The 134,103-nt window shown below is 36.1% G+C and overlaps 4 protein-coding genes and 1 pseudogene across 12 annotated transcripts; 3 read left to right on the forward strand and 2 right to left on the reverse strand.

Annotated features, from left to right (window-relative positions):
- The first annotated feature begins 1,574 nt into the window (after positions 1-1,574).
- On the forward strand, positions 1,575-34,873 carry RSPH4A (radial spoke head component 4A). 3 transcript variants are annotated; one of them, XM_047859300.1, is made up of 7 exons: positions 1,575-2,403; positions 5,931-6,165; positions 10,842-11,582; positions 12,955-13,105; positions 13,957-14,074; positions 16,142-16,393; positions 34,799-34,873. In XM_047859300.1, the coding sequence occupies exons 1-6, from the start codon at positions 1,727-1,729 to the stop codon at positions 16,380-16,382; spliced, it is 2,163 nt and encodes a 720-aa protein (XP_047715256.1). In that variant the 5' UTR covers positions 1,575-1,726; the 3' UTR covers positions 16,383-16,393; positions 34,799-34,873. The 3 variants fall into 3 exon arrangements, with proteins under 3 accessions (XP_047715256.1, XP_047715257.1, XP_047715258.1); XM_047859301.1 differs by lacking the exon at positions 34,799-34,873 and adding an exon at positions 16,760-16,807; XM_047859302.1 differs by lacking the exons at positions 12,955-13,105; positions 34,799-34,873 and having other exon boundaries at positions 16,142-16,255.
- ZUP1 (zinc finger containing ubiquitin peptidase 1) lies at positions 19,223-45,666 on the reverse strand. Of its 4 annotated transcripts, XM_047859304.1 has the most exons (11): positions 45,396-45,665; positions 43,283-43,858; positions 38,088-38,165; positions 34,542-34,652; positions 32,808-32,929; positions 30,712-30,880; positions 29,024-29,212; positions 28,219-28,384; positions 24,218-24,369; positions 22,921-23,141; positions 19,223-19,459 (listed from the first exon to the last, which is right to left on the reverse strand). In XM_047859304.1, exons 2-11 carry the CDS (start codon positions 43,842-43,844, stop codon positions 19,412-19,414), a joined length of 1,818 nt encoding a protein of 605 aa, XP_047715260.1. In that variant the 5' UTR covers positions 43,845-43,858; positions 45,396-45,665; the 3' UTR covers positions 19,223-19,411. The 4 variants fall into 4 exon arrangements, with proteins under 4 accessions (XP_047715260.1, XP_047715262.1, XP_047715261.1 ...); XM_047859306.1 differs by lacking the exon at positions 22,921-23,141 and having other exon boundaries at positions 45,396-45,666; XM_047859305.1 differs by lacking the exon at positions 38,088-38,165 and having other exon boundaries at positions 45,396-45,664.
- Positions 35,202-36,127, forward strand: LOC125165564 (eukaryotic peptide chain release factor subunit 1-like; annotated as a pseudogene).
- A 2,416-nt stretch (positions 45,667-48,082) lies between the features above and the next one.
- KPNA5 (karyopherin subunit alpha 5) lies at positions 48,083-103,605 on the forward strand. Of its 3 annotated transcripts, XR_007152485.1 has the most exons (16): positions 48,083-48,441; positions 54,163-54,296; positions 55,955-56,056; positions 56,176-56,275; positions 57,794-57,888; positions 58,863-58,994; positions 61,146-61,234; positions 71,041-71,140; positions 77,266-77,429; positions 79,500-79,578; positions 81,197-81,322; positions 81,911-82,038; positions 85,036-85,214; positions 97,242-97,334; positions 97,897-98,029; positions 102,810-103,605. XR_007152485.1 is itself a non-coding variant. In XM_047860604.1 (14 exons), the coding sequence occupies exons 1-14, from the start codon at positions 48,438-48,440 to the stop codon at positions 88,505-88,507; spliced, it is 1,620 nt and encodes a 539-aa protein (XP_047716560.1). In that variant the 5' UTR covers positions 48,087-48,437; the 3' UTR covers positions 88,508-91,403. The 3 variants fall into 3 exon arrangements, 2 of the variants coding, with proteins under 2 accessions (XP_047716560.1, XP_047716561.1); XM_047860604.1 differs by lacking the exons at positions 97,242-97,334; positions 97,897-98,029; positions 102,810-103,605 and adding an exon at positions 88,320-91,403 and having other exon boundaries at positions 48,087-48,441; XM_047860605.1 differs by lacking the exons at positions 48,083-48,441; positions 97,242-97,334; positions 97,897-98,029; positions 102,810-103,605 and adding exons at positions 49,077-49,147; positions 88,320-91,403.
- Positions 103,606-107,100: 3,495 nt separating this feature from the next.
- On the reverse strand, positions 107,101-114,698 carry FAM162B (family with sequence similarity 162 member B). 2 transcript variants are annotated; one of them, XM_047859852.1, is made up of 4 exons: positions 114,519-114,698; positions 114,241-114,349; positions 110,780-110,888; positions 107,101-107,273 (listed from the first exon to the last, which is right to left on the reverse strand). In XM_047859852.1, the coding sequence occupies exons 1-4, from the start codon at positions 114,682-114,684 to the stop codon at positions 107,175-107,177; spliced, it is 483 nt and encodes a 160-aa protein (XP_047715808.1). In that variant the 5' UTR covers positions 114,685-114,698; the 3' UTR covers positions 107,101-107,174. The 2 variants fall into 2 exon arrangements, with proteins under 2 accessions (XP_047715808.1, XP_047715807.1); XM_047859851.1 differs by having other exon boundaries at positions 114,241-114,352.
- Positions 114,699-134,103: the final 19,405 nt, after the last annotated feature.

The raw sequence follows: 134,103 nt of genomic DNA on the forward strand, positions 1-134,103 counted from the left end.
AGTGGCTCCAGATGAAACTGGAAAGGTAAGGAGGCCAAGAGCTTTGATAGTGATTCTAAGAACAATGAGAAGCAACTTTGGGATTACTGGAGTCAAAGACTGGCAATGAAGCAGGAAAAATAATGGACATTTTCTGAAGGTTGTTCCTTTCAGTTGCCCTTTTCCCCTAATTTATCACTTTAGTTTTTCTTTCACTTTGAGTCTATGCCAAGGGTTCTAATCTAGGGAGTTAGACTTCAAGGAGTCCCTGAACCAGCAGAAATTATATGCAACATTTTGTGTGCACAGACACGTGTATTTTGTGAAGGGTACAGGTTCACAGTTTTATTGAAGAATTCTGCAGTTCTCCCACCAAAATTGAGAGTGGGCGATATTATGTTCTTCCATGAAGTTAAAATTAATAGCCAACATCTTGCTAAATGGAAGTTGTATCAATGTAAAGTGTCAAAACCAAGTATTAGTTCATTTAAAAAGAGAGGGATACAGGACAAATAAACGTTAAAGGCTAATTAATATACAGTTTAGGGGCGTCTGGGTGGGTCAGTCGGTTAAGTGTCTGACTTCGGCTCAGGTCACCATCTCATGGTTCACGGGTTTGAGCCCTGTGACAGGCTCTGTGCTGACAGCTCTGAGCCTGGAGCCTGCTTTGGATTCTGTGTCTCCCTCTCTCTCTCTGCCCCTCCCCTGCTTGCTCAGTCTCTCTCAAAAATAAGCATTTAAAAAAATTTTTAAATATATATACAGTTTATAGTCAAGGCCAGATATTGTCCCATCCTTTATACCTTCTTCAAGTTGGAGGTAATATAAATTAATAGTACTAGTCATGACCTTAAATATTGCAAAATTATTAATTCATACTTACATTATCAAAAAAGGATTAATTATGCCAATATAGTCTTAGGGTTAATTTGAATTTCAATTATTAGAGAACAAGTAACCCATGAACTGTATTATTTATATAGGATAACCTTCTGCGTTGCCTTCGCCTTCAAGGTGATATTCTCTCTACTCATCTGCCACACTCCATAAGAGGGGGAAGAGCAAAAACCTGGACTTTCTTGTTTATCCTCCAGTCTCCTGAGTTTGGTTGGCGCAGATGAGACACATTTGCCTTCTAAGCGCGAGTCTTGAACTCTCCTAGTCCGCCCATCTCATTCATACCTGCACCTCAGGATTCCCAAGGTCTGTCTGTGCCTGGGTCTGGGTCTCTCTGCCAAACACACACACACACACACACACACGCGCGCGCGCGCGCGCGCGCGCGCATTCTGTAAATGCATTCTTTCTCCAGGAATGCACGACTCACCCCTTTCCGAGCAACATTCAGATCCTGAAAGTTCTCCAGCGCTGGATCAGGACTCGAGGCTCCTCCTTCTTTGCTCCTGCTGCGCCAGACCGGTTCTCAGGTTTCCAACCAAGACTGGTCAACTGCAGGTCGGATTGGCTGCGGTAGGAAGAGGAGCAGATGCTCCACCAAATCACAAATCTAGGATTTTAATTTTACTTGGTCTCCTCCCTAGAATCCTGGCAACTGGTGTGCATTGTTTCTCTTAGAGGAGAAACCCTTCCTTGCCTGGGTTGCTAAGGAGATGGGACGCTGTAACTTGCTGAGCAGTTGGGACCCTGAAATCCTTTAACTGACCTCAGCAAAGCGACTGCCCTGCGTTGCCTCTTTCCATATCTGCACTCCTCCTTCATCCAGAATTTTTTTTTCTTGACTCTTTCCATGGAAGACTCGACGTCCCCGAAGCGAGAAAAAGCAAACCAAGATCCGAGGGAAGCAGGGCAGCCATGGGAAGAAGTAACAGCAGCTTCTTCCCAAGGTCTTGAGTCTGGGTTATCTGAGCCCTTGGAATTGGAGCAGGGGCTGGAAACTGGACCCCAACCCAGAAGCCCTCCTCAGAGCCCACAGTCCAGAGCCAGCATCCCTCTGGATGACCTCACAGGACCAGGTGCATCATATCCACCTTCCCCTCCACAGGAGGCCTCTTACACTCCTTCTCCCCCGGCTCTGCCCAGACAGGACCTTGCAGCGCCATGGCAGTCAGACAAAACCACTAGTGTGAATCCCGAAGCTGGGACACCTCACTTCCACCATTTGGAACAATCGTCTGATAAAGGAGAATCGACTGCTTCTCACACATTCCAATCAGAGGGAAGCACCTTCCGACAGTCTCAGCAAACCAAACATGACCTGCATGGACCAGAAGATGTGAACTATAACAACTCTAAACAAAAAGAGCTGAGATTTAACATCTTTCAGGACGAAGACTCAAACAGTAACTATGATCTGGATTACGCTGAACCTGGGGTCTCTGAACTGGCCCCCAGCATGCTTGAGATCACCATTCAGAGTGCTAAGGCTTACTTACAGAAGACTAGTAGCAAGTCTGGCTTAAATTTGTAAGTCCTAAAGGGTTAAAGGGGTGTGTATGTGTGTGTGGATTTGGCAAAGAAAAGGGGGTGTGAGTATCTGTGTATGAGACTTTGTTTCTGTGGGTGAATGGAAATAAATTTGAAAAGTTTGCATTGGTAGGAAAGAGTTGGTGGCTTAATAACTCTTTGCATCACAGGACTCAAAATAGGTCTTTGGTGGCAATTCTTTTCATTTCTTTACAAACCCTTGGCACACAGAAATAAAACCTAGGAGTTATGTATGGAATCTTGGGTTTACAGAGATGAAGATAGTGAAGTCCAAGAATCTCTCCAAGATGCTTACAAAAAGTAATTGTCTACCAGTGATAGGGAGTGCATGGCTCTGCTCTGAGCATCATGGTAGTTATATGGCTTGGTTTTGAGTTCCCCTGCAGGCCGGGGCGGGGCGGGGGGGGGGGGGGGGGGCGGGGCGCGGAGCCGGGGGAGGGGGGAGAGGGGGGAGGGGGGAGGGGGGCGGAGGCGGGGGGGGGGGGTGGCGGAGGCGGGGCGGGGGATCACCAATTATCTCACTTATTTCAGAACTGTCTTGATTTGAGCACTGAATATTCTGTATCCCGAGAAAACCCTCGGTCCTGGATAAACTAGAAGAATCGATCACAATAATTTTAAGTCTGAAGAATTCTTTATTTAATGTGAGAAATCTTGCCCCAAACCTGAGATTGACACTTTAAAATATTTCTTCTAAAGTACAGTTTTTAAACTATAATTTACTAAGCTTCAAGGATGTGATTTATCCTTAGTGGTTATTCTACTTGAATTTCTCATTTGAACTTATTGTCATAATTGTCTGGGTTAAATAACAAGCATAAATTTACAAACTTTGTTAAAATTCCAGAAAAAAATCATACATACTTGAGAGTTAGTTAACTAAAATTTAAAACTGAACACAAACATAAAAATGGAAAATTTTCCTTTATGGAATTATTTTATAACCGATATTAATTAAATATCAAATTTTATTTTATTTCCAAATGCTAAATCTCTGAGGTAATAAATATCTTCTATAATATTCACTATTGTCTTCTAAGTACTTTAGAGCCTGCAGTTAAAAACCATTTGGTAAAAATGACTTTAACTCTATCTCTTATATGCAATTCTTATTTGACAGCCATGAAAAATATTGTTTTTGTTGCAATTGAAACAGTCTTTTACTAAAATACAAGATCTGACATTGGTTTTGCTCTGTTGAATAAAATTAGCCTACAAAAAAGAATTCCTTCCTCCTTTTCTGCCATTCTATTAAAACAAATTATTAAACCTCCCAAATTGAAAAAGCTGTAACTATGAATTAAAATCCACATTTTATAATTTGACACAAAGGCATTTTCAGATGTGGACCTCTTAAAAAACCAATGCAATATCTTGCCTGAAGAACTATAAATAAAGCACAAGCAGACATTATATTAAAGCCTGAAAAATAAAATAAAATTTGGACTTAGAGTCCTCAATTCAATGGCATATATGGTCCCTACTGGAGCAAATCAAGAACTCCAGTTACAACCCAGCTGCCTAGTAAGCAATAATATTTTTATCCTGACTCATTCTCCAGGAGTTTCAATACTGAACAAATATTAAGGAAGCATGATGAAGTTTTAAACAAACTCCATTTCTGTTCACCTACAAGAATAGCAATATTTTGGGAAAGAAGGATTTATTCTTCACATGTATTTTTAAATGGCCCTTCACATGGGTTGCCCACATAATCTGCATATTTTTTCTTTGATATTCCTGAGACCCATTAGATAAATAAAGATATAAAGAAAAAATGAAAAATAATAGCTATGGGCAACTAGTAGAAAGTGGGCAGTTATTGAGTATCTATTTTGTTTCACTCTAATAAGGGAGAGGATGCATTAAAACAACAACATCAAAAACTTAGTTTTGGCCACGTAAGAACCTAATACAATTGCTGAGTGGGAAATATATCATCTACACAATTGCATAGCAGTGGATCGGTGATCTCAGAGAAGCCCATTGAATGATTTTCAGGAATGACTAGAGTGATAAGTCCTCAAGGACAAAATACGTTTTAAATGATTTCTTGAGAGAAATTATATATATGGCACATAGCAAGCAAAAGCTCTCAGGTTAGGACTTAACAACTATGTGAAACTGATTTTGAGTAGATTTACCTCACTGGGGCAGACATTCTAATTGAGCTAATTATTAGAAATGAAATTGGAGAGATGTAATCCTTATCTGCCAGAGGAGAAATTCAGGCAAGTTTGCAAATTGGACAAAGGAATTTCTATCTAACTGAAGAGCACTTTGACAGACATTTTTTGCTCTTAAATAGTAAATTCACACAGAAAATCTGGTATTTGAAAAAACACACCTGAGCGGTATAAAATGTAATGAATTAACCACTTTTAGGCAGTTTCACTAATTCAGTTATGAAATAAGTACCTAGGACGGTGTTATTGTTGTTGTTGTTGTTTTTTTTAAATGTTTATTTATTTATTTATTTATTTAATTTTTTTTTTCAACTTTTATTTATTTTTGGGACAGAGAGAGACAGAGCATGAACGGGGAAGGGGCAGAGAGAGAGGGAGACACAGAATCGGAAACAGGCTCCAGGCTCTGAGCCATCAGCCCAGAGCCTGACGCGGGGCTCGAACTCACGGACCGCGAGATCGTGACCTGGCTGAAGTCGGACGCTTAACCGACTGTGCCACCCAGGCGCCCCTAAATGTTTATTTATTTTTGAGAGAGAGAAACAGAGTGCAAGCTGGAGACAGGCAGAGAGAGAGGGAGACACAGAATCTGAAGCAGGCTTCAGGCTCTGATCTGTCAGCACAGAACCCGATGTGGGGCTCGAACTCACCAACCGTGAGAGCATGACCTGAGCCAAAGTTGGATTAACCGACAGAGCCACCCAGGTGCCCCCTTAGGGCTGTGTTTTTAATAGAATAGGACAAAAGTGTTAGAGTACATCACATTTTAATAAAGATGAATAATATTTGATGACATTTTTCAATTGTGTGTGGGGAAGGGTTGCAATATGTAATGTATTTCTTATAGGTCTAAAAACCACTGAAGTAGATAATTGGTCCAGGAAATGGAAAGGAAGGGAACATATTTAAGAGTCAACAGGATTTAGAAATCAAATTGGATTTGATGAGTGTAGGGGAAAGGGGATGAAAAAGAAGTTAAGGGAAAAAAATGTAAAATAAGGTTAATCTCTTAAATATATAACTAAGAGATTTCAAATCAAATAAAATGTGAAAATGCATCTGATGCAAAATATGTACCTTGCCATAATATGTGTTTTAATAAGTTAAATATTCATATCACATTGGAGGCATTTCTTAAGCAAAATTCTAGCATAGGTTCTTTCTGGCAGTGGTGAAATTAACGGTGTTTATCCATTTATGATATCTGGAGGCTTTGAGTTCTTGAAGTTTCCTAGAAACCAACTAACTGAGTCTGCATGTGATGCTTCTTCAAAGGCTTTTTGATAAGGATATTATCTGGAATTTTCTCTTTTCGGGTAGGTATGATCATCTTTCTGATATGCTCGCCAAGGTCTTAGATGAGCGTCCGGAAAATGCTGTGGATATCATTGAAAGTATCAGCCAAGATGTGAAGATGGGACATTTTAGGAAAAAATTAGATACACTCCAAAATGAGAATGAGATGCTTCCAACATATGAGATAGCAGAGAAGCAAAGGGCTCTTTTTCTCCAGGGAAATTTGGAAGGAGCTGACCAAGAACTAGAAGATGAAATAGTAAGTCACTGCTGTAAATTTGAATAGCTCAGTCTTAGAGTTTTATTTCAGATGACTGGGTGTGGGTTTAAATTCATATCAACTGTCTTTTATAGTTTCCTAAATAGTATGTGTAACCTCATTTCACACCATGCATTTCCCTGTTACACTTTTTGATTTTTTTACATTGTGTTTCACAGGGTTGGTTGGTTGGTATATGTTTGTGGGGTTGAGCTCCTTGATGTCAGAGAAAATGATCTCTTCATCTTTTATATCCTCCAAAGTACCTGGGACAGATCTGGGTCTATAGCTGTTTCTTATTAATTTATTAAATGAATTAATTAATGTCAGATAGTTTAAAACTGGACTTTAAAACAAGTTGCATATTTTCCCCTTTAATTTACTAGAATAATTAGAAGTACCTCTAATGTCATTTGCATTCTTTTCCAAGGCAACTTCCTCATATTATGTCTTGATATCATGCATGTTACATCAATGAGGCATGATACGAGGGGAGAGGGATAAGATAGTTATTTTAATCTCTATAGAAAAAGCGTTGAAAATATTCACAGAGAAAGCTGGTGACAGAGATAAAAAAATTATTATTAGAGAAGAAAATTAGTTGTACTACAGAAATTTTAGCTCCAAATATTTTTAAATAGTATCAAGCATGCTGTGTCTTGTATGTCCATATGCTTGTCATTTATACTACTGAGTAATTTACACTATACATCTACTGAGCTTCCATGTTTTGTTAACCACTAGACTACTTAAATCTGCCTGTATACTTGCAAATTTGATGTTTGGTGTAAGATAGTTTCAGAAAAGGATGGAAAGTTCAGTCAGGAAAAAGGAGGGAGGGATCTAGACAGTAGGTACACCATCTAGGGCTCTGCAACCTTTGTGTGGAGATCCAACCTGACACAGTGGGATACAGGGTACTCAGAAGGAACAGGTGATAGGTGCCAAGGAGTTGACATCGGCTGCACCTTTTCTGAAAATACCTTACGCCAAACATGGGGTTAAATAGCCACATACAGTGATGATAAATCTGGGGGCAATCAACATGTAGGGATTAAGCAGATAGGTAGACACTGTTATGGAGGAGCTTATCAAAGAGAAGTCAGACTCCACTATTAGAATGGGGCATTGGGCCATGTATAGGCACAGTATTACAAAGTAGGGGTCTGCATCCTAAAACTAGGGAAACTAGGGGTGAGAACACAAACAAGGTGTTTTGGTCCTGGAACTTGAGCTCTTTAACCAGATTTCATAAATTCTTCCTAAGGAAGAGTAGGATTGGTTTTAGGGCCAGGAATAGCTCAGCCATGAGATGAAGATTAAAAGTTCTATCTGAAAGAGTAGAAAGATGCAGGAATAGAAAGACACATAGATCTTGGAAGCACTGAAATGTGAGCTTTGTGACCAACTCATTAACTCATTAAGTTGGAATACCAATTTAATGTTTAGAGTGTTCATGTTTCTATTCCTGTCTTTGACCACATCAGAATTCTTGTTCCTAGTTTTAGCATTCATTTATTCATTTACCCATTAATTCACAAACATTGTGACTACCTACTGCATGCCGGATACACATGAAAAAGATACACACATGAAATGATATGCACAGAAATGTATTTAAATGTTTATTTATTTTTGAGAGGGAAAACACAAGCAGGGGAGGGGCAGACAGAGAGAGGGAGGGAGGCACAGAATCTCAAGCAGGTTCCAGGCTCTGAGCTGTGAGCATAGAGTCCGATGCAGGGCTCCAATTCACAAACCATGAGATCATAACCTGAGCCGAAGTCGGATGCCCAACCAACTGAGCCACCCAGGCAACCCATATACACAGAACTTCCTGACTTTAAGTTGCTCATGGTCTACTGAAACAAGCAAAAAGGACTGTAAAGGTATTTATTAGTGCAATAATAGAGATAGCCTCATATGGTGGGGCAAACAGAAGATTTCATCTGAATTAGGATCCTAGCTCGATTACTTACTTGCTGTGTGACTATGAGTAAATGATTAAACCTTTACAAGCCTCAGGAGTAATCAGATGGCAAGAACTCAAGGGGAGAGTACTATTTATGAAGGGTTTGGCACATACTGGGAGCTCAATGGATAGCAGCAATTGTTATTATGTTGTTTTGACAATCTATGAAACAGAATGGAATGACTAACTCCACTACTGGGAATTGTCCTGGAGGTGGTATTTCATTTGGGTCATGAAGGAGAAGTAGAAGTTCATGAGATAAAGACTGTAAGGAATAAATTCTGAGCAAAAAGAACAACAGAAAGTCAGGAAACATTATTTAATATTTGGGAAAGTGAAGCATGAGAGAACAATGAAAACCAAGCAAACAAGATGCATAAAGCCAGACTGCTCTTGTGCATTGTGCATTGATTCAGAAAGTTTTTTTCTTCTCCACAATGGGAAGTCAGTAGAAGCTTTTACTAGAAAATAGCATAGCCTGTCTTGTGGTTTAGAAAGGTAACCCTGGTGATAATGTGGAGGAGAATGGAAGGAGAAAGATTAGAACAGGGCATTCAGAGCCTTCTGTGACAGGACAAGTAGTCAGGATGGAGACTCATATGGTAGAAATAAACTAAAGAGGAGGTAAGAATGCCAACAGCTTTTTAGGTGGTAGAATCAATATGACTGTAACTAATTAAGTACAAAAGAAGAAACAAGGATAATGGAATTTTCTAATTTGGGAAACTGAGTGAATGGTGATGTTATTGGCAAAGATAGGACATATACAAAAAAAGAGAAGATTTTGAGAGATACATGACTTCAATCTTAATTTGAGGTATATGTAGACTATTCAACTGAAATTTCTAGAAACTGGCTAGAAACATGGGTGTAGAACATGGGAGAAAAGTCAGAGTAAGAGAGTTGGGTTTTAAACAACCCACATAACACTTGAAGTAATGTGGGAGGAATATGCCAATCACAAAGTACTGAACGATGGCTGAAATTTTGAAAACAGCAATGTTTAGGACCCAAATAAGGAAAAGGAACCAATTAGAGACTAAGAATAAATAGTTACAGAAGGCACAGTAGGATCATGAGTGAGAGCCAGTGTAAAAACAGCATGGAGATTCCTCAAAAAATTAAAAATAGAAATACCATATGATCCAATAAGTCCACTACTGAGTACTTACCAAAAGAAAGCAAAAATACTAATTCAAAAAGCTATATGCACCCCTATGTTTATTGCAGCACTATTTACAGTAGCCAAGGTATGAAAGCAACCTAAATGTCCACTGAAACACAAATGGATAAGGACACTGGAATATCACACAGCCATAAAAAATAATGAGACTGTCCCACTTATGACAGCATGGATGGACCTAGAGGTATTACACCAAGTGAAATAAGTCAGAATGAGAAATACAAATACCATATGATTTCACTCATATGTGGAATCTAAAAAAAATCAACAGATTTATAAACAAACAAAAAGTAGAATCAGTCCTATAAATGCAGAGAACAAATTGATGGTTTCCAGAGGGAAGTGGGGGTTGGGGCATAGGCAAAATGGGTAAAGGGGAGAGGGAGATACAGGCTTCCAGTTATGGAATGAATAAGTCACAGAAATAAAAGGCACAGTATAAGGCATATCATCAATGATATTGTAATAGTGATGTATAGTGATGGATGGTACTACACCTGTAGTGAGCATAGCATAATGTAGAAACTTGTCTAATCACTTTGTGTCTATGTGGAACTAATGTACCATTGTGTGTCAACTACACTCAAATTAAAAAAAAAAGAAAAACAAGTGAAGGGTGCAATAGATGTCAAACGTGAAAGAGATGAGGATTGAAAAAAGCCTTTATGCTTATTTTGACATCAAAATTACAGTAGAAGTGAGAACGGATCATTTGTAACCATAGCAAAGTGCTCTCAATTTCTCCATCTTCAAGGTCTAAAATTTGTCTAAAATTTGCAAGTGATCCCTCTCTTAGTTACGGTTATTTTCTACTTTCTCACAGATGTTTTCTTACAGTCTACTTGAGACTTTGCTTTTTCATGTCTCTGTATTTCTTTTATGAAAATGTTTTTTAAATGTTCTTCCTTATGTTAAATCCGAAAGTATTTATTGTAAGCAGGGGAAAACATCTGACTCAATTATGTTTTCAAAGGAAGTCATGTCTGAACGCTTATTTTATTATATTTTCCTTTTATTTATCTTGTATGTTACCCTATATAGAGGGCTATATTGATTTTTATTTACCCTATAGATTACCATATGTATATAATATTTATTATTTATAAAAATATGGTAACATATACAAACATATATAAACATTTTTTCCAAATATATATAGGAGGTAGACTATACTTTATTATTTCAGGATTGTAAAGAGCCCACTTAAATATTTTTTATAAAAAGAGGATGTTGAATTTTTATTATTCATAGTAGCTTAAATTACCTTTACTTAAGATACACACAGATAACAAGGCAACTGTTATATTGACAAGTATAAGACACAATAGAAGTCACATTTATAAGTAATAAGGGAAAAATTGACATACAGGAATTATCAGAGTTTGATCTAAATGTTGCAAGAAATGTCAAAGACATGGTGGCCAGAGAAAGTAAAGCTAACACCAAGATCTTTAAAAAGGAAACAGGAAGCAAGCAATTCTCTTATAGATAAAACATTAACCGCAGCATTTGTATCCCCAGGCAGAAAACGCTCTCCCAAATGTAATGGAGTCAGCTTTTTATTTTGAACAAGCTGGAGTTGGTTTGGGCACAGATGAGACTTATCGCATATTTCTTGCCCTCAAGCAGCTTACTGACACCCACCCCATCCAAAGATGTCGTTTCTGGGGCAAGATCTTGGGTCTGGAAATGAATTATATTGTAGCTGAAGTAGAATTCCGTGAGGGAGAGGATGAAGAGGATGTGGAAGAGGAAGATGTAACTGAAGAGAGGGACGATGCAGATAGCGAAGCTGATGAAGATGACGAAGACCAATTACCAAGGACCTTTTACAAGACCCCACAGGCTATACCAAAAGAAGAAAACAGGACGGGTGCCAACAAATATGTGTATTTTGTTTGCAACGAACCAGGAAGACCATGGGTGAAGTTACCCTCGGTTACGCCTGCACAAATTGTTACTGCAAGAAAAATAAAGAAATTTTTCACTGGGCGTTTAGATGCTCCCATCATAAGCTACCCACCTTTCCCGGGAAATGAGAGCAATTACTTACGAGCACAAATTGCCAGAATTTCAGCAGGGACCCACGTCAGTCCTCTGGGATTCTATCAGTTTGGTGAAGAGGAAGGAGAGGAGGAGGAAGAGGTAGAAGGCAGACGAGACAGCTTTGAAGAAAACCCTGATTTTGAAGGCATCCAAGTGATCGATCTCGTGGAATCCCTATCCAATTGGGTTCATCACGTGCAACACATTCTGTCCCAGGTAGGGGTTTTCCAATTCTCAATCTATCAGCCAATCGGCAAATATTTGTTAAATTCCCTCTACAGTGTACAAATGTATACAAAACAAAGTTCTTCAGACCCTAGACAAAGAAACCTTTGAAAAACCAAATGAAGACACAGGGTACTACATAATTGCCAAGTAGTATAGACCTGGGATCTTCAAACAAATTTTTATTTCCAAACCGAAATAAAGTAAGTATTTCTATGGAGAATTTGACAAGTTATGTAAGGATTTCGATTTATGTATGTTGTGAAATGATGTGCTTTTTAAAAAAAAAATTTTAACGTTTTATTTATTTTTGAGAGAGACAGAGACAGAGTGCGAGCGGGGGAGGGGCAGAGAGAGAGAGGGAGACACAGAATCGGAAGCAGGCTCCAGGGTCCAAGCTGTCAGCACAGAGCCTGATGCGGGGCTCGAACTCAGGAACCGTGAGATCATGACCTGAGCCAAAGTCGGTCGCTTAACCGATGGAACCACCCAGGCGCCCCATGAAATTATGTTTTATATGTTAAACATAGATAGGTACTTTAGTTTTGGGAACAGTTGTTTTATTCTATTTCTCTAATACATGGAGCTTTTATACCAAGAAAAATAATATATTATAACAAAAATGAAAACAAGCAGTGCTATATAGCACCTCTTCTGCCAGGTGCTCTTAACAGCACTTTCTGTATATTATCTCATGTAATCCCCTCAACTGTATAAGAGACATATTATCCTTATTTCACAGATGGGGAAATTGAGACAGAGAGTTTAGAAAATGTGACAAAGAGAATATAGCCAATAAGCAACAGGGTCAGATGTGAATGGGCAGAATGGATCCAGAGTCCATCCTCTTAATCACTGTGCTGTGCTGCCTCATCTGCAGGCAGAAAATCCTTACACTTTGATCTACGTAAGAGGTACTCCAATATGTCTATGGATAAGAGTTAACTAAATGAAAAATAGCCCCAAGCTTCCTTACCTGACTTTATTATCACATTTAAAAATTTGTTATTACTACTATTAATCGTACCTTACCACTTTCATATAAACTATTTATGAAAAATTAGTAAAATGCATTATTTTTTTCACAAGGGTTTGGCTAATTTTAAAATACATGTTACATGTTCTGTAACTTTAAGAAGTTGGCAAATTTCTGAAATAAATTGTACAATTTTTTTTTTTTTTTGCTAGACATAAACGATCAAAAACCTAGCACTTGGCATGTATGTTGAATGAATAAACGATTGACTGGTTAAATTCCCACACAGTAGGACATCTTGCAGATGTCCTTGCTTCAATCCAAATAAATATTCCAATATTTCAAGATCTTCATGAGATTACTAAATCTTGAGATACTCATTCCCAGGGCCGCTGTAATTGGTTTAACCCCATACAAAAAAGTGAGGAGGAAGAAGAAGAGGAAGATGAAGAAAAAGAAGAAGAGAAAGGAGAAGAGCCTGACTATACAGAACAGGAAGTGGGGCCACCTCTTTTGACACCAATCTCTGAAGATTTAGGTAATTTTACACAGATTACATAATATACCGTGTATATTATATATACTATGTAGATTATATATATGCATATATGATATAGTATGTGTAGCATCCATATATATACTAGGTACTATAGTACATTTTTATATATGTATATATTACATACTATGTATATGACAAATGGGAGTTGATAACCTATAAAAAGTGGATAATAACTAAAATTTCCTCCTCTTTTCCCTTCATGTGTTTTGGGATAATGGGGAATAGAGAATATAGCTGGCCTCACCACCAACTTTCTTGGACAGAGGGTGGAGGAGTGATACAGGGAGGAAACATAAATTGGCTGCAGGTCTTACTGGAAATGCTGACAGTTATCTTGCGTATCATTCTTGTCTTGCATTTTGCAGACCATAAAATATGGCCATAAACACATGACATAGTTACAGTAAAGTCATATGAGGTACTGTGGCTTTTTAAAATCTACTACTATCTTCATATTCTTGTTTTTTCCTCTTCGGTTCTGGGGCATTTTTGCTTGTAATCCTTGTTCTCTTCCATAATAAGAAAATTTTAATCTTTTATTTGGTCATTAAATAATATTCTCTCCACCACATAGGCCTCCTCTCCCTTAGTAAAACTTTTCTCTGTTGCACAGATGGACACACACACGCACACATACATGCATATAAATAATCAAATTTGTTGTTCCACAACATTCGTAAAATATCCGTCTGATTCTATGTTAAGCTGCTGATGTTTAATTTTTATGTCAAGTATGTGTGTTTTAAGATTTACAAAAAGAGCTTCTCTGTTACACAGTAGATCCTTGTCTATCTAACAGTTAAGCTTTTGAATTTCTCTTTGGTTTACAGAAATCCAGAATATACCACCTTGGACAACACGGCTATCCTCAAATCTCCTTCCTCAATATGCTGTTGCAGTCCTTAGATCCAACCTTTGGCCTGGGGCATATGCCTTTTCCAATGGCAAGTAAGTGTCTGACGAATTACAAAGCCATTATTGTGATTATTTAAGTGCTAAAAATTGTAATTTATCACTGGAATGTTATGTTCCAGTTTTTCTTTCTTTCTTTCTTTTTTTCTTTCTTTCTTTCTTTCTTTCTTTCTTTCTTTCTTTCTTTCTTTCTTTCTTTTTCTCCCCTCCCTCACCTGCTTCTCCAGGTGAAGTACCAACCTGGGCTCAGGAGTTAGAGCAACCCCAGAGTAAGAGACAAGGCTGCCCTGAGTGGTTGTTCAGGGCAGTCATTCGCAATAACCAGGGGAGAGACCCAAGGCCAGGATGGGAGGGGGAAAGGGCATGGGGCAGTCCACCCAGAGTAGGGAGTAGGGAGAAGTGAGTGATACCCAGGAAGGTCCAGGCCGTGAGCCAGATGTCATGTTCAGCACTTGCACCTACATCTTCCCCATGCGTTCTTATCACAACTGAGAAGAGAGGTCCGCATTTCACAGATTAGGAAACTGGGCGGGGATAAAGAGAGAACAAAAGGCTGGAGGCAGATGATGAAGTCCCCAGACTCCACAGAGGGTAAAATGTTGCCGTCCAGGATGAGCTTCCTCCTGTTGCCAAGATAACCATTTCCAGGGAGCCTACACCACTGCAGTCTGGTAAGCTATTTTCTCACGGGAGCTATTTTCTCACTGGTGTTCGTTTCTGGAGCTGTCTGGTGCCAGGAATGCTTGGTAAGGAGGAAGCGGGTTACTATGGCTTTAATTCATCTTGGCATGTCAAGTGTGTGTGCCGTAAGATTTATTCAGATAACATCTGTATTACACAGTGAAGCATCAAATTTAGAACATGAGAGTAACTCAGACTTCTGTCCTTTTAATTAACCAATTAGTGGAGCTAAAATACGGCTTTTATTCTATGATTAATAGACATACTCGTTTTCTAAGATTAATGGAGGTAATTCTATGCGGTGTTTAAATTAATCTCAACAGTTTTTGTTGGACATCTTGATAAAAAATAATTTAAAATATGTATTATTTAAACTATCACTTTCAAGAGAATCAGGATCAAAGAGGATACTCAATGTCCTTTTATTCCTCACCCACAACACACACTTCCATTTGTCTTATGCTTCCATTTCTCACCTAAGAGCCCTCTGTCAGAAGCTCAGCTAAGCTGGAGAGAGAGCTGAGCTGTCACATGTCAGAGATGCCGTTAAAGCAACAAGTCCAAAATGAAAGAGTTAAGCTTGTGAACATTTACTGTGATAAGCAAGAGAAAACTCTGACTGTCCCTGTCCCATTTTCCCTTGTGGAATGGCACACTGATGGAAGGTCAGTGGATCAGTGTATATATGGGGGTCATCTCACTGAGGAGTCCCCAGATACCAGGCTTCTGCAGTTTTTATGGCCTTGAAGGCCCAGGAAGCTGGTAGAGGGTGGGGGGAAGGGCTAGAAGGAAGAAGTACTCAGTACTGAGTCTGGGTGGGGAGAAGTGTCCTTGAGGTATATCTCCTTCCCTAACCCCATAAGGAGGCTGTGGCAGAAGCACCTGAAGACCTCTGCTTAAGGCTTCAGATAAGATCTAGAACGAAGGCACCTGTGCTAGGACTCAACCATGCAAAGAGCACGGCAGGCCAGATGGCCCAGAGTCCTTGACCACAGCTTCCCTTAGAGACGTCGATGCACTGGCTGGGCATCAAGTCTGGTGTGGGAATGGCAGTCTTCCCCTGTGAGGCCTGTCGGGCAAAACTTGTAATTGCATACGGTTGGGCCTGAAAAATCACACACAGGTTTGTAACCAATCACAAGAATCCTCTGCTATGCCAGCAACGTACTAGTTGTGGTCTAGGTGTAAAGTACAATTTGACAGGGTCTGGTGGCCTCTTAATCCGCTTAGGCAGTTTGGATCATAGTCATTTCCTGTGGGAGGAGAATCATTGAGGGGTATTTCATCTCTAGCACTTAAAATGTATTGTTTTAAAATTATGGGATTATGACCCTCTAAGAGTGATCGACTTTTAGAGAAGGAGCGATTTTCTTACCGAAAAATTATATAACAATCACCTACTTTCTTTTTTAAACTTTATAGAAAGTTTGAAAATTTCTACATAGGCTGGGGTCACAAATATAGTCCAGACAACTATACACCCCCAGCTCTACCACCAGTGTATCAAGAATACCCCAGTGGAGCAGAAATTACAGAAATGGATGATCCTACTGTGGAAGAAGAGCAGGCTTTCAGAGCTGCACAAGAAGCAGCTGTTCTTTCAGCTGAGGAAAATGAAGAAACTGAGGAAGACGAAGAGGAGGATGATTATGACCAAGAATAAAATTATCCCAGGTTTGTGTAAGACTGATCCACATATACCTTACAGGGAACCGATTTTATTTTATTTTATTTTATTTTATTTTATTTTATTTTATTTTATTTTATTTTATTTTATTATTTATTTTATTTTATTTTTATTTATTTTATTTTATATTTTATTTTATTTTATTTTATTATTTTATTTATTTTATTTTATATTTTATTGTATTGTATTGTATTTTATTTTATATTTTATTGTATTTTATTTTATTTTATATTTTATTGTATTTTATTTATTTTATTTTATATTTTATTTTATTTATTTTATTTTAATTTACTTTTATTTATTTAATTTAATTTTATTAATTTAATTTAATTTAATTTATTTATTTATTTTAGAGAGAGAGCGAACACAGAGAAGGGCAGAGAGAGACAATCTTAAGCAGGTTCCACACTCAGCACAGAGCGCAGGGCTCAATCCCACAACCCTGGGATTATGACCTGAGCCGAAATTAAGAGTCAGACTTTCAGCCAACGGACTCATCCAGGTGCCCCGGAACCTGTTTTACATACATAACTGTAGCATATAATTACATAAATATTGGCAACTATTCCTGTGCAAAATGTCATTCCTTGAAAATGTCAAGTTTGGAATTTCATATGTGCAGCTATTTATATGTACTTGTAGAAGGAAGCTCAATGGATTTTCCAGAGGCTAGATGACATGTTCTTACATCACTGTTCTGATGACTACGGCTAATAGAAGCATGTGTATTTAAAAAAAAAAAAAAAAAAGTTTTAATTTCTAATATGGCAAACCTGGGAAGATGTAATCCACAATATCTTCTTGGTGGTCTTTAATATATTTTGTGTCAATGGGAACTGTGACCAAAAATGTTGTTAATCACTGAATTAAAGCATGTACTTTTAACCAGTCTCTGATACTATATGCAAATATTGCATATATATGTATGTGTGTGGGGGGGTTGGTTTTGTTTTGCTGGGGAGAGGATTTATAATTCTATCACCTGCCCAAAGACTGGGAACGCTCAAAATGTTAATACTTTTTACTTGTTACTTCTTAAAAAAAATGCTCTCAGTCTGACTCCTTTATCCTAAAAAAAAATTGGTTTTATATGATCTGCACAGAGATGGCTAGCTGGGATATCCAAAGACTTAAGATTACTGTTTTTGTAGCACTGCATCTCTAAAACTATTATTTCCATTCCTAAAAATGTATTTTTAAGTCCTCTTTGTGCTGGACAGTCTGAGATTACTTTTAAAAACTAGACATTGCTCCTGAAATCTCAGAGCTTCCATTCATCAAGGAAGTATAAAAAGAGAAACAGAAAATTAGAATAGGTTGCAACTTAGCAGCTACTGTGAAATAAATATCACAGGATACCACAGAACAGTGCTTCTTAAATCCTGTGACGTACCAATTGAAAAATTAAAATTCTACTCCAATGTCATTATTTTGGAAAATAAAATATCACAATTCTAATTTCTATAATTATCTTGTCAGACTGTCAGTTCACAAAACACTGATTTATGCTTTAAAAAAAAAACCACTGCTATCAAACACTTAGAGGGTGCATTTAACCTGGATTTCAGCCATGAAGAAAGCACTCCCAAGAGGTGGACAACTAAGGGGAGAAGGGTCGTAGGTAGCATAAGCTATTTTGGCAAAGGACTCTAGGCTGGAAGGAGTGGAACTTTGAGAGTGGTGAGAGACGAGTCTGGAGGTAAGCAGGGTCCAGATTGTTGGAATCCAGGAGCAATGAAGAGGACTCAGGTAGGAAGTGATAAAATCGCATCTATACTTTAGAACATTTGGCTTATATGTGGAAGACTGACTAATAAAGGATCAAGACTGGGAGACTAGTTAGGGGGTTATCACATTATCTAGATAAGAGGAAATGGTGGCATGAAACAGGATAAAGTAGAAGCCTGGTTACCAGTCTGAAGGACAGAATATTAGGACGGATGATTTCCAGAATTTTCCAATTGGCAATATTATTCATTCTTAGGAATGCAGCTTTTACTATTTGATGGAGTAGATGATATTTATAAAACTTCAAGTATGTTCTTTTTATTCATGGTGTTGCCTTTGGTTGTTGTTGTATAATATCCATTTTCTTATCTACCGTCCCATGGCATAGTCTCCTGCCAATCAGTTGTGCCCTCTCTAGAATCTGAATTTTGTACATAGACATTCTACCTCGACTCCTAGACGGATTATTCTGCTGTAAATCTAGCCTCTAGAACTCCCTTTGTTCCAGCACCGTTTCTTAGTTACCTGTGTCTTCTCTGAGTTCTTGACAATCTTTCAGTGAATTCCCTTCTGCTCAAATTGGCTCTAGTAGGATGCCTGCTTGCAACCTTACTTGACACATCCAACATGAATCTGAAAGTTTCTTTCCTACAGGACACATTAAACACGAAATTCCAATTCACAGATGTATGGGTAAGGTATAAACATTTAACAAAAGCAAATCCCTCTGTTAAATATTAAGGTTATTTCTAAGTAATGAGCGGGGAACTTCATTATATATGTTTTACAAGAGAAGAGAGCAGAATGCTATAATGGAAAGAGCTTCAGCTTGGAAATGAGAAAGCCTGGGTTCACACCCTGGATTACAATCATTTTCTTGGGCAAATTACTAACCTTACAGACATTCAGCTTCCTCACAGGACTAACAGAATTTGTCTCACAGAACTATTTTGAAGATTAAACTAATTAATACATGGAACATACTAAGAATACCTAACACCACTAAGGACCCAATAAATATTACATATGACTATCATACAAAACCAGTTTCTAAAATACGGATAAGAGAGGAAACACAGAATTCATAATGCAAATGAAATAGTTTATTGAAATAATTACTGAACAATGAGGTACTCAAGGTATGATTTAGACATTTTATAAATTAAATTAAAAGTTGAGTATTTAGAGAATTCAGACTCATAAGTTGTATTAGGGAGTTTAGTATCTTAATTTGGAAAATAAAGTAAAATTCCATAGTCACTGACATGCTTAATTCTTCAAGGAATCTTCTCAGCTGTAAAGACTTGAGATGCTTGTCTCCTGGCCTTGAAAAGGAATTTTTAAAAACTGTTAATTTTAAGCAAGAAGTCCATTACTTAGAATACATATTATTTATCTAACATAAAAAATAAAATCTGGAAATTTTTTCAAGATAATGAAAATTCCTTAAGAAAACTTACAACTTCAAACTTAGGTGATTAGGAATAAACATTTTTAAAGGCAGGCAAAAAAGAAATTAAACAAAAATACCAGATGAAGACAAAACAGAAAGTAAAAAGAAAATGTCACTTTTTTAAGGAATAAGGAGTCAAAAGTAAAAATGCAGGGCCCCTGGGTGGCTCAGTCGGTTAAATGTTCAACTTCAGCTCAGGTCATGATCTCATGGTCTGTGAGTTTGAGCCCCGTGTTGGGCTCTGTGCTGACAGCTCAGAGCCTGGAGCCTGCTTCAGATTCTGTGCCTCCCTTTCTCTGCCCCTCCCTGACTCATGTTCTGCCTCTCTCTCTTTCTCTCTCTCTCAAAATAAATAAACATAAAAAAACCATATTTTTTAAGTAAAAATGCTGGCTCACAGAAAGAGACATGTATAAACAGATAAAGAAATTATCTCTAAACGTGTTCTATCTTCAGAACTTGAGTTACAAATCAAGGCTAATTTACCAAGCTAATTTAAAACAAAGTTAAGTCTAGAGTGCAAGGATTACACAATGGAAAACAAATAATGCAGTGATGTAATTTAACCACAATGTATCAAAATATGAAAAGAATTGAGGAACATGGCTATTAAATAGATTTGTATGCATTACTGAACTGAATTGCATTAGAAGTTATTTTCTAACATAAATGCTTTCACCTGAACAAGTACTCGAACATCTACAACAGTTTGGAATTATTAGATACTCAAAATATGGTAGGAATGTATTAAGGTAATTATAAGACGGCTGCCAGGATAAAACAAATTTTTGTGAAACTTGATTCCTCTCCTTGAGTAAGAGCTGCATGATTATTACAATATTATAATTAATTAAACTCCAAATATGAAGAACAAAACATAAAATTCAGTTACAAACATCTACATTTTGGAATATTTTAAAATACTAAATTTGTTCTGAAATTCCTACAATTAAAATCATAGTTCTCACTTAGGGAAAAGACGTTTTAAAATGAGCTATAAAAAAACAAAAACAAACATGAAATAAAAGTAAAGTCATTAATGTGCCCTTATTTAAAGGTGCAGGTTTCTACCTGGTGATATCCAGATCAATCAGTATATCAGTATTTGCTGACTTCCTAGAGTGTATAAAAGCACTGTTAAAAATGACAGAATAACTAACTGTAAGACACAGTGATTTAAAAAAAAAAGGAAAGAACAAAAACACAGGCTTGAAAGCAACATGCAAAAACAACGTTTACTGATTTTTTTTTTTATTTTTCAAAAATAGTATCCTATGTTTTCAACAATGAAAGTGAATTGTTCACACATAAGCTTAATTAGCAAACATGAAAATGATGAGACTTTGTATTCTCACAGAAGAAGCAATATAGGGCAGGACTCTGGATGTAAATGGACTGAATCGGAATCCTGCCTCCTGTTACTTAACAGCTGCATGACTTTAGAAGTATAACAACTTTTCTGAGCATAAACATCCTCATTTGTAAAATGGAAATAATAGTGCCTACTCTATAGAGCAGTCATACAGCTATTAGTTAATATATGTGTAAAGTGCTTATGATGGTGCCCAGCATAAAATAAGCATTAGAAAGTGTTGCTTTTATTAAAATTACAATTATATCATATTATCATTTCTTCTCTATCTGGCACTATTGCACATAGTCAGCCAAGTTCTAATTCTTTCGGTTAAAGACACAGCTACTCTCCATGACTCACAAAAAAAAAAAAAAGGAATAGAGGAGCAGTAGCAAATGTACATTTTTAGTATTCTAATATTACTACTGTCTCAGTTTTCAAAACAAGAAAGTTAACAGCTAACTAAAGTGTTCAGCCAGCCTCCATGATAATATTTAACATCACCTATGCTTTCAAAAAAGTTACCTGTGTCTTGATTATCAAGCATTTTTGTATTTTATAATGATTAAAATTAATCAAAATAAACTCTTAACTATAGAGAACAAACAGATGGTTACCAGAGGGGAAGTAGGTGGGATACATGATGGGGATTAAGAGTACACTCATCTTGATGGGCACTGAATAATGTATAGAATTGTTTTATCACTATATTGTACACCTGAAACTAATATAACACTGTTTACTGGAATTAAGACAAACCTAGTATGTTTACTGGATTTAAGAAGTCAAATATAAATAAGTAAATAAATAAAATTTGTTAATCTCTAACTTTATGCAGCCAAATTTATGACAGGGTGAACAAAATGAATGCAATTTTGGCATTTAAGTCACTGCAAAGAAACCTTTAAGATATCACAATTAAATGGAAGAACCTCTTAAAACAATCTTAGCCTTTATATCCCAAGTTGTGAGCCTGAAAAGATTGCTCTAGTTCTCTCATTTCAAGCAATTTCAGTCCTTCCTCCCATAATCCTGTTACTCTTCATAAATGCTCTTCTCTAGTCATCTCTTATCTCCTCAGAGGGAAACAAATCTATGTGGAGTACTCTAATAGGAACATTTTTTTTTTCTTTTAAGACTCTGGGAACTGTGCATTTTCTAGACTTGATACGCCACAACATAGCTTCAGTTTATACCAAGTGGAGGAGGGTTTTCAATCTTTAGAAATTCTTCTATAATGTACCAGTCAACACTTAACTTGTAAGGGATAAAGAGGCAACTGTACTGAAGTTGAATTCTAGAACTGTGCATTATCCAGTAAGTCCAAGTGCATAAAACAGAGCCTTAAGAATCACAAGAATCACATTTAATGAACAATAATTATATTAAGACCAATATCATTAGGTCTTCTTGGAATAAGTTAGGTTTCCTTAGACCATATATGTTGCCACTTTCATTACTTGTCTGACATTAACAATTACATATTATACAGTTAAGTATTTTTATGAAGCTCTGAGTAAAGTATTGGAAAGTCATTAGGTAGGGCGCCTGGGTGGCTCAGTTGGTTAAGCATCTGACTGTGGCTCAGGTCATGATCTCACAGTTCGTGAGTTTGAGTCCCACATCAGGTGAGCACAAGCCCTGCTTCGGGTGAGGCCCATTTCTCTCTCTCCCTCTCTGCCCCTCGTAGGATTCTCTCTGACTCTCTATCTCTGTCTCTCTTTGTCCCTTGCTCACTTGTGCCCTCTCCCTCTCAAAAAAAAAAAAAAAAAAAAAAAAAGTAAAAAAAGTCATTAGGTAGCATTTGAAATTTAAAGATGCCCACTCCAGAAATTAAATGATACAAAACCAATATATCTTTGCCAACTTAGTAATGCAGAATGAGATACAAAGGGATAACACTGATTTTAACTAAAAAATTTAAACTCCTGAAAGTTCAACTTGTTAAGCATCACATAATCAAATATTGAGATACTTACAACTTTCTCCTCTGAAGAAAGAACACCCTCTACTGCCACTATCTGGTATTGCTTATGTTTTAAATTTCCTACAAATTTCCGAAGTTGCTTGAGATTGCTAGCCTCCATGTCTTGCTTTAATAGTTTCTGCATTTCTCGAGAAGGACATCCAGGATCAAATATTAGTAAACATAATGTTCGGTTTTTTCTCTCTTCAATTCCAACAACTGTTCGACTATGACCTATCAAAAAATAAAATAACAGCTATATATATGTGTGTGTGTGTGTGTGTGTGTGTGTCATAACTATTTCTATATGTATAGACATAAATTACTACATACACACACTATATTATATACTCTCTGTATGTAGTGTGTGCACACGTGTGTTTTGAATATAAATACTGCCAGTCCCTCTGACTGTAGGTATTTGAGCTCTCTCACTCTGAAGACACAATAGTTTTAGTTCTATTTCCTAACCTTCAGTTTTGTCTTGTTCAACTTTTGTTTTCTAAAGGCTTCATTACAAAAAATTCTGTCTACTGTGCCATATATTTTAGTTTTTCTTTCCTAATCCCTTGATCCTTCTTATTCAAATGATCTCAGATGAAAGCATTTGAAAATTACCTACCATGGAACAAAACGTCTCATGATTCCAAAAGGTCAACAAAAATAAATTTATATACTAGAATTTCAATGGAGAAGGTTTGATCTTTATAGCTTATATTCCTAAATGATGAAATCCTCAACATTTACTTCTCCTATTCCTATTGATTCAAATCACCCATTCAACAAAATTTACCAACTATCCATGTGCTAGGCACTATTCCAGGAAGTTAGCTTTACAGAAGCAAACAGAACATTCCTGCCTTTTTGGAGTTTATATCCTAAAATGAGGAAATATCCTATAAACAAGTTAAATAAGTAAGCATATATTGTGTTAGATACAAAAAAATAAAGCAGGGAAGAAACACAAAAAATACCAATGGTGAGGGTTTGAGATAACAAGATAGAATTTTAAATACAAGGTGATCAGGGAAGGACTCACTGAAGCGACAGAGGTGACGACCTAAAAGAAGTAAGGGATAAATAAGAAAGGAAGAGTGAAACAGGTGGCCCAGAATATGCCAGGGATAGCACCCTTCGTTACCCAGGAAGGTACTGTAATGATAATGTAGCTCTGAAAATCAGACTAAGGTCACAATACTCTCCCCCTCCCCATTATCATAATCTTAACCTGTCCTAAAGCAAAAGCCAATTAGTTGTCCTATAAAGGTATTACCTTATAAGTTACACTTACTATCTAGTGTTATACCAACCTTGATGCTGAAGATAGATAGGTGGCTTAGATGTACACACTACTTTTGGACTCCCTTCTCTCTCTGAAGAATAATAGTTCAATATCCATTCAAATAAACGAGGATGTGTACCCAAAGGGCCAGTTGACTTATGAAAATCAACAATGTGGCACCTATAAAAAATTGACAAAATGGATTTGGAGAATAGTTTTTATTTTTTTAATTTTTATTATTTTTTCCAATATATGAAGTTTATTGTCAAATTGGTTTCCATACAACACCCAGTGCTCATCCCAAAAGGTGCCCTCCTCAGTACCCATCACCCACCCTCCCCTCCCTCCCTCCCCCCATCAACCCTGTTTGTTCTCAGTTTTTAAGAGTCTCTTATGCTTTGGCTCTCTTCCACTCTAACCTCTTTTTTTTTTTTCTTTCCCCTCCCCCATGGGTTTCTGTTAAGTTTCTCAGGATCCACATAAGAGTGAAACCATATGGTATCTGTCTTTCTCTGTATGGCTTATTTCACTTAGCATAACACTGGAGAATATTTTTTAAAACATTTTCATCAATGGAGTTATCAAATACAAAAAAAAGTTTTAATTTAGAACTAATTTGGTCTCATCAGTATTTTCCTAAGAAGAAAATGAATATAAATTTTATTGTCATTTTATGAATAACTATTTAAATAACTTCATAATAAGGTTGATGACTGACCTAAAAGTTACAAACCTTTTCTGACATAGAAATCTCCATGAATAGTAAATAAGGACCATATTTGGTTTTTAAAAGTCCTCTTCATAAAACCTGAGACACAATTTTCATTCTAAAGTCTCTAAACCTGATGATCAATTAGAAGCTGACTTCTAATTTTAATTCTGCAACAGCCATTTACATGTGTCAAAAAGATCCTGAACATTTTTCCTGTTGGCTCTCACAAATTCCAATAATAGACAAGAAAATAATACCTGGAAAGATCTCAGAAAAACCCTGCATGTGCTCCCATCTGTACCCCCACCCATCCCCTATTTGGCACTAGACCACAGTGGTATCCCTTCCACAAGAGAAAGTCAACCTTGAGTAAACAAAATTATTTTAACTAGAAGCACTGTTGATATTTCTCATCAATTATTTTCAAAAGGTCAGGTATAACCAAAAGCAATTACAAGGTTTACTGTCATTTTAAAGTATAGCACGGATACCCTGTCCTTGTCTTTCCTAACAATAAAATCTCCAAATACACCAAAACTATAATGGTTGCTATCTTTAGCCTTAGCAAGTTTTGTGTGGGTAACTTTCAACTGATTACTACTGAGTTTCAAATGCTGAAATGAATTTCTGGATAAACTGTTAAAAAGTAGGTACAGGGGTTTTGGGTTAGAAAATTGACCACATGTTTACATTTAGAATTTGAATAGTGCCCTATAGAATATAATTCATAAACAAGAAAAGGAAGACATTTAAACAAGTAGTAAACAAATGCAGAGAAGGGCATCGAAAAGATTTTACTCAAAGATTAAACTATTTCAGTCATCCCGAAAAAAGCTGGATATATCACGTATTTTAGACAGAAATTTTCCTTTCCTTAAACCCGATTTAAAACTCAGTACATGACATATACATAACCTGAAAGTGTGAAAAGCCTGGCAAGAAGAAAAAAAGAAAAATAAATAAATTTAGAGGGCATTAAAATCGTCCTTTTGATTTAAAAAATTCAAGAAAGTCATTATACGAAGTTTTCCTACTTAAAAGTTAAGAAATATTTTTTACTGCTGAATCTAATCAATTAATATGATAGAAATGATGTAAAGCAAACATAAAGGAAAACACAGAGCCATGAAGCTTAATGGCAAACGTTCCATTAAAGATGATCACAAGCATCTATCTCTGTTCCCTCTTGAAAGCCCAACAACATAATACTGAAAGAGTAAATGATCCAAACACCCAAAGACAAAGAAAATGGAGACAGACAAAACTGCCCTGCATTTTTGGAAAATGAAAAGCAGAAAAGAAAACATAAAAGTGAATGCAAAGAAATAGACAACTGTCTTAAAATTCCAGAGAGGCTAGAAGCTTAGAGGCACTAAGTATTAGGGAGAGTAGTAATACAGCTATAAATGTGAAATGAATTGAAAGTTTGCATAAAGAAGGCAAATCTCTCCTTAAACACCCCCTCCATCAATGCAGGAGCTCAAGGCAGAAGAGTGAGAACTCTTCTCTGAATGGCCTCTGAGAAAACGTCTCTTCCTATATTGAAATTTGAGAGTTCCCCAACCAAACAGCAAGCTTCTACCTAATAGTCTGCTCATCTGTTAGCTCCATGCAATCCTACAGGACCTTTTTAGTGCCTCATTCCTCGCCCTAGGAATGGACAACTAAGGATTTATAGAAGTTAGAAGAAAGCCCTCAAAATGCAAAAAACTAAAATAGTCATGAAAACAAATTAACACAGAAGAAAGTACAAAATGCAAGGAATAGAAAGAAACAAAATGTTGGAAAAAAATTTTTGCAACATAAAAGACTATGATGCTATGAAATTACCCTTAAAATTAAAAAACATGATTGCTAAGATACAAATTTGAATAAAATAGTTGGGAGATAAAGTTGAGTAAATCTAGATAGTAAAACAAAAACAAAGATGAAAAATGAAACTTAACCAATAAACTTAATATTGAGGTTCACTGGCCAACTAACAAAGTTCTAGAAAGAAGAATAAAAAAAATGGAGAGATCATAATTATCAAACAACAGTTAACCTCTGAGCTCTTAGTACATGCCAGTCACAGTTCTAAGGACTTTATGACCTCATTTAATATTACTACAACTCTATGAGGCACTTATTTTATGTTTTTTTCCAATGGTGGCACAAGACTACAGACAAAGTAAGTCATACAGCTAATAAGCAGGAAAACTAGAATCAATTGTAGGCTGTCAGACTCCAAAGTCCAAGCTCTAAACCACTACACTGAGATCTTACAACTCATAATTCCAGATTCAGAAGGAAAAACAAATGCCCAATACAAGGAATTGAAGCCTCACATTCACGGTGAAATTTCGTAACAGCAGGGCTAAGAGATGATGCAAAAAAGCTTTCAGAGAAAATAAGCAGGTTACACATAAAAGGAATGAAAATCAGATGACATCTTACCTTCTCAATAGTAATACTGACTGCTAGAAGTCACCAGGGTAAAAACTTAATTTGATCTGAAAATGACTTTGAATTTAGAAGAATATAGCCACCCAAACTATCATTTAAGTAATTAGGACTAGGCATCTTTCCTTAAGAACCTAATGAAAGATGTGTTTAAGCAGAAGAGTAATCCAAAAAAGATAAAGACATGGACTCCAGAAAAAAATCCAGACTCCACTTCAAGAAAACAATGAAGAAATGCTAGATGATTATAGCTTTCAAGGGGATCTAGGAGGCAAATAATCCAGACTAGAGCAAAGACAATAGAGGACTTCAAGGAGGAGGTGTTCAGGAATAGGAAAGCCTCAGATTACGTTAAGTGGAGTGTTTAGAAAAGCTTGAGACCATGATGCAGTCAATAGTAAAAGGGGAAAGAAAAGTCAATCCTTAATTCAAGTAAATTTTTTAAAAGCTTTTCAGGAAAGGAAATAAAATCAGCAATGAATAATATTAATACAGTCATGATGTAAACTCTGACTTTAACTTAATAAAAAAGTGAAATTTAACTAAATTACAAGGATTGAGGGTGAACATAGGTAGGACAGGTAGGTCAGGGAAATGCAGCAGACATCTAAAACTGATAAGCCAAAAAAAGAAAAAAAAAGGCCCTGAACGCATATTATTTACAAACAATGGGAGTAACAGCTGCCTCTGAGAAACCGGACTTGAGAACAGAGAGGAACATGAGATAGGGACTGAACTGTTGGTTTTCAGTATAAGTGTTTCAGTGCCACTTAAATTTTATTTTTTAGCGGTCTCTCTGATAAACGAAAAAAACAACAACAAAGGAAACTTCCCAGAGATGGCAATAACCTTAACTTGGATTTTTAGGTACATACTTTACCCTTAGGGAGGTCAGAAGTGTATACACTTCACATGCTCCGATCCAGGCCTTTGTTCCCTGTAACCTGTTATTAAGTTGAGAGGCACCCTGAGGATCAAAACCTTCCTTCCATGCATCTTCAATCATAGACTGGATTTTTGGAATGCAAGGAATTGACATACCTAAAATTATACAAGCAAACATGTTACATGACAGTTACTGAAGTACTGAATCATACCATTTAGCTGTATGCCATATACTCCACAGGACCTACAACACACTTTTTAAAGACCATCATTCTTGACATTTTTATTACAACATTTTCTCTTTCTCCAACATGAATTCAGGCTTTTAATGTAAATATCCACTAAAATGCTTCCTCACTAAAGCTATGAATTGTGAATACTATTTATTAACTCATTCCATATTATATGTATAGTTGATCCTTGAACAATGCAGGGGCTGGGGCACTGACCCCCTGCACAGTCAAAAATCCGCATGAAAGTTTTTGCTGGTCAAAAACTTCACTACGAATAACTTATTGTTGACTGGAAGCCTTATGAAGAAACATAAACCTAACAGTCAATTAACACATATTTTATATGTTATACATATTATATACAGTATTCTTACAATAAAGTAAACTAGAGAAAAGAAAATCGTAAGAAAAAAAAGAAAAGCATAAGGAAAATACATTTACAATACTGCACTGTAAACAATTCTGTATAAGTGCACCTATGCAGTTCAAACTCATGTTTTTCAAGGGTCAACTGTATGTTATCGTATCAGCTGACAGGTTCAGAGTCTTGTATTTCACATACCTTTCAAGCAATCATCATAAGCATCATTTCGCAGTAATGATGAAAGTAGCATTTGGAAATTTCTGTAACCACAACCCCAACCTTTGTCACCAAAAGATGAATGAAAGTGATCCACCTCTGTAGAAAGCCACACACGCCTCACCTCTGTGGCAGCATTCTGATAGTATCTATAAAGTGCTTCAATAATTCCTAAAATAGAAAAGAGATTTAGAAGAAATAGAAGCGTAAGCTAACATTTTCTATGGCTGTCTCATATATTTCTAGTTATCAGTCTCTCCCTCAGGGGTCCCTTCTAAATCCTGTCAATTCCTTTTTATGTTTTTACTGTTACAACCTTAGTTCATGTCTTTCTTATTACTATGATACAAGTTTCCTAGCACTAGCACACTACTAATTACATTGAATTGAAATTGTTCGCACCTTTTATTTCTGCACCTACCAGGCGAAGCACATAAAAGTGTACTATTGAATGAATATTATTATCTATTATTATACATACTGCTAGACATTACTCTCTCTGAAGCTCAGTCCTAATCAATTTGCTCCCAATTTAAAATCTTCAATAACTTGCTATTATCTATAGAATGGTTATAATCCATGGTATATGAAGCCCCACAGCAAGCTATCTTCTGACTTACCTTTTTTCAAACCATTCTTCTTGACATAATTTTGGCTGTGGCCTAACCGAACACATTAAACGTTTTGCCCATGGAATTTCCATTCAATTATAATATCTGATAAGCACTTTTTATATACCTAGCACTATGCTAAGTGCTAAAATTACAAAAGATATATATAATAATGTTCTTTGAAATCTCGTGGACCCAGACTGTTATAGTAAGTGCTACAATATGGATAAACAAGATGTTAGGACAGGGTATATCAGACTCTGTCCCTTCCCTCCATGCAATCCTGTAATACCAAAATACCCTACAGGGTATTTTGAAACCCTACAGACACTCCAAAGATCAAATGCTCATGTCTTTATAGACCCCTTTCCTGATTCCAAAACCCAAACACAAAGGTCTTCTTTCTCTGAACCCTCACCACATTTATTTGCTGTGCCTCCTACGCATTAGGTATATTCTGTCACGGCAGAACACTAGTTTTTTGTGTATACTGTATTTATTCTACAGATTCTGTGAAGTTTATGGGCAGGAAGGTCTTAATTGGGTAGCTGATACTTTCTCCTACAGTATGTGGCACGAAAAATGCAATCACTGGATTCTTTTCATTTGAATTGAGGGTATCCTATGGGAAAATGGGTTTTGTCCTTAACAAGATGAGAGTCAATAAATCAAAACAATTAAATGAACCAAGTGTTGTAGTTGTGCCTAGCATACGAAAGATAGAAATATATGTAAACCATTTCCAAGGAACTTTAACAGATAAGACTTAGAATCAAGAAAAAGAACAATTAAAATGCTATATAATTGATCATTAAATGTTACAGCATGGAATGGATACTTATATTGATAAGGAGATATTTTTAAGTGATTAATTCATCATAAAAATAGAAGTACAGAAATTTAAAAAATGGTTTATTTTAAAATAATTATTTGAACAGTCTCACCTAAAAGTAGATAAACTATGGCTTACAAAAATTAAGCAAAATTCAAATAATTCTTATTATTACTTCGTTGACATATGAAATATTAAAATAATGGTTTGGATGTTTAAGAACTCACCAGAAGTTTTTGTTTTTCCATCATCAATACCAATAGCTAGTGATTCCATCATATCAGCTTTTCTTCTATGAAATTCAGATGGATGCATTCTTCCCCTATTGACTTCTATCTCCATATTACGTAGTTGCTGTTGTTTGTATCCTCCAGAATTATCTAAACCATATTGTCTCTATCAAACATAAAAATGAATCACTTAATTGTTATGCCTCTTTACCTCAGTGAGGATGGAAACGTACTACAATTTTATTTGGAAATGCATTTTGAAACATTCTGGTTTATAGACTTTTATACAAATCAACTTAAAGATTTTTATTAAAGATAAATACACACACACACATACACACACACACACACACATCCCTGAGTTAATGACAGCCTTTCTCTATAAACCACCACCACAGCGAGAGATTTGCTTTCCTTGTAGTAGGGAAAGTAGTGAATCCTGTCTTCCTACTAAACATACTGAAAAAGGCAGATGAGTTCTGAATATAGCACTGATTTATTGAAGAAAATTTGTCAGTATTTGTTATTTGATTCTGAGGCTAGTTTATGAAGGCTTACTTAATCCATACTTCATTCAGGCAATAATTCTACATAGTAAATTAATTGGGTTTTTTTTTTGCATACTGGATAGAGAATCTCAAATGTATAACACAGCCTCTATGGAAAAAGTTTTGAAATCTAAACAACTTGCAAAGTTACATAACAAACTCCCTTAAATACTGGAAACCTTGTGTATCGATAATGTTGAAAATTATGTAAGGTAAAAAAAACTTAGGAAACGCCAACTTATTTTCCTCCTCTGAATCCTAGTGGGAAAATGTTTTGCAAATAAATGAATCACCAAGGATAAAAATAGCCTAAATCAGATATTCCAAAGCAAGAATTGCACAGTTCTACGTGAGGTATCTGAGAAGACAAACTCAGAAGTCAAGTAAATCTGAGAAAATTATGATTATGTACAATGCACATTAGAATATTAAAGGTTCTCAAAGTATACAAACCTGCTTAACTGAATACTTTCAAACCTGTTCAATCATAAATCCTTTTTATTTATACATAATCCTATCAGCACATGGAAAAAGAACATTTAGAAACTCTGAGCATTATTAGCACAGATAATACCATAGTCCACAGCAATCAGGATTGAAAAAAGTAGAAACATCTATTAAAAATGTAAACGAATTCGGGGCACCTGGCTGGCTCAGCAGAGCATAAAACTCTTGATCTCAGGTTGAGTTCAAGCCCCGCTCTGAGCATGAAGACTACTTAAAAATAAATAAATAAATAAAAAACACATATACATATATATATAGCTGCTGCCAGTTTAGTTCAGCAGATCACCATCAACCTAAGATAAAGCCTCAAATATCATCAAAAACGCATTTTCCATTAAAAATTGCTCTTTTTGAGTGCCTGAATTGCAATCGTTAAGAGTAACACTCAGATGGGAGAGTAAATTGATTAGCATTGAGCTTCAGAAAGAGTAATGTTTAAGAATCTGTACAAACAGTTAAATTCTGAGTCTCAGTTCCCTAATTTGCCCTATCAATTTACATGAGTTTGAATCCAGGCTTTAACCATTTAATACAGCCTGAACCTGAACAAGTTAAGCTATGTAAGCACTCTTTGTCTCCATTTCTTCATCTGTCACTTATGGAGTTGAAAAGATTTTGAGATACTATATATGAAGTGCTTATCTCAATACATGACCAGAGTAAGTACTTACAAATGGTGGCTGTTATGAATTATAAAATGTATATGTAAAAAAAAAAATACTTTGGGGGGCGCCTGGGTGGCTTAGTCAGTTAAGCATCCGACTCTTGATTTCAGCTCAGGTCATGATCTCACTCTTTGTGGGATCAAGCCCTATGTCTAGCTCTGTGCTGCCAGTGCAAAGCCTACTTGGGATTCTCACTCCCCTTCTCCCTGCCCCTCCCCTGCTTGTGCTCTCTTGCTCTCTCAAAATAAATAAATATTTACAAAAAATATTTTGTATATCAACACGGACAAAAATAATAGGCTGCAGTCTTGACAGACTGTTTGAAAAGAACTCCACCAAAGCAAAATATTACATTGTTATTTAATCTTTGTACCTGCAGCTTCTGAAATTCTCCCATTTCTTGTTGTGATTCTTCAGATCTCCTCTTTCTGTCTTCTTCTTGTTGAAGCTGATGAGCCAATTCTAGATCTCTAGAACACTGGACTCTATCTATGCCTATTAGATATTTTTAATGTTTAGAATAAAATAACTTCTGAATATAAATCTTACTTATTATATGCTAATTCATATTTTTAAATGGGAGTATATGCTATTATTTTGATATTTATTCATGACTGTGATGTCATGGAAACACTATTTCTGGCAGAACGTGAACAGCTTCCATAAATGTAGAACCTCCATTTAAATCCCTACTATTCACTGAGTAGTTAGGCTGTGACAAACATTTTTCATTAATTACCTCATTTGATCCTCGTAACAAACTTAGGAAGTTAGGTATTCTCTACTAAGGAAACCAGAACTTGGAGATATTAAGTAATACTCTTCATTGGTGTTCTTTACTAACACAAATAAGGCAGGTTGGCATTTAAAATAAACTGAGGGGAGAAAAGGAAATAATAAAGAGCATAAAAATATGTTTGCAAAGTGCCGCTTAATTACAGTCTGATCTCAAACAAATAGTACAACTTTGTAACATTTTGCCCTGTTTCCTCTCTAGCCAATATCCCACAGATCCATTAGTCAGTAGCTTCTGGCCAGCATCTTGTTTCCCTGACCTCCAATTTGATAGTTTAATATGTATTTGAATATTCTTTCTTTCCTTCCAAATCTCTCAGCCTCTATCACATCTTCCTATTTAGTTATTTGGTCCCCACTTTCACTGCTAGAGATAAGCAGTTTCCAACTGACTTTTAGAGTATTTTGATGCTATCTACAGTGATTCACTCAGGCCATACTTTTCATTATCCACTATAGGCTTACAGAATAATTTATGTGCCCATATAAAGTCTATCATAAACAAAATAAGAATTAGTGGACATTCAGCTTCAGAGAGTTATTTTCCCACTGTAGTTAGGAGAGAACTACCAGAATGGGAGGACTGTTCCATCTTTGTTCCAATAATTTTCATTTGGGGATTAGGCTGAGTGAGCAAGGAAATGTTGTCCATGAAACTCACTGACTGGTATTAGGAACAATAATAATGGACACTAAAGACCCCTGAATTAACAGGATATAACAATGTAACTTAAGAAACTAAAACCCAATAGAATACAATTGGTTGCTCTTAGGGTCTTATTTCAGTGGAACTCTGAAACTCATATAGAATCTTTCCACTTGTAATGTACCACAATGATTACTTAATCAATGCCACTATTTAAAAAGATAGGAGGCAGAGAAAAAATTGTAGAGTCACTAACAAAACTAATAAGCTATAATATTTGAAACTAGGCAAATTGGAAATGAACCTGAAAAACGTTTAAGTCATATAGTTCATATATACTTTTTAAATTTTATGTGCCATTTGACAGCTTCCTAGTTCATTAAGCCTTTCATGAAGCCTCAACTTCATCAAACAGATTTTTTTAAATTATACCATATTATCACTGTTTTCTCAATATTGGTGTTCTGGGGCAAAACTCTGGGTACACACCATGAGTTTAGTTGTTGGTTACAACAATTCATCCCATACAACTTTTCTGTGAAACAACTTCTAAAAAGTTGAAGCTACATTACTTTTTTTCTCTATATCACTACTCCAAAAATTAGATGTATCGTAGGAAGTAGAAATTAAACCATGAGACTCTTATTTTGAAATGTATCAACATACCTTGTCCAAAGCTGCTTTCTTCCAAATGTAAGTCAACATGTTCCTGGAGAATATGGTAATTTGTACAGATGAGCCCACACATAGGACAGTCATACAGTGGTTGATCATGGTCTGTTTTAGAGATATAGTTCAGTTGGTTTTATTTTTAAAACTTTTAGATTTTTCACCCTAAGTCAAAGAATGTCCACTGCCCACTAACCTTATTAAATAAATCAAAGATCTCTGTAGTTGGATTTAAAGCTATTTTCTACTTCTAGGGTCAAAATGGAAGACTGAACAAAAGCACAAATCTCTCTTACCACGATAATAAAAGAAAAAGTTAATAATACACATGCAGATCTATAGTCAAAGCAAGAAAAGAAAAGTATAAAGGAAAATCAAAATGGTAAGTAGGGGCCATTTTAGGAACTAAATTCTCAGTACCCTCCCCCCAAACTAAGTGGTGAGATGTGAAATTAAGCACAGAGCATTCAGCATAAAGCTTGGAATTGGGATCATAACCTGTTTGGGAGCAGAAGATCAAAGAGCTGCATTTATCAAGCAGTACTGCAAGCAGAGAGGTGCAGCTTGCCCAGGACAGAGGCAGTACCTCCCCAAGGCCAAGACCTTATGTCAGTCATGAAAGAGGAACCCATAGTGAAAGGACTGAGCTAAGCAACCATGCATGTAAGGCCTGGTCTGGAAGTGGAATAATAGTATTTAGAAAGTAGCTGAGGGGCTGGGTGGCGCAGTCGGTTAAGCGTCCGACTTCAGCTCAGGTCACGATCTCGCGGTCCAGGAGTTCGAGCCCCGCGTCAGGCTCTGGGCTGATGGCTCGGAGCCTGGAGCCTGTTTCCGATTCTGTGTCTCCCTCTCTCTCTGCCCCTCCCCCGTTCATGCTCTGTCTCTCTCTGTCCCAAAAATAAATAAATGTTGAAAAAAAAAAAAGAAAGTAGCTGAGACTTCTATGAAGCTGTTTATTTTCACAAAGTAGATGTGACTCGTCTCATTTTAGCTGGATCAGCTGACTTTAAAACTGAACTAAGTCAATCTGATATGTCTGGTCAGAGGCTGCAATCAAAAGATTTAAAATTAGTTGATATACCCCATGGTGGTGAAAATGAAAAACAAGCTATTGAGTTATCTACTGATGTTCTTTCCAATGAAATTCATTCAAAAAGAGAAATTAATTCAATACTTGGGTGAAATCAGCCAAGAACAGACAAGTACTATTTTGGAGCCGAAGATACATTAAAGGTTTTGGAAGTGGGAGCTGTAAAGATTCTAACAGTTTATGAAAATCTGGATATAATGAGAAATAGTCCTTATTGTCAAGGCACAGAAGAGGAGAAAATTCTCTAACTGCAGAATAAGATGATAAATCTCATTTCACTGACAGGACAGGTATATGAGCTGATTAAGAACATGTCCCTACTGGAATGGTTTGCTCACAACTATAAACAATTTGGAGCTACACTGGAAATTGTGATAAGAAAGATCCCAGTCTGTGAACGGATTTGGTGGAATTGGAAGAATCTTGCAATACTGAGCTGAGTTCCACAGAACACAAAGGAGGACACGATGAATTTTTTTACTTTGATAACTAATAGGTAGTTGACATGAGTCCCACAAAATGTGCCTCACCCTGCAGCATCCAACCCAAGCATACCCCTGCTGGAATCCAGGCAGATCCCTGCCTTAAAATTGGACCATTTTCAGAACTTAATCCAGGAGCATCAGATACTGAAAAGAAAACTAAAACAAACCCAGGTCCAACCTTACACTTGGTTTTGCCATGGTGCCAACATTGCAACCTACAACTAAGTTCCTAAATGCTACTTTGGACTAATTTAGAAAGAAACCCAGTTTTTACTTTACTTGTTGATGAATTGGTTGCTCTTGAATTTTCTGGGAAAAAAAAATTTTTAACCTTCATATACATAAGCAAACATGATTTAAGTGCTCTAAATCTTCAAAAGTTAATAGAAGTGACTTGAAAAAAAAGAAAGAAATGCTAAAGATCAAACACTTGGGCTCATTAGTAGGCTGAATACGGCTGAGGAAAGAATCTCTGTGTGTGAGGATATCACAAGAGATATTTCCCAAAATGAAATGAGAAACATAAAATTTCCCAAAACGTAAAGAGAAAAAGATAAAAAAAAAACCCTAAAAAACAAAAAAAAACCCCTCAATATCCCGCATATCCAAAAACTGTGGGAGAACTGCAAAAGGTGTAACATACACAAAATAGGAACACCAGGAGAGAAAGAAAGGAACAAAAGTATTATTTAAAGCAATGATGACTGAGAACATCCCCAAATTAATGTCAGACATCAAACTATAGATCTTGGAAGCTCAAAAAACACTAAGCATAGTAAATGCCAAAACAACTACATCTAGGCATATCATATTCAAACTTCAGAAAGTCAAAGATAAAAAGTCTCGGAAGAAGCCAGAGGAAAAAAAAAAACCCTACTTATAGAGAAACAAATATGAAAATTACATATGACTTCTCAGAAGGCATTTAACTAATAAAAGACAGGAGTGAAATATTTAAATTTTCCAGAAAAAAAAAAAAAACTCTACCAACCTAAAATTCTATATCCTTCAAAATAATCTGTCAAAAGTGAAGGAAAAATAAAGAATTTCTCAGACAAATAAAAATTGAGAGAAATTATTGCCAGTAGACCTGCCTTGCAAAAAATGTCAAAAGAACTTCTTCAGAGAGAAGGAAAATGATATTAGTCAGAAACATGGATCTCCATAAAGGAAGAGCATCAGAAAAGACATAGGTGAAGGTATAATAAAAAATTTGATTTTTCTCATTAATTGATGCAAGATGTAAGACTTAAGTTTATTAAAAATAAAAATAGCAACAATGCATTCAATTATTTGTGTGTGTGTGTATATATATATATATGCATGTATACATATGTGTGCTTACAATTATGTGAAATAAATGACAATGATGACACAAAGGACAAAGGAAGGAATTAGGAATATTTTATTAATATAAGGTCCTTGTACTCATACAGTGATACAGTGTTACTTAAAATTAGACTTAGATTAGTTCTTAATAAAACTGCAAACTCTAGGCCAAGCACTAAAAAAAGTAAAAACAAGGATAACTGATATGCTAAGAAAGGAGAGCATTAATTGAGCAAGTGACATCTCTTGCTTGTTACCAGGAGTAGAAGTCCAAACACTGCATCTTGAGACCAAAATCACCAAGGAAAACACGCAGTCAAGCACTGGAGAGAACATTTAACTCATAGTAAACATAGAGAAACACACAGAGAAGAGAAAGAATAAGATCACCTTCAGTATTAGACATTAGTCTGCAATGGCCCATGGGTCTCTTCCAGCAGCCATCACAGGGCAACTGGTCTCTACACACTGCTCTTATGTCATAGAATGAAGGACAGAGGACAGATCTAGTAGAATGAAGGAGACAGGATAGATCTAGCAGGTGCCATATGACACACATGCTTAAGCAAAACAAAGGAGTATACTTGTTGCCTGAAACAGGGAAAGATATTTCCAAACACAGGCTGTGAGGACTCTTACCTCTTGATAAGGAAGTATTCTGGGCCCAAGGTTCATTCTTATGTGGCCAAGTAGGGGTAGAAAGACTGCATGCGTGAACTGTCTTTCCCAACAGAGATAAAATGAAATCATATGAAATGCTCAATTAAACCACAAAAGACAGAAAAAAAGTAGAAAACAAAAGAAGCAAAGAACAAGGGCAAAAAATAGAATACAGTAAAAAATATGGTAGATATATTAGTTCCACTGTAGGAATAATCACTTTAAACATCACTGGTCTAAACATACCCATCAAAAGACAGACTGTCAGAGTGGAATAAAGTACAAAATCTACCTGTATTTTGCCTATACGAAATTCACTTTAAATATAAATACACTTACAGATTAAAAGTGAAAGAAAGAAGAAACATGCAGCATGCTAACACTAATCAAAAACAAATACAAAGTACCAGGAGTAGCTCTATTGATTTCAGAGAGGGCAGATTTCAGAACAAGGAATATTATCCAGGATAAGGGGGGGTACTACATAATGACAGAGGGTTCAATACTCCAAGCAGACATAATAATCCTTAATGTGTATGTGCCTAACAACAGAGTGTCAAAATACATGAGGCAAGGGGCACCTAGGTGTCTCAGGTGGTTAAGCGTCAGACTTCAGCTCAGGCCATGATCTCACGGTTTGTGAGTTCAAGCCCCACATCGGGCTCTGTGCTGACAGCTCAGACCTGGGGCCTGCGTTGGATTCTGTGTCTCCTTCTCTCTCTGCCCCTCCTCCACTGGCACTCCGTCTCTCTTTCGCTCTCAAAGATAAACATTAAAAAAACTACCTGAGGCAAAAATTAACAGAACTGCAAGAAGAAACAGATGGATTCGCTATTATACAGTTAGAAAATTTTTAACACTCCTCTTTTAGAAGTAGACAAATCCAGCGGGAGGAAATAAGTAAGGATATACAGTAATTGAACTCAACTGTACCATCAAGCAACTGGATATAATCGACACCTCTACACAAGTTCATCCAACAACAGCAGAATATACTTTCTGCTCAAGCTTGTATAAAACATTCACTAAGAAGGTGCCTGGGTGGCTCAGTCAGTTGGGCATCCAACTTCAGCTCAGGTCATGATCTCACAGTCTGTGAGTTTGAGCCCCGCGTCAGGCTCTGTGCTGACTGCTCAGAGCCTGGAGCCTGCTTCAGATTCTGTGTCTCCCTCTCTCTCTGCCCCTCCCCTGCTCATGCTCTGTCTCTCTCTGTCTCAAAAATAAATAAAAACATTAAAAAAAATTTTTTTAATAAATAAAACATTCACTAAGACCACATTCTAGGCCACAAAACATAATCTAGGCCATTACATCTTAAGAAATTTAAAGAATTAAAATGATACAATATCTTCTCTCAGACTACAATGGAAATAAACAAAAAGTAACTAACAGAAAGAGCTGAAAAATCCCCAAATACTTGGAAATTAAACACACACCTAAATAATGTATCAAAGAAATCGCAAGGGAAATTTTAAAATTTTGAACTAAATGAAATTTAAAGGGTGCATGGGTGGCTCAGTTGGTTAAGTGTCCAACTTCAGCTCAGATCATGATTTCATGGTTTGTGGGTTCAACCCCTGCATTGGGCTCTGCTGACCGTGCAAAGCCTGCTTGGGATTCTCTCTCTCCGTCTCTCTGCCCCTCCCTACTTGTTTGTTCTCTCTCTCTTTCTCCCTCGCTCCCTCCCTCCCTCTCTCAAAGTAAATAAATAAACCTAAAAAAAAAAATGTAGTCTTTAAAAAAAAATAAATGAAAGTGAAAGTACAACTTAAAATGTGTGCAATGCAGCAAAAGCAATGCGTAGGAGGAAACTTAGAACAATGAACACATGTATCAGAAAAGAAGATAAAGCATCTAAGTTTCCACCTCAGAAAACTATAAAGAGAACAAGTCAAACCCGAGATAAGCAGAAGAAATAATGAAGAAAAAAAATTAGAGCAGAAATCAATGAAAGAGAAAACAGAAAATCAACAGAGAAAACCAATGAAACCAAAAGGCCTCTAGTCAAGCTAAGAAAAAACAGAACACAAATTGTTAACTCTGAAATAAAAAGGGGGCATCACTACATGTCCCATGTACATTTAAAAGAGAATAAAGTTATAATATGAACTATGACATAAATTTGTAAACTAGATGAAACAGACCAAGACACGATCAGGCAAATTTAAAAAAAAAAAAAAAAGAAACCCTTAGGTAAAAACCTAACGAAATACACAGGGTATACATGAGAAAAAATACAAAATTCTGATGAAAGAAATCAAAGAACAACTAAGGTGAGAGATATTTCTTCTTCAAAATAGGAAGACTCAATATTGCCATAATGTCTATTTTTCCCAACTTGATCTATAGATTCTATGCAATTCCAATAAAAAATCCCAGCAAGTTATTTTATGGATATCAAAAAACTGATTCTAAAATGTATATGAAGAGGCAAAAGATTCAGAATAACCAATACAAACAATATTGAAAAAGAACAAAGTCAAAGGACTGGCACTACCTGACTTTAAGACTTACTATAAAGTTATAATATCAAGATACTGTGGTACTGAAAAAAGAACAAATAGATCAATGGAACAGAGCAGAGAGCCCGGAAATAGACTAATAGCCCAGTCAACTAATCTTTGACAAAGAAGCAAAGGCAAAACTATGGAGCGAAGAAAATCTTTTCAGCAAATGGTGCTGCAACATGGGGACATCAAAATGCAAAGAAAATGAATCTAAAGTCAGACCTTACATCCTTTGAAAAAATTAACTTGAAAATGGATCATAGACCTAAACATAAAATGCAAAACCATGACATCCCTAGAAGATAACAGGAGAAAACTTAAATGACTTAGGGTATGGCAATAACAACACCAAAGGCAAAATGAAGGTATAACATAATTGATAAGGTAGACTTCATTAAAAAAAAATTTCTACTCTGCAAAAAACAATGTCAAAGAGGATAGGAAGTGAAGCCACAGAATGGGAGAAAATATTTGCAAAAGATACATGTAATAAAGATCTGTTATCCAAAATATACAAAGAACTCTTAAAAATCAGCAATAAGAAAACAAAATACAAGATTAAAATGTGGGCCAAAGACCTTCACAGATACTTGACCAAAGAAGATACACAGATGGTAATTAAGCATTTGAAAAGATACCCATGTTATATCAATGAGCAGCACTTAAAATTAAATGAGATACCACAACACAAATATCAGAATGGCCACAATCTGGAATACTGACAATACCAAATGCTGATGAGGATGTGGAGCGATAGGAACTCTCATTCACAGCTGGTGGCAATGCAAACTGGTGTTGCCACTCTTTCAGAGTTTGGCAGTTTCTTGTCAAAATTAAACACACTATTATTATACAATCTAGTAATCACATTCCTTAGTATTTACCCAAAGGAATCGAAAATTTCTGTCCATACAAAAACCTGCACCTGGATGTTTATAGCAGCTTTATTTCTAACTGCCAAAACTTGAAAACAACCAAGATGTTCCTTGGTAGGTGAATGGATAAATATACTGTGGTACATTCAGACAATGCAATATTATTCATCCCTAAAAAAAAAAAAAAAAAAAAGAGCTGTCAAGCCATGAAAAGATGTAGAGAAAACTTAAATGCACATTACTAAGTAAAAGAAACCAACCTAAAAAAGCTATATACTGTATGATTCCAATGACATTCTGAAAAAGGCAAAAATATGGAGATACTAAAAAGATCAGTGATTGCCAGGAGTAGGTTGGGAGTAGGGGAGGAATGAGTAGGTGAAGCACAGAAGATTTTTAGGGAGTGAAACTACTCTGCATGATAACTAAAATGGTATTTGTTATTACACATTTGTCAAAACTTGTAGAATATATAACACCAAGAGTGAATTATATAGACCTTCCATTAAGGTCTGGAATGGAAACTGTCGACTTAATGGACACTGTCGACTTTGGGTGATAATGATGGGTCATTGTAAGTTCACTGATTATAACACATGTATCACCTGATACAGATATTGATAGTGAAACAGGATGTAAGTATATGGGGACAGTGAGTATATGGGTATTTTCTGTACTTTCTACCTAATTTTGTTGTGAACCTGAAATGGTTTTAAAAAATAACACTTATTAATTTAAAAAAAATGAATCTAAATACTCTCCTTACCCCTTTTAAAATATTAACTTAAATGCAACACAGACTTGAGTGTAAAATTCAAAACTATAAAACTTCTAGAAGATAGGAAAGGTGACTTTAGGTTTGGTGATGAGTTTTTAGAAACAACATCCAAAGCACAATCCATGAAAGAAGAAATCAAGGAAGTTGCACTTCATTAAAAGTGAAAATTTCTGCTCTGGGAAAGACATTGTTAAGAGAATGAGAAGACAAATTCCAGGCTGGGAAAAAATACCTGTGAAACACATATCTGATCAAGCACTTGTATCCAAAATAAATTATTCTTAAAACTCAACAGTAAGGAAAAAGAGAGGATTCTCAATGTACTGTATGCATCAGCAACAGAGCCTCCAAATACATGAAATAAAACCTGATAGAGCTGAAAGAAAAAATAGACAACTACACAATTATAATTGTGAACCACAACAGCCCACTTTCAAAAACTAGTAGAACTACTAGATAGGAAATCAGCAAGGATATGGAAGATCTGAATACAAACAAAATGATCTAAGTGACAAATTTGGAACATTCAACCCAACAAAAGCAGAATATACTTTTCTTTCCCAAGTGTCCATGGAACATGTACCAAGATAGATCATATACAGTATCTTGGGAGATAAAAGAAGCTTCAACACATTTAAAAGAGCTAAAATCACAGAGTGCATTCTCTGATCTAAAAGAGTCAAACTCAGAACCACAGGAAATCAGAGCCCAAGCCAGTTTAGATGCCACTGAGCTAGAAGTAAAAGAATGCCCCTTGGAAAACGACTGAGTGTATTTCTTCCTCAGAAAGTTTTTAAAACTACTCTCAATGTAGTTGAAACATTTATTATCTGAATCAAAATTCTTTTCCATAATTGTATTTTTTATATGGCAATAATAGCAAATGAATAATACTATAAATATAAACTGAATTTCAAAACACATTGGCAATTATTTGATTTACAAGCCAACTTTTAGGATACCACATATTAAACCAGGACCACTGTTACTTATTACATAATATTAACATCTTACCTTCTGATGGAGTGTCTAAAAGATTAGCATGTTTTGTTTTCACATGATTTTCCATATCTTGACTACAATCTTCTATTCTTCCACAGAAGGGACATTCTGGAGGACTATACGTTGTTTCATAAATTGATCCTTTTATTTTGGACAGGTCACACTCTTTTTCCTTACTTTTGAGGAACTTTCTAGCTTCAGGTAAGTTCTCTGAATGAAAGGCTTTCTGTTTTAAAGTACCATCATTAGGCAGGCTTTGAGCCGAAATTTTTGGATGATTAGATGCACAAGCTGAATGGACACTAGAATTAACTTCCATTCTACATTGTAAAGTGTTGTCCTTCCTGTTATCTGAAGTTCTATACTGTATTGTATTGATCCTTGCAAAGCTTCTTTCGAGTTCATTCTGCTCAAAATGAGCAGTTTCAATATGAAAACACATTTCATCATAATTCATGCCTGACAACTTGCAAAATGGACATATAACTTCATTTTCCATGTGAACAATTAGAAGGTGAGCCTTCATGTCTGGTTCTGAGGTTACTGTTTCACCACAAATATCACAAGAAAGCATAGTACATCAGGGAGCTAGAAAAAAAATGTAATACTATGTTAAGTTTGAAAATAAGACTGAAGAAAAAGAAATGCACTTTATAAAATGATTTGGAACACATTTTTAACAAGTATTTACTTAAAACTGGATTGTTTAGATGAAGATATCTTCAATGAACTTAATTGTTCCTCAAATATACAAACTTATTTACAAATCTGAACCAAAATTTCACTACTATATTTCAAGTTTATGGTTTCAATAAAACAAAGGCAGTAATAATTCAAATTAAAATACATAATATTTAAAGTATTTAATAATTTTTTTAACGTTTATTTATTATTGAGAGACAGAGAGACACAGAGCGTGAGTAGGGGAGGGGCAGAGAGAGGGGGAGACACAGAATCCCAAGCAGGCTCCAGGTTCTGAGCTGTCAGCACAGAGCCTGATGTGGGGCTCGAACTCACAAACCGTGAGATCATGACCTGAGCCAAAGTCAGACACTTAACAGACTGAGCCACCCAGGCACCCCAATATTTAAAGTATTTCAAAAAACATGTCTGGTCTGAGATAAAGGAAAAAAAAATGTTTATAAAATTGTCCAAGTAAGATAACTCAGTTAAGGGAAAACTAAAAACAAAAAACAAAAAACCTTATCAACTGAAGTATCTAAATACAGAAACTTAAAGTTGTTAACAATGGGGAGGGTAAATAAACACATCTTAACTCAGTAGTTAACAGTTAAAAAGCTTTAGGTATATCAAAGTAATTTAAGTACATTATCATCATTCTATCTGGAGGAAACCCTGGCTCAGATAGGTCACCACAGCCAGAAAATGGTTAGGCAAACCCTTTGAGAGGCTGTCCTCTCAATTCAAAGTTGACCATGGTAGAAAAGAGCACCAATTCCAGAGCCAAGAGACCTGGGTTACAATTTCAGGTTTCAAAATTTTAGGTAAAACATCTCATCTCTTTGAGGCTCAATCTATAAAATGAACTGTACTAAACTGGCAGTCTTTTTAAGGTTTTATGGACTAATAAAATACCGGATGCCGACAAAATGTGATTTTGTTAGAATTTTTAAAAAGCCATCACTGCCACAACCTTTGTCTAGCTAAGGATTACTTAAAAACAAGCAGGAAAAGAAAAATAAGGAAATTCCCATCATTTAAATAAATTTAGTTTCATAAGAACTCCCTACATGGTCCTTAATTTTCTTATTCCCCTTAAGACAAGTGAAAATAGTCTTCGATTTTAGAACGAAATTCTCCCAAACCACCAGCTGAACCAACGTCATGCCTAGACTTTCTTCTTTTCCCGGGGCTGGGGCACGGCTAGACTCAGAGGGATACGCCTGAACTCCCAGTGTGATCAGACAAGTGGGTGAGAGATGTAATGAGGCTGGTGACAGATGCCAGGGTAGGTAGGTGGTAAGAGAAGCCGTAAGGGCCGAATGCCGCAAGGCCAAGTGTGCCCAAAAGTCGGCGCCAACGTCCAGGAACCAAAACCAGCGCAGGCACTGAGTGGGTTAAAGTTTAGGCCGGGGGAATAAGGGTTGGGACCGTTAGTTCCTACCGGCCCGAAGATCCGGCCGCGGCCACACAGTCCTATGCTTGGCTTCCTCTTCGGGTCCGCAGCTGACTCCTTCTGGCTCTCGGGCAGAAAAGGGCACGCGCACCGTCGATTACCTTTACCGGCCTGAAAGACTGAGGCAGGCTCTCCCTATATCCAGAAGTTCACAGTTAACCAAGAAAAAAAAAACTGACGACTCCAAAATACTTTCGCTTCCACACATTCAAAAAAGCTCTTCCTCTGTCCCCGGGAAGGAAAAGGCTCCCAGCATGCACCGCTCCATGCCAGGCTGGGTTGTAGTGTTTTCTGGGAGTTGTAGTCTTTTTGCATCCTCTTTCCCTGGTTCGGACTCTTAATTTACTAAGAGGCACTCGAGGCTCTGAGAATTTTCAGAATGAATTCGTACGACGGGTCCTAGGACATTTCACGAATCCATTATAACCTAGGGCCTGACTACCGCTGTGTATCGATAAAGGGCTTATAATCCTACTACGTTCCAAAATCCAAACTATGCTCCACAGATGGAGGATAACTAAGATGAGTTCGTGACTCAAGGTTACAAGATCACACACACCTTATTTTTAGGGTTCAGTTTTCATTTCATTCAATAAATATATAGCGAGTGTCTATTCGAAAGGCATTTTGCTTGGAACTGGGGCTGCAGAAGTCTTCAAAATATACAAAATGAACACCCTTTGAAGCTTACATGCTAGTGAGGCAGAAAATAAACAAGGAAACGAACTGATCATGATAGGTGCTATGAAGAAATAAAACTGAGTTATTTATAGAGAGGACTAATGTAGTTAGAAAAGGTCTCTCTGAGAAGGTGAGTGTTGTGATAAACTTTGCACCAACAGGACGAAGAGCATTCCAGGCAAAGAAAATAATTAGAGCAAAGGCTCTAAGATTGGAGCAAAAAGAACATTTTGTGACTTGAGCAGAATGTTCTCGAAGGAAGAGTGGTTACTATATAAGGTCAGAGTTGTAGACAGGGGCCAAATCATGTAGGCTCTTGGAGAAAACTATTTTAATATTTACATAGGAGAGTGGCAAAACCTGATGATGTACAGTATATTTAGGGTTTTGTAGTTAAATATGGCAGATTGGACATGTACATTTATATTCCCTGCCTCTCGAAATCTACTAAAATGACAGAAGACTAAAAACAAAAATAAATGCTGATGAGATTTTAACAAAATTTGAAAGCTAGGAAAAGGATAGATGAGTAGAAACTAACTTGGATAAGAAGAGAAGTCAACAAAAACAAGTCACTTCATACACCAGAACTCAGGAAATGTTCAGAAATTAAAGACCTGACACATCTGAAAACCATATTAAAACTGGCCTGAAAAGAGAAACATTTTGCTGAAAAGTCTGAATAAAGAGCAGTTAGAACCATCTCCAGATTTCCTCCAACACTAGGTTGCCAAGTGACTGATCTTTCCGTCCAAGACAGAAGGCTACAGGTTTGGTTTTATGAAGAAAATGAACCAGCAAGGTTATAATGTCAGAAATGCACAGCTAAGTGGAGGGGGGCGGGGAGAAGTCAAGGTGTTGGACTGTAAGTGGGGAAGAGTGAAAGCTAAATACTGAATTACGAGGCTCCTAGCCATTTCCCCCAACACATTCTGATGTCTGATATGTGTCTTCCAGTCAGGAGATTAAAAAATTCTTCTCCTGGGAATATCATTGGTCCAAAAGATAAGACCTACAGATAAGGAAAGTCCTTCAATGAAACAGCCAATATCCCAGGTTATTACTCTGTAGGGAGGACAATTGGCAAGCAGACAATGGGCTGTTATACAAATTTACAATAGTTTTCTTTAGTGTCTCATTCTTAAATATCAATGGATACTCAAGGATCACTAGGCATTAGAGTACAGCCTGTAGCAGTAAAGTTGAAAACCAAATGATGAAAAAGGAAAAAACAAAACTCTGAAGAAACAGAGACAACAAATGAAGGAGGAAAAACATACTTAAAGGAAACTACAATTAATATCTTCAGAGAGACAAAAAAAAGATATTTAATCCCTGAATCAAAAAGGAAATAGCTCTTGGGATTAAAAACACAATAGCAGAATCTATGTATGTATGTATGTATGTATGTATGTATCTATCTATCTATCTATCTATCTATCTATCTATCTATCTCAATAGAGAGCCAAAAGGTAACCACGAAATTCTCAGAAAAGAAAACAAAAAGAACAAGAGATAGAAAACAGGATCTTCTTCAGGGCAGCTATCATGTGTTATCTACTATACTCTGTGCCCAGCATCACTTCTGGAAACAGATCTTTTCAATACTGTTTGTTGAACTCCAGAGTGGATTACAAAGCTTATGTGTGTTATAGTAATTTAGAGTTCTTTATTTGGAATTATTCATGTATCAATGACTATTTTTTGGTCAAAAATCCACAGATATTATAGAATCCAAATTTTAAATAAATGGCAAATTGAAAAGCTTGAAACAAACCAGCAGGACATAGGAAGAGGTTTAATGAAGCTTAAGGAGAGCCTCAGTAAATCTCCACGAGGTTGGAATTTTTCCAGAGTGCACACTATTTCAGCTCCAATATCTAAAACAGTGCCTAGCACAGATTAGGCTCTCCATCAATACGATCTTGTAGGATGAGTGACTGAACAAACAAACCAAAAGAACGAATGAGTGAATGAATGAGAGCTCCCATAGAAGACTTAGGGCAGTAGAACTCATTGCTGCCACAGCTACCGCGCCCGATTGAAATCCCGGAGTCAGCGCAGGTACCGGCTCCTCCTTCGGTGGGTGGAGCTCTGCGCTCGCTTCTCTCCGCCCCTCTGCCGGTCGGTGCAGCCGCCGCCACCACGGCCGCCGCGGTCGCCGCTTGCAAGGGCTTCTGGGAGCCGAGTCTCGGGGTCTCGGGGAAGGGGCGCAGGTAGCCGCCATTTTGAGCTGCGAACCTTGTCGCTACGCTCGACGCTAGGGGCGGAGTGGCGACCCCACTGTTACCTGCAGCGGACGCCGCAACCGGGGACTGGGAAGTTAGTGCAGCGGATCGTGCCACATTAATGGGTAAGTGGGAGTGTTACAGGCCAGTTTGGGTGAAGCTTGGGTTTGGTCCCTTTGGAGGTTGCTGGTTCCAGGGGTCACTGTATTTAGCCCTTTCCTTGCGAAGGTTTGAGGACCAGGCCATTCTGCCAGGGTTTTTTGCAGGGTTCCCTAAGGGACACATTGGTGGCGGGGGCGTGGCAGCCGGACCTTTTCCTTGCTGACGCGACGGTGCGGGGGGATTACAGATCCTCGCAGCCAGCCGGGCTGGCCCTCGGAAGGAGCCTTAAACGGCCGAGCTCATCCTGCCCGGTGCCGCTTCACCGTGCCTTGGTAGCTCCGTTCTCGGAGGTACACGGTCTGGTCAAATGTTGCCCTTCAGTCCTGGGACTTAGCGTCTGTGTGGGTCCGGCAGCTTATTAGAAGTTCCACAGTGTCCAGAATACCGCACGGGTGGCCCCGGGGGCCTACTTGTCGCACGCTCGCGGTCCGCCAGCTTCCCTCCTCCACCTGGATGTCGACGCGGGACTGGGTGGGATAGATGCTTCTAATAGCTCCGTTCCAAGATGAAAATTTAACAAGTGTTTCCTCGGTAATGCATGAGAGGCGAAGGATTCGAAAGGTGTGCAACGAGATAGTGATACTTCAAAAGAATATGACATCGGCATTTACTCTTAGGCTTTTAAAAGCATTTTACGTCTGACTTGATGTCTCTTAATTACAGCACTCAGTAAGCGATTTTCTTTTTTGGTAAACAAGAAACAGCCTTATCCTTTAGCTCTTTAAGTACTGCTTGTTTGGTTATAGGGGCTGTAGTCGGAACACTTACCCCTTTGTACCAGCCTTATATTTTTACTAATACGCATCCAGACCCGTAGAAATGGAGGCTTTAGGGGCACAAGAAATTCCGTTAATATATATTAGAAGAAGTTCAAAATGCAATTACTTGCCCAACCTCAAAACAGTTTTACAAAAAGCTGAGTGAAAAATAAGCTTATAACTGGGAGAAGAGAGAGAGAGAGAGAAAGAATCTCTGTTCTGCAGTCTCAAAGTATCTGAATGGCATTTCTTATATTTAAAATAACTTGTATGAGATGGTAACCTTTGAAGTAGTCTTTAGAGTTATTTTACATAAAAGGGAACAATCCTCTCTGGTGAGGTACCTTTAGAGATTGTTCTTGGACTATATGTCTCCTTTAAAGCAATTGCAATGAGGATGCAGGTGTTAAATAGTTAGTACCAGAAAAAGGAACAAATGATACATGAGTTGTTGGGGGTAGATTTTATTTGGTTAACATTTATATTAAAGATTTTAATGTGGGCACCTAGATTAATGATTAATTAGAAGTAGTGTCCAGTGTGTAGGCTGGAGAGGCACAAGGTAACTGAAGTAGATGTGGGGAGAAAATGCTAGAACTTGTTTCTTTACCTTTTAAAACTATTCTATAAAAATTTTTTCTATTTGTGAATTTTGTAATGGGAGAGATTATTAGGCTAGTAATACTTGTATATAAATAAAAAAACATTGAGGATGAATACACAAATTTATTTATTTATTTATTTATTTATTTATTTATTTATTTATTTAGAGGGAAGAGCACAAGTGGGAAAGGGGGAGAGGGAGAGAGAATCCCAAGCACGCTCTGCACTCTTAGCCTGATGTGTTGTGGGGCTTGATCTCATGAAGTGTGAGATCATGACCTGAGCCCAAATCAAGAGTTTGATGTGTAACTGACTGAGGCACTCATGCGCCCCTGCACAAACATATTTTGCATGCGTAAGGATATGTGATCAAAAAAAGATTAGAGGCCGATGGCCTCGAAAAGCCTAATGTGTAGGTGATAAACATTAAGAGGCTTATTACTATGAACATTTCATTTTGCTAAAATATTTTATATTTATTGAGCATAAGTCAACAACTGATGTTGAAGTCCAATTTGTTCTGTAGTGAACTCATCTTTTTCTCATCTCAGAGCCAAAGCTCTTATTAATGAGCCAGAATGTTTATATCTGAAATACTTAGGGAATACTGCTGCACACTGTTTTTATTAATTAAGTTAGATTGAGCTGTTTCTAATGATAAGTATTTGTAGGTCCACACAGTATTGTTGAAATCAATTCATTAATTATTTTAAAGAAGGATTTTGGTCGAGTATAAATATACCTTAATTGCTATGATGTACATGTGTTAAGTTCAGAGGCACAAAGTATCTTTCAAATCATTCTGAAGTGCTCAGCCTATTCCATTCTACTTTTAGCTCCACCACTAATGAAATTTCTCTCACTGTCTTTACCAGTGACCTAATTATCAAATCTGATGCCTTGTGTGGCACCTGGCTTATTGTAGGCACTTAGATTTGCTGGATGAATCAAAGAATGAATAAATCAAGTGGTCTGTTTTCAGTGCTACTATAAATTAAATACAACCTTGTCTTTTGAATTCTCTTCTTTTTCCTCTTTCTTCTGGTTCTCTTATTTCTCTGACCTATTTCTTTTTGGTCCTTTGTTCCTTTTCCCACTAAGAGATAAACATCCTCAAGATTTCAATCCTTGGTCACCTTTCTTTTATAGCTCTACATGATCTTGGATTATCAATTAGGATTCTTCCTGAGGTTTGGCCCATATTTTTAACCATCTATAGGTCTAAATCTCCTGTATGTGTCCTAAGTATTATAAATTGAACACATTTAAAATGAAAGTTACTATACATGTATTAGAATGGCTACAATTAACAACAACAAAATTCTGGCAGTACCAACTGTAGCAGAACAAAGAGCAACAGGAACTCTTACACATTGCTGATGAGAGTACAAAATGGTACAATACTTTGCTGTTTGGCAGTTTCTTATAAAATGGGAGGCATAAACTTACCATGTTATCCATCAGTCCTACTTCTAAATATTTACCTGAGAGAAATGAAAACATATTTACACAAAAACCTGTACATGAATATTTATAACATTTATTCATAATTGTACTAAATTAGAAACAACCTAAATGTCCTTCAACTAATGAATCGAGCAACTGTGATAGAAGCATGCAATTGAATACTACTCAACAATAAGGAATGAATTATTGATATATGCCAACAATATGGATCTCATAGCTACACTATGCTAAATGAAAGAAGCCAATTCAAGACTATACACTGTTTTTATTCCACTTACTGTGAAATTCAGGAAAAGTCAGAACTGTGGAGATAGAGAACAAGTCAGTGATTGCCAGGTATTAAGGGTGGAGGAGGGGCTAATTGGAGCAGCATGAGGAAGTTTTTTATTTTTTATTTAAAAAAAAAATGTTTTTTAATGTCTGTTTACTTCGGGGGGGGGGAGGGGCAGAGAGAGAAGGAGACACAGAATCTGAAGCAGGCTCCAGGGTCTGAGCTGTCAGCACAGAGCCTGACCTGGGGCTCAAACCCACGAACCGAACTGTGAGATCATGACCAGAGCCAAAGTCGGATGCTCAACTGACTGAGCCACCCAGACACCCCAGCATGACAAAGTTTTTTAGGGGTCATGGAGCTGTTTGTATCTTGATTGTGATGGTTTTATGCTGTGCATTTGTCAAATTCATAGAACTTTATACCAAAGGAGTGCTTGTTTTACTGTATGTAACTTTAAAAAGAAAACAGTTCATTGTTTTCATCTCAAAAACAAGCTAGCAATCAGACAAAACCATCCCTCTGATACACCATCTGTATTCCCTGTCTTGGCTTATTTTGTCATTGTACTGAAATAGCTCAAGCTGAAAACCATTGGGTTTCCTAAACTCCTTTTTCTTATTCACCTCATATTTCTTATATTTATTTGGTCTCTTATTCTTTTTGAATCAATTTCTGCAATGTTTCTGGAATCAACAGTCTTCTACATTTCCAGTGTAACTATTAATTTAGTTCTGGTCTTCATCATCAAAGTTCAAAACAATCTTCTCTTTAATTTCTTTAATTCTGTTCCTTAGGATCAAATCCAAATTTCTCAACCTCATTGCAGGAACCATAGGTGTTCTTAGTTACATTTCTAGCTTTATCTCCTGCCTTTTCTCCCATGAATCTTGTTTAGGCACACTTAATTTCTTACTGTTTTGTGATTATGCCAGTTTTCTGCAAGAACTGTGCCTTTGCATGTATTCCCTCTGCTTGAAATGCTTGTTCCTTCCCTTTCTCTTTTCATCCTCTTTCCTGGCAAATTCTTGCTCTTCCTTTAAGATAACTGTGAAGATTTTCAGAGCTCCCTGAGGCACAGTTAGCTGCTTGGTCTTCTGGGCTTTCACGGGATTCAATGCACATGTTTCAGCTACTCTACTAATTACAGTATAATTTGCTACTTCATTAGTCTGCCTTTGACATCAGAGATAGCAGATAAATGCCAACCTTCTTTTTCTTCTGTTCACTTCATAGTGTTAATTGATCACAATATTCTCTTTGGTTTCTGAAAGTAAAATTATTATATTATTTTAAATGTAACATGTTACATAAAATACTGTAAGTGCATTTGTAAGAAAATGTTTATATAAATGTTAATGTTTTTAAATACATTTATAATAAAACTACTTAAAAATATATAAGTATTTCAGCATTTAAAAAGAACTAATTATACCATAGTACTGCAAACTAGTATTGTAGTCATGACTGAAGTCATGACCCATGCAGCCTTAGTTTGTTTTTTTTTTTTAATTTTTTTTAACATTTTATTTTATTTTCGGGGGGAGACAGAGCATGAACAGGGGAGAGGCAGAGCCACCAACTGAGCCACCAGGCGCCCCCAGTCTTAGTTCTGAAGGCAGCACTTTAAGTAAATAAAAGAAGCCAGACCCCCCAAAATATTTGACCTGTGCTTACTGAAGCCTAATACCATGTTCCCTTGAAAATAAGGTATTTCATTCTGGCCATTTCTTGATCTTGTTGGTAGCATAACTTAGGAGGTTTTTTTTTTCAATTCTTTTTTTTTTTTTAAATGTCGTTGGAGCCGCCTGGGTGGTTCAGTTGGTTAAGGATCCAACTGTGGCTCAAGGTATGATCTTACGGTTCATGGGTTCGAGCCCCACGTCTAGCTCTCCGCTGACAGCTGAGAGCCTGGAACCTGCTTTGGATTCTGTGTTTCCCTCTCTCTCTGCTCCTCCCCTGCTTGTGCATGCACACACTCTCACTCTCAAAATAAATAAACATTAAAAAATAAACAGTTTTTTTAAAACAATTATTATTATTTACTTATTTTGAGAGAGAGAGAGAAAGAGAGAGAGAGAATTCCAACCAGGCTTTGCCCTTCAGCGCAGAGCCTGATGTGGGGCTCCATCTCACAAACCATGACATCATGAGCTGAGCCAAAATCAAGAGTCAACTGCTTAACCGACTGAGCCACTCAGGCACCCCTAGAAGTTTTTTACCCAACTATTTCATGATTGATAATTTCCTGGCTGACAGTGAATGTAAGACGTTTCCTACTTCAGAAAGGTTAAAACAGCAGGCTTTGTGGAGTGCGTCTTAAAACCAGTGAAGTTAGGGTAATGACTTTATCTGTGTTTAGACCAAAATCTATTATTTGTTTGATAGTTTAGTCCTTAAAATATTTGGTCCTTTTGGTCCAATTTTGTTATGGGAATGAGGGAATGTATTCTTTGTACATGATCTTTAGAATGGATTTTGTAATTCTATTTAAGCAGTAAGCATGAACTTAGTTTCCCTAGAGTAAACATTTCATGTTGTTTTGAGAGTTACAAGTATCTGTTTTCTTCTCTCCTAACCTTAAGATGCCATGGCTAGTCCAGGGAAAGATAACTATAGAATGAAAAGTTATAAGAACAAAGCCCTAAACCCCCAAGAGATGCGCAGACGAAGAGAAGAAGAAGGAATACAGCTTCGAAAACAAAAAAGGGAAGAACAGGTAGGTGTTTCAAAATATTTAATTCTGTTTATCACAAAACTGTATAGATTTTAGAAGTTGCGTTATTATTGCTTATTTTTAGATAATTTTAAATGAAAAAGTGTTTTAAGAAATTGAATATAAGCCTATCCTTTAATTTGTTAGACTCCAGGAGTAATTCATGAATCAGAAACCTGTACTATTTTTAATCATTGAGAGGAACAGCTTTTCTGTTCTATTGATAAAACTTTTCTGTTAATTATATTTTATCCCAGTGCTAAGGATTTTTTACCCTTAAGCCTGTTTAGATCACTTCTGTTTGTCATTGTAAAATTCTTCCCCCCAAAAAATTGTATTCATTTGTTGCTTTGTGGTTTTCACAGTTCTTGCTTTTAAGTTAATTGTAGTCATCTTCCTATGCTGATCATACTGTTCCTTCTGTAGTCTCATTAGCCAGCTAGATCTCTAAGACTTCTCTGTTCTGAACTTTGTATATGTGACATAAGGAATAGAAACATCATTAGAAAGAGTGCCTCTCAATGCTTTTCATTCCAAGTTATACTTAAGTTTAGAAATATTTATAAGTAATTAAGAGGGTATAGTCTTCACATGCGTAAATTAAAACTAATGTGCAGAAAGGGCTAGCAATGAAGAAAGTAGAGAAAGACCCTGTTTTATAAATATGATTTGTCATCTCCCTATCTGTATTATCTAGCACAGTCCTAACTATATTATAGTAGGAACTCAAAAAAAAATTTAAAAAAATCTGTTGAGTGAATGATTAGAAAGAACTATACTGGCTGAAGAAGAGTGGTAATTATTTAGCTATCAAAAAGAATATGATACCAGAAATTTTCCTCTCTATTTTGATATAGGAAATGTATCTATACATCCTACTCAGTGACTTCTCTATGCTTTATTTCTCTTATCTTTTTTTTCTTTATTTTTTTTTTTCACTTCTGAAATAATGAGGATAGGGCCATCTTTCCTGAGAGTTGTTCTCTATTCCTTATTAATCTGATATACTAAGTGTGTTAATATGCCACATTATTTTTCTCAGGTAACTAATTTGCTTTTTTATTAAGATTTCTTGGATGGGGCGCCTGGGTGGCGCAGTCGGTTAAGCGTCCGACTTCAGCCAGGTCACGATCTCGCGGTCCGCGAGTTTGAGCCCCGCGTCGGGCTCTGGGCTGATGGTTCAGAGCCTGGAGCCTGTTTCAGATTCTGTGTCTCCCTCTCTCTCTGCCCCTCCCCCGTTCATGCTCTGTCTCTCTCTGTCCCAAAAATAAATAAACGTTGAAAAAAAAATTTTTTTAAAAAGATTTCTTGGAAAAATTTTTGAAAAATTTTTAGACATCTCATACACTAGTGTGAGCATATGTGCTTTTACAAGTACTATAAAACATAAATGTGTACTGCACTGAAGGGACCCGCCATTGGTAAAAGATCTGAAATTAAGAATGACTTAGAGCAATCTGCAGGATAGAGGCTAACCTAGCTTGGAAAGTTTAACTTCTCAAAGATTATTAAGGTCTTCATGGCATAGTGATTGAGAAACACCTAAAATATTTGGAATTTTAAATGATAAGATTATTAGTTTGTTTTGTACACTTAAATGAAAAATATAATTGTATGGGAATTCAGTGTTTTATGTATAAAGTGTTTGTTCTTTATTACAGCTGTTCAAACGCAGAAATGTCTCTTTGCCCAGAAATGATGAATCTATGCTAGAAAGTCCAATCCAGGATCCAGATATCAGTTCCACTGTACCTATTCCAGAGGTAGATATTACAAAAATATATTTCAGATTATACTTCAATAATATTTTGGAGGTAGTGGATACAACAAATATTATTCATATAAAATATGTAAATGATAAATTATATTTTCTGTGTTTTAGGAAGAAGTTATCACCACAGATATGGTTCAGATGATTTTTTCTAATAACGCTGATCAACAGCTTACAGCAACACAGAAATTTAGAAAGCTGCTTTCTAAAGGCAAGAATTATTATTTTACGAATTGATTTTTAATAAGCAATTTAATTTAGCACATTTATCTTATAAAACCAGAAAATTTAATCATTGAATAAAAGAAGGCTATGGGTCATTACTTTTCCTAGATCAACATGATAAAATAAGCTTTAAAATTTGCTAATGCTAATGGATAATGAACTGAACTTGTAATGACACGATTTAAAATTGATGTCACTTTTTTTTCCCTCCAAATTTTTATTTAAATTCTAGTTAGTTAACATATAGTGTATATTGGTTGCAGAAGTAGAATTTAGTAATTCATTGCTTACATATAACCTCCAGTGCTCATCATAACAAGTGCTCTCCTTAACCCATCACCCATTTCAGTATGCTTATTTGATATTACAAGATTCTGCACTAGAGTTTTATTTATTGGATTTTTTTTTAAGGCACTCTTCTTTGTACATCTTAATTTTTCTTTAAAATGTACTTTTATATAAGATATATTTTTGGAGGGGGTCCCTGGATGGCTCAGTCGAGTAAGTGTCCAACTCTTGATTTTGGCTCATGTCATGATCTCACAGTTAGTGAGTTTAAGCCCTATGTCAGGCTACACAGTGATAGCGCAGAGCCTGCTTGGGATTCTCTCTCTCTCCTTCTCTGTCTTCCCCTCCCCTGCTTGTGCACACACACGCTCTCTCTTTTCTCTCTCAAAATAAAAAACTTTTTAAAAAATATCTATTTTTTATAATAAAGTTAATTAATTAATTTTTTTTTTAAGTAGGCACCACACCCAGCATGGCGCTTGAACTCACTCAAAACCTGGAGCTCAAGAGTCTTATGCTATACTGACTGATAAATAAGGAACACTAACCGAGAAGTTGCTGGGGAACCATAAGAATATACTTTTTGTTGAAACCAAGGGAGAAGAAAGACTTTTTGGTACTTAGATTGCCAATCGCTAAAATATCTTGGTTTTATTTTTGCGTATCTTTGTTTGAAAATTTCCTAGAGATTTTGTGGTTCTCAAAAGTCCTCTGCATTTCATGAAAATTTATGAAGAATACTAATAGTTCAGTAGCATTTCTGTAAATAATGGATTATACTCTGACAAAATGGAATATAACTTGACTGGAAAGCATTAGACAATGGTTGACAGGGAAGGGGACATCCCTGGAAAGTGGAGTATGCTTATAAAGAATTAGAGGGAACATTATCTTTCAGTTGGTGTTTCGAATGTTAGACTGAAATACTCCATGTTGTGAAGGTGACCTTTGAAATAGCCTTCAACTTACAAAATTAAATATTTGTATAGGAAATATTTTAGGATTTGTCTTACTGTGGTCAATGTAAAAGAATTTGCTTTGCAGTAAACATTGCAATTAGGAGAACATTTATTTACTTCAATTACATATACCTGAGGCTTTTAAACTTGGTCAGTGAAACCTAGGAAAGTTATTTTGTGCGTCCTGTTAATTGACACTGGGACCAGATTATTGTCTTTTTGTGTCATGTAATAACTTAATTCTTTTTAATTTTTAGAACCTAATCCACCAATTGATCAGGTTATACAGAAACCAGGAGTTGTACAGAGATTTGTGAAATTTCTTGAAAGAAATGAAAATTGTACTTTACAAGTGAGTTCTAAAGTTTTCTTTCTTAATTCTTTCCAGAAATAACATGTGATTAAAGTTTCTAGTGAAAGTAAGTTCTACAGTACTGAATATATTTAAGCATTCAGGAATAAAGGGAGAGGTGGTGCCACCTGTCTGGCCCTGGTCATGTTTGCAATGCTGGTTTCTCCTAGGAACGTTTGTACTGTTAAACAATTTTGGAAAAAGTATATAAAATCATTGTTAATTTAATAAAAATTTTGTAGCTGTCAACCTTTAATAAATTTTTTGTTTTAGAAAACCTCAAATTAAAATATTAATGGGTAAATTTTTTTGACCCTTAGCTAATTAGGGTTGTAACATTATAGTATAAGCTCTTTTACCTCTTAAAATATTTTTATGTGATTAAGTTTTTTTTTTTGAAAAAAAAAAAAAAAAAGAACTAATCAATATAATTTACTAATTATAAAAAGTTAGGTTTGTCCAAAAGAGCATTGCTTCTGTTAGAATACCTGACTCTTTAATACTCAACATTAGTTTTGTGAATTATAATTTCAGATGTGTTCATTTATTGTTCATGATTTTATACATTTTCATTATATTTTTTTCAGTTCTTATTTTTCCAGATTGAGTCTTTTTTTTTTTAATGTTTTTATTATTTAGTTTTGAGAGAGAGAGCAGGGGAGGGGCAGAAAGGATGACAGAGGATCTGAAATAGGCTCTGAGCTGTCAGCACAGAGCCTGCTGTGGGGCACAGACTCACAAACCTTGAGATCATGACCTGAGCCTAAGTTGAACGCTCAACCGACTGAGCTACCCAGGCGCCCCAGATTGAGTCCTTTTTTAAAATTAAGAATTTTTATTTATGAAATCTGATTAATTTTACTAGTTGTAAATCAGTCTTCCAGGTTGTTCAGCTAAGTCTTTACTCTCCCTCTTTCCTTTCTTTTTGACATTTCTTTGGTGCTCTCACTTATTCTACTTCTATTTTTCCTTAGTTTGAAGCTGCATGGGCATTAACTAATATAGCATCAGGAACTTTTCTGCATACCAAGGTAGTGATTGAAACTGGAGCTGTTCCAATTTTTATCAAACTTCTTAATTCAGAACATGAAGATGTGCAAGAACAGGTATATGTTTCTAATATGAATGGTTATGTTTACTAGATTTTCATGTTTTCTTGAGAGTTGCATGTGCGTTTCATTTCTTAAAACACAGTAATTTCTATTTGGTGTCAAATTAGAATGAAAGTAGAATGCACTGTCTCAGGCATAATCCTGGGTTCTCTGTAAGTATGATCTCAACTATCAAAAATTACTGTTCCCATGTATAACAGAGCATACTGAGACCCAGAAAGTTAGTAATTTACCCAAAGTCACAGTGAATGGCTGAACCAAGTTTTAAACCTGGGCTGGTCTGACTCCTTATTCTTTGCTTGTCCATAGGTTATTTTGTTGTTGTTGTTGTTGTTTTTTAAATATCGCATTATTTTTAATAGAACTGTTTTAAAATAAACATAAATAAATTCTCATAGTTGTTGTAAGAGGGAAATTTTAATCACATATGATTTGTACCAACAAAAGAAAATAAAATGTGGTATTTTTGTTTTGAACTGTTTTTATGGCAAATTTATCTGTTGTCCATTCATCTGTTTAGTTTTATATATACAGTATATGGGGTTTTCCCCCCACATAGCATTGATATTAGGAGCCTTTTCTAATGACATTAATTATTCTTCTAAGAAGATTTATTGATTACTCATTATCTAGTCAGATATATACCATAATTTGTTATCTATCCCTCAGTTATATTATACATCGTGTTATTTCTAGCTTATTAATGTTACTGATATGTGAGGAACATTATATATCAATCTTTATCCGTCTCTTGATTATTTCATTAGGAAAAATGACTTAATTATGGTAAAAGAAAAAATTTTAAGTTCTTATTACATATTTCAAAGTTGACCTCCAAAAAAGTTATATGTATTGATTTCCCCACCAATAGGATATCGATTCCACAGGGTGAAAAATATCATTAATTTAAAAGAGTTTTCTTAAGGTAGCTATATATGGCTTACTTGGTTAAAGCACCTATCTCATAAAAGATCTTTCTTTTTTTTTTTTTAAGTTTATTTTATTTATTTTCAGAGTGAGACAGATGGGGAGGGTTAGAGGGAGAGGGAGAGAGAGAGAATCCCAAGCAGGCTCTGCAATGCCAACACAGAGCCCCAACGCAGGGGTTGAACTCATGAGCCATGAGATCATGACCTGAGCCAAGATCAAGAGTTGGACACTTAACCGATTGAGCCACCCAGTGCCCCTTATAGAAGGTTTTTCTTAAAAAAATAGAAAATAGGGGTGCCCGGGTGGCTCAGTCGGTTAAGCATCCGACTTCGGCTCAGGTCATGATCTCGCGGTCCATGAGTTCGAGCCCCGCGTCGGGCTCTGTGCTGACCGCTCAGAGCCTGGAGCCTGTTTCAGATTCTGTGTCTCCCTCCCTCTCTGACCCTCCCCCATTCATGCTGTCTCTGTCTCAAAAATAAATAAACGTTAAAAAAAAAATAAAAAATAGAAAATAAACTTAGGTCTACAGTTGATGTTAAAAATATTAACTCATGTTTTAAATGTTAAAACTTTGTCAATTGAAAAACGTAACTTATGTCTACTTGTGTACTTACTTGAAAAATTTGAATAAGAATATAATGAAATGATGATTTGTATTTGTAGAATTTATCATTTAATTGAAGTTTAATAAGTGAATCTTTATTTCCAATTATTTAAAAAAATTATGATGAACCTGGACTAATTCTAAACTTATTTTCAAAGATCAATCCCAAGCCAATTCTTATATTAGCTTTACCTTACTTTTCTGTGTTTTGTGTCTCCTTCCCTTTTTTTATAAATCAGTCCCTTCTCAGTGAGTGGATTCCTTGGCATAAGAGCAAACCTCTAGTATAAGTAATTAAATAATTCACTAAATTAATATATCTTATCTGAACCCATGTAGATTTGGAGTAGACAGTCTCTTTGTTGAACAGAATAAACATTTCACTAGTATGTAATGAAAAAATTGTTTAATGCCCAATCCTTGAGTTTGACTAAAAATATTAGTAAATGGCACTTTTAAACTTTTCTTACTGTCCATCTAGAATGTTTTGTTTTTTTAAACATCTTGGAAGCTATTACTTTGTTCATTCTGTACTAAAATCTTATTTGTAAGAGAAAGCATCTTATTTAAGATATTGTTGTAACAGGATATCTCTTTCTCATTTTTCTAAGGCTGTTTGGGCACTTGGCAATATTGCTGGTGACAATGCTGAATGCAGAGATTTTGTTTTGAATTGTGAAATACTTCCACCTCTTTTAGAGTAAGTACTTTATCACAAATGAATACTAGTTTTGGGAAAAAAATTATATTCTGCAGTATATTTCTGTATACACAATTATGTTCTTCAGTGATGCTTTTAAATTTGGCCTCTGTTTAGCTGTACCAAGAGTAATAGCTTGAAAGTAGATTAAAAATGTTTCTACTTTTATCGTATCCATCTTTATTTTTTCTTAAGCAATACTTAACAGTGTTCATTGTGTGCTTGATGCTTACTGTGCTGAAATAATTCTATAAATGAGGATATAAGTAGTTGCACTACAATAAAAATTTAAGTTTTGCTAAAGCATGGAATCTTTAGTGCATGAACAGATGATGTATTTAGGATATCAGGTTTTTATATTTGATTTTGAAATGTTCAGAGAACAAAGATCGTAAGAGATTTTTCTTTCAGAGTTAGAATTTTACTTAAACGATTTATCTAGTGGTTTCTTTTTCAAATACATTACACGTTTTTTTTTAAAAGCAATTATTCTAAATCCTTTACAGAAATTTCATAAAATTATTTGAAAGTTAAATTCCTTTATTCATCCTGGCTACCTATCACTAAAAAGATCTTTTTTTAGGCTAATTGCCACTGGCAAGTAGTGAAAAAGAAAAAAACTAGTTGAGATGGTTGAAAGGAAAAATTTTGTCATTTCTGTGCTATCAGTCATTCTCTCCAAGCTGAAAAATTGAATAGGAAGAATAAACTTTAGATACTAGTTTGCAAAAGATATTTTATTCTTTTAGAGAGAGTAACTTTCCATGAATAGAGTGATTTCTCAGCATTTCACTCAATAACATCGAATATTTAGTATGTACAGGCCACTGAACCACTTGCTATGTCATTAACTTTGGGCTTGTTCAAAGTTAATGTTCCAAAGTGTTGGAGAATTTAGCTGAGCTATAAAATAAAATACTGATTTAGAGTTCAATATCAGAGTTATTTTGAATTTCATACTGTTAAAAGTGTCTCTTAAATTTTCAATTTGAGATTTTTCTGGCCTGATTATAGGGTTTGTAGATTAATTGAGCACTTTGTTTCTTTCTACTTTTGCTGTTTCATTTTCTTATTTGTTAGTATTTCAAGTTGGTAATGGTTTATGAAATAATATGTAAGCATTTCTTAATTCTGATTCCTTTAAATGTTTAAGGAAATTTTAATCATGACCAAAGAAACAAAACAAAACAAAAAAATAAAGCTCTAAAGGAGAACAAAAGCACCCAGCTAAATAGTTATAAGCATAATAAATTTCAGAAAAAGAATAGGCTTAAAAAGTAAGTCTCAGTTTCATTAAAAAATTGAGAAAGATAGTGAAAAAGAAATTATGTCAACTTAGCTACCAGATGCATACACTTTAATTGGGCCAAAGGATGAAAGTTATTAGCTTAAAAAAGATTATGGATTATCTGTTGTTCACATTGAAGTTCACATTTTAGTTGATAAGTAAATGTAAAACTTCTGTTAATGGTTTTATCAATTCTGTTTGAGTTTTAATTTGTTTTACTTTACTTCATTTGATATCAGTAAATATAACTTTTCAGTAAACATAAACCTCTCGGTAAATGTAAACTTCTTACTACTATAGACTTCATATACTGACGCATTTGTTGTTTTAATTTAGTTCAACTTTAATTTATATAATAACCCCATTAATATAGTTAAAGAAGAGTAGTATACAACAGAGCTTGGACAACTGCAGTCCTCAGGCCAAATCTGGCCTGCTTCCTGTTTTGTAAATTAAATTTTATTCTAACATAGTCATTCCCATTTGCTTACTTAATATCTATGGTTGCTTTCATGCTATGTCAGCACAGTTGAATAGTTACTACACAGAAAGGTGTGCAAAGCCTAAAATATTTATTTAAAAAGTTTCTCAATCCCTGATATAAAATGTCAATATAATTATTTTATTTCTAAATGTGTTACGATTTTAGGGGGTTTCAAAGACTGTAGGAAGACATGTAGAACAGATTTTGTTTTTATATATGATAAAAGATAATATAACAAAATTACTATTTTGACTGTTTTAAAATATACAGTTCACTGGCATTAAGCAGTGTTTTGTACCTATCACAATTATTTAGTTCCAGAAGTTTTAACACCCCAAGCAGAAACTGCATTACCCATTAAGCTGTCATATCCTATTTCCTCACAGCCTCAGCTCTGGGAAATCACTAATCCGCTGTTTCTGTGGATTTGGCTATTCTGGATATTTCATAAAAATGGAATCATACGTTGTGTGACCTTTTGTATCTGGCTTCTTTCACTTAGCATATTGTTTTCAAGGTTCATCCATATTATAGCATGTATCAGTACTTCATTATTTTTGTGGCTGAATAATATTCTATTGTATTTTGTTCCCTTATTCATCAGTTGATGGTCATTGGGGTTTTTCCGCCCACCTTTTGATTATATAGTATTCCTATGAACATTCATTCTTTTTAGGTATATACCTATGAATAGAATTGCTGGGTTGTATGGTAATTCTATCTTTAACTGTTTAAGAATCACCAAACTGTTTTCCATAGCAGCAGTACCATTTTACATTCCCACCAGCAATGTATGAGAGTTTCAGGTTTTCCATATTCTCATCAGCATTTGTTATCTGTTATTCTGATTCTGATTTAAGGCTGTAAGGCGGTATCTCATTTTGCTCTGATTTGCATTGAACATCTTTTCATAGGTTTGTTGGCCATATGTATATTTTCTTTGGAGAATGTTTATTAAGTCTTTTGAATATTTTTTTAAATTTAGTTATTTGTCTCTTTGTTGTGTTACAAGAATAGGGGTGCCTGGGTGGTTCAGTCAGTTGTGTCCAACTTAGGCTCAGGTCATGATATCACGGTTCATGAGTTCGAGCCCCGCATCAGGCTCTGTGATGACAGCTCAGAGCCTGGAGCCTGCTTCGGATTCTGTGTCTCCCTCTCTCCCTGCCCCTCCCCTGCTCACGCTCTGTCTCTCTCTCTCAAAAATAAATAAACATTAAAAAAAAAGATTTCTTCATATATTCTGAATAGATTCTTATCAGGTAAATGATTTACAGTTTGTTTTGTTTTGTTTTGTTTTGTTTTGCGTTTTCTGGGTTGTCTTTACTCTCTTGATAGTGTCCATTGATTCACAAAAGTTTTTTAAATTGATGAAATCCAATGTATCTGTTTTTTCCTTTTGTTGCTTATGCATTTGGTGTTGTATGTAAGAAACCATTGCCAAATTTAAGGTTGTGAATATTTGCCATTATGTTCTCTTCTAAGAATCTTACAGTCTTAGCTCTTATATTTACATCTTTGATCCATTTTGAGTTATTTTTTTTTTTTATATGATGTGAGTTGCATTTGGGCATTCACTTATCCCAGCATGATTTGTTGAACAAAATATTCTTTCCCCGTTGAACAGTCTTGACACCTTTGTTGTAAATGAGTTGACTATACATGTGTGGGTTCATTTCTAGATTAATTCTGTTCCATTGATATATACATCTGTCCTTATGCCAGTACCATACTGTTTTGATTTCAGTACCTTTGTGGTAGATTTTGAAATGAGAACACGTGAGTCCTTCAGTTTTCTTTTTTTGGTTAAGGTTGTTTTAGCTATAGAGGGTTCCTTGCAATTGCATATGAATCTGTTTTCAGGGTACAGAACTGATTAAATTTATTCCTAAGTATTTTATTATTTTTTTGATGGTATTTAGGTGAAATTTGTTCCTGGATTTCTTTTTTGACTTGTTCATTGGTAGTGCTTTGTGATCTAACATACAGTATATCCTGAGGAATGTTTAATGTGCACTTGAGAAGAATATATATTCTGCTGTTACTGAGTTGAATGTTGTATAGGTGTCTTTTATATTTAGTTGGTTTATAGTCTTGTTGAAGTTCTCGGTTTTTTTGCTGATCATCTATCTAGGTGTTCTATCCATTACTGAAAACAGTGTATTGAAGTTTCTAACTATGATTGTTCAACTGTGTATTTCTTCCTTCAGGTGTAACCGTTTTTGCTTTGTATACTTTGCTATGTTGTTAGGTTTTATAAGTTTTAAGTGTTATACCTTCATTATGGATTGATTTTTTTTATCAATATATAGTATTTGTGTTTGTCTCTTAAAATAACTTTTTTTTTTAAGTTTATTTATTTTAAGAGAGAGAGTGAGCGAGCAGGGGGGAAGGGCAGAGAGAAGGAGAGAATCCCAAGCAGGCCCCACATTGTCAGTGCAGAGCCAGACTTGGGGCTCGAACCCATGAACCATAGGATCATGATCTGAGCTGAAATCAAGAGTCAGTGGCTTAACCAACTGAGCCACCCAGGTACCCCACCTTAAAATAATTTTTAACTTGAAGTCTGTTTATCTGATACTAGTATAATTAGTATTTATCTGATTCCATCCTTTCACTTTTAGCCTCTTTGTGCCTTTAAATCTAAAGTGAGTATCTTGTGAAGTTTATTATAGATGGCTTATAGATTGTTGCTTGTTTATTTTCGGGTTTTTTAAAAATGTATTCTGCCAGTCACTGCCTTCTAATTGAAGGCTTTAATCCATTTGTAATCAGCATAAATACTGACAAGGAAGACTTCTGCCATTTTATTGTGTTCTGTATGTTTTATATCTTTTTTGCTTCTCAATTCCTTATTGCCTTCTTTTGTGTTTGATTTTTTGTGGTAAGATATGGTATTGATTCCTTTCTCATCTCCTTTTCTGTATATTTTCTAGTTATTTTCTTAATGATTAATCCAGGGAGTACAGTTAACATCTTAAACTTATAATAACCTTGTTTAAATTAATACCAATTTAATCTCAATCTTATGAAAAAACTTTGCTCCTGTATATTACTGTCCTACCTCCTTTAAGTTGCTATTGTCAAAAATAACATTGTACATTGTATGCCAGTTAACATCGACTTATAATTATTACTTTATTTATTTTTTAAATCCTATAGAAAAAAAAGAAAAATTACAAATCAAAACTACTACCTTTTATATTAACCTATATAGTTATTTTTAGCAGTGTTTTTTTTTTCTTCTGGTTTTGAGTTACTGTTTACTGTGCTTTCAGTTTTAGTTACTTTTGTAAAGCAAATCTACTAGTGACGAATTTTCTCAGCTTTTGTTGTACAGGGAATCTTTTACTCTTTGATTATTTTGAAGGATAGTTTTACATGATATAGAATTCTTGCAGGATATAGAATTCTTAGGTGACAGCTTTTTTTTTTTTTTTTTTTTTTAGCAGATTAAATATAAATTTCATTGCCTTCTGTCCTCCATTGATTTTGATGAGAATTTAGCTGCTGGTCTTAATGAGGAGTTCCTAGTTAGACAAAACAAAGTCAAGCCCCCTGCATCAGTCCTGCAGGCAGCACTCACACAGATCAAAATGGACAGACACAATTTCTCGGAAACATGTCTCTTTAGCTCTATTTTTAGAACCAGGAACTCACAGTGGGAGCTCTAGCTTTCTTCTTCAAGACTGTTGCCAGGGAGTGCCTGGGTGGCTCAGTTGGCTCAGCTGAAACCTTTGACTTCAGCTCAGGTCACGATCTGTCGGTTTGTGGGTTTGAGCGCCACCTCAGGCTCTGTGCTGACAGCTTGCTCAGAGCCTGGAGGCTGCTCCGGATTCTGTCTCCCTTTCTCTCTGCCCCTCCCCTGCTCAACTCTGTCTCTGTCTCTCTCAAAAATAAATAAACATTTAAAAAAAAATGTAAAAAAGACTGCTGCCAGAGTGGGGAGGGAGTTGGGCAAGGGTAAATTATGCTGTTTAAAGCCCACCACATTTTAGCCCTTTCCTATTTAAAAGTTTTCTTTGTAAACTTTTGACTGTTTTCAAGAGTTCTTTCTTTTTAAATATGAAATTTATTGTCAAATTGGTTTCCATACAACACCCAGTGCTCATCCCAAAAGGTGCCCTCCTCAATGCCCATCACCCACTTTCCCCTCCCTCCCACCCTCCATCAACCCTCAGTTTATTCTCAGTTTTTAAGAGTCTCTTATGGTTTGCCTCCCTCCCTCCCTAACTTTTTTTTCCCCTTCCCCTCCCCCGTGGTCTTCTGTTAAGTTTCTCAGGATCCACAGAAGAGTGAAAACATACGGTATCTGTCTTTCTCTGTATGACTTATTTCACTTAGCATAACACTCTCCAGTTGCATCCACGTTGCTACAAAAGGCCAGATTTCATTCTTTCTCATTGCCAAGTAGTATTCCATTGTATACGTAAACCACAATTTCTTTATCCATTCATCAGTTGATGGACATTTAGGCTCTTTCCATAATTTGGCTATTGTTGAGAGTGCTGCTATAAACATTGGGGTACAAGTGCCCCTATGCATCAGCGCTCCTGTAAATTCCTAGCAGTATCCCTTGGGTAAATTCCTAGCAGTCATAAGATAGATCTATTTTTAATTTTTGAGGAACATCCACACTGTTTCCAGAGTGGCTGCACCAGTTTTCATTCCCACCAGCAGTGCAAGAGGGTTCCTGTTTCTTCGCATCCTCTCTAGCATCTGTAGTCTCCTGATTTGTTCATTTTAGCCACTCTGACTGGCGTGAGGTGATATCTGAGTGTGGTTTTGATTTGTATTTCCCTGATGAGGAGTGACGTTGAGCATCTTTTCATGTGCCTGTTGGCCATCTGGATGTCTTCTTTAGAGAAGTGTCTATTCATGTCTTCTGCCCATTTCTTCACTGGATTATTTGTTTTTCAGGTATGGAGTTTGGTGAGCTCTTTATAGATTTTTGGATACTAGCCCTTTGTCTGATATGTCATTTGCAAATATCTTTTCCCATTCTGTCAGTTGCCTTTTAGTTTTGTTGATTGTTTCCTTTGCAGTGCAGAAGCTTTTTATCTTCACGAGGTCCCAATAGTTCATTTTTGCTTTTAATTCCCTTGCCTTTGGAGATGTGTCAAGTAAGAAATTGCTGCGGCTGAGGTCAAAGAGGTTTTTTCCTGCTTTCTTCTCTAGGGTTTTGATGGTTTCCTGTCTCACATTCAGGTCCTTCATCCATTTTGAGTTTATTTTTGTGAATGGTGTAAGAAAGTGGTCTAGTTTCATTCGTCTGCATGTTGCTGTCCAGTTCTCCCAGCACCATTTGTTAAAGAGACTGTCTTTTTTCCATTGGATACTCTTTCCTGCTTTGCTAAACATTAGTTTGCCATACATTTGTGGGTCCAATTCTGGAGCCTTTACTCTATTCCATTGGTCTATGTGTCTGTTTTTGTGCCAGTACAATGCTGTCTTGATGATTACAGCTTTGTAGTAGAGGCTAAAGTCTGGGATTGTGATGCTTCCTGCTTTGGTCTTCTTCAAAATTACTTTGGCTATTTGGGGCCTTTTGTGGTTCCATATGAATTTTAGGATTGCTTGTTCTAGTTTCGAGAAGAATGCTGGTGCAATTTTGATTGGGATTGCATTGAATGTGTAGATAGCTTTGGGTAGTATTGACATTTTGACAACATTTATTCTTCCAATCCATGAGCACGGAATGTTTTTCCCATGTCTTTATATCTTCTTCAATTTCCTTCATAAGCTTTCTATAGTTTTCAGCATACAAATCTTGTACATCTTTGGTTAGGTTTATTCCTAGGTATTTTATGCTTCTTGGTGCAATTGTGAATGGAATCAGTTTCTTTATTTGTCTTTCTGTTGCTTCATTATTACTGTATAAGAATGCAACTGATTTCTGTACATTAGTTTTGTATCCTGCGACTTTGCTGAATTCATGTATCTGTTCTAGCAGACTTTTGGTGGAATCTGTCGGGTTTTCCACATACAGTATCATGTCACCTGCAAAAAGTGAAAGCTTGACTTCATCTTTGCCAATTTTGATGCCTTTGATTTCCTTTTGTTGTCTGATTGCTGATGCTATAACTTCCAACACTATGTTAAACAACAGCAGTGAGAGTGGGCATCCCTGTCGTGTTCCTGATCTCAGGAGGAAAGCTTGCAGTTTTTCCCCATTGAGGATGATATTAGCTGTGGGCTTTTCATAAATGGCTTTTATGATGTTTAAGTGTGTTCCTTCTATCCTGACTTTCTCGAGGGTTTTTATTAAGAAAGGGTGCTGAATTTTGTCAGAAGCTTTTCTGCCTCGATTGACAGGATCATATGGTTCTTATCTTATTAATGTGATGTATCACACTGATTGATTTACAAATGTTGAACCAGCCCTGCAGCCCAGGAATGAATCCCACTTGATCATGGTGAATAATTTTATGTGCTGTTGAATTCAATTTGCTAGTATCTTGTTGAGAATTTTTCCATCCATATTCATCAGGGATATTGGCTTATAGTTCTCTTTTTTTTTCTGGGTCTCTGTCTGGTTTGGGAATCAAAGTAATGCTGGCGTCATAGAATGAGTCTGGAAGTTTTCCTTCCCTTTCATTTTTTGGAACAGTTTGAGAAGGATAGGTGTTATCTCTGCTTTAAATGTCTGGTAGAATTCCCCAGGGAAGCCATCTGGTCCTGGACTCTTATTTGTTGGGAGATTTTTGACAACTGATTCAATTTCCTCACTGGTTATGGGTCTATTCAAATTTTCTATTTCTTCCCGTTTGAGTTTTGGAAGAGTGTGGGTGTTTAGGAATTTGTCCATTTCTTCCAGGTTGTCCAATTTGTTGGCATATAATTTTTCATAGTATTCCCTGATAATTGCTTGTATTTCTGAGGGATTGGTTGTAATAATTCCATTTTCAGTCATGATTTTATCTATTTGGGTCATCTCCCTTTTCTTTTTGAGAAGCCTGGCTAGAGGTTTATCAATTTTGTTTATTTTTTCAAAAAATCAACTCTTGGTTTCGTTGATCTGCTCTACAGTTTTTTTAGATTCTATATTGTTTATTTCTGCTCTGATCTTTATTATTTCTCTTCTTGTGCTGGGTTTGGAGTGTCTTTGCTGTTTTGCTTCTATTTCCTTTAGGTGTGCTGTTAGATTTTGTATTTGGGATTTCTTTTTTTTTTTTTTAATGTTTATTTTGAGAGAGAGTGCTTGCAAATGGGGGAGGGGCAGAGAGGGAGAGAGAATCCCAAGCAGGCTCAGCACTGCAATGCCCACTAGGGGTTAGGCTCCATCTCACTGATTGTGAGATCATGACCTGAGTGGAAACCCCAAGAGTTGGATGCTTAAGTGACTTAGCCACCCAGGTGCCCCTGTCTTCAAGAGTTCTGATAAAGTTGATTCTGACAAAGTTTGCAGATTTTTTTATTGTTGTTTATATATTTTTTTCTAGTGGGGGACAAGCTGCAAAAGTTACCTTCTCTACCATTTTTGCTCATGTCACTACAGAATAGAGGTGTTTTGTTTTTTTTTTAACCTAGTTTCTGAATAGCTGTGGCAGGTTGCAGATCAAATATACTGAGAGACAATCTATTCAGAACCAAACATCTCTTCTCGGTAGCTGATCTGCATTTGATTTGACCCTGTGTACATACCTTGCTTCCTAAAAGTATAATGTATTATTTTCTTGCTAAAAAAAAAAGTAATCTAATACTCCTTTTAAAGTATATAGAAATGAGTCAGTTTTCCATGACACCCTTTATTTTGACATGTTTTATGTCTTGTAAAAATCTGTTCAGATCATAGATTCCAATTTTTAAAAGTAAAGTGGTCATATATATTTTTATTTCTGGGGATATAATTATTTTTAAAATTCCCCTTTCCTAGTTTACCACTTGGGTTTGACTACCTTATGAAATATATTGCGAATTTTTATACTTTATGATACAAAATAGCTAAAGAGAAAAAATGAATGTAAAGTGACAATTTTCTTTTCTTTTCTTTTCTTTCTTTCTTTCTTTTTTTTTTTTTTTTTTTTTTTTTGGCAGGTTATTAACAAATTCAAACAGACTAACAACAACCAGAAATGCTGTATGGGCCCTCTCAAATTTATGTAGAGGGAAAAACCCTCCTCCAAACTTTAGTAAGGTATGAATAAAATATACAAATTAAGGAATCTATCTATAAAAATGTTTAAATCTCCTTATAATAGATTTTTAGAGATTGAAGGAAACATTATGCCTTTTTTTGGTAATTATTTTCTTTATTGACCAGACAATATTGAGATATACAGTGGAAAAGAAGTTTCCCTTCTGCTCTTACTTTACCTCATGATTGCCTCTCAGCAACCATTATCACTTTGTCACTTGATGTTTATGTACGTTAATGTTGACTTTAGAAATCCACTAGTCTAGTTCTTTTCATTTATAGAAAATTGAAGCCCCTAAAAAGGTAAAGGTAATTCATCCAGGTCTACTCTTAGTTGTAAAATCTGAAAAGTAATTAGTCCATGGTGGCTTCTGCTTTCCCAGTGTACTTTTTATCTGTTTAGAATATATTTTTCCCCATCTCCTCATATTCTGCTAAAAGAGTAGATTATTAATAAATTCCCAATCTAGTTCTATTGTCTTACCAATAATATGCTGTTAAAAAAATAGAATGTAGGTAGATTTCTGGGCTATCATTATACTTCTTCTGAATTCAGTATTAATTAAAGAGGAACAAGAGCTCAAAATCTGGTGTGGATTTAGTGATAACGTTTCTGGGTGCAAAAAATAATAAATTCCTTATTCAAAAATATGCATGAATTAGTATGCCTTCTCATTTATGCTTTAACCATTCCAGTTTTAAAAATGGATGATTTGGCCACATTTCATGTGAACTGCCAACACGACTTTAAAATCTCATTGGTACCATGATTCTGTTGATCTTTCTCCACACCCCATAGCATGTTATGGGTTCAATCATAGTTCATAAAATTCTTATACTACCATCTATGCTTATTCTATTCCATGTTTGTTGACAAGTGCATAATATGACTAAAGAGCTAGTTTAAAGCATTGTAAAGTATGCTAAAAGGAGGAACAAAATTATTATTTTAATCAGAAATTTGGTTTAATAGATACATATATTAGAAAAGTTTTGCATAAGTTGTACCACAGCTCCTCGAGGAAGCATATAAAACATTATAAAACAATGTTGCAACAATGGCCTTATTCAGTATAAAAGGATTTTTTATAATTTTCACTTTAATAGTGAAAGAAGAAATGAGTATTTGGACTGTGTATAATACAAGGAAAAGAATATTATGTGGTACACAAGTACCCCTCAAACAGCCTTAAAAAAAAACCTATATAAAAAAGGTGATTATTTGGCATGATCATTATAGAATTGGAAGGAAAGAAAATGTTCATATTTTATCTAAGGAGATGATAAGGATCCATTCAACTGATGGTGGTGAATCTTTCACCAGCTATTTATATGTTTAGACTTGCATGTAGAATTTGCTTGCTAATTATATTTATGGTTTTAGCAATCATAGTAATCTATTTTGCTTCTTAAAAATGCTATTTTAATTGAGATTTTACTCCGTGAACTTTGGTTTATGCATTGCTTTTCATTTTAAATTTCTTTCTTTAAAATACATTACTTTTAAGCGTTTGGGGTTTTGTTGCCTTCCTCTGCTTTTAAAATAGTGTGCATTTGTATGTGTATATTTTTAAATAATAATTATTAGATAGTTGTAAATATATAATTAGTTTAAAATGCCATGTTTGATTTTTCCTTTTTCCTTATTAGTAACAGTATTGGATTATTTTTTTTTTTTTCAACTTTTTAAAATTTATTTTTGGGACAGAGAGAGACAGAGCATGAACGGGGGAGGGGCAGAGAGAGAGGGAGACACAGAATCGGAAACAGGCTCCAGGCTCCGAGCCATCAGCCCAGAGCCTGACGCGGGGCTCGAACTCCCGGACCGCGAGATCGTGACCTGGCTGAAGTCGGACGCTTAACCGACTGCGCCACCCAGGCGCCCCTGGATTATTTTTTTAAATATATATTTATTTATTTTTGAGAGAGAGAAGGAAAGAGAGTGCACAAATGGGATAGGGGCAGAGAGGGAGAGACAGAATCCCAAGCGGCTCAAACTCATGAACCATGAGATCATGACCTGAGCTTAAATCAAGAGTCAGCTGCTTAACCTACTGAGCCATCCAGGTGCCCCTTAAAATATATTTTATATGTATATATATGTGTATGTGCATATTTCCCATTTCATCTTATAATGTATTCAAAAAAAACATGTATTCAAGAGTTGAGATTTGGGGCGCCTGGGTGGCGCAGTCGGTTAAGCGTCCGACTTCAGCCAGGTCACGATCTCGCGGTCCGTGAGTTCGAGCCCCGCGTCAGGCTCTGGGCTGATGGCTCGGAGCCTGGAGCCTGTTTCCGATTCTGTGTCTCCCTCTCTCTCTGCCCCTCCCCCGTTCATGCTCTGTCTCTCTCTGTCCCAAAAATAAATAAACGTTGAAAAAAAAGAGTTGAGATTTAATAAAATTAGTAGTTTTTACTGTTTCTACAAGTTAATTCTTAAATGAAACTGGGTTTCTCTCCCCTTCTAAGTATGTGGAGGTAAAAAATTCAAAGAACAGTGGTACATTTTGGTACTACTGCCTTGATTTATACTGAAGTACTGATAGTTTTACCCACCGTTGCTTTTGTAGCTTTAGTACAAATGTCAACAAAGTGAAAAAGACCCATTATGTGTTAGAATAATTATGAAAATGGTTTTGGCATTAAAGAGCCCCCTGAAAGTTTCAGGAATCCTCCAGGGGTCCATGGACCACACTTTGGGAACCATTGGCCTACAACTTAATGCTTAGTATCTGCTTAATATGTACCTAACTCCCTTTTCTTCCTTAAATGCTTGCTTATAAATCACCTTTTCCATGAGCTCTACTCTGATTACTGTATATAATAATGTAATCTGTCACTGCCTCCAGCCACTGACTTCCACATTTTAATCTAATTTTTTTCGTCAGCATCCTTTAACATAGTATGTGTTTTAAAAATTTTTTACATATATTAATTAAAAAAAATCTTCCATTAAAATATAAACTCCTTAGAGTTAGGAATCTTTGTCTCTTCTTGTTTACTTATATATCCCAAGCTTACAGTGTAATTCACGTTAAAAGGGCTTAAGACTTTTGTTGCGTACATTTTCTGTGATTTTTCTATGAGAGATTTTTCCTGTATCGTTGACTTTTTTTGAAATTTTTATTTTTACAATCATATTTTATATTTTCAAGATTTTTTTTGTTTTGTTTTCTGCTCATTTTTATACAGACTTCTTCTATAAGCTTCTTTTATGGACCTAGCAAATTATGCATCTGTGAGGATTTACAGTTTTTTTGAGCTTTTCTTTTTTCTGGTGTCTCTGTTTTTTTGTATGTTTTTGTTTTGTTTATGGTTTGTTTGTCTTAGTCTCATTTTTACTGGGGGATCTCCTCATTTAACTGGTGGTCTTGGGTACTCTGGACATACATAGGAAGCAGGCAGTAAAAGCTAAATGGAAAATGGGTAGATAGGTGGGTGTTTAGACTCATCATTTCATGGACTTCATTACAGAGTAATTGGACAGCAAAACCATGTTTTCTCTGAGGAACTCCAAATTTCAGTATGCTTTCTGAGATCATACTGTCTCCAGAGACGATTTTCCAGTCTCCTGCTGGAAAGTAAATAGATTGGGTTGAGGTGTGGTATATAGATAATACTACTGGAGATGTGAGAATTGGGTATTGGAAGAGGGCTAGAGGATTTCTTCAGTCAGTATGTAAACTTTTACTCTGGAATTTCTGATCCTGTGCTTTATTTCAACCTTGTCTATGCCTGATACCCCAAAGTTCAGTTTCTGTAGTTCACTTTTTGTTGTTCAGCTTCTCCTTAAAATAAACGTCTAGTCTTTGGTAGCATTGAGAATATTAGACACCTACCTATATGGTAGGGACCCAGAGTCTAACCTGTTTCCCATTTAGATTTTTAAGCTCTTTCTGTTTTAACACTGTTCCTCTTCTGTGTTTTCTGTGATACCTGGTACCTCTGATTCTTGAGATCTTTGGGATGATAGTTGGATGATAAATTAGCTTTCTTTTTCTTCTTTTTTTTTTAAGCTTCCTTCTTATTGGTAGCTACCTCTCCAGGCATTGAGGTGCCACCTTTCCCTCCTCATTTATAATCATGTCCCCAATATATTACAGGCAGGATTACAGATGTCCACTGCACTCCTCAGAGATAGAATTTGTATTTCTCTTTCTTCTTTTCCTTGTTCTGAGAGGACAGTGAATCAGAAATATTTTTATTTTGCTTCCTTTAAAAATATGTAGTACTTCACTGTTTTTTAAGTCAGTACAAAGATATGGATTAGCTATGCTGAATTTTTTAACTCAAAAATTTATATTTGCTTTAAAAATAATTTACACATTTCTCTGTTCAAGGAAGAGAAGGTGGTTGGCAAGGGTGAAGGCATGATTGTTCAGGAAGGATCCAGTTGTGCAGATTTGTTTTACTAACTTACAAACACATCTATTTTGTAAAGAAACTATTTCTTGTTCCGGGGCCCTAGGGTCATCCTTACAGGAGACAGCCCAGCAGAGAACATTGATAAGTATTTTTAGAAGGTTATAGTTTATGTCCTGGCAGTCTTTAAAATTGAGGTAAAGAGAAAATTCATCTAAAATACTAGAGCATGAGGGGCATCTGGGTGGCTCAGTTGGTTAAGCGTTTGACTTCGGCTTAGGTCATGATCTCACGGTCCATGAGTTCGAGCTCCGTGTCTCGGGCTCTGTGCTGACAACTGGAGCCTGCTTCGGATTTTGTGTCTCCCTCTCTCTCTGTCTTTCCCCTGCTCTCTCTCTCTCTCTCTCTCTCTCTCAAAAAATAAGTAAACATTTAAAAAAATTTTTTTAAATAAAAATAAAATACTAAGCATGAAAAAGCTATCATTACTCTTTTTTTTGTAGCATACCTAAATTTAGCATACAGCCCTTTTCTGAGATAGAAGGGATACTTTAGGATGCTGATAATAAAAAAAAAAAAAAAAAAAAAAAAAAAAAACCTCAAGGACGCCTGGGTGGCTCAGTTGGTTAAGTGTCTGACTCTTGATTTCAGCTCGGGTCATGATCTCATGGTTCATGAGTTTGAGCCCTGCGTCGGGGCTCTGCCGTGACAGCCTGGAGCCTGCTTAGGATTCTGTCTCCCTCTCTCTGCCCCGCCCCTGTGTGTGTGTTTATGTGTGTGTGTGTACATGCATGCTCTCTCTCTCTCCCTCAAAAATAAACAAACATTTAAAAAAAAAAAAACTTTAAGGAATATAGAATCAATACTGATCATGGCAATAAAAAGAGCCAAGCAACATCTCAGTCTCAGTGCTTACTATATGCCAGCACTATTCTAAGATGCTATGTGCATTCTTATAATTTAACAGGACTGTGTTATTCCTGTTTTATAAATGAAGAAAATGGGTTTCAGAGATGTTAGGTAATTTGCCCATGGTCACACAGCTAATGAATCTAGGTCTGTCTGACCTAAGAAAGGAAAGATCATAAATTTATCTAATTCAACCTTTGTTTCACAGAATTGGAAACTGAGTTTCAGAGATGAAGTGATGTGTTCATTGCACAGCTAATTAGTTGGAATATTAATGCTAGAGGGCTTAAGTCTCTGGTGTGTGTGTGTGTGTGTGTGTGTGTGTGTGTGTGTGTGTTGAAGATTCAGGGTTTCATTACATTAAGAAGTAGAGTTTAGTAGTGACTTCCATTTAAAAACCTTTCAGATTTCTTTTTGTATTTTCTACACCTTTAATCCTCAACTGTTATTAGGTTTATTTCCAATAATGTATATATGATGAGTAGGTTGAGATTCATTTATGTTGTATCATATTCCATGATTATTATATTAGACACTTTTAACATTTTTACTTCCCTCTGTTTTGATATGCCTTTTTTGGGTGTGTATGTGTATGATTTAAACATAGAGCATCTCAAATATGTATTTCATTACCCTAAAAAGGCTTAAATTACCACATATCTTATTTAAGATTAATTGGAAATAATTATATGTTCATATATCTGATCATAATTTTAAAATAATAGAATGTGTTAATTTCGCTGGTACTTTTTTGTATTATTAAATTTTTGTTTTAAAATGAGTTTCTGCATTTGCCTAAGGAAACTTGATCTTAGAGAAAATTGTTAAATATTGGCTCTTTTCTTTTCTTCCAGGTTTCACCTTGCTTAAATGTCTTGTCACGATTATTGTTTAGCAGTGACCCAGATGTATTAGCAGATGTGTGCTGGGCCCTTTCTTATCTCTCTGATGGACCCAATGATAAAATTCAAGCAGTCATTGATTCTGGAGTCTGTCGAAGATTGGTGGAACTTTTGATGTAACTATAATTTATGATAAATAATTGTATGATTATGTATTAAGTCTAGCAGTTAGAATAATGGCCTTGTAAATATCTCAAGAGTCACCATCTTCAGGAAGGATTAAAAAGCCATCAACCCCACTTTTCAGAACAGCTATAATGCTGAAAAGCTATAATGCTTAAATTTGCATCTCATATCCTCTAGTTGGAACTAATCATTTCATTAATATATTTCATTAATTTTAATCTCTTAATGAGTGGGAGGGATTTAATTCAGCAGGTATATATGGAATTCCTATTGCCTCTAGTTGTTGTACAAGATATTGTTAATGAAGTATAGAACACAGTACTTGTTCTTACAGAACCTGTAATCTAGTTAATTGTTCATTACAATAGCTAACTTATGTAAAAGTCCATGTAATGAAAACATTTAGTATTTCACTTGTGTTAGTATTTCTCTTGCTGGGCTGTTATTGCTACCTTCTTTAAAAAGAATATATTTTCTATAAAAGAAGTTAAAAACTTGTAAGACAACTTGTTTTAAAAAGATAGTTTCTGGAGTGGCTGGGTGGCTCAATTGGTTGAGCATCTGACTCTTGATTTCAGCTCCGATCATTATCCCAGGGTCGTGGGATCAAGCCCTTTGTTGGGCACTGTGCTGAGTTTGGAGCCTGCTTAGGATTCTTTCTCTCTCTTCCTCTGCCCCTCCCCTGCTTCCTCTCTTGCTCTAAAAAAAAAAAAAATATATATATATATATATATATATATATATATATATTATATATATTATATTATTATATATATGTATATATGTAATTTTCAAGATGGTTTCTGTATCCTGTTTTTAAAAAAAGATTTACTATATTCCTTCCTTTTGTCAAAAAAACAAACAAGGCAGACAGTACAAAGAAGAGAGGTCTGATAAGGGGTTGTGGCTCCAGTCTGAGGACAACATCTAATGGGGGTGTTAGGGCTCAAGCTTGAGGGTGGCACCCATTAGACCAGAAGAGCAGGCAGGCTGGAGCAAGGTTTGGAGCCAACAAATGATGGATAACAGCCTAGCCAGATCAGAAGATTGGTCATGTGTGGGGAGATTATGATAAAAGAAGCCAGTTTCTTATTCTAAGAGAATGGAAATACAAATATGGAAGGGAGGAAAGCCAGAATAATCTTGTGGTATTAGATTAGAACTGGAGATTTGAATGTGAACTCATGGCTTTTAACATAAAGAGATAGATGTAGAAATAAATGTGTGTGTGTGTGTGTGTGTGTGTGTGTTTATCCTCTTAAAGAGCCTGAGAGTAGAGATACATCTATATTAAAAAGCTGAACACATGAAATCTTGGTTTTTACTACTCTTCATTAACAAGAACCAAACTAAGGTATTGAATAAAATAGGAGTCCATGAGTCCATACTAAAATAAGTAGGTAGATCAATAGATAAGGTAGAAAAGACATACAGTTGAAATAATGGTATTAGAATATCATCATTGGCAACAATATGAATAATAATTCAAACAATACACATCAAGAAATGGTGAAAGTAGTGGTAAAAGTGGGATAAGGAATGGGATTTTACATAGTATAAAAGTATATCCTCTCCAAAATATTAATTATAAAGGGAAAAACAGTAATGTTAAAGAGGAGAAATCTGACAAACATCATCCTAATTGACTGGAGTTCTGCACCACTATTGTAGAAAAAACAGGTGTCAGATGCTATACTATGTAATGAAAAGACTATAGCATTTGTGATGTCCCAGCTAAAAGTAGGTGATTTGTGTCTTAATCATGAGGATACATTGGAGGAAAAACAGATAATTGGCTTATGATCATCAAAAATGTCAAGATCATAAAGAAAAAAATAGGAACTTTTTTGTATTGAAAGAGACTAGAGACATGACAGCTGGGTGTAATACATAATCCTGGATTAGATTCTTTATTACAAAGGTGTTACTGGGGTAACTAGTGAAACTTGAATGGGATTTCTGGGTAAAGAGTATACAGGTATTTTTGTACTATGTTTGCATTTTTTGGGTAAATTTTAACTCTCATATATCATGTAAGTTGGTATTTTTATTATTTTTAGGCACAATGATTATAAAGTTGTATCACCTGCATTAAGAGCAGTTGGTAATATTGTGACTGGTGATGATATTCAAACACAGGTGAGTTCAGACTTTAACATAAATTGTTAACATAATGGATTTTAAGAAATTTACCTAGTTTCATACTACTTGGTTACATATTAATCAAGACTTTAGCATTGCCACAACTATATAGACATCTACAATGTAATGGTAATAAGCATATTCTTGGTAATAAGTGATTAACCTCAAATACCTCTGTGTGAAAGCACTATCCTAGATATATATTGATGTAAAGAAGTATAAGATAGAAGGTAGGCTCTTGAGGGATTTATGATAAAATTGAGGAGAAAATACATATTAAAACAAAGTAAATTGCCCAAGTTTAGTATATGTTTGACGAGAGCTGATTGGTCAGTAAATGCGATAAAAATTTTAAGAAGAGATCACTGTGCTGAGAAATCTTTGTAGATTCCATAACGGAGTTGTAATTAAACTGTATTTTAAAGATGGAGAAGAATTTAAGTAAACCAGAAGAGATTTATATGACCATAGGTACAGAAGTAGATGTGTGAGTTGTGTTTAAGAGACAATAAGGTTGACTGGAAGAGGAACTATCAGGGAGAGAGTGATTGATTATAAACAGGTTAGAAGGGGATTGGTTAGAAATGGGAGGGCCTTTTTTAGTAGATTGAAGATCTAGATTAAGAGAATGGAAGGAAACATTTCCCGGATTAGTAACTACATGTGTCTGTGTCTGTCTGTCTGTCTTTTGGAGAATGGTGACATACCAAAAAAAAGGTGTGATGTCAAGATTACATCTGGGGCAGTCTTTTTTGAAGATAGGAACTTAAACTCTGTAACACATTCAGTTCTCCTTTGCCACCATTAAATAAATTTTATTCTAATTTACATATTGTCTTTCAGTTTTAATTTATTCAAGTCCTATTTAGGTACTTACACATTAGTTATTAAATAGGCAATGCTTAGTAATTGATAGTTTCTAATTTGAAATAGCTCTTTAAATGAGAATGCCCTTTTAAACATATACTCTTCAGCAGAATTTTCATATACTGCTTCATGCATTTTTCACCAAGTAAATTTAATGCAAATCATTGTGGATATTTTGAAAATAGGAACACAATTATGCCATGGAATTAATGTAAAGAGACAAAGCAGAACATACTATTTTATAAAAGAGAAGTGGAATAAACATTTTAATGAAAAAAAATTACCTTATTGTATACATTGAGGTTTTTTACATTTATAGAATCAGGTACTTTCGACCTGTTTGATTTTTTTTTTTCCATCATTTCATTCGGTAAAACTAGGGGTCGGATACTGGCCAGTCACTAAATCTCTCTTCAAATTGTTGTATCAGTTGAACTCTTGAGTGTATTCCTAAACTTGAAGGGCACACCTCTGAATGTACTGCTAATTCTCATTTTGGTAGTTTGACAAGGGCACTTTCTGCACCTGCATTAGACCAGATTTGGCAAAGAGGGAGAGTAGAAGATAGTAAAAACCTAAGTTTTACTTTGAAAGGAATCCCTTTTTTTCCCAATTTAGTTTTTCAGAGTGGTTTTTATATTTCTAAATTAAATTATTAGTATATTTTTGTGTGGATTTTTTTCATTTGTTTTGTTTTTTTGTTATTTTTGTCATAAAACTTTGTTTCCATTTCTGATTTTTGTTTTAGGTAATTTTGAATTGCTCTGCATTACCGTGTCTCTTACACTTGTTGAGTAGCCCAAAGGAATCAATCAGAAAAGAAGCCTGCTGGACTGTTTCTAATATCACTGCTGGAAATAGAGCTCAGATTCAGGTAAATACCTTTCAGATCTAAGAAAACAGCAAGATTTCATAAGTCAGTGTGGACAAAAGTCAGCATTTTACCAGTGATTTTTTTTTTTAGTGAGTTACTTAAAAAGATCTTGAAAAGTATTTTAAAGAACATAGCCTTTTCTCCTCTAAAATAATATTAATTTGTAGGAGTCTAGTGAGGAATTGTGTGTGTGTGTGTGTGTGTGTGTGTGTGTGCGTGCGTGTATAAAATTGCCCACAGTGCTGGACACATATGGCTACTCTTTAAAAAGGATGGATTTATATTAGTTTTAAATAGGTAGTGATCTTCCTTTCTAAGCTTTTAAGTAGTGATTTATTAGGATCTTACCAAGCTTCTTGAGTCAAAAATTACCCATTTGGATAAATTATCTACCTTGTACTTCATCATATTTAAAATTAATATTCTGTTAATATATTCTGCAATCATGAAAGTTTGTTGAAGGATTAGAAAGATTATCAGAGGTATTTCCAAAAAGCCTGGCATTTTAAAATCAATGAGTCTCTCCACTTACTAATATGTTTAAAACAGTATTTGCATTGATTATGCTGTATCATTTTTCCTCCTCAGGCTGTTATAGATGCAAATATTTTTCCTGTTTTGATTGAGATTCTTCAGAAAGCAGAGTTTCGCACCAGAAAAGAAGCAGCTTGGGCTATAACTAATGCAACATCAGGAGGCACTCCAGAACAAGTAAGGTATGATAAAAATTTTTTTGATATTTTTTAAAATGTCAGTAGAACTAAATGAAGTACTAAATACATTTTATTTGTTGATGAAACTAAAACATTATTTCTAAATCAGTTAGTAAGCATTTTAATGTGAAATGAAAGCATTTGTTACATTAGGTATATTCATTCACAGGTTTTTTTTTTTTCATTAAAGGATAATAACACCATTCTCTTTGACAGACTGTATTTAAATATCAGAGATTAAAAATCTGAAAAAGAACAGTCTATATTAATTTGCAAATTTTTTTAGACCATTGAAGTCACATACATGTAACTTTATTATATAGAAATGGCTAATGAATTTGAGCATCCCTTATCTAAAATACATTGAAATAGACATTTGTTTGTATAGTAATGTTCTCCTAACTGGTTATTAGCCTTATCTATGGATGGTATCTTTTATTTTTCATTACTAGTATTCTTTCTTTCTTTTTTATGATAACTTTTTGAATCTAAGCCTTTTATTGTTTATTTACTTGTTTATTTTACTAACAACATAAATAGGTACTGTGGGCTTTGAAGTCAGGATGCTTTCAAATCCTGTTCCCTCAGTAAAAGTTGCATGACCTTGACAAAGTCATTTTACCTGTTTAATCCACAGTTTCTTAATTTTTTTTTAATTTAATTATTCATTTTGAGAGAGACAGCAAGCAGGGGACAGGCAGAGAGAGAGAGAGAGAGAGAGAGAGAGAGAGAGAGAGAGAGAGGATCCCAAGTAGGCTCTGCACTGTCAGCTTGGAGCCCAACATGGATGGGGCTGAATCCCACGAACTGTGAGATCATGACCTAAGCCAAAACCAAGAGTCAGACACTTAACTGACTGAGCCACCTAAGCACCCCAGTTTCTTCATTTTTTAAATGAATTTGATTAACAGATAGTACTTATGGTAGTATCTTGATAATTAAATGTAATTCATACATTTAAATGCTTAACATGGTGCTTAAACATTAAATTCTCTACTAAGATTAGCTGCTGTTATCATTATTATGTGTAATCATCACAGCTTTTACGATCGGAATTCTTGAGTTTCTTTTTGTCTTGTGCATTTCCCCCATAGCAAGGTTCTACTTTGCACTTGTCTAAAAGCCTAACTTCCTACAGAATCTTCTTGTTCTATGGATTTGTCTGGAAACTCAGGACTTTTTAGGTTTCTTGAAGTGCCTATTTAGGAAGTATTTTCTAATTAGTATTTGATTTATTTCTTAATTTATAAAAGAAGAAGTCAGTCTACTAGCTACTTTACAAATCACTGAGAAGGTTTTGTCTATTATTGCCTACACTTGTACTATATCTTGCTGTCTTAGATTTATATTTCTACATGTTGATAACATCTCTCCTTATTTTCCATTCTACTTGTTTCATTACATTTCCATTTCATTATGTTATGAATATAAGCAGTAATAAAACAAGATCTTTCCTTTGTTCTGGCTTGCATTTTTTATATACTAATATTATTTTTATGTGCTTTGGGTACCAAAGTTTCTTTGTTAACCTATAAATAGTTGTGTTTTTTCAGTTTATATTCATTATTATGTCGTCCATATGTAATTACTTAGATTTATTAGTGTGAATCAAGTGTCCAAACCAAGGTGATTATTTTTCTAACCATTTTCACCATTTCATTAATTCTACATATATGGGAAGAGATCTTAGATTAATTTCAGCATGCATACCACTAATATTTATTGAATATCTGATATTGCCAGTTGTTGTGCTACATCATTTCAGTTATTGAGTGTCAGGAGTATATCAGATACTTTCATGTATTTTATGTCCGTTAACTTCATACCTCTATGAGATATTCATTCAACAAATATATTGATCAGTTTTAGTATGGTATATGGCAAGTGAGTGCTCTAGTGAAGGTATATACTTTTTTAAAAAAAGAGAGTGGGGGGTGCCTGGGTGGCTCACTCGGTTAAGCGGCCGACTTCAGCTTAGGTCATGATCTCGCGGTCCGTGAGTTCAAGCCCTGCGTTGGGCTGTGTACTGACAGCTCAGAGCCTGGAGCCTGTTTCAGATTCTGTGTCTCCCTCTCTCTGACCCTCCCCCCGTTCATGCTCTGTCTCTCTCTGTCTCAAAAATAAATAAAACGTTAAAAAAAAAAAAGAGAGAGTGGAAACTAACTTTATTGAATTCTTAACTGTATTTTTACAGCAACACTCTGAGCTTGGTACTGTTATTATCCCCATTTAAAGATGGGGAAACTGAGGCACAGAGCAGTCACTCAAAGTCACATAACTAATAAGGAGTGGATTTGGCCCTTGAAGTCATGCATTCTGGCTTCTGCACATGCTTTTTTCCTTTATGCTTAGTGGATGTTTTGCCAAGTGAATAAATCAGTTACTTTATTTTATAGAGAATGGAAAAGAGCTAATAAAAACTAGAAAAGGACAAAGTATTAAAAAATGAGTGGAATAACTTTTGTGAATATTATATGTTAAAATTATTCACAACAGAGCCTGTTTTGCTCCTAGAAGCCTTCTGTGCTTCTGAAACACAGGAGATACCTTAGAACATCAGCTACAATTGTTTTTGTGGGAAATTTGATTTAAATGTCCCTCTTTCCTCTCCATTTCTGCATACTCCCATGCGACCCTGATATGTGTACATAGGCTCACCTTTAAAAAAAGAAAAAAAAGCACCTTGAAGCCACTATTCTTAGCATTCATATTGCCATGCAAAAACAGACCCAAGTACCAACTTGCTTATGTGTATCTTTTTGTAATATTTGTAATATCATTTATGGCTAATTATGTTAAATGAGAATAGGAGAGTAAAAAGAAGTTTCAGGTTCCTATGTAGATGAATATTTAAATGTTTTCATGTTTGAGTTTATATATGAGTACTTTTCTTAATTGTTTAACATTTCACTAAAGAATATTTTCCTATCATTGTTGTAAATATTTAAGTCTTTTTAAATTTTTTTTCCTCTACTTTTTTTTTTTTTAATTACTCTGAAGGTATTTGGTAGCCTTAGGTTGCATTAAACCCCTTTGTGACCTATTGACTGTTATGGATTCTAAAATAGTCCAAGTGGCTTTAAATGGACTTGAAAATATTCTACGTCTTGGAGAACAAGAATCTAAGCAAAATGGAATAGGCATTAATCCATACTGTGCTCTCATTGAAGAAGCATATGGTAAGCAGTCAGTTCAAAATTTATCATTATAGTCAATTCTTTTTGTTTTTAATTGCTGTTTAACATTATGTTGGTTTTAGGTATACAAGATAATGATTCAATATTTGTATATGCTACAAAATGATTACCATAGTAAGTCTAGTTACCAACCATTATTGTACATAGGTATAAAGATTTTTTCTTGTGATGAGCACTTTTAAGATTTACTCTCTTAGCAACTTAATAAATATGTAGTAAAATATTCTTAACTGTATAGTCCCCATACTGTACACTATACCCCATGACTTATTTATAACTGGAAGTTTGTACCTTTTGACCTCCTTCATACCTATTTTGCCAACTTCTTCACGGGCAACCACCAGTTTGTTCTCTGCCTCTAGGAGCTTGGCATTTGTTTTTGTATTTTTGGATTTGACATATAAGTGAGATCACATGGTATTCGTCTTTCTTTGTGTGACTTATTTTATTTAGCATAATGCCCTTAAGGTCCATCCGTGTCGCACATGGCAAGATTTCATTCTTTTTATGGCTGAATAATATTTTATTATATACATGTATACCACAATTTTTTAATTCCTCTTCCATCAGTAAATACTTAGGTTGTTTATATATCTAGGCCACTGTAAATAGTGCTGCAGTGAACATGGGGGTGTGGGTATCTTTTCTAGTTAGTGTTTTTGTTTTCTTTGGATAAATACCCAGAAAAGGAATTGCTAAATTATATGGTGGTGGTTTTTTTTTTTTTTTTGAGTAGTTTAATTTTTTGAAAACCCTCTACACGGTTTACCATAGTGGCTGCATCAGCTTACATTCCTACCAGCAATGCACCAGGGTCCTGTTTTCTTCACATCAGTGCTTGTTATTTCTAGTCTTTGAGAACTGATTCTAACAGATGTGAGGTGATATTTCATTGCAGTTTTTATTTATGTTTCCTTGATGATTAGTGAGGTTGAGCACCTTTTCAACCTGTTGGATATCTGTGTTCTTTGGAAAAATATCTATTCAGATCCTCTGCCTGTTTTTTAACCAGATGGTTTGTTTTTGGTGTTGAGTTTTATGAGTTATTTATATATTTTGGGTATTAACTCCTTAAAGTATATGATTTGCAAATATTTTCTCCTATTCTGTAGGTTGTCTTTTCATTTTGTTGATGGCTTCCTTTGCTGTATGCAAGGAACAGTAACCTTGCGTTTTAGTTTGATGAAACCTCACGTGTTTATTTTGACTTTTGTTGCCATTGCTTTTGGTGTTAAATCCAAAAACTGCCAAGACCGATATCAAAGAGTTTATCAGCTGTGTTTTCTTTTGGGAGTTTTAGAATTTCAGATCTTACATTCAAGTAATCCATTCAGGGTTTGTTTTAGTGTGTGGTATAAGATAGTGGCCCAGTTTCATTCTTTTGTATGTAGCTGTCCAGTTTTCCCAGCACCATTTTATTTATGTTTATTTATTTTTGAGAGAGAGAGAGAGAGAGAGAGAGAGAGAGAGAGAAAGAGTACAGGGGAGGGCAGAGGAAGGAGACACAGAATCTGAAACAGGCTCCAAGCTGTCAGCACAAAGCCTGATATGGGGCTTGAACCCACAAACTGTGAGATCATGACCTAGCCGAAGCTGGTCACTTAACCCACTGAGCCACCCAGGCGACCCCCCAGCACCGTTTTTTTGAAGAGATTATTATTTCCCATTGTATGTTACATTCTTTGCTCCTTTGTTGTAATCTGATTGATGTTATATGTGGGTTTCTTACTGGGCTCTCTATTATGTTCCATTGATCTGTTTTTATGCAACTAAGTTTTGATTATTATAGCTTTGTCATATAGTTTGAAATCCAGGAGTATAATGCCTCCAGCTTTGTTGTTTTTAAGATTGCATCTGGCTATTTGGGGTTTTATGTGGTTCAGTACAAATTTTAGGATTGTTTGTTCTATTTCTGTGAAAAGTACCATTGGAATTTTGATATGGATGATATTGAATTTGTAGATTGCTTTGGATAGTGTGGACATTTTAACAGTACTAATTCTTCCAACCCATGAGCACAGAATATCTTTCCATTGATTTGTGTCTTCTTCGGTTTCTTTCATTATAGTTTTCAGTGCATAGGTCTTTTACCTCCTTGGTTAAATGTATTCCTAGGAATTTTATTCATTTTGATGCACTTGTAAATGGGATTATTTTTTAAATTTCACTTTCTAATAGTTTGTTATTAGTTTATAGACATGTAGTAGATTTTTGCACTGTTTTTGTATCCTACTTTACTGAATTCATTGATTAGTTTTAACTATTTTTTTGGTGGAATCTTTAGGATTTTCTATTATAAAACCATGTCATATGCAAATGATGATAGTTTTACTTCTTCCTTTTTGAATTAGATGCCTTTAATTTCTTTTCATTGCATAATTGCTCTGGCTAGTACTTCCAATACTATCCTGTAATAATACAATTGAAGAGGTTCATCTGTAATCAAATGAAAAGATTTTCAGTATCACTGAGACTTGTGTGTAGATTGTTTTTCTTGGAAGCAATGAAATGAAGTGCTATAGATTCTGCTTATCTTGTAAAAATAGACATTTTCAGTTTCACTTATAGGTTGTACTTTTGGTAAATTATATAATAGATGCACTGGATTTGCAAATAGTATTCATTCCATATTGGTATCTTCTGGTTCATTCTCTGAGATAATGTGTGTGTGTTAGTTTGCTCACCTTTTGGTGTGTTTTTGTTTTGATGCTTTCCATTTTTGTGCCTTTTATTTAGCATAATTACTTTGGAAAGGACCTGTGGACTTACATAATCTAAAACTGTCATTTTAAAATTGAGACACTAAATTACAAAGGAACCAAACTATTTGGGCAAAATCACACAGCTAGCAGAGTGAAGACTGTGATGTTTTTACCCCCAGGCCTGTGCTGCTTCCTTACCGCACTGCCTCATGCTCTCATTCTTAAAGTTTAAGGCATAAATGGTGTTAGCTATCAGTATATGCAAAAATTAGATAAAAATAACAGCCCATTGCTAGTGAACTGACAGATGCTGTGGATTCATTATTTCAGTTCAAATTTATGTTGAAACCTGTGTAACAATTTTTTATATATATGTATATAATAGGTCTGGATAAAATTGAATTTCTGCAAAGCCATGAAAATCAGGAAATTTACCAAAAGGCTTTTGATCTGATTGAACATTACTTTGGTGTAGAAGAAGATGATCCCAGCATTGTACCTCAGGTGGATGAAAATCAACAACAGTTCGTGTTTCAGCAGCAGGAAGCACCAATGGAAGGGTTTCAACTTTAACTTGGTGGGGGAAAAATTAATGGCTAAAAAGGGTAGTTTCAGATATCTCTTCTTTGTTACAGTGTCAGTAGGAATGTTTGGTGTGTTTTTACTTAGAACAGAAAAGAAAAAGTTGATGCACTTTTAAAAAGCAAAACAAAAGTTTCCATTCGGATGCAATCTTTTGTTATAGTTTTGTTTTTATTTTGGTGTACCTGTATTTGTGTTTCTGTTGTTTTATCTATTTTTTGTATCTACTTGTGAACAATTAAATACATATAAAATTATTTAATAACTTAAGCTTAAAAAGGAGAACTTTGGTAAAGTATTACATAATGGTTCTGAATTTTTTCTAGCATCTTGGAAACTGCGCATTAGCAGTTTTGCGTTAGCAGAATTGCATTCTGGCAGTAAGTCTGACATGCCCAATCTATTAAATCTACCTCTATCTTGAAGCAAAAACAAAAAAGCTTCAGAAGCATGAAATAGTGTAAAAGCTAAATTAGAATGTGAAAATATCTGTTACCTTAAATTATAAATCACTGTGCTGTAGGTTATACTTTACAAAAAAAAAAAAAAGTTACAACAAAAAACCTGTAAAATTTATTTATAAAACATAGAAGTATTGTACTGATAATCAATTAAAATGTGGCAATTGTGAAGAGAAAAGCTGTTCTTCATGTTGAACACATTACAATGATTACACAACATTTAAATATTTGTTTTTAACATACAAATGCTATTAATATTATTATATTTTGTATTTTGACCAAATATGCTACCATTTTTGAAATAGTGTTTTATTATTTTTTCACTCTTCATTTTAAAAAGCATCATGATAGAGATGCCATCATGAATCTAAAGTAGTGCTGCATAGCAAAATAATACTGTAATTCTTTCTCTGATTTTTCAGAGCAGTAATTGAAAAGTTTCACTTTCTGTGTAATAATAAACTTGGGTACTTGAATGGCAAAATTATCCTGAAGAAATCACCTTGTTATGTGTTAAATTTTATTACATGCACTTAATGTTTGGACACTAAAGGATGACACTAGTGAAAATTGCTAAGGATTCTTTAATATAGTTGAAATCTGTATTAGGGATTTTTATTTCATAATACAGAGAGGGTCATACTGCTGCTTGTTGTAAATCAGTGTATTAGATTACATTTGTAGCAGATCGGTCAGTATAATGTATCTGTTTTACCTATTAACAGCAAAAACCTCTTCAAACTGTGAAGCTTTTAAAAAAAAAGTTTCAGTGGGAAAATTCTATTTATTTATAGATACATATGTATATGGTGTCTGTGTGTTGTTCTCACAGTGCTGTACTTGTTAGAGCTTTCTAAGCAGATATGGTACTGTTGAACTGCAGTCTTTTCATTTATGGTTATATGCAGGCTATTTACATTTCCAATTATATACCTAAAATACTTATTTAAAAATTAGTATACAACTGTCTTAAGATGGGAACTAAAGCATTTTTGATATGATCCATAGTCTATTCTGTAAAGAAAGATTTCATTTATGATAGCGTTTATAATGTTTCTGCTGGAAATCAGAGGCATGTTACAAGAAGAAAATGTATATAGGAGTACTTTTAAAACTTAGTATGACACTTTGTAAATTATGTATCATGAAACCGTGCTTTTGGCAAGACACTTAAAACCTACAGATATAAAATACAGGTTTAAATGGTGTCCATAATGCTGACTGTATCTGCCAAACCTCTTTTATATATTGTTAAGTAGAGGATTGTATCTGTGCCCTTTTTATTGTGGTGGAAGTTATAAAGTTGAGTAAAAAAAGGTTTTTGTTGTTGTTGTTGTGTTATGTGTATTCAAAAGAACAGGGTAGTTATATCAAAGATTACCAAATTGATGGTGAATTTATGAGGTAAACTCTTTGTGGTACAGATGGTTCTAAGTATCAGGTGACAGGGTATTCCACTCTTTGTAATCAACCGAACTTAATAATGCAGTATAATTCATAAACTAACCAGCTGTGCCTGCTTTTATTTTGAGGACCCTGTAGTCATATTAATGAATATCAGAGTCAAGTCTTTCAAACAAAGTAGTTCTTATGAAAGGAAACATAATATATGTGTGTGTACACACCCTCACACATAAGATGATTTTTGAGGGGGCAATTTTTAAATTTTGCCAGTGAAACCTTATATCTCTAAATACAGAATATGACCATATTATAAGCATCTAAATATAAAATTATATTTAGATCTGTTACTTGGATAATTAATTTGATTAGATTTGGATGCAAGGAGTAGTATCTAATAGTTGGGACCAGCTATTGACATGGTGATGACTTTATTGAACCAAGACTAGCAAATACTTTGTTATTAGAATTTTTTAATATATGTCAACTCCTTTCAAATATAATTTTTAAAATGCTTCAAAATACATTTTCATTATTATTCACTGACCTTTATGGAAAAAAAAAATTGACTTTCTTTCCTAATAAGACTTCTTATATTTAAATCCAAGAGAAACTGTGCCAAAAAAAGAAAAATTAAAACATGTTATAAAGGGGAATGCATACAACATTAATGCAAAAAAAACAAGAAAATACTTGAAAGAGCCTTTTACATTGATTTAATTAAATTCATTGTTTCATTTTGTCTGAATTTGAATTTTTACTAGTTAATCTATGCAATTATGGTTACTTGTTTTATATTTGTAAGTATTTGACTCACTAGCCTGGTGTTTTTAAACAAGTTTTATTTTGAAAGGTGTTCCTAGAACTTAATTTTTAATGTCATTTTGTTCACTTGCTGGTAGCACCAGAACAAAAAGCTGAAAAAACAAAAACAAATCTGCTGGCACAGAAATAATATCATTTGGTAACTGTAAAACTTAATTGCAAGATAAAGGTTGATTTGTTGAATAAAAGACTAAAAGAAACATTACCTTTGCCTTCATATTTTTTCTTAAGAAGGAGCATATGGAAAAGGTAACTACTACAAAGTCTAGTGAGTTTTTGTTGCTGTTCTGAATTCGGCAATCTCCTGGCTGCTTGTGAAACTGAAATCAAAGTAATTGTTAACCTTTACTCTTTTAGTTCATAGCGTTACTGTTTTATGAAATGTGACATATTAGGAGAAAATGTGCTAGGGCTCTAAAAGGATAATGTGTCTTTAAATTCTGACTGGGGTGTGGGATGAAGGGAGGATATTCTTGTCTAACTAAATAAACCAACATTTGAGCAGTATGCAATATTATGAAATGTTACAGCACTATATTAAAAATAATAAAATACTATTTTACAATTGCAGTTATATAAATGTGTCTATTTTATTTGTTCTTACTGATGCTATTGTATTCTTATTGGAGCAAAAACAGATGCCCTCATGATTATAATTCCATCTACTTTATAAAAACCATTAAGAATGTTGTTTGTAACCTATCTGATAAAGCAGTATGTTGCCTTTATTTTAGAACTTACATATTCTGCTATACATTATATCTGTCTTTGTATTTCAAGCTTTGGCAGTTTCACGTGTTTTGAGATTATTTTTTTCCTTTTCTGTTATTTTAACGCAATACTGTGCATTTATTTAAGGGGAAGAGTTTTAAACCAGATAAATAGAAATTGGAGGGAATGTCCAGTTTAACTTTCTTTTTTTTTTTCTTTTTTTTAATTATTTTTTTTTTTAACGTTTATTTATTTTTGAGACCGAGAGAGACAGAGCATGAACGGGAGAGGGGCAGAGAGAGAGGGAGACACAGAATCGGAAGCAGGCTCCAGGCTCTGAGCCATCAGCCCAGAGCCCGATGCGGGGCTCGAACTCACGGACCGCGAGATCGTGACCTGGCTGAAGTCGGACGCTTAACCGACTGAGCCACCCAGGCGCCCCCAGTTTAACTTTCTTAATGTACTCTGGGACACATGGTCCACACCGTAGCCAAGCCTAAGCCTCCCTAGCTTAGAGCTTTTGTTTGCTGCTGCTGCTTGTCTCTTTGCCTGGCTTCATTTCTTTCAGTATTTGAAACTATGTTAATCACAGAGTAGCGAAAGGAATTGGATCGGTTATATTTAGGGTACCTTACTTTCAGTAAGGCAGTCTGCAATTTTAGTGGCAAATGAATTTCTGAAAGTGCAATGTAGAGGTCAAACAATAGACTGTGCCATTCCCTTCCCAGAAATTCCTAAGTATATCCTTTAATGATGTGTTTGGTCAATTTAATGTACGTTCTTTGATTTTCTTTTCATTCATATTTGAAGAGTTGACTAAGTTCAGTGAGTACATGATTCCCTGCTTTTAGCACATCAAATAAATTTTATATTTCAGTAGTTTAAGTTTTAGGAGACCTTTACATCATATCATTATCATTAGCACTTTAACATTCCAATTTTCCATTTTGTTATGAAATAAAACTTTGAAATAATCGTACCAGCTGGAAAGCACCACCAGAACTAAAATGTTGATTGGGGGCAACCCCACCAAATAAACAACTTGGAATGCTCAGTAGTTAATGCACAACCATTTTAATTTGGAGACAGTAGGCAGTTTGATGTGTAATGCCCAAAAGTGCCTACTATTTAAACATTGAGTGTTTAACTACTGTTACTCAACACAGTGTTGGAAGTCCTAGCCTCAGCAATCAGAGAACAAAAAGAAAAGGCCTCCAAATGAGCAAGGAGGAAGTCAAACTCACTCTTCACAGATGACATGATATGCTATGTGGAAAACCCAAAAGACTCCATCAAAAAACTGCTGGGACTGATAAATGAATTCAGCAACATTGCAGGATATAAAATCAATGTACAGAAATCAGTTGCATTTCTATACACCAATAATGGAGCAGCAGAAAGAGAAATCAAGGAATCAATGCCATTTACAATTGCACCAAAAAACATAAAATACCTAAGAGGTGAAAACCCATTAAATACCAAAGAGGTGAAAAATCTATACACTGAAAACTGTAGAAAGCTTGTGAAAGAAATTGAAGACACACAAAAAGGAAAACATTCCATTCTAATGGATTGGAAGAACAAATATTGTTAAAATGTTGATACTACCCAAAGCAATCTACATATTCAATGCAATCCCTATCAAAATATCACCAGCATTCTTCACAGAGCCAGAACAAACAATTCTAAAATTTGTATGGAACCAGAAAAGACCCTGAATAGCCAAAGTAATGTTGAAAACAAAAAACAAAAACAAAGCTAGAGACATGACAATTCCAGACTTCAAGCTGTATTACAAAGCTATAATCATAATGACAAGTATGGTACTGGCACAAGAACAGATACATAGATCAGTGGAACAGAATAGCCTAGAAATGGGTCCACAAACATATGGCCAACTAACGTTTGACAAAGCAGGAAAGAATAGTCAGTGGAAAAAAAGACAGTCTCTTCAGCAAATGGTGGTGAGAAAACTGGACAGCGACATGCGGAAGAATGAACCTGGACCACTTTCTTACACCATACACAAAAATAAACTCAAAACGGACGAAAGACCTAAACCTTAGGAAGCCATCAAAATCCCAGAGTTGAAAATAGGCAACAACCTCTTTGACCTCGACCACAGCAAATTCTTACTCAGCATGTCTCCGGAGGCAAGGGAAACAGAAGCAAAAATGAACTTTTGGGGCCTCATCAAGATAAAAAGCTTCTGAACAGCAAAGGAAACAATCATAAAAACTAAAAGGCAACCAATGGAATGGGAGAAGGTATTTGCAAATGACATATCAGATAAAGGGGTAGTATCCAAAATCTATAAAGAACTTGTCAAACTCCACACCCAAAGACCAAATAATCCAGTGAAGAAATGGACAAAAGACATGAATAGACACTTTTCCAAAGAAGACATCTAGATGGCTAACAGGCGCATGATAAGATGCTCAACATCGCTCATCATCAGGGAAATACAAATCAAAACCACAATGAGATGCCACCTCACACCTGTCACAATGGCTAAAATTAACTCAGGTAACAACAGATGTTGGTGAGGATGCGGAGAAAGAGGCACCCTTTTGCGCACTCCTGGTAGGAATGCAAACTGGTGCAGCCACTCTGGAAAACAGTATGGAGCTTCCTCAAAAAAATTAAAAATAGAACTGCCCTACGACCCAGCAATTGCACTACGAGGTATTTAACCAAAGGATACAAAAAGGCTTATTTGAAGGGGCACATGCACCCCAGTGTTTATAGAAGTGCTATGAACAATATCCAAATTATGGAAAGAGCCCAAATGTCCATTGACTGATGAATGGATAAAGAACACGAGGTATATGTATACAATGGAATATTACTCGACAATCAAAATGAATAAAATCTTACCATTTGCAACAGCATGGATGGACTAGAGTACGTTATGCTAAGCGAAATTAGCCAGATAAAGATAAATATCATATGATTTCACTCGTATGTGGAATTTGAGAAACAAAACAGATGAACATAGGGGAAGGGAAGCAAAAATAAGAAAAAAACAGAGGGAGACAACCCATAAATGTTCTCTTAAATATAGAGAACAAACTGAGGGCTGCTGGTGGAATATTGAGTGGGGGGATGATGGGCTAAATGGGTGATAGGCATTAAGGAGGACACTTGTTGGGATGAGCACTGGGTGTCATGTGTGCCTTCGTTTTTTTATGTCATGTTTATGTATACCTAAAATATATAGTTTCACTTCCCTGTTTTTGAAATGTATAAAATGGAATATTTTATATATTCTATGATTTTTTAGCTCAATGTTAACAATTTTTGAGATACATCCATATATACATATACCTATGGTTCTTTTTCTTTGCTGTATACTATTGCATTTTGTGACTACATCATGATTATCTGGTAAGGCAAGTCTTCTGTTTTTCAGGATTGTCATAGCTCTTTGCATTTCCACATAAAGAATTCACTTCTTAAATTCTGTGAAAAGCCCCATAGGGATTTTGGCTGAAATTGCATTTAATCTAGAGGACAATTTTGGAGGAGTTAACATCTTAATTATACTTTTACTACTCGTTAGCAAGTTATAGCTTACCATTTACTTAGAGCTTCCTTGCTGTATTTCAAAAATCTTTTTTTCAGTATTCACAAAAATCATTCACATCTTTTAAGTTTACTCCTGGGTAGGACCCTCATGTTTTTCATTGTTGTAAAGCATTTCTTGTTAACTAAAAATTTCCAAATTGTTCCTGGGGTATAGAACTCCAATTGAATTTTGCATATTAATCATATCTAACAACCTTGCTAAATTAGTTCCAATTTGTAGATGATTTTTGGGTTTTGTAGATGATATTAACTGTAATGACATTCATTTCAAATCCTTGTTTCTGTTTCTTGTTGCATTAAGTTATGACCTCTAGTATGATAATGATTAGAAGTAATAGTAGCAGGCATTTTAAACTTGTTATTATTTTCTTAAATGCATTTAATGTTTCACCACTGATGATGTAGTAGGTGAAGTTTGTATTTGGAGATTCTGTGTTATCAAATTTGCCCACTCCTTAAAAATCAATACCCCTGACATTTTCATGGTCATTTGTGGACATTGTGCATAGTGGTGAAAAAATCGAGTCACCCAGGACACATGTTCCCAGCTGAGGTTGAACAAAGCAATGCTCTGCTCTCTTATTTCAGCCTTCATGCTACAAACAGCTATCCTTTCATGACCTATTTAGTGCCATGTGTCTTGTGTTTTTTTTGTTGTTGTTGATTTTGCTGTTTAAAATGGCCTCCAAGTATATTGCTGAAGTGCTGTCTAGTGCTCCTAAGTGCAAGAAAACAGTGTGACTGCTTTCTATTTATTTATTTATTTATTTATTTATTTATTTATTTATGTGACTAATGTGTCTTTTTTTTTTTTTTTTTTTTTTTTTTTTGAGAGAGAGGGCACAAGTGAGGGAGGGGCAGAGAGAGGGAGAGAAAGAATCCCATGAGGGGCAGAGAGAGAGAGAGAGAGGAAGAGACAAAGAAGTGGGACTCACCCCAAAGCAGGGCTGGAGCTCACGAACTCACCTGATGCAGGTCTCGAGCTCCCCCAAGTGGGACTCACAAACTGTGAGATCATGACCTGAGCAGAAGTCAGATGCTTAACCAACTGAGCCACCCAGTAGCCCCTTGTGAGTGATGTGTCTTAACAGAAAACACATTTGTTAGTTACGCTTTGTTGAGGCATGAGTTACAATTCTGTAGGCTGTGAGTTCAATGTTAATGAATCATATATATATATAGTTTTTAAAGAGAAACACCTATAGAATAGGGTGTGTATTGTTTGGTTGACAAACATATTACCAGAGGTTCACAGGAACCTAACCCTGTATTTCCCCTAGGAGTAATGATTCAATACTTGCTAATTCAGTGTTTGCAGCAACTTTATACAATAACTACCATGAATAATGATAACTGACTGTATGTTTTTTGTAGATAACTTCCATCAGATTTAAAATGTACTCTTTTTTCCCTAATGTAAGGCTTTTATTTTATTCTGTTTTTAACCTGAATGGAGTTGAAATTCATCCAATTTTTCTCTGCATCGTGAATAAACCTATGGCTTTCCACTGTTAATATGTTGAAAAATAGACTTTCCAGTATTGAACCTATTTTAAGATGTACCCAATGTGTCAGTTATCATTTTATTGCTTTTAAGCTCCAAATGCACCCTTCCCCAACCTACTTTTTGATATTGGTCCAGGACCTCGTAAACATTTCTCCTTTGTCGGTAGAAGGCCCTGGAGGGACACTGAAGGAGGAAAAAGTTTCATGACCTATTCCTAGTTTGCTTTTCCTAGCTTTTGTTCCTATGATGCTCAGCCACTGTGCAGAAGACTACAGCGGCTCACCTCCAGCCTAGTGTCAGTGCTACTTCTGCCGGCAGCTTCCTGGTGAGTTTCATTGGCACCTCTAGTCCGCTTCCCAACCAGTTCAGTGGCACTCTCACAGGCAGCCCACTGGAGACTTACCCCAGTGACCCACCTCGTTTTCTAAGCAAGTTGCACAGGCTCCCAGTAGGGGGTGTCCCAGCTAGTTTCACTGGTGCCCAAGCAGGCTTGCAGGGAGCCTTGCAGGCATCCCAGTGGGCAACTTCTCAGTGAAATTAAATAGCCCTTGGAAGCAACTTTCTAGGGAGCTCCTCCAGCACCCCTTGAGAGCAACTTACTGGTTAGTTTTGTTGGCACCTCAGTGGACAGTTTTCTGCTTGCCAGCCTCAGCCTGAGACACCCAAAGAACTTTTCTGCCATCCAGTAATGCTACATACCAATGAGGTCCAAATCTTAGCCTTGCTGGAGGGAGACCTATTCCAAATTGATTACTTCCTTGGATACTGACTTTGCCTCAGACATAGTGGCTGTTCCCTACATATCCTGTTATTTATCAGACTTCTCTTTACCAGGAGTAGCCAATCCCTCATTACTAATCTCTTTGCATTAAATTGTCCCTGTTCAGTTTTAGGTGCTGACAGCACTCTGGCAACCATGTGAACATTCCTAAAACACACAAGTGACACAGTACAAGAAAGGCAAAGATTCTCTTTGTGCCCAGGGAAAGCAGCGTTATGACGGGAAGCAGAGTGGCTATGGTAGGTAGACTAAGCCAATTTTCCGGAAAAATTATGAAACTACAAAGAAGATTGTGCTGAGGCTTGAATGTGTTTAGCCCAACTGCAGATCTAAGAGAATGCTGGCTATTAAGAGATGCAAACATTTTGAACTGAGAGGAGATGAGAAGAGAAAGGACCGAGCGATCTAGTTCTAAGCTTCATATTTTGCTATATTATGAAGACAATAAAATCTTGATGTAATGTTCACCTCAAAAATTTTTCCTGTTCAGGTATCAAGGACATGCTATTTTCTTTAAAAAAAAAAAAGTTTTATTTGAGATATTCACCTACATACCATACAATGTATCCACTTAGAGTATACAATTCAGTGGTTTCTATATTCATACAGATGTGTAACTATCACCATAATCAATTGTAGAACATTTTATTTTGTGACTCACTTCTTTCATTTAGCATAAATGTTTTCAGTGTTTAGTCCATGTTGTAGCATATATTGATATTTCATTCCTTTTTTATTACTGAATAATATTCCGTTGTATGGATATAACACATTTTATTTATCCATTCATTGGTTGATGGACATTTGGGTTATTTCCACATTTTGGTTATCATGAATTGTCCCCTTTATCCAATAACCCTCTATGTTTGGTAATATTCTTCGCTCTGAAATCTACTTTGATATTAATATAGCCACTCTTACTTTTGTTTTAGCATAGTATATCTTTTCCATCTTTTTACTTTTAATCAATTTCCTCCTTTATAAAGTGGGTTTCTTGTACTTATCTACTAATCTAAGATATGGATTTTGCTTTTTTATTCTGAGAATCTCTGCATTTTCATTGGAGTGTTTATAAATCATTAACAATTATCATGATTATTGATTTAATTTAGACCTAACTATTTGCTTTTTGTCCCTTTTTCTTTTCTGGTCTGCTTTTGCTTTTTCTACACAGTTTTGGATTAGCTAGGTATTTTTTAGTTTTCCATTTCCTTTGTTGACTTATTAGCTGTAACTCTTTAATATTTATTTTTCATTTTTTATTGGTTGCTTTATAAAGGATTTAAAATAGCCATTTTTCACTCTGGCTACTTTCAAGTAATACAGAAGCATATAACATATAACACTGTACTTTTGAGCACTTGAGATGTGGTAGTACCACTGAGAAATCGAATTTTTAATGTTATTTTATTTTAATAAAGTTAAAAATAAAAACTGATAACTTTACTTGGTTATTAGAAAACCTAAGTATTGGGGCGCCTGGGTGGCGCAGTCGGTTAAGCGTCCGACTTCAGCCAGGTCACGATCTCGAGGTCCGTGAGTTCGAGCCCTGCGTCAGGCTCTGGGCTGATGGCTCAGAGCCTGGAGCCTGCTTCCGATTCTGTGTCTCCCTCTCTCTCTGCCCCTCCCCCGTTCATGCTCTGTCTCTCTCTGTCCCAAAAATAAAATAAAAACGTTGAAAAAAAAAATTAAAAAAAAAAAGAAAACCTAAGTATATTTGGCACAACTTAGGTATGGGAATTTTTGTTTTGACTATACATTTTATGAAGTGTAAATATAGACTATTTCCAATCAAAATTTAGTCTTTGAACTGAGAGGTAAAATCCATGTTGGGTCTCAAAGATTTAAAAAGGAAAAAGTAATATAAAATATCTTATTAATTATTTTTATATTATGGTTACTTGCTAAAATACTATTTTGAACATACTGAGTTAAATTCCATTAAAATTCATTTTACTGATTATTTTTACTTTTTAACATGGCTATTAGAAAATTATAAATTTCCTATGTGGTGTTATTTTTCTGTTTGACAACACTGGTATAAGCAGCTTGAGTACAGTATACTTCCTTTGTCTCCTTCTCTGCCTTTGTCCTGTTGTCATACATTTTTCTTCTCTATATGTCATAAACTCCCTAATACATTTATTGTTTAGCCATAAATTTTTGCTTTAGTCAACTATTCTTAAATTTTTTTTAATGTTTATTTCTTTTTGAGAGAGACAGAGACAGAATGTGAGTGGGTTAGGGGCAGAGAGAGAGGGAGACACAGAATCCGAAGCAGGCTTCAGGCTGCGAGCCATCAGCACAGAGCCCGATGCGGGGCTCGAACTCACAGAGCTGTGAGATCATGATCTAGCCGAAGTCAGACGCTGAACTGACTGAGCCACCCAGGCACCCCTTTAGTCAACTATACTTAAAGGAGGTTTAAAAATGTATGAAGTTTTTTATATTTGCCTGCATAGTTACCATTCCTAGTGCTCTTCAATTCTTTGTGTAGATGTAGATTTCTATCTGGTATCATTTTCCTTCTACATGAAGGACTTTAACATTTTTGTATTATAAGTTTGCTAGTGGTGAATACATCAGCTTTTGTATGCCTGAGTAAGTCCTTACTTCATCTTCATTTTTGAAGATTTTTGTTAGATGTAGAATTTTAAGAACATTTTTTTTCCCTTTAAGATGTTGCTCCAGTGTCTTCTGACTTGCCTTTACCTGATAAGAATTTTGCTGTCATTCTTATCTTTGTTCCTTTGTAAGTAATGTTAACTTTTTCTTTGACTGCTTTAACATTTTTTTCTTCATCACTGATCTTAAGCAATTTGATTATGATGTGTTTTTGTTTGCCTTTTTTCATGTTTCTTGTTCTTGTAGTTAGCTGAGCTTCTTGGGCTTTTGAGTTTATAGTTTTCATCAAGTTTGGAAACATTTCAACTCATTTCTTGCAATATTTTTTCAATTCCAATTCCATTTGTATTAGGCTGCTCAAAATAGTCTTACCTCTAATACTGATGCTTTGTTCATGTCTCTCTCTCTCTGTGTTTCATTTTGGATAGTTTTCGTTGCTTTGTCTTTGAAGCCACTAATCTTGTCTTCTGTTGTATCTAATTTGCTCTTAATTCCATTAGTGTATTTTTCATGTCAGACTTTGTGTATTTCCTCTTTAACAGTTCTACTTGGGTCTGTTTCATATCTCCCATATTTCTTCTTATGCTCAAGCTTTTCTGTACTGTGTTGAACACAGCAGGTATGATTATAGCTGAAACGTTGTACTTATCTGCTAATTCTAATGTGCTCTGTTTTTGTTTTTCTTCTTTTTCTTCATTATGGTTTATATTTTCCATTTGCATGCATTCTTTTCATGTCTGGTAATTTTGTGCTGGAAACCAGGCATTGTGACTTTTACTTTTTTGGCTATTAGGTAAGGATTTCCTGCATATATTCTTAAGCTTTGTCATTGGACACAATGAAGTTACTTGAAGACACTTTGATCCCTTACAGTCTTGCTTTTAAACTTTGTAAGGCAGGCACAGAACAGCCTTTATTTTATTCCTGAGGCAATATCATTCTGAGTACTCTGCTAGTCTGCCAAATATGAGAGTTTTTAGTTGGGCCAGTGGAACTCAAACCATTCTTGGCCATGTGTAAGCTCCAAACAAAAAATTGTTTCTCCTTATTCTTTCAACTGGTTCTTTTCATGACCATGGGTAGTGGTCACTCAGCTCAGGTGTCTAGAGCTCTCTGCACAGCTTTATCATTTTGGTTCCCTACCCTGTGAAATCTAATTGTCTTATCTTCCCTGGCTTCCTGACCCTTCTCTTCAACTCTGAGAAAATTCTAGGCTCCACCTAGGTTTCCTGTCCACACCCTACAGTCTTGAAACTCTCTAGGCAGTAAAGTGGAACAATTACAGAGCGCAACTAACTTATTTTCTCTTTTTCACGGATCACTGCCCTTCATTGCCTGATGTCCAATGTCTGGAAACTGTTGTTTCATGTTTTTGTGCAATTTTTCAGTTGTTTCAGGCAGGAGAGTGTATCTTATTCCTGTTACTCCATTTTGGCCAGAGCACAAGATGGCATACCAATTCATAATGTTCTTTTTAAAATCTCTGGCTTTAATCCCTGTTATCATTTCTAAACTGTTTTCTTGTACCTGTCATCTCTTATCTTGATGACTCTGCCAAATTCATTTACATCAACCCTCTATATTCTATGTTTTAATTTACTTCATTAGTTTCTGCTGTTTTATAATTTCCAATGTTTTATTCCCTTTGGGTGTATTCTATATTTCTGTTTCTAATTTCTTAGGGATGTTTAACACATTTGTTATAAACCTTTCATTCCTAAGAAATGAATATTGAGGCTATTAATTTACTTTGAATTACCACTTCAGCTGCATTTCACAGTTTTGATACATAGCTTTTTCTTATCATTCAATTCTAAGCATTTTTAAACTTCTACTATGATTTATTCTTTGATCTGTGAATCATTTGGAAATGTTTTAAAATCCTCAAACTTTAAAAAAATTGTGACAATAAATGAACAAATAAGTAAACAAAAACATTATGCCATTAATTTCTAAGTTGGGATAGGATTACTCTTATAGTTTAACAGTTGATGAAATGTGCTTTATGTTTTAGTATATGCTGTTTTAGTGAATGTTTCATGCATGCTAGAAAAGAATGTATATTATTAATTGATTCACATTTTTAATATATTTACGAGTCAGTGAAATTTGTCAATTTCTAAGAAAGATATGTAAATTTCCCAAGATAATGGTGGGTTTGTCCACTTTTTCCTTGTAGTTCTGGCAATTTTTTATGTATTTAGATGCTGCATTACTTTGTGCATACAAATTTATAATTGGTATAATATTTTTCAAGTTCAAATGAGAATTGGTAAATTTATGTGCCAAAAGAACAGAATAGTTATTACAAAATGTTAGTTTCAGATTATGTGATAACTGAATTTGAATAAAACAAACTAGTTGAAACTTAGCTGAAATTATTTTATTTTTCAGTTGTTGTGGGAACAATGGACCTTACTGCTGAAGGCTGAAGATACAGAAGCCCCATTATGCCAAGATGAAAATGTAATCAGAGTGAAGGTTCAATCACAGCTTTTCGTGGTGAAATCTATACCAGCGCACTAGAGAATGGCCACTATCCAAAAAGGCAGCCAGTAGATAGAATGAAAGAGTGCAAAACCTTTGGTCTAGGATTTACTAATGTTAAAAAGAAAACTAGATGACAGTGAACAGGTTGGTTAATAAAATGATGTAACTAAAACCAAGCAGAAAACAACAGAAAAAACCCTGTTCTCAATCCCTGTTCTAGGTAACTTCACTGTAAACATCTTTGGTGAAAGCAGTTTCCCTTCAGACATTTTCACAGCACAACTAATGGGCTGTCAACAATTTTGCCTTAAACGGTAGAATAACTGGTTGATAGTTTGGTTTCATTCTCTATTGACCAATCAACCACGTTTGGCAAAGTTAAAGTATTGAAGCTAGATGTCCATTTGTTTTCATTTCTCCATTGACAAAATCCCCATCTTTGTATTCTATATATCTTAGTCCTCATAATGGTCTATACGTATTCTGTTGTTTTAGTTGTGTACTTTGTATACAGTATATTACTGCTTTCAATACATTCTGCATATCTTTGTCTTCTCTTACCAGAGTTTCTTTTCTTTATTCTGACTACTGATATATCTGGATTCATTTTGACCATGTTATTTTGTTCTGTTTCCCCTTTTTTTCTTTCCCTTTTTCTCTTTTCTCCCCCCTTTTTACCTTTTGATTAATTTCATTCATCTATTTTTTTAAAATCTCTACCTGTTTGAGAGTTCGTATTTTCCTGTTACCCTAGGAATCTTAACATATATATTTAACTTAACAAAAATCTAAATAGTTTTGCATTCCTCTCAATCAATGCAAGAACCCTACTCCTCTACAATTTATGAGGTAGTTTTTTTTTTTCTGAGCCAGAAGTTAGATATTTTTAGGATATACCGTCAATTTTTACTTTGATTTAAGTATTTTTACTTTTTTTTCTTTTTCATCCATTCCTTCTCGAAGCTTAGACCCTCCACTGGAGATTGCTTTCCACATTCTTGTCCTTCGCACATAGCCTCTTAGCTCACTTATTCATTTTCTGATATGGCCAGATATCCCAGGATCATCTTGTATATTTCCTGTACCACATCTGGGATCAGCCATTTCCCTAAGGAGGCCTTGTTTCTGTTAGTATGAAATGATATTTGGAAATCAAGATCTGTGTGCTAGGAGCATACAACTACTTGGTTGCCCATTGCTAACTAGGCCTTTTCAATGTACAGACCTAGGAAAAAATGTATTTTTTAATTACTTATGCTTAATCAATGTATATGACGTTTTCTTACCAATATCAATATTATTGTTAATAATATGCTTACTGAAAACAGGGGTTTGGTTTTTGGGTGGAGGAGGAGACTTCTTCTTAAAGGTCAAATATATCCCACTAGAGATTTTTAAAAAACACTTGAAATATTTACTCTCCATGTGCCAACTTGATACACAAGTTTATTCATTTGATTTTGCTTTTAAAAGTTGATTGCCTTTTTTAAAGAACGTAATGTTTTTATCATTATGTGAGACATCCATACTGTCTAAAGTAAAATACATAAAACAAGATATATTCAGAAAAGTTTAGCTTCTATCACTGTCCTCTCCAACATATTTCCTTCCTTGTCCTATAAGTCACATTAAAAATATTTTTTTCAGTTTACCTTTCCATTTTTTTAATGTTTATTTATTTTGAGAGAGAGAAAGGGAGAAAGTGCATGCAGTGGGAGAGGGGCAGAGAGAGAAGGAGAGAAAGACTCCCAAACAGGCTTCACGCTATCAACACAGACCCTGACATGGGGCTTGATCCCACAACCATGAGATCATGACCTGAGCTGAAATCAAGAGTTGGATGCTTAACTGACTGAGCTACCTAGGCACCCCAATCCTTCCATTTTCTAATGTAAAAATACATTTACATATTTCCTCCCTTTATTAAACAATAGCATAGCACACATGCTTTTCTCTAATGCACTTTTTTCACTCAAGTATATTCTGTAGCTCATGACATAGAAGAATACAGAGCTCTTCATGCTCTACTGTACCAGCATAGTACTCCATTGTGTGGACATACCATTATTTGTTCAATTAACCCCTTAGACATTTAAATTGTTTTCAGTCTTTGCCACTGTAAAGAGTGTGGCAATGAATAACACTGTAAATTTCTAGCTCAATAAATATATATGCAATGTTGCTAGATATTGTCATATTTCCCTTGTGAGGACTTCCTTTCTCACTACCTTGGAAACATAGGATGTTATTCAAGTCACTTTTCTTAAAAGCAGCTTTACTGTGGTATAATTTCTATACCGTAAAATTCACCCATTTAAGTGTAACGTTGCGTTTTCATAAATTTACACAGTTGTGCATTACTACAATCGGTTTTAGAACACTTTTATCACCTCGAAAGCTTCTGTTGTGTGCTATTTTAGCCAAATATTTGGTATGGGTTTATTGGTGGGTGGGCATAACACAGATGGCCTAAATTCTGACCCCAAATACATATGATAAACTTTTGGTTAGGTTTTGTTTTTTTTTTTTAAGTTTTATTTATTTTGAGAGGGGCAAAGACGACACATGTGGGGGAGGTGCAGAGAGAGAGACAGAGAGATTGAGAGAGAGAGAGAGAGAGAGAGAGAGAGAGATTGATTCCCAAGGAGGCTCCATGCTGCCAGCACAGAGCCCAATGCAGGGTCCGAACTCACGAAATGGAGAGATCATGACTTGAGCCAAAATCAAGAGTTGGACACTTAACTGCCTGAGCCACCCAGGTGCCCCTTGGTCAGATATTCTTTAAGGACTTTTTTTCCTACTTTTCATTTAGATCTAAAGATAATACATAAGTTTCTCTCCTGTCTCTCATTTTCTCTTCTCCTCTCTTGGAGGCACCGTGATAGTTGATTTTATGTGTCAATTTGAGTAGATTAAAGTATCTAATTATCTAATTAAACACTCATCTAAATGTTGCTGCGAAGGTATTCTGGAGAAGGGGTTAACATCTATAGCCAGTTGACTTTAAGTAAAGAAGATATCTTCAGTAGTCTGACTGGGCCTCATCCAATCAGTTGAAAGAACCGCAGAGCATAACTGAAGTCTCCTGAGGAAGAAAAAATTACTTTTGGACTGTAGCCTCAGTTCCTGCCAGAGAGCTCCCAGCCTGTTGGTCTGCTCTACAAATTTCTGATTTTCAGTGCCACAAACCTGTAAGCCAATTCTTTAAATAAATCTCTCTCTCTCCCTCTCTGTGTGTGTGTATGTATGTATGTACGTATACACACACACACACACACACACACACACACACACACATAGACATAATATGCAGTAAATGAAATTATACTGTTTCAACTACCTAGGTTTATGACTAAAAATTATAGATTCCAAATGAAAATTATGTGAGGAAGAGATATATAATTTTAAAGTTGTTAGGCCATTGATTGACACGCAATTTTTCTTCTTTAATGTCTTTGTCTCTTTAAATTACTTATACAATTACTGTTTTGGTATTTTTGTCATTTTAGAATAGATTTTTAAATTAATAGTTCTTAGTTTATAAAACTTTTCAAACTTATTTTATCTAATTGCGGGGAATAATGTGAAAAGATTAACCAGAGGTATTATCCAATTACCAAATAGAGTGGAACTTTGGTTGAAAATTCGCTTAGATTTCCAAAGAACCCTTAGTGAGCAACATACACAGAGTGCTCAGTTTAGGCTTATCTGTGATGGCCAAAGACTGGACCAAATATCCAGATAAACTATGGCATATTCATACAATGGAAAACTATAACAAAATGAAAATGAATAAACTCATGGTACACAAAATTTTTGGATTGATCTCACAACATAATGTTGAATATCAGGATCCACCTTCACAAGTGCATATTGTGTAATTCTACTTACATAAAGTTCAAAGCCAAGCAAAACTAATCTATGGTGATAAAACAACAATGGTTACCTTGGGAGGGTGATGACTGGCAGGGGGGCAGAAAGGAGGTTTCTCGGGTACTACTTGTGTTCTGCATCCTGACCTGGGCAGTGATTATGCAGGTGTGTCCATTATGTAAATATATATCAGACTGTTTACACTTTTGTGCACTTTTCTGAATATAGTTATACTTCAATACAAATTTTCCTAAAGAGTAAAAATAAAAAAGACTTTGTGCTTCTTTGCACCAAATAAAACCATGGCAATTACCTTCTTAAATATTGTTTTATCTATCTTTTATTGTTTTTGATAATAGCAATGATATTCTGATTAACACTTTGTTACATCGAGTTTCATTTAGCCTTAGCCTGTTCAGCCAGTGCAGCTTCTTTACGCCACTTAGCTTTCTTTGCCAGATTCCAACTTGTTAAGGACTCGTGTCGTTCTGCAGCCTAAAAAATACACAACAAGAAAAATAAGTAAATAAATAACAAAGCAATGTGACTCTCTGGAAAAATTTGTGTTTTATTTATTTATTTATTTATTTATTTATTTATTTATTTTTGAGGACTGATATATATTTTTTTTCAATATATGAAATTTATTGTCAAATTGGTTTCCATACAACACCCAGTGCTCATCCCAAAAGGTGCCCTCCTCAATACCCATCACCCACCCTCCCCTCCCTCCCACCCCCCATCAACCCTCAGTTTGTTCTCAGTTTTTAACAGTCTCTTATGCTTTGGCTCTCCCCTACTCTAACCTCTTTTTTTTTTTTTCCTTCCCCTCCCCCATGGGTTCCTGTTAAGTTTCTCAGGATCCACATAAGAGTGAAACCATATGGTATCTGTCTTTCTCTGTATGGCTTATTTCACTTAGCATCACACTCTCCAGTTCCATCCACGTTGCTACAAAAGGCCATATTTCATTCTTTCTCATTGCCACGTAGTATTCCATTGTGTATATAAACCACAATTTCTTTATCCATTCATCAGTTGATGGACATTTAGGCTCTTTCCACAATTTGGCTATTGTTGAGAGTGCTGCGAAAAATTTGTGTTTTAGATAGACATACACAGGAGATACTACTCTGTGAAAAGGAGAAGAGTGACTTAAAACGTCTGTCACAAATAGTATCCAAGAAAAATGATCCTCTGGTATAGAAAAAAAAAATTATTTAAGTTGCTGGACTTCTACTCAACAGGACAGCTGATGTCAGCAATCTGCCCTGACCCTCTCTTGGCACACAAAGACATATTTTGGGGCAAAAAATAACAAAAATATTTTAAAATGCTTACACTCAAAAATCAATAAAGGTAAATCCTCAGGTACCAGGAATGGAAAAAACTAAAAAGGCATGAACTGGTGGGAAATAAGAAAGATTGAAGCCAGGATGGGAAGGAATGGTTTCAGGAAGGGACATTAGGGAAAAATATTGGTTTTAACAGCTGTGAGCTGGAACTTTAATCTCTACACCAACAGGTGAGTCTAGAGTTTGGATCTGGAGTTGGAAGTATCAGGTACACCAATGAAGTGACTAAAATTCCTCTCACTAGCCCAAGGAACTAGCAAGGAAACTAAGCATTTATCTGGGGCAGCGGTGGAGGTGGGGGGGTGGGGTGGGGGTGGGGATCACCTGTGAAAAGAAAAGCTGACCAGCATCATAATTAGGAGGCAAGAACTCTAGCTAGAAAATGAATCTGGGAAAATAATCTAAGTGCAGTACAGAGACACAGATAACAAAAAAGTAGAAAAGACGGTTAAGAGACTTTGAGAATAGAATTAGAAGTTCCAACACACATTCATGATAGGTAGAGAGAATAGACAGAATGGGTGAAGGGTCCGTATTTGAAGTTATAACAGCTTAGACTTTTTCAGAATTGAGGCCAGCTATAGGTCCTCAGCCTGAAGAGCACAGGAAATCCTTAGCAGAATAATAAAAAAAAATAATAGACATTGATGAATGCCTAATTTGCACCTCACATTTAATATATCCAAAGTACAGGACTTGGTGTATTTTGCCTCTTGTGCCTACCAGTTCTTTCCCAGCCATCACCCATCTCCAGCGGCACCATCCACCTAGTTGTTCAAGTCAAAAACCCAGGCATTTTGACTTCTTTCTTCCCTTTTCTTGTCTTTTCCCATATCAAATTTACCACAAAGTTCTATCCTTCCTACTCCCACAAATATATTTCAAATTGCTAACCTTTTCTTCACCTCCAACTATCACAATCTCATTTAAGATATATGCATTAGTTATTTAATCAGATCAGGGTGATATCAGTATAGATGGTGAGGAGTGGTCCAATGGCAGGTATATTTTATTTTTAATTTTTTTAATGTTTATTTTTGAGAGAGAAAGAGACAGGGCATGAGCTGAAGAGGGGCAGAGAGATAGGGAGACACAGACTCCAAAGCAGGCTCCAGTCTCTGAGCTATCAGCACAGAGCCTGATGCAGAGCTGGAACTCATGAACCATGAGATCATGACCTGAGCTGAAGTTGGACGCTTAACCAACTGAGCGCCCCCGGTAGCTATATTTTAAAGTGGAGTCAACAAGATTGCTGATGTATAATGGCTTATTCATGAACACCTAGAAAGATGACAAAATAGTGAGCACCTGGGCAAGGCCATTTTGGAGGGGGTGGTCACAGAAGGTCTCTGATGAGAATGGGAATAAGCTAGCTATGGCAAGGCCAGGGGAAGGAAGGAAAGCCTAGTGAAGAGAAAGGGCTTGGTATATTAAAAAAATAGAAATGAACTACTGTAGATGGGGCATAATAAAGAGAAGACGTTATGAAACAAGGAGGGTCCAGACAGTATCAGCCTCCAGTCTGTCATTAAGGAGCTAGAGAATCATCAACTTGGTGGACAGTCATTTTATCTAGAGTAGGTTATAAAGAAGAGATGACCAAATTTCTTCATTTCCGTGTTTGAATACTTAAGAAATATTTAAGAAATTTGCCATTTGATGAGAATAATTTCAAAGCACAAGTTCTCCGCCAAGCTAATAGAAATGAAAGGATATGTATATAACATCAGTAAGCTAACAGTCCTCAGGCCCTATGTGAATTACTGGGCTCTGATAGTCTCAAAAACCTGAAAAGTAATGATAGGCAGAATCACAGGAATAGGCACAATGGTAATTGGCTACACACTCCCAGAGAGTGAAGAAGTATAGATCCAAGCAAACTCTTCCGTGTGACGAAGTTGTCAAAATCTAGTTCCAACTCTGGCGGCACTATTAGAACATGGTTCATGATCAAAGAAGTTGCAGTCATGCTCTAGTGCATTCAGTTGCAAATGCCCAGTGAAGAGCGACTCTGATAAACTGGAGTGTGTTCAGAGAGCTCAAAATAGAGAAATTAAGACTGGAGAAGAGAAGACTCATGGGGATGTGTTAGTTGTCTCCCAGTATTGGGGGGGTGCTCTTCATGGTAAAAAGTGCTCAGCAGATGGATTTGGGGAAGCAAGAAACAAAATTAGAGAGCAGTCAGCTCTTAATTTCTCTCTAGAAACCACATACAGAAGACGGCAAAGAGAGGGCTCACCTACAGGATACCGACAAGCTGGCCTTGAACACTTCCAACGTTTGCATTTTCATTTCAAGATTTTATTCGATAGCTATGATTGAGTTCATGACTTAAGGAATAATCTAGTCTGGATAACTTTCATGCAGCAAACTTCTCGTGCAGATTTTAACCAGGCTATTAACTGTGCTGTTTTTGTTTTTATCTTTTAATTGGAAATGAGCTTTTGTTCCTCCTACCCATGTATTTTGCATTTGTGGACTCAAAAATTTTGTTTCCTGTAGAATAGATATATATGGGCAGCTCAAGGTATCTAAGATGCAATCGTGCTTACATTAAAAGCACAGCAATAATCCCCAAACTGAGAACAAAGCTCATAATATTGCTTAAAATTCACTAGTCCAGCTTTATTTTAAAGAGATACTCACCCTTTTGGCTGATGCTATCACTGCAAAACAGGCGATAATTGTGAGTCCAATCATTATGTAACAAGCTTTCACCCGAGCTTTGTTTCTTGCAGCATCTATCATTTCTGGCCTAAACCAAGATGTGCATTCTGTTAATCATATTGAAATAATATTATTTTCTGACTGACATGATAGACGATCATTTATTATGTAAATGTTCCAAAGATGTCTCTGAATGCAAACTGCAGATGTGGAAGACATCCAAATGCTAGCCCATTATGTTACCAATTTCAAATTAACAGGTATATTTCCATCTTAATTAATGTTAGTCACCATGAAACCACAGTAGTATATTTAGTTTCTCTTCTTTTATAATGTTTTTTTAACATTTATTTTTATTTATTTTGAGGGAAAGATAGAGAGTGAGCAGGGAAGGGCAGAGAGAGAGAGGGAGACAGAATCCCAAGTAGGCTCCACACTGTCAGTGTGCAGCCCGATGTAGGGCTCTAACCCATGAACCGTGAGATCATGACCTGAGCCAAAATCAAGAGTCAGATGCTGAACTGACTGATCCACCCAGTCTCCCCAGTGTATTTAGTTTCTAATTGCTCAAAATATAACTACCAGAGATTATGGCCTGACTCCCTATCTTTTTTTTTTTTTCCACAGATCAGGGTAAAGGTAAGAATTTAACCTTATACATGTCTCGAATGACTTGTGTTCATTCGGCCCCTCTGTTATTAAGTGGGCTTCATTTTTAGTTTTAAACAGGTGTTTTTTAAAACTCATTTTCATCATTTTGCTTCCTCTCTAGCCTCCGGATCTCATCTTGCCCCCTCCCATCCTATCCTGATTAAAGAGACTATTACACATTTTGTGAAGATGATTATTAAAGGAAAGGTGTTTCCTTCGTGGCTTTTGCATGAAGTTTTCAAAAGAAGTGATCAAAATTACAAAGATTTGTTGAAGAAAAAGATAAACCATCTTCTTTTTCTTATTATTATTCTGAAATTGTAAATACTTACTTGAATACTAGGTAGTCTTATTAATAAAGTTATAGGCAAGTTGTTTAAGATTTTAGCAGTGCTATTTAACAAAGCAGTGTTATGAAAGTAATCATGCCTGTGGGCTTTTGATACTGAAATAAACTTTAACATTTTGGAATAATATGAAGTGGAAGTTTACAGATATACATAATTAAAGAATGATTCTTGAGAATGTGTTCAGCAGTATTCTTTATTATCTAATGTCAAGTTTAAATAGAATGTAGTTGCACTGAAAACAAAATTTAGAAAGACAGGTTGCAATTTTGCTTACAAATGAAAAAATTTTTTTAACTTTTCCACCATTTTAAAGAGCACAGAAAACCAATATCTAACTCTTTTCCTTAGATTTTCGACAGATTAATGTACGTTTTAAGATGTTAGTTGTAAACAGGTGAACATATGAAAACATTATTAGATTATATTTGTTGCTGACTTTTGTTCCAGATGGAACCTAAAAGATATGATCTTTTTTACCCATCCATCTGGCTTTGATCTGCTATACCAAATTAGTTTAACTCTGAAAAAAGAAGAAAAACACAGTTATTAAATATCATTAGGGTATGGTATGATGATTATAGTTCATTATTATTATATGTCCATTAATTAATTATATGCCCATTAAGAGCATGCACAGTGAAAGCTGTTTACATTGTAAGTCTAACAGTTTAGGAGGCACAGCCCTCCTAAAACAGCAGTGCCTTGAAATATATATATATATATATATATATATATATATATATATATATAACAGCAAAATGAAAAATATTCAAGTACTTTCATGTTTCTGACCCAAAACTACAATTCCTTTCTTAGGCATCTTATTCAAAGTTAAATTCTGCTGTTTATAACAAGTCTTTTGACTATGATCCTGGGGCAATTAAATTATTTCTGTAAAATGGGTCTCTTCACACGTAGAGCTATATTAACGCAATACTGGATCTACTGTGTTTTGACGAGCATTAGTTTGCACTACTGCAAGTTCTTTACATTTTTTTTTTTTTTAGTTACCAGTTTATTTGTTTCTATTTACTATCGAAGTATTGATTACTCTGTTGTAGCACTAAAACCCAAAATTCCAAAAAATCAAGCATGGTGTTTTAGCTTCTCTGAGGATAATTTCGGCTGTGGGCTAAGTCTGTAGTTTGGAGTCTATAGATTTCAAGGAAAACAATATTTTTTTAGAATATTAAGAAATGTCTCTGTGGTTGAATAAATGCTAAATACAGTTTTCAAATTCTGCGTTGTTTTCAAATTCCATGTCTATTCCTCATTGAATAATTTGATCCAAGAAAGGGACAAAAATATTTGAGAATTCATTACTGACTGAACACTTCGCATCACATGTTTTTTTTCCCATTTATTTGAGATGCTTTTGATAACTAGTAAATAAAAAGTAATAAAAGTGTAGACAAGTACAGCTGAAACTTATGTAACATGTGTTAACTATACTTCAATTAACAAAATGTAAATTTAAATTTAAAAAAGTGTAGTCGATATGAGCAGAACAAGATATAGGCCCAGTTTCCATTTTCCATTCTAATAGGCATTGCTTACATTATGTAAATATAATATACAGGACATCTGAAATCCTTATTTGATATTACAGTTCTAGTCTCCCCATTAAAAAAAAAAAAAGATCAGCTTAAAAGATAATAGATTGATTTTATCCTTCCTTCCTCCCCTTTTTTATCCGCTCCCTTGTGAAAACTCCGGAAAGTAACTTGGGCTTGCATGCACTGAAACTGTAGAAAGACGGTTTTTACAGGTTAACTTTACCCTTGGGGTGAAACTGTCAGCTTGAGTTTTATCATTTAAGCGAACCACTATCTTGGGTTTGGGATGGTGAAGAGGCCAGCGATGCTGGTGTCCCAGAGTCCTAGCCCGAGTAAACCCGGCTCTCCGTGGGCTGCAGGAGCCCCGTACAGCAAGTGTCTCCCGCCCCAAGATAGGAGGTTCTATAGATGGGGCTTCCTCCCAGAGACTCTCCAGTCCTCCCGGCAGCCATGATCCTTCCTTGGGTGGAGCAGGGATCTGCTCCGCCGGCAGAATTCCTCTCTCTCTATGGGGACCCCTCAGGAACCCGGGGACGCACTGGCGGGCCATGTCTTCCGTGTGGCCTAAGTGCTTCGCTGCCTTGCGACTAGGAGCTCGCTGGGAGCGGGTATCTGGGCGACGCTGCGAGTGCCCACTGAACTTCTGGGTTTTCACTCAACTTCAGCAATCTCCCTGTAAGCTTATGTGCCCACTGTCCAGTCAAGGAACTTGACATTTAACCTCACTACGGGGAGGCTGGGGAGGCACATTCCTTAAGGGGGTAGATGTTGTGGACCAGCGCGGCCTCCTCCGCTCCCAGGAGAGCCCAGGTCCGGAGGTGGATGGACCCCGCACCCCTTACAGGAGCAAGACACCAGGCGGCTCGGCACAGGCCACACTTACGGGATCCGAGGCGGGATGTCCTCCATCGTTTTGAAACGTCCGGTCCACAGCAGGATTTTCTTGTCGAATTGCGAAGGCTTGTACTCGGCGGGGACCCGGTGCACCTTCCCTGCTATGAAAGCGACAGGGGTGGACGGAGGGACCGACAGACCGACGGCACAGTGGCTCAGTGCGCACCCACGCCTCCACCTCCCTCCCTCACCCCAGCCCCGGCTCCACGCCGGCCGCTCCGCATCCCCTCCCTCCCAGGTCGTTCCCAGTCAGGACTCCCCCCGGACCTTGGGGCCCAGAGCCGCTGGGGGCACGGCTGCTACAGTAGCGGGGCAGACCCCGAGGCCGCGGAGGCGCTAGGTCCCGCCACGCGGCTTCTCCGTGCGCTCCCGGGGCGCAACGGAAGATGCGCCCCAGACCGAGGCGCAGGGGGCCCCCGACAGCCGCGAGCATGCTGCGCCCCTTCCCGCGCTCCCAGCCGCCGGCGGAGGACTGCTCAGCTCCCCGGCCCGGCCCGGCCTGCCCCGCCCCGCGTCGCTCCCAGGGGAGACCCCGGGGCGCAGCTGCAGCCTCTGGCAAGCGCACACCCGCTCCCGGTCTCCGCCCCCCGGCCCACGACCTCGGACCGGGGTGCCACGGCCCTGGGGGGGCCGATTCCCTCCCGGGCGGGGCCCCGGGGGAGGCCTGCCTCTGCTGAGACTGCTGCCTGCAGCTCGTTTTAAAGGCATTTCTTCGTACCGAGTAGAAACGCGTTGCCATCAGGCTTTCACCCTTTGGTTCCACTGGTTGGCGCCAAGAGAATCAATCTAAACCCTCTCTTCCGGGAAGAACCAACAGTCGTTCAAGGGCAGGACACGCCAGATGGTTTCCAAGTAAGTGTGAGGACGTTCAACACACTTCTGAATTCCGTGAAGAGTGATTTTGAAGATGGCTCTTCACCCCACACTCCACTCCCAGACTTTTCCTCTTTTCTACGCGGAACAGCCTCAGTTGCCACAATTTATTTTTTTCTATCCATTTCTTCCTAACTCCGCAGACTCTCCAAATGTTCTTCAAAATGAGCCTTTCTTCTACCCTCCACCATCTTCCCTCTGCAAAAAGGGGGGAGAATCTGCTGTTCTCTGGCATCTGACGGGAAACAGGGATTCAGAAAAAGGGCTTTTAGGAAAGCTGTCTACGCTGAAGGAATTTACTTATTCCGTTTACTCATCTTCCAGGGGCAACAGACCCCAGCCAGGGGAAAGTGATCTTCAGGACCCAGCACCAGGCCCAGCTCACCCTCATCCTGGTTCCACAGACAGACACTTTTAGTTGCATCTCCAGATCTTTCTTTTCTTCCTAAACCAGACTGTCAGGCTCTTGAAGACAAGATCTCTGCAACTCCATGTGTCTTTCACTTAACAAACAATGTTTAACAAAAGATTCCTACCTCTGTACAGAAGTATGCATTTTAAGGGGTGGGCTTTGCCTTCATACAAAGGTTGAAAGCCCTGCTTTAAGACTAAAGAGTTGCACAATCATGAGCAAATCATGTCATCAGTCTTGGTCTCCTTTGTAAAAGAATTCCTACTCCTCAAGTTCATTCATGCAATGACTAAAAAAAAAAAAAAAAAAAACCTACCAAATCCCAGCTACTTCTCAGAGCTGGGGATAGAGCACTGAACAATGTCAAGTGAGGATTAGTAGATAAAGAAACACATAGCAGGGTGGGGGAAAAAAAAAGTAAGCAGGGGTGGGATGAGAGCTATTTGGAAAGGGTGGCTAGGGATGATACCCTTCTAATTGTACCTGGCATATAACAACATTTCAAAAGATGTTGTCATTTCTTCCCCATTCACAGCTCTTGTCTCACCAGTCCCACAACACAAGGACATTTTAATTTGTGAAATCTCATGTAGGGAATTGTAGGAGACTATGATGTTCCAAAAGGTAAGGATTTTATTTTATTCATCACTGTATCCCTAGGATGTAGCTGAAAAATTAACACTTAGTAGATGCTTAATAAATATTTGTTAAATGAATAAATGAATGCAAGTCTTCAATAATAAAATAGACTGGGCTAGTTAAGAAAAGACTAAAGCGCTTGAGAATGTGCTACACAATGAACTGAATGAATTCCTGCTTGACAAAGTATATTGTCATAGATAATATTTGATTGTTTCAGGAATATACTACTTGAAAATTCTCCCATTATTAAAATGTATTATTTTTCCTTTTAAGATTTTATTTTTCTTTGTGTTTCAGAGAAGAAATATCCATAGAGCTAGAGAAAAACATCTCTGGGAAACAACAGTTCATTAACAGTTCATTGAAGAGTATTAAACTAGCCAAGTAAGTTTATTTCCCTGGAAAGAACCAAATGTCAGGCATATACACATGATTTTCTATGTCAAGCTTCTCTAGAATTGCAGAGTGACAGAGCAAGAGAATAAGAGGTTCTTTCATGAGAAAAAGAACAATTTGCATTCTATTCCCTATTCCTTATGGGATTAAAATATCACTATTTGGCAGTGGTCATAAAATATAGCTGCATGAGATGTTTTCTTTAGTTCTCGAGTTGGATCAAATTACAAAACAAAAACCAAAAAAACAAAAAACAAAACCTCAAATCAACTTCTGGTAGAAGAAAAAGCTAATCATAGCTAACTATGTTCTATTCTTTTTCTCTTTTCTCTTCTTTTCTTTCTTTTTTTTTCAACCAGGACAGTTTACATTCAACAAATATTTACTGAGTGCCTCCTATGGGCTGGGCACTGTTCTAGGATCTGAGGTGGCAGCAGGTAAGCAAATAATAATCTTTGCCCCTTACAGAATTTACTATTAATCCATGGTGGTTTTGATTTACCCATTCTCTACTATATTATTTTTCAATCTCATGATTCATCTGATTTGTATATACTATTTTTAGTTTTGTTCCTTCAAAACTGATTAGTTTTTTGATTTAGTATGGTTTTGATTTTTGATTAGTATGGTTTATGTTTCCATTTCTTATGGTTAGTTACCTCTTAGGATATACTGTTAAAACTAGGAATGCATTTTTTTTTTTTATTCTTTTCTGAGAGAGACAGAGCCTGAGTGGGGGAGGGGCAGAGAGCGAGAAGGAAAGGAAGAATCCGAAACAGGCTCCAAGCTCCAAGCTGTCAGCACAGAACCCAACGAGGGGCTCAGACTAACAAACTGTGAGATGATGACCTGAGCTGAAGTTGGATGCTTAACCAAGTGAGCCACCCAGGCACCCCGAAAGGCATTTTAAATAAAGTTATTATATAGACTAAGCGGAAAGTGTGGGTAATTTTTGTTTTGTTTTGTTTTGTTTTAGAGAGAGTGCACTCAAGCAGGGGAGGGAATCAGGGAGAGGGAGAGAGAATCTTAAGCAGACTCCATACCCAGCATGGAGCCCAATGCGGGGCTTGATCTCATGACTGACTGTAGGATTATGACTGGAGCTTAAATCAAAAGTTGGACATTTAACCAGCTGAGCCACCCAGGTGTCCCAAGTGTGGGTAAATTTTAAATTATTTAATTATTATTATTTATTATTGAGGACTGTGTGTTCGCTATGGGGCTAAGGCACGAGATGTCACCATTGCTGCAGAGCTGTTCCTGAGATGCTCCCATTCTGGCTAGGGTGATAGTCCCTCATCAGTAAATGCCTTGCTCCCAAATGAAGGGTGGGATAGGACCTTAACTAATTTGTTTTCCAATCCCCTACTAATCTTTCTGTAGGGAAAGTTCTAAAGAAACAGTTTACCTGCAGACCCAACTCACATTAGTGCCCAGTGCTTCAGGCAACCTTATCTAAGTAGGGGGTCCAAGCGAGAGCCCAATGACCCAATAGGTAGTAAGCATAGGTTTAGTACACAAGCAGAAAGTCAAAATGAGATCTGAAAAACCAATAATGAGATGATCCAACATATGGGTCTCCTTGTTGTTCCTTTTAATTCCCTTTTCCATTGCTGGAATTTAGTCTTTCATTCTCTCTCAACCATGCTGTCGGAATGACCTCCAAAGCATTTTCCCCACCTCCGGTCTGTTCTTTCTGTAATCTTTTCTCTGTCTAGTTTCCAGAGATAATTTTTCAAATCATGGGTGCAATGATGTAAAACTTTCATGGGACCAGTCTCGCCCCTATTCCCTCTCAGACCCTGCACTCCACATCCCTATCCACAGACTACAAAGAGGACCCTGAAAAAAATCATAACGTGGCAGGGGGACTCTTTCAAAGTCTCCTGCTTTGATATTCTGCATGGTCTGACTTACATTCTCTGTCTTCTCATATCCCTAGACATTTAAAATGTCACTAATCACGGGTCGGTAGGACACATAGAATTATTGTGCTAATACTGATGTACAACAGCTATTGATTAACATTACAGTTTAGTTCTAGCTTGGAGAGCTGGGTCTGCACTGTGTGTGTAACCAGTGCTCATCAGGGCGTGGCTGGGTTCTGACTGGTTGAGTCACATGTTGTCCCACTCTCCTAAATATTACTCTGAGAAATACATTCAGAAGAAAGCAGGTTGGATTAACTGCTCCTGCACTGTTCAAAACCTTTTCTGTGTCCAATAATACATACCTTCTATTTGTTCTGGAAATAGCAGATCTGAAATGCATGCATACTTATTAAGTACTGTTCATGCAGACTGCCCCAGAATAGTCATTGAAGGGGCAGGTGCCATGGCCATGTCTCTCACATTCTTTGGCTTAAAGGTTATTTTTTAAAAAAATTTTTTAACGTTTATTTATTTTTGAGACAGAGAGAGACAGAGCATGAACGGGGGAGGACATTCTTTGGCTTAAAGATTATTTAAAAATTTTTTTTAACGTTTATTTATTTTTGAGAGAGAGAGAGAGAGACAGAGCATGAACGGGGGAGGGTCAGAGAGAGGGAGACACAGAATCTGAAACAGGCTCCAGGCTCTGAGCTGTCAGCACAGAGCCCAATGCGGGGCTCGAACTCACGAGCCGTGAGATCATGACCCGAGCTGAAGTCGGACGCTTAACCGACTGAGCCACCCAGGCGCCCCAGGTTATTTTTGTAGTCTACTTCAATGTCTCTTAAGACTGTTTCGTGTGTCAGAGTGTATGCAGTTGCCTAATCACTTTATAGTGGGGGCAGCCTCTGGTCCCCAGTGATCAATTTCAAACTCCAAAATTCCTGGTAGCAATCTTGTGTGACGAAGTTAGCATTTTACAATCCCAAGAACTGAATCTGATATACAGTTTTCACACTTTAAGCACAATGATTGTGTGATTCAAATCTGCATGCTTTGGTAGAGTTTTGAGACGACTTACTTGTGCTTTTCCAGCTCCCTGTCCCACACCATCTTTCTCATACACACACAGAAAGAAGTGGTCTTACAAAATGAATCAGACCCCTTATAAATGTGTACTATAATACCTTTCCTAGATAGTTACAGTTAAAGAAGTTTGTTCTTTCATAATGTGAATGATGCTGCCCCCAATTCCCTTAAGATAATTATCTCTTATCCTACATGCATTGTGCAGTTCTTCATCAGCTTCTCTCAGCTGCTTATTTCTCTCTTGACTTCTACATTCATGTTATCTTGGAAATTGGGAACTGGTGGGCACCTGGATGGGTTCAGTTGGTTGAGCATCTGACTCTTGATTTTGGCTCAGGTCATGATCCCAGGGTCATGGAATTGAGCCCCAAATTGGGCTCCACACTCAGCATGGAACCTATTTAAGATTCTCTCTCTCTCTCTCTCTCTCTCTCTCTCTCTCTTTCTGTCTCCCCCTGCCCCTCTTCCCCACTTGTGTGTTCTCTTTCTGAAAGAAAGAAAGAAAGAAAGAAAGAAAGAAAGAAAGAAAGAAAGAAAGAAAGAAATTGGAAACTGGCCTGTTTGAATGTTTTGTCTTTTCAGGGATAAAAAAGTCAACATATCAAAAGAATTGTTTTTTCTCTTTCAAACCTTTTTACTTGGGGTACTTATACTGACTTCTGATTTCCAGTGTGAAGTATAATAATATCTAAGCATAGCTAATTAAAAAGGCAGTTACGAACTTCTGTTGTTATTCATACTTTTCATTACACCATTATCTACAAATGGAAACAATTATTATTTATGATCATGATAATGAAGATTCACGACAGGATTTGTTACAGATGATTAGCGCAAATGATTTAAATTATCAGAGCTCTCTAACAAGAGGTCTGGGTTGGGTTAAAGGACCAAACTCTAGGGAAGGTTTTTATGGTTGAAACTGAATAACTAACAGAATGTTAAAGGTTAAAAACCAGCTATTTTATTTGTTCATTAATTTCTTCATTTTTTCTGTCAACCAGAAAGTATAGATTAAACATCTATTCTCCTGGTTTTGGAATTTTCATTATAACCTCTGCTGTAGTGAGGATTCTTGATGTATCTCCTTGGGGGGGTGTGTGCAATAGTTTGTCTTGGGGTGTTTACCTAGAAGCAAACTTTCTGAATCTAGGAATAGTCTCATTTTGGAACTAAATGTCTAATTTAGTGTCTTGATAAATATTCTGGGCTTTATTTAAAATGAAACTGGACTCCCTGTCTGAGCTCAGGTTTCAAGCTGGAAGGCTGCCATGAGGATGTGTGTGTGTGTGTGTGTGTGTGTGTGTGTGTGATCAGCTTCTTATCTATCACCTCTCTGCTTTACGCTTCTCTTCAACCTCTGCTTGGCCCTACCTCTCATCTCCTTTACTAGGTCCCCCAGGGCTCCCTCAGGTCTGGAAAAAAGAAGGGGCAGGAGAAGACGAGAGGGACAAGAAAGGTCTTACTTGACAGATTTTTGTGTGTGATCTGATGTAGGCGCTCTCAGTCTCTGATGCTGTCAGCAGCTGACTCTTGCTCTTGGTCAGGGTGGCGGCACTTTTTATAGGTTCCTGAGAGATACTGTCTACAACCCTCCGCCATACCAGTGGAGTTTGAGCTTGCTCCTGGTGCACGTACATCTCTTTTCTGCTGCCAAACAGCTTCAGTCACAACCTTCTGCCTTTAAATTTCGTAGTCAAGGGTCAAACTGCAGAGTATGTGTGTCAAGTTCTCCAAGAGGTTCTTCCCAAACTTCTCTCACTTGGTTTGAAGTGAGAGAAAAGAATTTTTCCTCCACCACCCTCCTACCAATCCTGGAGTGGGAATGAGGGAAATTCCAAAGCAAAATCTAGACTGGTGTTTGACTATCTGGGTATCGTGGACTTGCCAAGTTGACACATAAAATTAACTATCACGAATGTCTATTAGAACTCCAGTAGGAGGTGATATGAAATCTGATGTGAAATCGGCATATGAATATACAAGTGTAGAGTTTAGGACATGAATGGAAGACCTTTCAGCATATGAATGATATTAAAAATCAGGGGTTGATGGGATCACCAAGAGAGTGAGTATAGATAGCAAAGAGGACCAACGACTGTGTCCTGGAACATTACAACATTAAGAGATCAAGGACTAGAGGAGGAACTAGCAAAGGAGAGTGAAACAAGCATCTACTTTGACTGGAAGAAGAAGGAAGAAAGAGTGCAATGTTTTCGAACCAAAGTAAAGAAACTATTAAGGAGGAAATGTGACCAACCGTATCCAATACTACTGAAGGTCAGGTAAAATTGAGACTAAGAAATGGTGATGTTAGTGTTTAGCAACATGATACCTTACCAAGAGTGCTTTTGGTGCAATGGTGGGAGATAAAGCCTGACTGAAGTGGGTTTAAGAGAGAATGGGAATCCCTGAAAGTGTTGGGATGGCTGTTGTCCTGGCATAATTATTATTAGTGCTTTCTTTCATTCCCAGAATGTTCCTGTTTGCATGATAAAATATATGTTTACCCCAGAGGAGAGAAATTTGAGACAGAGAATTTAAATATTCTCTTAAAAGGAAATTTGGAATACAAGTGACAGAGTAGAAAACTCCTCAGACATTAAATAAACAATTGTTACTTGGTTTTAATATTAAATTTTAGCACATAATGATTAATAGATGCCCAATTTAGTAGTTTTCTCCTCATCTCCGTTAGTCTGAAGTAAACACGAAGGCATATTTAGTAGCTCATGAAGAAGCCAGCTGCAAATCACTTGAGAATATATACTGCAGACATGTTTGTTCTTCAATTTCGTTATTCCCTGTGCTCCTGTCCAGCTCATCTTCTAATACTCCAGGAAGAGCAAAGTTTGCATCTGAGGAAGTGCAAATTCTCCTGTGGTCTCAGTATCATCAGCCCAGCGGTAATGGCTAAGGGTAGATACATCCCCAGTAACATATGCCATGGCACTTGTAGCATGTTTTTGGCCTGATGTTAAAGAAGCTTGTGTTTCTCACCAGGTCTTATTTGTTTCTGATGCCCCAGCTCCTCACATAATTCCTAGAAGGAAATCATAGCTATGATCAGAACTGGGCAACGGAGGCTTTGCACCAGGAAATCCAACTTACATGATGCAAAAAATTTCTAATAAAGATTGTTAAAAATTTTTCAGTTTTAAATTTTGTTTCATTTATATGTTGACAACATAAGCACTTCTATAGCATCAAAGAAATACTTGAATTTAGTACTGAGTGAGCACAGAGTTAAGCTAGGAATACCAGATGGTGTTTAATGCTTATTATAATAATCAGTGAGCCATGACATGAATTATGGAACATACTTGAAATGTCAAAATGATTTTTCCTGCATCAAGGGTGCATATTTTAAACATTGGAAAACCTTCAACGAATGAATAAATGGTGAAAAAGTTTCCAGTTTTTCAGTGAAGATTTTGTTCGTATGCATTATAATTAGAATATTTGGGAGGGGGGAGGCAATTTCTATAACCATGTTTCACCAAAGGAGAAAAATGTGTGAAAGTTGAAACTGAGGATTATTGCTCCGCTAATATTAAAAATTGTATTTTTTCAAACAATCAATTTAAAAACAAAACAATCAATTTAAAAGTCTTTGCTAAGACTGTATCTTACCATTTATTTACTTGTTTATTTGTTTATTTATTTATTTATTGATGTTGGTAGACTAATAAGATATATAGTTTAATGCCTGTATTAGTCAGTATTGGGATAAATGGAAGCACCAGTATTAGTGTTTATCAGGAAGTCGTTCTAAAAGTGTTCTATGAGGATCTCAATTCCTGTTATTCTGTGGTCTATAAATAAAAAGTAAAAACATAATTGCCCACCAGGTGGCAGTAGTATGTCAAATTGTTCTACAAACGCACCAGCAGTGTAGGGGCACCTTACTAAATTCTTGGGATATGAAGGAATTGAGTTCTGTCCCTGCCTTCAACTAACTCAGTCTCTTCTGCAGCTGAAATATATGTGCTTTGTGTCTTTTTTTCTTTTTCTTTTGGTAGTAAAAATTGTAAGTATAGACTATTCTCTTGAGTTAGAAGAAAGTCAGGCTACCATAGTTATTTTGCCAGTGTGGAATCTGAGCTACCAAGTGGTTTTGTGATGTTCCTGGAATCAAATTATGAGCATAGTGTCATTCCCCCTCTGAGCCAAAAGTAAACCTAATATACATTCTGTGATGGTATTTCCGCTAAAAAAATATGTGGTTTTAGGCATTGTGCTTTTTTCATATTTCTCAGCCTCCAGACAATTAAAACTGGTATTTATTGATTAGAAAGGAATTCTACTTTTAAGGTAACTAGTCACATCCTAACCAGTGTCAACAGAGTTGCAAGTTGGTGGGAACAATCTTATTCTCATCATCTGTACATTTCAATATACTCCATTAGGATATTTGAATATATTGTATATTGTTATAATCATATTAAAGGTAACGCAAAATTATCCCATTCCCATATCCTCAACACAAATATTTTCTATCTCTCCATGCTTCTTTAGAATCTTTATCTACATTTATACACAGTTCTAATTAAAGTACTCATAACATTTAAATTTTTTCACTTAGTTCATAAACCATATTTTATCTTTTAACTTCATCTTTACATTTATCTTTTTATGTGGCATCTTAATATTTAGTTACAAAGAAATGTTCTAATTTATTTTATTTTTGTGGTGGATACAGGTTTTATGTAATTTTATATGTTGTAGTTTATAGAATGAGTGATGTTCTGGGTGGCCTGAGTTCAGATATTTAATTCTGTCTGTAAATATTCTCATATTTGTCAAAACATGTTCTGAATTTGATTCCCAACACCTGTCATGAACCATGTAAATGTGTGTGTGTGTGTGCATGTGTGTGTATGTGTGTGTGTGTGTGTGTGTGTGTGTGTGTGTGCTTGCCAAGAGTTTTATTCTGGGAAACTGACTTAAGGAAATTATTCAAACAAACTAGAAAGTCTGAGTAATACAATGTTAAGATGTTTCTTCATACTTTATTTAAATTCTAGGAATGTTAGCATAACTTTATTTTTTGTAACTAATGTTTTTCTTTTCTCTTTTTTCTTTCTGCATTTCTATAACCAAATAACTGCCATGAAGTTCACTTGGGTGTAAGGTTGAGATCTAAATCAGTTTTCTCGATATTTCACTACAATTATCTTTCTCTATTTATTAAGTAATGTTCACCTTCCTGGAATTATGTGATTCCTATTTCACTGAACATTTAAACACAATATATAAATTGGTTTATTTGAGTTTTAAAATTTTTATTTATGTTTGTTTTTGTTTTAGTATTGCATCATTTAATTATTGTTACTTTATCTGGAAGGGCTTATGATGCTTGGCCACTTCTCTCACCTTTATCATTATTCTTCTCTAGAATATTCTTTACCACTTATTTTTCTATTTTTATTACATAAAACATATTTTTATGATTTTCGTTGGGATAACACCAAATCAACAAATGGACTGGTTAAGAAATTATTTTTATTAAATTTTTATTCTGAAACAAAACATGATCATTGTAATGAAAATTCAGACCATAGTAAAACATAGAAAGTGAAAGTCTCAATCACACACTATTTAGGGAAAACTCATATTATCAGTTAGATACCTGTCTTTCCAATCTTTATATATATTATCTATGCAAAAACTACACTATTCTGAAACTAGTTTTCATTACTCACAATGGATGGCAGTCTTTTAATATCTGTTCATATAAACTTGTCTCACTTTTTCAAATGGCTGAACAGTCTTTTATTGAACAAATATATTATAATTTATTTAGCAAATTCTTTATGGACCTTTAATTTTTCAACTTTCTAAAAATTTTTTTTATTATTACAAGGATTGTTACGAGTAACATCCTCTAAATAAATACATCTCCCTGTAGTTGAGAATGTATTCCTGAGGTCTAAAATTGTAGCAGAAGGATTGCTAAGTCAGAGGCTTCCTTTAATTGTGATAGATAATTCAGAAATTGGCCCCTAAAAAGTTGCTCTGAGGGGCGCCTGAGTGGCTCAGTCAGTTAAGCGTCTGACTTCTGCTCAGGTCATGATCTCCAGGCTCATGAGTTTGAGCCTTACATCCAGCTCTGTGCTAATAGCTTGGAGACTGAAACCTGCTTTGGATTCTGTGTCTTCCTCTCTATCTGCCCCTCCTCCACTCACACTGTCTCTCTCTCTCTCTCTCTCTCTTTCAAAAATAAATAAACATTTAAAAAATAAAAAATAAATTAAAAGTTGCTGTGAATTATCCTTCCATCTTCAACATCTAATATTTCCTATTTCCAAACCAAACATGTCAGTTTAACATATTTTGAAGGTCTGAGAATACCTGTCTTTTTATTTTGGGTAAACATTCTGTGGAACACCTCCTTTCCTCTTGTTCCATATGTGGTTTTGATTGATTCACTGGAGAAACAGGTTTTTATGATTTTAACCTGGTATTTTGACTTAGATGTCTGTAAAATTATTTAATATATCTCCTCAAAAGTTTAAGTATTTTAGGTCAAAGGCATGAAAATACTTATACAACTCTAGAAATCTTTTCCCTTCTTGATGTTTAGTGCACACAAATTTGTATGGTCAAGTAGCAAGTTACAGAGTGTGGATTCATATCATCTTGAATTCGTTTCCCAGATAGCTGTGGGACTTTAGGCAAGACACTTACTCGTACTCTTCCTTAATTTCCTTCTTGGTTATAGTCACCAACCTCACAGGTTGTTGTGAAAACAAATAATAACAGTGATGAGGATAGTAATAATATTTTGAATAGTGATTTATAGCTTTCAAAGCACTTTGGCGCACATTATCTCTTTTGATCTTTATAATAACCTTATATGGTAGATAAGACAAGCATTTTATCATCAGTTTTTCACATAAGAAAACTAAGGCACAGTTAAGATTTGGTAAAATTATCAACAAATGTTTCTTTGAGAAGTCAAAGTTATTACACAAAGGTAATACCAAGGGCAGGGAAATACGTACGTGTTCCTAGCAAGGAGCATTAGGGAATACTGTCTGTGTATGGCATTTCTTTTTCCAACATTCCAAGGATGTTTGTTGTGAGAAAAAGACTGTTCTGTGACCAGCTTTTTTTTTCCCTTCACATTTTACAACAAAACTCTTTGTATATAGTTATACAAGAAAGTTTAATTACTAGAAAACAGAAATGTATGTGTGATTTATAAATGCTTACGTTGTATAGAAACTGAGAATTATCAGACAGGCATTGCTTTTACATGGCGCTTCATCTCCCCCATGCCCAATGAAGATAAGATAGCCAAGTGTTCTTCCCTCCATCATTACTGGAAGCCTTGGCTATGCATCTAACTGTAGCTTCTGTTTTCTCTTTCACTAGAAACTTATTACCAGCACTGATGTATACATATGCATATATTTTTGGTTTCTGGAGAGGAAGAGCATACACCTGAAAGAAAAGAAAGCCTTGGGGTTCCTTGGTGGCTCAGTCATTTAAGTGTCTGACTTTGGCTCAGGTCATGATTTCGTGGTTCATGAGTTCAAGTCCTGCTTCAGGCTCTGTGCTGACAGCCTGGAGTCCGCTTCAGATTCTGTGTCTCCCTCTCTCTCTGTCCCTCTCCTCTCACACTCTGTCTCTCTCTCTCTCTCTCTCAAAAATAAATAAACATTAAAAAATTAAAATAAAAAAGGAAAGAAAGAAAAGAAACCTTGACATTAACAGAAGCATAGCTAAAGATCCAAAACTTGGATTACACTTTTTGAATCTATTGTTCTGGTAAATACTTTCAAATGTTCCCTGTTTTCCACAAACAGAATGCAAAAAATATCAAATCATAAAGTTCTTTATCAGTGGAATGATTAATAATTTTTCTCTGTAGCTTGGTCTATGTCAATAACAAATAACTCTTTGGGGCACCTGGGTGGCTCAGTCGGTTAAGTGTCCAACTTTGCCTCAGGTCATGAGTTTGAGCCCCGCATCAGGCTCTCTGCTGTCTGCACAGAGCTTGCCTCAGATCCTCTGTTCCCCCCTCTCTCTGCTCCTCCTCTGCTCTCTTTCTCCAAAATAAATAAACATTTAAAAAATAACTCCTTTGGAGTATTATATTTCCCATAGAATCAGATTTGCAGTACAATGTGTATTTCTCACTTGGCGATTAAATATTTCAGTAATTTAATTACATTATTTAGCTCCCTTCCCAGGAAACTGAAATCTGGAAACATGTATCTGACACTGCTTTATTGGGGATACAGATGGGAAATAAGGAAATTTTTTTTCATAAAATGATAGGTTTAAAGAGTGGGCAGCCTGTTCTTTTCAATTACAACAAGAAATAGTTATTGAGAGCTTACAAAGTACTGGAAATTTTGGATACCAAAGTAGGTGAAATAATATCCTTGTCCTGAAGGAGTTCACATATTAATCTAGTTAGAACTATAGAATTATAGGCTCAAAGGAGGTTTGAAATAAATTCATCCCTTTACCTTTCATTTTACAGATAGAAAAATGTAACCATTGATATGAAGTGCAAGTGTTTTAGTCATTGTTCGTTAGTTTAAAATAATAGAAATCCAAGAAAAATAAACTGAAGAAAAAAGGAACATTTTCTGTCTTTTATAGCCAATAGTTTAAGTATAGTTCAGCTTTTGGCACAGCTAGATGAAGGTGCTCAAGTGATTCTCTCCCCCATCCCCCACCTCCACCCTTTCCCCTCCCCCTCCCCTTCACCTCCCTCCTCTTGCCTTTGGCCCTCCATTCCTCCCCTCTTATCACTTGACTCTGCTTCACTTTAATTTTGACCTCATTATCTCCTGTGTCAAACTGGTCTCATTCATGGGATAGGAAAGATGATGATTGGAAGCCCTATCATTCACAAACCAGTATCAGGGAGTCTTTCTGTCTCCCACTAAGGGCAGAAAGGACACAGAAGGACTCTTATGGCTCAGTTATGAGCCACCCTTTGCCACTGTGGTGCTCCAAGATTGACAGTCCTTCCAGAGGCACATAGAGTGGACAATTCTTCAAATAATTCTGAAAAGGAATGGGGTCTGGTAAGGTAACATAGCAAATACAGAAGGAGCTGAGATCAGAAAACAAACCTCATAGGCTATGAAGTTTCCAACATTACCGCGGATTATGCCTGTCGAGGGCTCTGGTGTCCACTTCTCTTGTCTGCCATCATGCCCAGAATGAATGGTACAAGAGCAACCACTATTCCTAGCCTTGATTTCAGTTATTATCTGTCTTGTTCCATTCTATGTTTGATTTTTTAACAAATACCTATTTTAAGAATTTTATTAAATATGTTTTCCTTTTATGAAATTCACTTCAGATCTTGGAAATAGGTGGTTGCAAACATAATAAATAAATTGTACCCATCAATACTTTTCCTGTGCTTTTGACTGACATGGTGGTCTCTTACTTACTAGATGTTCTCACTTCTATTCAGTCTCATAAAAGGACAAAGCAGTTTTTCTGATATTCTGGATTCCATTAGTTTTATGTGGTAACTCCCAGAACCTGGCTTCAGGTTCTCTGTTTTATCTGAGCATTTACAATGGATAGCCCTTTAGATGAGAAATACTTTTAAGACAGGCTCACTAGTTAATTTCACACTGGATTTTTTGCTTTTGGCTTGTACATTTTTTTTTGTCATGCCTTCTGTGTCTAACAAGCAAGAAACATCACATTCACATATTTATAGATATTATAGGATGGCTATTTGTAAAAATGAGAAAATATTTGATTCGTTTGTTTTTAGGTGGGTCTGGAATTTTCAAAATTTCATTTTCTCATAATCTGATTTTGGCTGGAGATGTAATGCCAGGTACCAGAAAAATTATGTAAGAGTACGAGTTGTAAAATGGAAGAAATTTCAGTCACCTGAGATTTTCCTACAAGGGGCTCTTGGACGTGAATATATCTACTTGCTGTGTTCAGTCTCCCAAGCTTCACAGTCTTTGTGGCTTGGCCAATCATTAAAGCAGACAACAGGCAGCCCACACCTGAGTTCATCAGGCTCTTTGCTTCTATTACATATTCTCTAAGCCTAAGAAATCCAGGGCTGAAAAGTAGCTTCATAGTGTTGGCCACCAACACTTCTTCTGTCTTGTTGCTCCGCCCTCCTCAGCATGCAGGTCCCATCTCATGGTCCAAGATGGCTGCTCCACTTCTGCATAGGAGTCAGCAAGAAGAGGAAAGGAGCAGCGGGAGGGCATACTCCTGTCTTTTTAGTAAGTTCCACTTACCACTTCCATGTTCAGTTGTTCATGTGTTTATACTTCACCTTCTTTTAACCCAAGTTTTGAGGATTCTGCAATTAACTTTTCTACTTTAACTTTTTGGAAGTCTTACGTTGCTGATAATGGCAGTAAGGGCCTATGTAAAGGTTTGGCTGAAAGGCAGCTCGCGATTCTAGTATCAGAGGGGAAGATTGGAAAAAAATATCATTGAGTTGCTATGCTGATCAAGATATTAAAGACATTTATGAGAAGGTTAAAGTTACTTATGTAATACATATCGAATACTAATTTGAGGGTGGCCTTGTATAAAACGCAGAATGCACAGATCATAATTACACTTGTACCTTGCTCTTGAGATCTTCAGAGCCTGGGCTAACCAGCTTCAGATTTCATCCTGCCAGTAAAGGCTATGGTGTAATGTGTACTCTTCCCTCATCCCTGAATTTTAGCAATAAGATATTTTACTATGTGTGTCTCTGTGAGCAGAGTAAGAGGATAACTATATAGGCGAGTTTGTCGCTTGAACTCTAATGTTCCCCCACCCCCAGATCAGTTTGTCTTGATCAATGGGAAAGTTTCTGTCTGAATAATGATTTGGACTTGATTAAAACAACCTGTACATAAAAATAGAAAATATATTAGGGGCGCTTAGACGGTTCAGTCGGTTAAGCATCGATTTTGGCTCAGGTCATGATCTTGCAATCTGTGAGTTTGAGCCCCATGTCAGGCCCTGTGCTGACAGCTCAGAGACTGGAGCCTGCTTCGGATTCTGTGTCTCCCTCTCTCTGCCTCTTGTCTGCTCACACTCTCTCTCTCTCTCTCTCTCTCTCTCTCTCTCAAAATAATAAATAAACATTAAAAAATTTTTAAAAATAGAAAATACATTTAATTGGAATATATGTGTACACACATGCATGAATATATATAAAATCACAAGTGTTTGTATATATTTAATCACTCTCTTTTTTAATATACGCATATATTCCATGTATGTATGCATGATTTATTTAGAATTAAACTATACTTCTAAAATAAAAAATACAGAGTATTTAGCTACAAATCACACACAAAAATTAAAAATAAAACAACCTGTAAAATGTTGATTACTTACATCATGGTGAGTTGTTGGTTGGTCATAGAGTTATAAGTTCTTTTTTGTGTGTGTTCTTTTTGCTTAATTTTATTTTCTTATTTTCAAATAATATTTAGATATCACCTTTATAATAAAAAAGAAACACTTGATTCCAAAAGAAGTAAGCAAACTTATACCAGTTGAATCTATTAGCCTCAATAGTTAACAGAGAAATGAAAAGTACAATAGTCATTTTCTTAGTTGTTTGTTTTACATGATGACAAAGATATAGTTTGGGCATCAAGAAGTTCAGAACTTAATTTCTTGTGTTAAATAGCATTTTTTAAAAATTTTGGGATAATTTTTGAAAGTTATGTAACTGTAATAAAAGTCACAACTCTTATGAAACAATATTCCTTTCATTGTTGTATTGGCACAACAGTGCTGAGATTTCTGTTTTGTGTGATCACACTCAAGAATCTGGAAGCTCTCCTATAGCTTTGCTGTCATGTCAAAACTGTTTTCATATCAACAGAGCAATGAGTCAGTGAAATCACAAACAGAATACTCTTTTCTTAACACTTTCATGTACATCAGGATATTTTTTACCCTTAACAATTTTATGAGTCGTTTTCACAATGTTATATATGAATACATTTAGGATAAGCAGTAAACTAGGATTAATGTCTTGTGTGTGTGTGTGTGTGTGTGTGTGTGTGTGTGTGTGTGTTTAACATTCAATCCATGTTGGGATAAGACTGTGGAAGATCCTTCTTAGGAAGGTGGGGGAATTTAACTTAACTCTGAAAATGATAGGAGATTATTAAATTTTTCTGAATAGGAGAATAACTTTGGAACTAACTTGAAAAAGATTGATCTGTGATGATGTATTCTATATATTAGAAGAGGAATCTTGGGGTAGAAACTAGTTTGGACTGTTTCAGCAACAGAGGTGTGGAGTCATGAGGGCCTAAACTGTGATGATGATAGCCGTGGCAGTAGAGAGGAAAGGACAGCTGAAAGCATTGCTCCAAAAGAACTGATTGCTCGCTGTAAAATGGTGAAAACACCAGAATGTAAACTCCTTGAGAGGAGACAACATGTCTGGATTTTATCATTGTATATTCCCCATGCATAAAATCATGCCTGTTACCTGGTAGGCCCTTGGTAAATGTTAGTTGTGTAAATTAAAATAAAAACAAGTAAATGCAATAGAATGTAACAGGTGCAGTGACGGAGGCAGAAAATAAGGCCTGGTAGAAGGAGAGATGCTAGAATTGTGTCTGGTGGATTAGCTAGAGTGTTCCAGGAGGACAGGGCAGAAAGGACACCAAGGCCAAGAGGAGAGGCAGATTCTGAGGCATGGAGCAGCATGGTGTGTGTACAATCACCAGAAGGTGGCCATTTCTCAAGGGTAACATACAAGGTAGGAAGGGACAGCAGTTGATACTGGACTTGGAGAGCCTGAGCGTCAGGATAAAGAGTTTTGACTTACTGCAGGTTTTAAGACAACCAAGTAACATAAAGAGGTTTTTATTCTAGAAATACATCAAGTGGAAGCGAGCGGAAGGCTTAGGGAGACCTTCTCTACGTTTGAAATAAAATGAGAGACCAGGGTCAAATTAGGAAGCTATCGTAACCATCTATGAAAGAGATGGTAAGGGGCCTAGATTAAGAAAATAATAACAGGAATAGAGATCTTGGCAAAGTTCTGAAAAAATTCAGGAGTTAGAAGATAACAGGTAATGAATTAAAGGTGTAGAAGGGTGAAGCAGATGGTAGAGTCGAAGATGAATAGGATGAACCTCAGGGTTCCAGTGAGTCCACATGTGGTACGACATGCTGAGAAATGGAAAAAAGGAGGAGGAGCCAGGAGAAGGAAATGATGGATTGTCCTTGATAAGTCAAAATACAAGGGACAGTAGGTGGGCTGGTTAGAGGGACCTGGACCAGAGATGTGGTTTGGGGAGTTATCTAGGGCAAAGTTAATATACGAAGATGGATGATATTGTAGTGAGGGAGTATGATTTAGACTGAGTGTGGAACTCTGGTGAATACCCACATTCAAGAGCCACATGGAGGAAGACACACGGTCAGGATGCCAGAATAGAACCAAAAGAGCCTTTGCATCAGATTGAAGAGTCTTGAATAATTGAAAGCTTTAGAAAATCATGTAGGGAATGAAGAAGGAGAATTTCAAGGAGGAGGAATTATACCACAAATGCCTATCAGATTCAAGGGAGGTGAAAGCTTAAAAATGACCATTGAATCTGACAGATAAAAATTCACAGGCAACTTTCTCTGAACTATTTTGGCAGAGTGGTGAAACTAGAAGCCAGATATCAGTAGGTTCAGTGGGTCAAAAGTCAATAAGGACACTATTCCTTAACATTCAGTTGTGAAGAGGAAGGAGAAATAGGGTTGTAGTTAAAGAGAATGTCAAGATTGGAGACAATGCTATTTTGTATGTTTATCTGTTATACAAGGATGGGCAGCATTGTGAACATGGCATTCAAATCCTCATCACCCGCCCTGACCTATCCCCTGAGCTCAGAGTCTTAGATCCATATGAATGCTTGATATATCTTGAAATTACTCTAAACCAGTCTTTTTCCTGCACTGCACATTTCCTTCAATAAACCAAACTAGAAGCTTATACTTCATCTCTCACCAACTATTTCAGGTAAATTACCACTTCTTATATAGCAGAATACATATTCATATTCTTTATTCCCTGGTGTAGATCCTAATCCTATCCCAATTAGACTCCATCCTCTACCCTATATTAAAGTGATCTTCCTAAAATGGGACTTTGAACCTGTCATCTTTCTTCCAGATGCTTTTATGACTTTCTTACCACAAAATAAAGACCTAAGTTCCTTACAAAAGAACTCCACAGATGCCTGGGTGGCTCAGTTGGTTAGGCATTTGACTCTTGATTTCGGTTCAGGTCATGAACTCATGGTTCATGACATCAAGCCCCTCATTGGGCTCCACACGGGCAGTGTGGAGCCTGCTTCAGATTCTGTCTCTCTTCTCTTTCTCTGTCCCTCTTCTTCTCTCTCTCTCTCTCTTTAAAAATAAATAAATAAACTTAAAAAAATAACTCCAGTCTATGGTATTCATTCATGATGTAATCTCTACATCCAAAAGAAGACTCCTCTCTAGTAATACCAAATGACTGTACTCCCCCTGGCACACCTTCTTGACACACTTCCTGTTGCTGCTCCTTGCTTTCCCCCCTTTTCTAGAACAG

Source organism: Prionailurus viverrinus, chromosome B2 (genome assembly GCF_022837055.1).
Source record: "Prionailurus viverrinus isolate Anna chromosome B2, UM_Priviv_1.0, whole genome shotgun sequence".
NCBI lineage: Eukaryota > Metazoa > Chordata > Mammalia > Carnivora > Felidae > Prionailurus > Prionailurus viverrinus.

What these genes read in the sequence shown, in the direction of transcription:
- FAM162B (XM_047859851.1), bottom strand. Translation starts at nt 114,684, where the DNA reads ATGCTCGCGGCTGTCGGGGGCCCCCTGCGCCTCGGTCTGGGGCGCATC. An exon ending in CAGCGGCTCTGGGCCCCAAG is followed by an intron (nt 114,353 to 114,518) that starts GTCCGGGGGGAG and finishes TCGCTTTCATAG; the next exon opens with CAGGGAAGGTGCACCGGGTC. An exon ending in GACATCCCGCCTCGGATCCC is followed by an intron (nt 110,889 to 114,240) that starts GTAAGTGTGGCC and finishes ATCTTGGTTTAG; the next exon opens with GCCAGAAATGATAGATGCTG.
- KPNA5 (XM_047860604.1), top strand. An exon ending in AACAAAAAAGGGAAGAACAG is followed by an intron (nt 54,297 to 55,954) that starts GTAGGTGTTTCA and finishes TCTTTATTACAG; the next exon opens with CTGTTCAAACGCAGAAATGT. An exon ending in GAAATAGAGCTCAGATTCAG is followed by an intron (nt 81,323 to 81,910) that starts GTAAATACCTTT and finishes TTTCCTCCTCAG; the next exon opens with GCTGTTATAGATGCAAATAT.
- RSPH4A (XM_047859300.1), top strand. Translation starts at nt 1,727, where the DNA reads ATGGAAGACTCGACGTCCCCGAAGCGAGAAAAAGCAAACCAAGATCCG. An exon ending in TGCAACACATTCTGTCCCAG is followed by an intron (nt 11,583 to 12,954) that starts GTAGGGGTTTTC and finishes ACTCATTCCCAG; the next exon opens with GGCCGCTGTAATTGGTTTAA. An exon ending in TATGCCTTTTCCAATGGCAA is followed by an intron (nt 14,075 to 16,141) that starts GTAAGTGTCTGA and finishes TAAACTTTATAG; the next exon opens with AAAGTTTGAAAATTTCTACA.
- ZUP1 (XM_047859304.1), bottom strand. Translation starts at nt 43,844, where the DNA reads ATGCTTTCTTGTGATATTTGTGGTGAAACAGTAACCTCAGAACCAGAC. An exon ending in TTTAGACACTCCATCAGAAG is followed by an intron (nt 38,166 to 43,282) that starts GTAAGATGTTAA and finishes TGGGAAAGACAG; the next exon opens with TTCACGCATGCAGTCTTTCT. An exon ending in TTATGATGATTGCTTGAAAG is followed by an intron (nt 28,385 to 29,023) that starts GTATGTGAAATA and finishes GTATAATTTTAG; the next exon opens with GTATGTCAATTCCTTGCATT.